General features: G+C 46.3%; 4 protein-coding genes across 4 annotated transcripts; 3 read left to right on the top strand and 1 right to left on the bottom strand.

The window, feature by feature from the left end:
* The first annotated feature begins 873 nt into the window (after positions 1-873).
* Positions 874-9,214, top strand: LOC136300277 (homeobox protein CDX-4-like). The gene is made up of 3 exons (XM_066202553.1): positions 874-1,306; positions 6,252-6,397; positions 8,829-9,214. The coding sequence occupies exons 1-3, from the start codon at positions 874-876 to the stop codon at positions 9,033-9,035; spliced, it is 786 nt and encodes a 261-aa protein (XP_066058650.1). The 3' UTR covers positions 9,036-9,214.
* A 7,981-nt stretch (positions 9,215-17,195) lies between these two features.
* Positions 17,196-36,188, top strand: CHIC1 (cysteine rich hydrophobic domain 1). The gene is made up of 6 exons (XM_066202712.1): positions 17,196-17,396; positions 23,456-23,510; positions 29,666-29,821; positions 31,362-31,418; positions 31,591-31,650; positions 32,351-36,188. The coding sequence occupies exons 1-6, from the start codon at positions 17,227-17,229 to the stop codon at positions 32,399-32,401; spliced, it is 549 nt and encodes a 182-aa protein (XP_066058809.1). The 5' UTR covers positions 17,196-17,226; the 3' UTR covers positions 32,402-36,188.
* A 3,674-nt stretch (positions 36,189-39,862) lies between these two features.
* Positions 39,863-61,027, top strand: LOC136300362 (pre-mRNA 3'-end-processing factor FIP1-like). Its single transcript, XM_066202711.1, has 16 exons — positions 39,863-40,243; positions 41,024-41,063; positions 43,871-43,955; positions 45,095-45,201; positions 45,904-45,962; positions 46,994-47,104; positions 49,306-49,436; positions 50,134-50,258; positions 51,217-51,322; positions 52,348-52,546; positions 53,423-53,449; positions 53,984-54,041; positions 54,525-54,580; positions 55,652-55,856; positions 57,382-57,540; positions 59,928-61,027. Exons 1-16 carry the CDS (start codon positions 40,150-40,152, stop codon positions 60,058-60,060), a joined length of 1,695 nt encoding a protein of 564 aa, XP_066058808.1. The 5' UTR covers positions 39,863-40,149; the 3' UTR covers positions 60,061-61,027.
* A 1,644-nt stretch (positions 61,028-62,671) lies between these two features.
* Positions 62,672-91,549, bottom strand: LOC136300226 (ligand of Numb protein X 2-like). The gene is made up of 10 exons (XM_066202472.1): positions 91,352-91,549; positions 78,772-79,192; positions 76,156-76,382; positions 74,659-74,855; positions 73,110-73,475; positions 71,072-71,260; positions 69,875-70,049; positions 69,500-69,710; positions 65,648-65,806; positions 62,672-64,786 (listed from the first exon to the last, which is right to left on the bottom strand). Exons 2-10 carry the CDS (start codon positions 79,146-79,148, stop codon positions 64,651-64,653), a joined length of 2,037 nt encoding a protein of 678 aa, XP_066058569.1. The 5' UTR covers positions 79,149-79,192; positions 91,352-91,549; the 3' UTR covers positions 62,672-64,650.
* Between the last annotated feature and the right edge of the window lie 30,347 nt (positions 91,550-121,896).

The raw sequence follows: 121,896 nt of genomic DNA, 5'->3' as shown, positions 1-121,896 counted from the left end.
ATCAAAGACTTTTTGCACTACTTTTTACAGACATTTTCTTTGTACTTCTGGCACCATCTTTGTTAGGAAGATTTATTGTCTGCTTTTTAAAATTTATCAGTTTGCAACAGCCACCAGATGAAGGGATCTCTTAAATCACTCTGTATGGCGAGAGTGTGAACATGTGTCTTACAGTCAGAGCTTTAAACTCTCCCATTCTGGAAAACCTCCTACAAACATCAACAATGAGAGGAACATTTTTGAGACAGTTATACTCAAGATGTGCTCTTTACAAGGTGCTCTCTGTTTTGAAGTTATTGAATTACAATTATTCAAATTGACTGTATCCGTTAAAGACTAAAAAGGAGATTTTTGAAGTTATATGAGGAATGAAGAGAGTAACAAATTTATTTGTTGATTGATAATACCTGACAAAATGAAGGTTTCAGACAGGAATGTTAAACATTGCTATTACAGTTACCACTCTAATTTCTTTTAAAAAGCTCTATTTACTTAACTAGTCAAGTTACAAATCCAAGCAACTGTTGCATCATCTTACAGAACTGGGATCACTGTTGAATATCAGGGCATGGTAATGGGATAGATAAAAGTTCTCTGAAAGAGAAAGCACCAGAACCAGCAGCAAGGTGGGGTTGGTCAGCCCTTCATTTGAATGTAAATGTAATTATGAGGCAGGCAGTTGGGCTGACGTCAGACAAAATCTTGGTAAACCATTACCACCAGCACCTGGTAACACAGTTGATAATAAGAGGATGAAGTAGAAGATTCCAAGCAGAGTGGCATTATTAGAGAAAACACAAATATTTTTGAGCAGTAAAAGAAGCCACTGAGGAACAAGATGTTGTGACGCCGCGTTTACAGTCTGGGACAGCCATGTACGTGAGCTCGCTGTTGGAGAAGGAGCCCAGCATGTACCCAGGATCTGCCAGGGCCAACAACAACCTGCCCGTGCAGAACTTCGTGTCTGCTCCAGCCTACCCCGAGTACCTGGGATACCACCCGGTGCCAGGCCTGGACAGCCACGGGCAGGCGGCGCCGGCCTGGGGCTCCCACTACGGCGCCCAGCGCGAGGACTGGAGCGCCTACGGCCCAGGCCCTTCCAGCGCCGCGCCCGCTGCCCACATCAACGGCTCGTCCCCTGGCCAGGGCTCCTACAGCTCTGCTGACTACAGCTCCCTGCACCCCGCTGCCGCTGCTGCGCCCTTACCTCCTGTAGATACAATCCATGCCCAGCAGATCTCCCCCAACAGCCAAAGGCACAGCTCTTATGAGTGGATGAGGAAAACGGTGCCAACCAACACTGCTGGTGAGTGCAAATTCAACTTCCAACCTCAGACAGCATCTTTTGCTATCACTGAGCTTAGAAATAATTAACTTTACTTGAAGCACATAGGTTGATGGGTCATTTATGACATTTATTTAACCTACTGCTGTTTAATGCAGTTTTAACTAAATTTATGCTAGTTCCACTTTCTCCCATGAAGGCTTTATGTGGTTGCTGTAGTGGAATGGCTGATGTGGTCAGACATGGCTGGGACTCAGCTCCAGGAATCCCTGTTGGAACATTCTGTAAAGCCTTTTGTGGGATAAACATGATAATCGTGAAAGTGTTACAGAGCAATGCAGCAACATTTAACAGTTACAGATAGAACTATTACATAGTTATTTTGTGCTGCAGGGGAGATGTCAATATAGACGCAGGCTGATCTTTTTAATCCTTACAGACTTCTCAATAATTATAAAGAAAACTATGTGCTCTGATCTGACTGCAGTGATTATGCAATTTTCTGCAATTTTCCTGTGTCTCACGTTTTTCTGCCCAGATTTATTAGATGAGCACAAATATTCCTTGAGAAGGAATCTGACTCAAACAATCAGCACAGACTATTTTGTTTGCAGATCACATAATTCCTTGGTTAAGCTTCCTTTTAATTTAATTTCACATCAGTTTTACTTTCCTTACATACCAGAATTTTTCAGCTTCTACAATTACACAATTAGAAACCTCTTTCCTGCAAGTGCCACTCACTGATGCGCCTGCTCTTGCCACAAGCTGCCTGCCAGATGAACCTTTCCATGTATATCCCCCAAGGTGGGAACTGGGTGTAGCAAGGTTTGCTAAATCTGTTGTTAAGGTTAAAAGTAGTAAGTGTGTGTTAGGGAGCATCAAAGAAACGCTCGAGAGAAAGCAGAGCAAGTACAATTGGAGCAATCTTAGAAGGCACAGAAAATCTGCACTGCTGCTTCAGACAGAATCCTCCTTCAAATGGTTATTACTCAGGAGCAAAATTAGCCTGGTAATTGTTTGTTAATTACAAAGCAGGCACACATTGTTTTGCCTCTGTTACTAAATATAAATGGCCTGGTGAACATTTAGGATATCACAGCGCTCTCCGGGCACTCGGAGCCTCTACAAAGGCCTTCAAAGCCAGGCACACTCAGTCTGCTTCCCCCCCTTCTGTATACTCATGTAAATCCCAGTAACTTCATTAACATCATTGGAGACTGCCAGGTGTAGAAGTGATGCAAGACTGAGTGTAGATCAAATTCAGCTGAGACTACAGAATGTCAATGAGGCAGCCCTGGCTGTGTCATGTTGGTATTGAATTTTCAACGTGTGGCATTCTTGAAGAATAACATTCGTAAAATTTAACACGCTTGAAAATCTAAATCCTTGCTTTACGCTTATTGAATAGTCTTGGAAGACCCTGAAAGCTTTCTCATGCACTTGTCCAAATTTATAAAATATATTTGCAATTCAGAGACACAGTTTTGGGCCTAAATTCGTCTCTAGTCTAAAAAGTGCTTACACAGGATTTACACACATTCTGAAATACTTTATGAACCATTCGGGACAGGTGGAACAGAGCCCATCAATAGCATGACCTGAGGCTGTGCATTCCTAGAGCCCAATCCTTTGAAGTGTTAAAAACAGCCAAGGACTTCACAGAAGTGAGCTCAAGGCATCAACCCACCTTAAAAAAAGAGATGGTGAGAGTAAAGCACAAATGTAGCATTTGTGCAAGACAAGAAAAGTACCAAAGAGATTTGGCTTTTCATTGGTGTTTTTAAAAAAAACAGAAATTTTTTATCCTGATGCAGAAAAAATTGTGATAAATGGAAGAAAATTCAAATAAATTACAAGGCTAACATTATGTATGTAACTGCTCTGTAGCACCTTATCAACGTTTTCTCTAGAAGAAAGCTGACGTGATGCCATTATAACCCCTCTTTTTTTCCTTATTCCCATAGTATTATTTGGGTTATCAAAGTAGCTACTGGTTCCTCTCCTTCAATGTTATCACTGTTTAATAAAGTTCATTGCCTTAAAATCTCAGAATGACAGCCCTAAACTCTACAAATACATTTCTATGCATAAATGTGTGTATGTCCTTAACTTCACCGTTGTGTACGCACATCAATGTACGTGAGCAGAATGGGGTAACGGAAACCACAACACATCTCATTGATGAGGGAACCTCCTGAAATACTGCCCTAAAGGCAGCAGGAATTGTTTTGAGTGAGGGGTGTCAGTGGGAATTGTTTCTTCTCTGTTTAGACTCTGTTAAAGACACTACATTCTGATTCAATATTCTTATTTATCATTTGATACAAAAAAAAAAAAAAATTCAACTGCAGGTAAAGTGAAATGAAAATTTACCTGATCAAGTCAATCTTCAGGATGAAACAAGATCACAAAGACAGAAGCACTCTGTCCTTTCAACAGATAAAAGGTGATTTGAAATGATACATCCTCTGACTAAAAGACCATAACTGTATATTCAGAAGCAACCTTTGTTTGACTTCAAACACACAGATATTGCAAATACATAAGGCAATAAGAAATTTTTAAAAACAAAACATGGAAAGTAGGCTTGATAAAGAGATCTTCTCAGTCAGGCCCTCCAAGTGAGGAAAAGAAGATCTAAAGAATTCCTGACAGTCTGATCCTGGTTTTACTGAAAATCTGTGATAAAATCTGCCATAGACTTCAGTTATGCTAGAGCAGAACTTCCAATTGTTTTCTAAACCCTGTGTAATCAACAGGGTAAAATGTGTATTTTCTGAGAGCAAGAGAACCTTCCAAGTGTAAAACTTACCAAAAATGTACCTAAAGGGCCTAGGAAAAGGTTTTAAAACTTCATATGAAACTTCATTTGGGAGTGACCCTTCCCAGAAAGGGAAGGGGCTTTAACAGGACTAAACAAAAGATCAGAATGATTTTCATACGTTACAAGCTCAGCCACAGGATTTTTTTTAAACTATAGCCAACACATTTTATGTCTTTGTTTAAACAAGCAGCGATGTACAAGTAATTCAGATTACAGAACAGCAGAAACACGGCCAGAAAGCGAAACAGAAAAGCAGGAAAAAAGGCCAGGCCCCTGCTTTAATGCTAATTTATTTTTCTTTGTAAATTAGTTGTGACATCTATTTTCTACTGGCCTACATTGTCTGAGGTTTTGAGGCCTATCTGTCATATTGAGGCAACAGACCCTTTTAACACTTCACTTTGCTTTGATATGCAGTCTTGTCTCTTCCTTCTCCCTCTTTTCTTCAGGAGTTATATTGCCGGAAAGGGTGATGATTTTCACAGCAAATAAAGAGGCCTTCTCCCAGCTTTATTGTCTTCAGAAGAAATACTCTGTGAATTTTATGACCAAGGGGAATGGGGAAAACTACTCCTTTTCTCCACCCCCTCAAATCATGGTTATATTTGCTGATTATAGTGAGGCCGGAATAACCTTGTTGAATTTTAACTTGTTTTCAAAGATTCCCTCTAAGCCCTCAGTTTACAAGGAACCTGAATATCTATACTGTTGTTAGCATTAGAACTATCACTGAGGGCAAATATTTCAAAGCCAACGATTTGTACCATGAAAAAAGTAAACTTAGTTGGATGATTTATTCCTGCAAATTTAAGCAGGAAAATCTTCTATGCTGGAAGTCGAAGTGGCATAGGATTTGGGAAAATATCCCTTATTATGCATATTTCAGCTATGTCTACCTTCAGATAAAAATATCCCAGTCTGTCCTCGGTGTCGGTCCAAAATTAAAGAGAACTGAGGACAAAAATATTCCTTCATCTATTTCTGTCCCTTTTTCCTCTGCTAAGATGAAAGCGTCTGACATTTGTTTAGGGCTTGTAAATTCCAAACCAATTGGCTTGTGTTTCTGAATGTGAAAGGGGTTCTTGATAAGATCTCCTTGTCGCTCCTTTGTGTGGCGTGTGCTTCATCTTAACACCTCAATGGATTTTAGGGAACCACTTTAAAGGAGTCTTTGTCCTACAGTTTGTCCCAGAAAACTCACATCAAAAAAAACCTGGGAAGATCAGAAGCAAAAAGGAAAACTATCTCGTTGGCTGTTGAAAGTGCAAAGGAGAGCAAATAAATCGCAATCTGATCTCTCTGGATTATTATTACATGAAGAATTGCTTAAAAATTATACTAAAGGAGAAATACATTCTAAACATTTAGTTATGCTTCTCCTAACAGTATTTATCCAATATATCTAAGAATATTTCTTTTATACATTAGAGAGAGGATGATCCTGAAAGCCTTTTACAAGATTTTATTGCCTCATCTTACAAATTGCCAAGTACCTCCAACTCTAAAGGGAAGCCCAGCACAGAGTACCCTCAGGAATATCCTAATTGCACTCAGCACCTTGCAAGACTGGAGCTTTTTGAAAAATAAATGAAAATGAAATTATTATTGAACTTCAAATTTATCCTATGGCCTCACAAGATAGGTAAAGCTTTTCTAAGAGGACATATCTTTGTCCTAGAGGAACAATCTTTAGAAACTCAGATAAAGAATTAGGCCACGGTACAACTGCACAAATTGTGACTGAAGCTCAGTCTTGAATTCCTGGGTATTTATGATCTCTTAGACACAGAAGTCACTTCACTGAGCACTGAAATGAAACCCCTTTGAGATTAATATAGCCAGCACCAATTATGTACAGCTATCAATTATTTAAGATGCTTCAGGATGTTTATCACTTAAGAGCTTCACATTTAAATAAATGTATGTTTAGAGAGAGGGAAATAAAGAGGGAAAGACAGTTCTGGTAGCCAATACTCTTACTTCACCCTGCACCTCTATTCCTCCTCTGTACCACAGCAAACAATCCCATACAAATATTCTGTAGTTTAAATAATGTCTGTGAAATGCCTGAGATGTTTGCAAGCTGCTATGGAAAATCCAACTCAATATATGAATATTCTTCCTTTCTTTCCTCACCAGGTAAAACAAGAACAAAAGAGAAGTACCGGGTTGTTTACACAGATCACCAGAGACTGGAATTAGAGAAGGAATTTCACTGCAACAGATACATCACAATCAGGAGGAAGTCAGAGCTGGCAGCAAACCTGGGACTCTCCGAAAGACAGGTACAGAGAGCTGCCCCCAGGTGTGCCCACAGTGCCCAGGCAATGCCCCTGCCAGGGGACACAGCAGCAGCACCTCCTGCCTCTGCATCTGACACACAGAGAAGCCACTACACAACCCCACAGTTATTGACAGGCTCGTTTGACACAACCCTCCAGTTAGATGGAACTCAACACTGGGAATTAACTTATACTTTAAAAAGTAGTTATTCTTACTTTCTAGCTTGGAATTTCAACACTTCAGCTTAACAGGATCTTAGCTATGGTCCCAATGGTTACAACATTCATAATTTCATTTTTTCTTGAAATCACACCAAAAAAAAATGGCCAGCAAAAAATCCAAAGCATTTGATATATTTCAGCTGGAAGACAGGAAAGTTAAAACTCAATCCAACAAGATATCTATGGGGCTTTTTGTTACAAATATATGGCCGCAGTTTCCACGGGCCGCATTCTTCCTCTGTCAGATTTCAGCATATCCAGGGGGATTTTACAGCCTTGGATTTTCAAGCCAGGATCTCTTTTGGCCACCCACATGTGCAGCCAAGACTCTCCATCCAGGGAATGTTCAAGTGCATACTTGGATCCTTGCTCCCTTGGAGAGCAGCTCTGCCTTCACTCATATTTAGTACATCTTTAATCTCTGTCCTGGGTAAAGCCAGGCTCCTGAGCAGGGCACAGCCACCTTAGCTGTGTTCATACAGACACTAGAGGAATTCAGGAAGAATTCCCTAAAACCCCTGTGTTGGAGAGCACCTTTCCCAAGCACAGCCCTGCAGTGTGTGGATATGGTAACTGCTGGATCCAAGCCTCCAGAACTGCAATGGTTCTGCTACAGCTGGAGGAGAAGGGCAGATTTGGTGATACTGAATTAGTCATCTCATTTAAAAACCAGATTATTGCCCCGAGGTAAATATAAACTACAGATCTTTCTTTTCAGAATTTTACAGGCTTTTGTTCTTTCTAAATATACACACTAAGATCTCTTAAAATGTTCCTCTTTTAGTGGCCTCTGATTCTGCACTCAGTCTGTGGAAGAGCATGGAATAGAGAGGGACCAATGGAGGCTGGAAGCATAGGAATGCAGAGACTATCAGTGGTATTTTAGGATAAAGCACTGGAATTTTATAAACATCTTTTAGTGCAGTGATGTTCAGTCCCAGACCCAACTAGCAGAGAGTGCACTGCCCAGACTGTGAGTGCTCCCAGGCAGGAACAAAAAAACCTAAGTTTATCATGGATGGACTAAAGTTTGTCACACAGTAGGATAGAGCTGCACTGGAAAATTTTCAGAGAACTGCAATTATGAGAGATTTGCAACCTCCACCTGAATGTTGTGCAAGCTGGCTGATTTAGAACACAGACATACCTGGAGTCACCAGTGATCCCGCAGAAAATCAGCAGTCTCCTTTTACAGAGCTGCTGCTCCTAATGCCGCCCCATTTCTAACTGGTAGAGTTCCTTCAAGTATAATGTAGACAAAAATACATCATTGATCTGCATTTCCACAGGACAGACAAAGCTAAATGCTTCTTCATGCCAATACCAGCAAGGTATATAAAAAATAAATATAAACCACTGAGGTTTTTAATACAAAGCCAGGGTACAACTTTCTATATTGTATTGAACACACCTCAAAGGCTGTAACAAATACTGTGAATTAAGAGCACAGCAAGAAGAAAAACACAAACAGAAGTTCCTCCACATTCACATTTTCACATAAGGAAGGAAAACAGAGATACTTAAAGTAGATTTTAAACAGGTAAGTCTTTCCCCTGCACAATGAGCCTGGGAAATTGACTGTCTGTAAGTAATTTATACATATAACAGTACACATTTATCTGTAAAATACATGTTTAAATATACATTCCAGTAATAAAAACCATCAAAACTTTTAAATACATAAGAATATATGCACACACAAAAATCACTCAGAACACAAATGAAGAAAAAGAACCCTCACTACTTGGCTTTGAATTAATCTGTAACATAGATAATAAATCTTCACAATTAATCCATAATTGCATCTTCCTAAATTATGACACTGGCAAATCTGAAAGGATGAACTCTGTGGCCTTTGAGTCTCAATGAGTTCATTGATTTCTGTGCTCCTAAATATAACACAGTGTGTGCACTTTACTCCAGGCCCAAGAAAAAAGGAAATCAAGAAAGAAAAAATCAATTTCCCATTGATTATTATGCCAAAAATTAATACAGAATAATGCAAAAACTTTTCACTGCAGAAATTCAGTATTTTGGTTTGTGAAGGGTTTTTTTGTTTGGTTTTAGCTTTGGGGCTTTTTTTCCTCATGGCTTTTTGTTTGTTTGCTTTGAATTTTGGGTTTTTAAATAGTAGTTTTGAATTTACCTATATTTCCATTGTTATCATTACCATAAAAGGTGAATTAATCAGGTATCATTTATAATGCCCCAGGTGAAAATCTGGTTCCAGAATCGCCGAGCGAAAGAGAGAAAAATGATCAAGAAGAAAATCTCGCAGTTTGACGGCAGCGGGGGCTCAACTCAGAGTGACTCCGGTTCACTCAGCCCAAATGAACTGTCAAATTCTCTGTTCCCACCACCACATGGAATAAATGGATTACAGCCTAATGACATTCATCAAGTCATAGTTTCAGAATGAACAGAGGGGGGAAAAAAACACAACAGGGAAAAAGGAAGAATGGATTTCTCCACTACTGCCACCCCCCCACCTTGAAAACTCAACTTTGCAAAGGACCATTTTCATTTCTCTGCCTTCAGAGTGCTGATTTCTAAGCAGGAAATCTGAGCCTATAACCAAAATACTTTAATTATTGCAAAAATCTCAGGGACTTTGTGCTGCTAAGATTCATCTCTTGGTATCTTTGCCAGCAGGTAATTTGCTTCAGACACTGACACAAGGAATGATACAGCTGAAGATTCAGTACAGGTAGTTCTAGTCTGATCATATATATACACAGAAAACTAAGAGAACTGATTATAAAATAGAGACCTATTGCAGAAAATATAAGAATCTGGGTGTGTTTGGTTTGTTCCATTTATATAATTAGAGGAAACCGTAGATGTTAATAAATATTTACACTTACATGGACTGAAAAGAATGCTACTTTTTGAAAACAGCAAAACCATTTAAAACACTTCTAAATGCTCAAGGAACACAATATTTTTGCTATACCAGCATATTGCATTTAATTAAATAACACATATCACCTCTGCCCTATGGAATTGTATTCAAGCAATAGTTACAGATACAAAATATACCAAACCTGCCAAGATTTGTTCAACTGTAAGAAATGCAGCATTTTCTCACATACATTAGGAAATGCCAGATAATTTGGAAGATAAGTATTACCTCAATCTTCTAGCACTGCACATATTATTGTTCAAAAATCCGAGCACAAATGGAATGGAAACAGAAGTGTTACTACAAGCAAACCACCAAAAAACAAATAAAGAATTTTCTTGACGTCTTTAAACATTTGAAGTGAAACAGGAGCGGTCTCAGGCCACTGATTTTATCCCTGACACTTCTCTGGGGATGAAGGCAACAACTCTCCCAAAGTAGCTGAGAGGGTATTTTGAAGCTGTCACCTGCAGCTGAGCAATCACAAAAGAAATGTTCATTTCATGGGCACCCCTGAAAGAGGACAAATTAAGGACATGATCACAGTGGGGTTGGCTTTAATTACTGCTCCAAGTTGGCAGGTGAGAAGGTAGCAGTGGTATCTGAAAGACAAGTGATGAGTCTGGAAAAAATAGAAAGAAAACCCAAAGCACTAAAAAAAAAAATCCCCCAAGCCCTTCAGTAGTACTATTCTTTGGAATTTCATAATATGACCTTTTTGCTAGTATACAAGTGAACAGTTCTCTTGGGAAAATTTAATATTCCTGAAAATGTCAAGGGGAGCAAAGGTAATAAAAAAGGAAAAAAGCAGAACACAAACAGAAAACAGCATTATGAAAATCACACGTCACTTATTTCAGCAACATCCAACTCCTGCTCTCAGAAAGAGCAGAATAAATTCTGCTTTCCTCTGTGTCAATGAGCATTGATAACGCACTGAACACCCTGGACAGAACTTGTCAAAGCTCTCATCATCTGGATTCAAAACACCAGATACCAAATTTGAGGATATGCCTCACTATTCCCCATTTATTTTAAAATAACTCTTTTAGAGTAACTCCATGAAAGCAATTCTGTTGGAAGTTACAAGAATAACACTCATCAGAACTAAATTCTGAATTATATCTTTGTAGATATAAATGTCTCAAACTAAACTAGGAAGAAATCCTGTAACACAGATTAAGACCTTACTGTAAACATTTTGTGGGTGGTTCCCTTATAGATTTTCTAGTCATCTCCTATCATATGGTTCAAAAGAAATGGGTGTATTCTAATGCAAACAAACTGTAAAGAGAAAATCTTGTGTATATAAATAGTTATAAAACTCATCCCCATGGGAAATTGAGACTACATCTGCATGGTTTTAACTCAGCATCTCCTAAATCCGCTCGTTGATTTCCCGGTGGGATCACATGGACATTTTAGGAGCCAGAGCACATTGTGGAACATGCACACACAGAGCTGGCTCTGTTCAGATTCACAGACATGCACATGTGACACACACATGCCTTTCTTCTCTGCTCTTCAGTCAAATAAATCCAGGTTTTTTTCCTTGGGAGAGGAAGTTTCCCGAGTTGCACCAGCCCCTCTACCTGGGTTGTCCTTCTATACATGAAGGATATAGAAGATAAAATAATCTCTCAGGAAACTCAGACTTCAGAAATACAAGAAAAAAGGGAAGTGAACCTTTACCTCAAATCAGCAGAAGGGCCATTTCTATGGAAACCAGGAGAGGGCTTTTGTGAGGCTTAGCAGTGGCACAGAAATGGAGAGAAAGAAAACTTCTTCAAGTTTTCAGATTTTTTTTCCTCTGATCAGTTTTCAAATCAAGGAGGAATGGCCAGTACAGCTATAACACACAACACACCATCCATCATACTTGCGTATTAGAAATGCATTGCTTCAGATTTCCCTTCTATCCATTATATTTGTGTATTAGAAATGCATTGCTTCAGATTTCCCCTCTAATTTATGACAAAGTTGAAATGAAACACAGTTCTTTACCAGGCTCACATTCAACATACTCAAATGATCATCTTGCAGATTCTAAGCAAGCTCCAGGCAGTCAGGAAACACCACCCTGCCCTGACAAACTGCCCAGAGGAACCACTGAAACCACTGACTGCACTCAGAACAACCACAGCTGATAAAGGAATCACTTTAAGTGGGCCAATTTTAGATGCTTTTAGAATTGGAATGGGATACAAAGCACCTCCTCTGGCATGTTTAATACCAGTCTTGTCAATAAAACTGTTTTTCTTTTTCATGATATTTAACCTGAATTTTATTCATAAGATGTGCTTTAAATGGATCCCAAGCATATGTTAATATTTAGGAGAGAATCTCTTTCATCCACTAGATAATGATCTCTAAGCCTACAGGGTGGATCAGATTATCTTCTCTGACTACAATTAAGTCAAGTGAGAAGTCATCCCCCTCATCTGTTGCTGTGCATAACTAACCCCCAATATGGATACTAACATCCCCTTCAACCTAAGTGCAATGGCACAGCTGTTTCTCAAAATAACCTAAGGAAAAAAATATTAAACTCTTTTAGACTAATCAGGTTAGTTTTTAGTAAACTCCATCAGAGTGATTAACTGCAGTCGGAGTATCAGCTCAGGAGGCTGCAAAGCCAGAGAGAGGGGAAAATGGCAAGCAGCTCAAAGAAAATCCTTACCCTGCCTCTTGCAGGCCTTAGACGCTGTATCAGACCGCAGCTATGCCATGAGCCAGAAAACATCATCCCAAACCAAAATCCAAATGGAGCACTTCATGCTTATGGGTTTAACCCACACTCCTGAGAGTCCAGCCTTGCAGGGATGTGGCTAATAATAATAATAAAAATAATAGTAATAATAATAATAATAATAGTAATAAGTGAGACAGCTGATCACGGGTGCCTTGAAAAATCAAAAGGGTTTTAATAAAAATGGAAAATAATACAAAATGCAAAATAACAAAGCCGATCACAGCAAAGAGACAGGCTCTTTGTCTGCTACAGCACCTCAAAAAGCAAGAAGCAAAAAGCATGGAGTTCCTTTGTTCTCTCTCTTTTGTACCTAATAGCTTAGGTGGGCTTTTTGGCCCTTGGCCCAATGAGCGTACCAAGAGTCTTTGAGGAACATTTCCAGGGCCCAATCTACCCTTCTGGGCTGGCTCTGAGCCAATGAAAAAGAGAAACCCACAGAACTTTCCAGCTAACTTCTTAACATGTCAAAAGGTAAAGTGAGAGCCTTTCCCTATTGGGAAGCACCTGCTAGAGGTGAAGGGATTGCATTCCTGCACATGCTGGCACTTTTCAAAGGTCAATTGAGAACTCCAGGCCAGCCTGACAGGAGCCCATCCATGTGTCATGCTCTGCCAGCATGGGAACACAGATCAGGATGTGCACTTGGATGGAGGCACCACAAAGTCCTGGCATTCCACCATTTCTGTGTTTGACTCTGCAGCATTGCTTCTGTGAAGGGGAAATTTCAGCAGATGTGATTGGCCCCTGTATTTAAATGTCTGTTTACATGGATGGAACACTAAAGGCTATAAATAACATTTTTCAATATTTATCTTTCTTCCTTTGAAGACTTCTCCAGGGACTTTAATTATACTCTCCCTTAGCACTGTTAAGCAATTAAAATAATAATAAATCAAATGCCATCCTTTACACCCAGTGGGTCTCTTCCCCAAGCTCCCCAAGTTTCCTGTTTTTCACTGTGTGTAAATAGAAAACCATCACACTGTTTCAATTCAGCTGATTGACTGGTGGTTCCAGTTTGCAAGGCGGTGAGCCCCTTTAACACCATGCTGATATCAAAAGAAAACTCTGCACCACACAATTGTCTAATTCCAGCAGCCAGCAAATCCTTTCTGACATTTATCTGAATCATCTCAATACTTATGAGAACCCTGAGAGGTGCCAAGACCTTGGCAGAACTGCCCTCCTCAGTCCCACCATCCAGAAATACTTCAGCAAGAAGGGCCTCTGGCACAAACTGCTCCTGCTGACACACAGTGTAGCATCACAGTGAATCTGAGTTATTAACTTCTAAATATTGATCAGTGGGAGAAAATAAAGAAAAATACAAATGTACCCTTAGTTACAGATAGCTTAGACTAGGAATGGGAAAGCACCTCATTATAAGATATTTACAATATCAGTTTACAAAGACAGCATAATTTAAACCCCTAACTGGCTGCTTGCAGTAGTCATCCTGGTAAAAAAAAAAACCTGGACCAGAAACTTTGATTATTTTTGAAAATGGATCTACATCAGGCATTTCCAGTACAGGCAGCACAGGGCTGCAGACCCCTGCACAAAGCCAATACCCTTCTATTACAAAATACTCGTATCACAAAACCATCTTCACTGAACCTCACACGCAATTCTTGACTTGTCTTTCTTAAACAAATGAACATATCCACATTTGCCTAATGAGCTCCACATTTCTACTCTGAAAGAATAATGGGAACTTGCAGTGAGATGCAAATCACCTTGGGAGAAGAGTTTGCGTTAGCTGATCAAGAAGCATGAGGGTTTGTACACCAGACTTAGAATACATTCTCCAAACTCCAAGAATATATTCCCACTATCCAACAACCTCTTCCTGTCTGAAATGAGGGAATTCTGAGAGCCAACCTGACACATCACTTGTATATTCTTCCTCCTGAAGAATGCCTGTGTGGTGGTGATTTGTGTGGAACAAACAGAGAAAAAGGACATTGGAAAAGGACTCAGGATCCCTCAGGCCCACAGTAACATTCCCTTCCCATGTTCTCCCAACAGTGCCTTTAACACTGTGCTTTGGTTTAACTCCTGGCTTTTCTGCTCTTTGTGTTTCATGCTCTGTATAAGAGCACTTCTGATTCCAGGAAAGGAAGTGATTTCTGTGGATAAACATTGCCAGGGACCATCATCCTTCCACAAATCTTTCACTTTTTATGGCATAATAGTTTCATCAAATAAACAGCATCCTAAAGAAGTACTGAAAATGAAGCTTCTATTTCTTCCTGTGAAGCCATAAAGTTTGATAAGTCATGCTGAAAAAATTCCCTGTAGTATTCGCCTCTCAAATCCAATACTAAACAGACATTCTTTAAATACAGACAGGGGATACAAAAGGTGTTTTTTGATAAAATAGTCCATCTTTACCTAGATGGCCATTGTTCCTACGGGAGAGAACACAAACACATCAAAAAAAAAAAAAGTCTATTAAACTTCAGCTGAACTTTGACTTCAATCTATTATTTAAAAGCACAAGATGTTAAATATGAAGCTGCTAAGCATAAGTACCTGTTCCAATTAAAAACAACTTTTCTTGGTTTGTTAACACCTCAGACCCTCATTATAAAGAGGTCACACAGTAAGTTATGCTTCATTTTACACTCAATTCAGCAAATTATTGCACCACCTGCTTTGGAGCTCATGCCTTAATGCCATCCCATTTGTCCTTCTGGCACAACGTCCATTTAAATGTCTGTAACATTGGCTTGCTTGTTAAATCAAAACCCAGGTTGCATTAAATGGAGGTTTTTCAATTAAACACGAGACTGTGCTGGATGTGTTCCTGTTTGCCAGACCTTGCCCTAACACCTGAGTGTCACCACTGCTGTATTGAATGCGACAGCTCCACATCCTTGCAGACAAGTCCAGGGGATTTATCTCACCTTCCAGCACACATTCTGCTTGTTCCATCCTCTTTCACCCTTGTGGAGTTTTCAAGCCCTGGCAGTGTCCAAGGCCAGGAGCACCCAGGATAGTGGAAGGTGTCCTTAACCACGGCTTTAAGTCCCCTTTTAACCCAGACCATTCTATTCTTGTATGACCTGACCTTTCCCATGGACAGTTCACCAAAGCAGCCATGAACCAAGACAACCCCAACTAAATATTACAGCCCATAATGTAAATGCACAGCATCAGAACTATCCTTTCTTCCAGGGCTCTCAGTTACAACACTCACCTTTTTGGTTTTCACAGCAGTTAAAGCAAACATTCAGAATTTAACTGAGAGTAAAATAAAGACCAGTACCTTATTAATACTCCCATATATAACTTTATTTAAGTTGTTTCAACACTTTCTTTCCATTGGTTATGAATCTGTATAAGGATGGAGTAGAAAAAAATATCAGACCCTTAAGTATAGAATAATTTCCTCTTTTTTATCATGGTTCTAAACAGGATGTATTTTCAGTATTTGGACAATTACTTACCTCCTCTGCAATTTACTGCAACATTCAATGCTAAATAAGAAAAAAGTATTTTGACAAAAATAGGAGAACAAAATTTCATGTTATAACAACTTGCCTCTTAATTTTTTTCTCTAGCTCGGAGTGTGATTTACCTGCAGCTCCACATAAGATGGAAAACGTGCTAAAATAGCAGCAGGCAGCACTGATAAAACTGTAGCTCATAAAGTGTTACTTTCAGAGGCAACAAAAACTTTCACTGTCAAGTCATCTGCATTTTGCCGCAGCCTAGAAACTCCTGAAAAACAATAAAGATGATTTATAAGCAAAGTATTTTCCTGGGAACAACAGACAGGGACAGAGATTTGGTTTTACATCATGCAGGAGGAGGTGAGATCATTCCTTATTAGAGTACCTGCAGGTCAGGAATTCTGATTTGGACACATACCTGAGCCAACACTTTATAGGTGCTACACTAGTACTAAAAAGGACCAACAACCTCCCTCATAATTTTGTTTTTCATTCTATTGCAATTACAAACATCAATAGCTTTTGGATTATTTCTCATTTGCAGTAGGTGAGTAGTTAAGTGCCTATTACCTCAATAATAGCTTACACCCGTGTGCTGATGGGGGCATTCCCCTGAAGTATTCTGAGAGATTTTTTTTCCCCCAGTTTTTCTATTTCTATGTGGATTTTCTTCTGTCTCACCACTTCATTATGCGGCACTAAACTCACTTTCCAAACCCACCAACAAACCCCAAAGCTCTGGGAAAACTCCATAACCCCCGCCCTCCCTTATCTTCACCTCAGGTGCCCCGGGGAGCGACACAGCGGGGAAAAACAAGAGGGGAAGGGCGGAAAGCGCTACCTGGCTGTTTTTTATTAAAACCGTCACAGAAACGCACCTGGAAAAGAGGTTAAAAGGAAAAGAGGTTAAAAGAAAGGAGGATCAGCACCTGCTCCCGCCTCCCCTCAGGGCCGCTCGCGCCGGCTCGTGACCCTCGCGCACCTGAGGCGGGGGCGGCTGGAGGGGAGACCGGGGGAGTTATAAACGCTAACGACAGCGGAGACATGCCGCTTCCTTGTACACGGAAGGCTTAGAGCGAGTCTCTGAAAACAAGCTAAAGAGTTCAACAAGGTTATTCCGGCTCCGCTATAACCACCAACGCTAACTCCTCCCAGCAGCTCCCCGTGCCGGCTCGTTACCGGCCGCCCGGGAGCGGCGAGGTGCGGGCGGGCAGGCGGGCGCGCACCTGAGCGGTCACCATCACCGGCTGCAACCCGCTCCCCACCACCTCCGCGGGGGGCACGGCCTCCGGGCAGCCCGCGCAGACGGTGCCGCGGGCGGACAGCCAGCCCGGCGCCATACACCTATACACCGACACACAGCACGGTGCACCCAGCTCCGCGGCCGCGCTGCCCTCAGAGCCCCCGCGGCCGCGCCGGACCGCGCTGCGCCTGCGCGCCGCCCTCCCGCGGCCACGCCCCCGGCGCGCGCTGCGCAGGCGCGGCGGGAGGGCCGGCGATGAGCGTCCTGCTGCCCAATATGGCGGACTTCGACACGATCTACGAGCTGGAGGAGGAGGACGAGGAGGAGCAGGATGAGCCCGAGCCCGTGGTGCGGAGCCAGGAGCTGCCCCGGCCCCGCGACGCGCCCGATCCCGTAGCGGTACGGGGCGCCGGGCACATCACCGTGTAAGGAAGGAGCGGGGGCAGCGTGAGGGGCCGGTGTGGCGGGGCGGCGGAGCCGGGCGGGAGCGCCGGGAGGGGTGAGGGCAGCGGGAGCACCGTGCCCCGGCCCTGTCGGCCCCGGCCTCCCGCCCCCCTGCCCTGCTCTGTGAGGGGAGCCGTGCTCTAACGTGGCTCTTTTCCGGTAGCTCGAGGAAGCCCCCGGGCGTGAATGAGCAGCCGGAGTTGGCTGTCGGATGCGGAGGCTGCAGCGCAGCCCTGGCAGCCCTCCCTGGTTGCTCCTCTTTATCCAAACAATTCGTTAGATAAAAAGCAAAGTCCACGCGATGCGAGGGCGAACTGCACGTTCAAACCATCTGGCTGTGACCCTTGTGTGCCACAGCTGGGCCAGGAGCCCCCACACTGCAGTGCGGAGGAGGCTCCTGCCTGTGCCGGACTTTATCTGCCCCAAACTTAGTTGTGAGTTTGGTTCACATTGAGTGTTTTTATCGCTGGAACACAGCGTGAGCCAGAATGTTTGCTGCTCATTTAAACAGTTGAACAGAAGACGAGCAAGCTGTGTTTCCTTATATGTAATGTTTACTCATAGGGATTTTCTTAGTATTCCTGCTCCGGCAAGCTGAAGAATTAATAGAACCAAGCTCATCCTTAACAAGTTGTCACGTTAATTTTCATGGCAGGGAGGGAGGTATTGAAATTTACGGATTGCAGAGACCCACCAAGCTTGTGTTGCTTTGGCTCCGGCTTTGGATTGCATCAAATGCACATTTCTCTGTGTGAATAGGTGCAGTGTGAGCTAACTCCCTGCAGCAGAAGCCCTGGCTGGGGAAGGCTGTCCCATCCCAGGGGAGGTGGGGTTGGATGTGATCCTGTGTCCTCATGGAAGGCTGGATCAGGCTTGCATTGAGCTGGTGCCAGTGGGGAGTTGTTGCTCTGCTGCAGCACAGTGCATTTGTTTGTGCAGATGGGATTTCTGTGTGTCCTCACCCCAAAGAGCTGCTGGCCTGACTGAAGGAGAGGTGGAACACAAGCAAGATGCTCAGAATTCCAAGTACCCATCTTAGGAGTTACCTGGTTTGAAGTGCTGAACTAGAAAAAAAAAAAAAAAAAAAAACATGACACACTCATCTGCTTTGCTTTCTGTGTGTTGGTGATGTTACTTACTGTTCCTTCTTGGCTCCAGCATCTTTTTGGGATGGGCAGGAGCATCTCCAAGGACTGGTGATGTCTACATCAAAAAAAGCAGTCTTGTCAGTGATCCTTAGTGCCCTTGGAACCACCTGAGCTGAATCCCCATCCAACTTCTTTTCCCTTTCTCCCACCCCTCTCAGCTTTCTTCCTGTAACAGGACCTACCTGCATCATAGGAGGCAGCTTTATCAGCTCATGCTGTATTTTTAAATCACCTTATACTGATAAAAACAGTTATTGGATGTTTCCAATAAAATGCAAGGATCCCCTGGACACTGGAGTACACAATCCTAACCTTCTGTTAGGTGGGAACTGGTTTGCTTCCCCAAGAGTTTGTGTGTTGGAACTCTGTCACTTTTTGATCACACAGATGCTGCTGCTGCTTTTGAAATCAGTTGGCTGCAGGAGCAGCCTGCTCCAGTTACTGAAGGCAGAGATGTCATCCAGGAAAACCTGGGTTTGTTTTCTGAACCTGAGTACTGCTAATGAAAATGTCTGTCCTGACAAGTCACACATTATTGAAAAAAGAAAACCAGTTATCTTTGTAAAGCCATTGTTTTCCTTGGATTTTTGTTTCCCATGTCTCCTGTTCCTCAGCTGACACTGGCTTGCTTGAATATTTCTGGTGTACAGAGAAGGGATAATTCTCAAATTCCAGGGTCATCTGCTTCAGCTTTCCATGGCCAGTTCTCTTATGAAACTCCCAAGCTGGTAGATTCAAGCACTCTGTTAGTTTCTCACAAGAGACTTTTTATTCTCATGACCTTGTCAGTGAGCTGTTCACTCTAACAGAGTAACTATTTTGCAGTATCCAGCAGTACTAAAGATAAACTCCAAGAGTTTTCTCAGGGTATTTAGCAGGCTCTTGCTTTTCCCACTTTACTTTTGCTAGCCCTTCTACCCCTGTGTGTGGTAGGAGTGACCATGTAAGGTGTATTTGTTTTATTTTACTCAGAGAGGACGTGCGTAAAAATGGTTGGCAAAATCTATGTTCATCTTGTCTAGGGTTCTTTGAAAGATTTCTGTCATATTTATTGGTTTTGAAAGCTTTTGAATTTTAGCACAGATAAATCACTAGGTCCTAGTAAATGCCTTTTCTTCTGCATTTCCATTTTGATGAGTTGTAAACACCTTGTTTGCTGTTTCTCCCATAGTCAGTGTGACTGCTTGGTGGATCCAAGTATCTCCAGACAGACATTTGTAGTGCAGACTGAGTCATGCCCAGCAAAGCAAAGGCAATAACTCCCAAAAACAGAGCAGTGACCAAACTGGAACCTGCTTATGGGCTTGTATTTATCTGCTGGAATTTTTCTGCATCACTGAGTCCATGTGGATGGATGGTAATGAGGTAATGAAAGAGCCATTAAACATATTTTTGCCATTAGGATCCAGCTTCCTGCTGAAGTCTGCAAACCTCCTGGTTTGGACTGGAAGTTAACTTTTGGTATTCTATAGAAGTTAACTTTTGGTATCCTATCCTATTTTCTGTAGGAGTGCCCTAGGGACCCACAGTCCAGGTGCTGATGAAAAGTTTATTTTCATCAGCTGAGGAAGGGAGGGAAGAGCCAGTTGAGATAACATTTGATTATTGTCTGGTATTGTTCCATCTTCCACATATTTAAAACAGCAAATGACCTCAGCCTTCCACCTTTCATTTTCCAAAGCATTATCCATGGGTGAGGACTCTTGAATAGTTCTGTTGGCTTCACAGGAAAATGTTCTGAACTGGGAAATGTAAAATTTTCAAGGAGATTTCACTTCAGGGCTCTTGAGGAATGTCGTCTTCACCCTCTAATGCTCCCAAAGCTCAGCTGATACCTCACAAGGAGTGGTGTGGGATCTGAGCTCCCCTCTTGCAGGGAGGAGAAACAAAACCTGGGTTAGGTGTGGGGAAAGGAGCTGGGCTCAGGGGGGGTTGGAGAACTTCACTGAACAGGTTTAACTTGTGCACTCTGGTAAGGCTGATGACTATCTATAAATACAGGAGTGGGAGAAATGAGAATGAGCTGAGCTTTAAGCCAAATAGAATAAAAAAGCAAAGCACCTGTAAATACTTCTCTTCTGGATGTAAGGATATAGTTTCTAAAATCTTCCTGTTTCAGTTCTGGGGGCAGAAAACCTGAGCTCCTGCTTTGTAAACCAATAAGTGTTACCTTGTGATACCTGTTGCAGGTGAGGTTTGCAACTGGTGGTTCAAGCTGTTCATCTGAGCCTTTAAGTGAGGGATTTGTGCATTTCTGTGATTACAGCTCCCCAGGACAAGTTGTGTTCTCACCACTCTGCAGATGGGGGAAATGAGGTGATGGGATTTTCCTGATCCATCCATGAAAACAGGGAAAGAACTGGCAAGTGAGGTCATCCTGGTTCAGGAGCAGCCTCCAGGAAACAGTGCCTGGCTTTTCCAGGTGCTTGTTATGCAGTGAGAAAAGTGCAAGCAGAGGATGTGGGTGACTGATCTGAATTTCTAAATGTTACACTTTGGGCAGATTGCACTGAGGAGTCCCAGAACTGGCCCAGAAATAAATCACCACCAGCTGCTGTTTGAAATTACTTAAAGGACAGCTACTGGGATTGATGTTAGAGTGATTTTTTAATACACTGAATTTTAGAAGATTTCATAGGCCTGCTCATGCTAGATCACTGGTCAGTTGTAGGAAGTCTAATTAAGTTAATTACCTTTTGATCAAGACTTTAGATTTTAATTTCTTTACATGAAAGATTCTAATAAGACTTCAGTCCTTTTACAAAGTTGCCTGTAAAGCTGTACAACTGTATAACATCCTGCTTCAATCCTTTTATTTTATTTGGTTGTTGAGTCACCTCTCTGCTCCATCTAACTTAATGTTAGATGTTTAATGTTTCTAAACCCTGTAGCAGATAATCACAGAACGGTCTGTAAAACTTCTAGAGATGTTTTAGTAAAACTGCTAAAGGCCATCAGTGATTCTGACTAAATACAGTATTTAAAGTGTAGTTAGAACATCAAGTTATATTCTTTAGCCACTCACAGGTGTCAGTGTGAGATGCCTTTCTGTAACTCAGGTTTCCTGGACGTGCTGCTCCTGAAGGGAGTGTTCTGGCAACTAATAAAAATTGGGGGGGGTTTAATATATTTCATGACATCAGCTTTGAAATTTAACCTGAAACATATTGTGATCTTGCATTGCTAATCAGATTTATTAATCTGAAAGCACTAATTTATCCTGTTCTGTATGGAACTTGGGGTGCAGTGGGAATTTTAATGAGTGTATGTGATCAGTGAGATAAAAGGCACTACCTGTGGCGTAGGAAGTGTTTGAATTCTGGATTGTTGAAGGTCAGAGGAGGGTTCTGAGGAGCAGCTGATATGTTTGCTCTGGTTTTTTTCATTTCTTTTGCTGTTTCCTAAGATGCTGCTCCTGTAAGAACCTGTGTTGTGGACAAGATGGACCTTGGGCATGATTTAGTGCAACTGGTCTTTTATAGAGTAGAGTAAATAATTCTTGAATTTTCCAGTAGTTCTTTTATTGTGTTGGTTGATTGCTCCTACTTTGTGATCATTGTTGATGCACAGAAAAGTCTGTGTTCCTCAGAGCAAGCTTGTGAATGTGCTTTATAATTTTAGTCTTGTGTTTTTTTGGGGTTTTTTTTTTGTTTTTTTTTAAGACTGAAAAGACTACTTCATTGCTCTCCAAGCTTCCTTAAAACTAAATATATGACATTACGAAACCTGGAAGATTTCAGCTTAAAAAGAAAAGGTACAAAATGTGGAGGCTGACTTGCCAGATTACAAAGAGAATGGAAGTGTGCTACATTAGTAACCTTTGTGCTTGGCTAAAATCTTATTGTTTTTACTGTTTGGGGTTTTTTGGTGATGTTTTACACAATTACTGATGTCCAGGGGAAGGTGTTGGGACCTTGAAGTCCCTTCCAGCCCAAACCATTCCACAATTCTGTGATATTTCAGCACTACTGGTACAAGGGACCAGTTCAGAGTCTGGCAGGTGTCAGTTTGACTCAAAGCAAAGTTTGTTTCTTCAGGAACTCCTACAACACCAAATGTATTTGTGCTCTTCTTTTTGGCAGCGATTCTTTCAGGTATTTTGATTTTTTTGAACACAGATACTCAGGAGATAGCTTAGCAGAGCTGACTTGATGTACAGTATGTTTAACAGATTGTAGCTGAGGGCCAGCTACTGCTGGATTTTGTTAAATTAATGAATTTTAAAGGTCCAGGAGTTTTGGAATAAGTGGTAACAGGTTTACAAGCCAAATCCTGCTCCCTGGAGCTTTCACTGGCTACAATGAAATCCTTTTGCTCAAACCCCAGAACACTTCAGTGAAGAGTGCTCACAGTGGTACCTAAAACTTCATTTTCTTGAAGTTGATAGTTGTTGGAAAACTGTCCTTTGTGTAGGCTCTTACACGTTTTGCATGAGGTACCTTAACTCAGCCCCAAGGAAGTTTTTAAAACCACATGGTTATAAGTTTCTAAGGGGATGATGAATGGGTTCCTTAAAACAAACTTCATCTGTTGCATGTGGAGCAATTGCATGTGGAAGAGAGTTAAAGGACTGCTGAACCTGAGATTTCATAGCTGGAGGGTTTTTTCTTCCAGAAATCAAAGGTTGAGACTTGCTGCCCTCCAATTGGAAAGGAATTTTTGCACTTGTGGAGGTTCTGAAGGAAGGCACCAAGCTGTGTTTCTGTCTGGAAATGACTGAATGGTACAGGAGACCTTAACTTAGATCAAAAGCTCGTGAAATAATGTAAGGGAAAAGAAATTAACAGTGGTTTCTTTTTAAAGTAAAAACTCTTATTACATTTTTTTTTATTATTAAGGGAAACAAAATAAGTTAGGTGGAATATATTTTGTTTGTCTCTTTTGTTTTCAAGGTTTGGCTTGAGCAACAAGTTTGATACAGAATTTCCTTCTGTTCTGACAGGGAAGGTAAGTGTGAGATTAAACTGTTCTTTTCAATGGGAGGAGCCAGTGCATCCAGTGGTTTCTGTGTTGGATACCTGAGCATGAACCCTCTAAAAAACTGTTCCCTGTGTGACCCAGCTGCTCTCTGCCCTGTGCCTCAGTGGAGCTGGAAACAAGAAGGAAGGATTTGCAGTGATTGTTATCATTATTGACATTGCAAACACGGCAAAGCTTACCGTGGATCCCACTGTTTCCATGCAGACATGAGAGCAACCCTCACTTAACCTTGCTCTTTAAATACCTGGAGCCTGTGCTCCCTCCTGGGTGAGTTAAAGCAGTACAAATACTGCACCTCTCTTTTGAGTGTGCCTGACAAGCCTTCAGTTGGTTTAGGCAAATCTCTGGAAGTCAATCTGTTTTATCTGAAGCTTTCCAGCACAAAACACAGTGTTAAACCTACAAATTCAGTAGGTTTTTAGTATGTTCTCACAAATATTGTTTAGTTCTGAAAATCAGTGATGACAAGTCTCTTGCCTTCTCTGGAGTCCTGTCATCTTACTTAATGCAAGTGTAAGAAACTGTAATTTGTAACTATTAATTCAGTCTTCACTCAATTCTTAGTTAGTTTGAAATTATTTTTGTAATTGTGTTTTTTTTATCCTTTAATTGCTTAATTCTTTTTCTCTTGAATTTTTTTCTCTTCCTGCTGTTTTACTCTCTAGTGCTTTGTTTTTGCTTCAGTTTATATCCCCCTCGTGCATCTTTTCTGGAATTTGGGAAGAAAAAAGTTTATTTGGCTCTTTATACTTTGTCTCACGTCCTGCCATGGAGCTGCACTCCCTCTGCAGCCCCTTGCAGGGGTTGAGTCATACCAACAGTGCTCTAAACACAGCTGGGTGCTTGCTCCTGCCACATCCATCTGGGCTTTCTCCTCCTGCATTTGCACACCAGAGGACAAGGAATAAAATCCTTGTGTTGGGGTTGTCCAGCTGTTCTGACAGCAGGGCCCCTAAAAGCAGGTTCTGCTCGGAGTTTCTGGGTGCTGAAAATCAGCCGGGGAATTCTGCCCTGGTTTTGGGATCTCCCTGAGCTCGCAAAGACAAATCCTACTGATTCCAGTGTGAGGGCTGCTGACAACACTTTGTATTTCACCACCTTGTCTGAGGCTTATTCTCTTCTGGGAAGCTCTTTCTGATCACTGAGCAGCCACAATACATTTTGGGAAAAAAGCGTTTTATGTTCTTTTACTCAAGTTGTAGTTTATTGTAAGGAAGCCTGTAGAAAATCCCAGGCAAAAAACGTTAAAACTAAATTTAATTATATCATTTAATCTCTTTCTGCCTCTGTAAGATATATTTGGGCTATTAAAAACCTACAAACCTACAACCAGGTCTACACTTTTTAATATCAGCATCAATGGCTGTCACATTTTCCACTTGATTGTCCTCCTCTTGTTAAATAGACAGTGAGCAAAAGCTTAATTTAAAGTTCACTTGGGTGCTTGGACTTAATTTAGCAAAGAAAGAGGAAGTTCTTGTGTTGGCATTTCCCCTCGCTGTTCTGTGGGTGCAATCAGTGCTGCAGGAGTGGCCTGGGCAGGGATTTGCTGTCTATAAGGATTCTCCTCTGCTGAGGATCTTGATATTCTGTTGCCTTGTGGATTTGTGGGGCTTTCTGAGCAAGGAGATGAATTCCCTTTTGTCAGGGGAGGACCCCAGTCAAACAAGAGGGTAAACACATTTTTCTTCCTGCCTGCCACACACTGCCCTGAGAGACATTAAAAACCACAGTTGTGGCTCTTTTGGTTTTTAATACTTTTGTCAATTGCAAGAAATAAAGAATCTGCTTCTTCCTCTGGCTGAGGCAGTCAATCATCTTAATCCCTATTAAAAATGGAAATTCAGTCATTTTTTTCCAGTAAATTTTCCTTCAAATACCCTGTTAAATAATTCACAATAATCAGTATCGTAGTCAAGTGAGACCCCACTTTAAGATCCTCTGTTGTTAAAATGTCTTTTTTTTTTTGCTTTTTATGAAATCAAAATTGATGAATAACAATAACTGTTTATATTTACAAATTGGGATTAAAATGTTTACTCTGAACTTGCATTATTCCTCAGTTCTCCTAAGACAATGTCAGAGTTTATTCGTATTGCCTGTGTAACATTCAGTTTAATGGCTTTGCTGTCCCCTGGGAATTGATATTAATAATAAATCCCATCTGCTAATGGAGTGGAAGAGATGAAGCCATTAGATGGGCTTGATGGAGTTCTCAGTGGTGCTGGTTTTCTTTTTGAAAAAATACAGATGTAAAGGATGTAGGTTTTTAAAGTGGGATGAAAATGCTAATTAGAGAAAACTCTGTAGCTGCTCCTTTCTCCTGGAAGCACAAACTTTGGGGATTTATGCCACGTTCTTGTGTTGGTAATTCACTTCAGCTTCCTGCCCTCAGTTTGCCCATCCGCTTAATGATGGCAGCAAACCTTTGGATTTTCTTTTTCTGAATTCTGGAATCCCTCTCTTCCTTCACCCATTCTCCCAGTCTCCCAGTTTTTACAGAGGCTCCATGGCTGTTGTAGGTTAGCCTAGATCTACATGCTTGTAATTACATCTGTAGTGTTTAATTGAGACTTAATTTGTTGCTTTCCTTGGGAGAGGTGAATGTGTACGTTTGAGGGTGAAGCATAGCCAATAAAATAATAAAGGAAAGGGAAATCCCAGGTATGTCAGATGTTTGGCCTAGCTAATTCAGGTGGATTAATATTTGTCTTGCAGGATGAGACATAAACTCACCTGGTGTGTAAATCCTGAGCCAGGCTTCTTTTCAATGGAGCATTGTAAGAAAAGAGTTGACTACACTTAATACAGAGGCAATATTTAACTTTTCATAATGTAATTGGACCTTGGCCTCAATTGGAATGGTGGTTAAATTTAAATTCTGTGTGCTGCAGGTTTACAGGATTATTAATTCTCTTAAACAATCTTTTAACAAATTATCTTCTGTGATATGGAGCACAGTAGCTGCAGGTGAGCAGAAAGTGATGGAGGCAGTGATCCTTAAGGGGAAAAGTGGAATTTCCTGCTCTGATCTTGAAACAAAAGGGGTCCTGCCCAGAGAGGAGTGTGCAATGCAGGGCAATGGGAGCCATAAAGTCAGGGCTGGGCATTGTGGGGCTGTGTGATTGATAGGGCTGCTGCTGATGATGATTGAAGGAGAAAGATCAGGCCTGCTGGGCCCTACTGGCTCCCTTCCTGTGTTTGGAGATCTTCTGCATCCTGTTGTAAAATATTATGACACCCCCCTCCTTTCCTTTTATGTTTTTTTTTTTTGTTTTGTTTTGTTTTGTTTTTTCCCTCCTAAAAGGAGCTAATGTCCCTTTCCCAAGGTGTACAGCACAGCCAGGAGCAAAGTGCTTATCTCATTCTTTTCAAGAGCCAGACACAAACTCTCCAAGAGATTTCCAGAATTACTCAAAACTAGGCTTTCTTAGGGAGCTGTCTTTGTTAATTCTGTTTGTTTGAAAGACATCAGCCCCTTCACATGCACCTTTTAAAAGCTGTACCTGCAAGAGGATTTAAAATTGTGTCAGACAATCAGCAGTTCTGTGCTGACTTCCATTTGAATTCCATTTCATCATTAAATTAGAACAGTTATTTACAAGTATTTTATTCTTAATCACTGTGTAACAAAGCTTAACTGTCACTGAGCTGTAAACCCAGCAACAAAATTGTGATTTCTTCTGTTTATCACAACATGAGGCTTATCCTGTTGTGATAAACAGAAGAAATCACAGCTCTGATCTCCAGTTCCTTTAGTTTCAGATGAAGATGTGTCATTAGCGACAGAAATATTTGTTTGTGATTGTGATTCCATTTCCTAAAGGCAGAAACAATCCAATAGTTTGAGTTAGTCAAAAGCATCTTAAGTAATTTCATCTTATGTTGTAGCCAAGAGATTCACCTTTACATTGAAATACTTGGTGAGTCAGCAGGCAGTGGTGCTTTCATAATTTTATATTGAGGTAAACATCAGACCAGAATTCCTGAAATGGGAATTTTCTGTTGCTTAGTGACATCCAGAGTTGGTTTGTGGTTTAGCCATTTGCTCTGCAGGAAGGACAGTGCATCAACTTTCACCTTAAAATGCAGGAACACATTAACCTGATGTGAACAGTGACTCCCTAAAAATTGACACAGGAACAGGGAGTCTCCCTGTGCTTTCTTTTAGGTCCCAGATTTTTCTGCCAGCTGTGATCTGAGAATCTGCTTGTGTTCTCTTGATGCTGGATGTTAGCACTGATAAGGGTTATTCTTGTTAAAGTAAATTCTGGGCTGTGCCATTCCACTGTCTCTGGCAGGTTTGTAGATACCTAAATATGAGGCCCATGGAAACTTCCTAAAGAGTTGAGAATGCCAATTAACGTAGGAATCCAAGTTTACTTTGAGGCAGTGACTGCAGCAGCTGTCTGAGGTTACTGCAAACCACCAGCCCAGATGTTCTTTCCTACAAAACACTCTCCCACGTTGAAGATGAAATGGTTTTGCTCATGTGCATCTGGTAGTTGTTATATCCCACTACAAGATCTGGCACTGGCAGAGAAATCCATAAAACCTTGTTCCAGAGACATGCAAGCACAGTTTGCCTCATTACAATGGGATTTTTTTCATTGCAGATGTCTCAGTACAAAGGATCTGAGGGTTTCTTTCACCATTTCCTTTTTTCTTTTTTTCCTAAACTAAGGTGTCTCTCGTAAAACAGACAATTTTTTTAGTTGCTCCATTTGTGGCTGTAAAACTAAACATTCTATTTAATGTGGAAGGGGGGGCAAAATAGTCACTTTCCATGTATTTATTAATTTCTGCTATAAAATAATCACACTTAAATTATGCTCTTATGTTATTAACTGTAGGTCTGGCTTGTGTGCAAGGCCAGCTGCCCCCTGACTCTGTAGTGCCTGCTGACCTGAATGGCCAGGAAACAGATGTTGCGTTTATTTCCTCCCTTCCCTGCAATGCTTTAAAGAATTCAGCTCAATTCAGGCAGAGGCAGCAGCATCAGGTCCTCTCCATTTCCTGCCCCGTGGCCTTGCCCCTGCTGAAAAGGATCTTTGTCATGAAATGAACTTTTGTTGGAGTTGCTGCCCTTGTTTGCAGAGGCAGATGAGCAGAGCTGGGCTCGCTCAGGAGCTGTGGAGCACAGCTTTGTGGACAGACTCACTCTAGGGGGTTTGCAGCAACGTGGCATGTAGGTAGGAAAGTTGGGGGGTTTGTTTTGAGTTGTGCCTGCCTGCTCATGTCTCTTGTTGGTCCTGATTTGTTCTGCTTGGTGTCTTTGAATGCTGGATTGTGTTAGAGTCAAGGGTGTCATCTTGGAGTCACTGCCTCAAATCCATGTTTGACTTGTCAGATGGAAGTGACTTGGATTCTGTGGGGAGATGAGGGATTTGGGGGATGTGAGTAGGTGAGAAATGCAGTTATTGGAGAAAAGAACTTTCTGATACAAAATGGGGGTTCCACATTGACTCTGCAGTGGCAGTACAGATATAAAATACTCATTCCATAATTTCAGAAGCTAGTTTACAACAAGTAGACTTTATTCCTAACCTTGTACAAGGTGCATTTTGCTGCCTTAAATACATCCAGTGTATTTCTAGGCTTCCCTGTTTTAGGAAGCAGCCACAAGGGAAGTTGTGGCTTCAGTATGGGCCACTTCAGGAAGTTATTTGTGGACAGAGCCTTCACCCAGGCACAGTCTAGACTTAGATTGGTGTGACATTAATTTGGACAACAGCCTCCCTTTCTGTGAGACCAATTTTTACTGCAAAGCTCCCACATTCCCCTGGAGAGCAGAGATCTGTCATTCTGCCATGGTTTTGCTCAGTGTAGCCAGTGCATGTATTGCCCTGCTGTGTCCCAGTTGATTTTGTCTGGGCCCACTGTGTTTTCAGGCCCATTAATTACTGGTGCAGTAAATATGGACGTTTGCCTTTTTAACTCAGGCTGGTGCAGCACACCCACCAGAAATGACTTTGTTGCAGGAAAATGACTTTTCCTGCTCGCTGGGGGACCAGTGCTTTAGAAGATTGTGTCATTTTCTGTTTCATTTTAACCTGTAGAGGCAATTTCTGAGAAAACACACCTGTGCTGGCTCTCCCTGAAGTTGAGCCCTTGTGTTGCAGGTGGCCCCTGAGGAATTCAAGACCAGCATCAGCCGAGTGAACGCCTGCCTGAGGAAGAACCTCCCTGTCAATGTGAAGTGGCTGCTCTGTGGCTGCCTGTGCTGCTGCTGCACCCTGGGCTGCAGCCTGTGGCCCGTGGTCTGTCTTAACAAAAGAGTGAGTCCATGCAGCATCTTATTCTGGGGGTTTTTTAACTGTTGGTAGGATTAAATAACTTCTCATGATATCTTCCCCATTTCAAAACCCTGGTTTGGCCTCACGTTCCAAAGGTTATTCTGGTTTCCACCTTAGAAAATAGAAAACATTTGAAATGACACCAAATTACCAGGTGACTCAAGAATTTTAAGAATAGCTGATCTCATCTCAGTTCAAACAGGATGGAATATATGATACCCTAAATTTGCAGGATTTCTCAAGGTCTGAGGATTGAGTGCAGAACTGAACCTCCATGACCTTCAAAGAGTGGCAGAATTAGACTGAAAACTCACTTTTCCTCTTCACACCCCCTGTCCTCACTCCCTCCAACCCCCAAATAAATATTTTAAAAGTTTAAAAATCACTTTTTTATATGCAATAGACACCATGACATTTCAGAGCTGTGGTTTATTTGCCATATTTTATTGTGCTGTTTCTTTTAAGAACAAGTACAAATTTCTTTTCTAAAGACTTCCCCCCCCAACAGAGAGTTGACCACTCCTGTAATCAGGTCCAAAGTAATAATTTTGAAAAGCACTTCAGTAATATCAGGTAAACATGATCTCAATTACCTCCATGGTTTACATTTAGAATTGATTCATCACAGCAGTAAATCTTGAGGAAGTGCATTAATGTGTTCACTTGTTGAAGTGCTCATCACTGAAGCTGCATCACTCAAAAGTTACAGGACTTGTTTTAGTGCAGTTTTAAAGCCATTTTAAATAACCCTGTACCAGTGAAAATCTAAATAAATGCCCGTGTGGTGGTGTAGCATTAATTATATTAAATTCTCAAGGCTGCAGAGAGTATGCATCAAGTAGGGAAAACGATGGCACTTCTGTGGGAGTGTGAGGGTGACAACAATGCAGTGATTAAATGTGCACCGTGCAGGATCATCACAGTTGTCTTTTTGTGACCTTCAAAATCACCAAAACTTGAGAAATCATCTTGTCTCTACAGCTGTGGGAAGAGCAGGACGAAGGGCACATTTGGTAGCCAGGAGTTGAAAATAATTTGTTGTGAACTGGAGTTTGGTGGTGAGGGGTTTTTTTTCCAAGATCCAGATCACAATTCCGTTTGCAAAATCTGAAAATTAAATGTGTGAAAATCTGTGTTTTCAGCAGAACACCTGCACTGAGTGCAGGATTTGGCCAGGAGAATTTGGTAGACTGTTTTGTTTCCTGTGGGAGGTAAAAACACCAAATTCAAAAGGATCTCCTACTTACTAAATGAGCTCTGGAAAAGCCGCAGGCCTAAGTTGGACTTGATCTGAGAAGTTTTTCCAGTGATTCTAAATTAACAAAAAACCCATAAGTGTTTTCCTTTTTTGAAAAAGGGGAGAGCAGGGAGTTGAAGTGATAAGATTTCCATTTATTTCTTCTTTGCTTCGTTCTACTTTTATAAAACACAACTTATTATAAATTAACCTTAGCCAGAAATGCAGTAATGGATGAGACAGGCTGCTGAACCATTTCTGATACACTTCTGACTTCCTTTCTAGACTAGAAGATCAATTCAGAAGTTATTAGAATGGGAAAATAACAGACTATATCATAAGGTAAGAAAAGAGTGCTCATTTTTTTCAGCTTTAAGAATCTTGGCAATGAAGGGTTTTACAGTCTGGTCATAATTCCATATTTTATACTGATCCTAAATTCAGTATTGCTAATGCTTGGTGCATTACCCATCCAAACAAGGCTGTGCTAATCCTTTGTTAATTATTTCCTCAGCTTGGTTTGCACTGGAAGCTGAGTAAAAGGAAATGTGAAACTAGCAATATGATGGAATATGTGAGTATTGCTTCTTACTTATTGCTATTCAACAGAGCTGTAGTTTAATAGAGAAAATCCTTCCCTTAGTGACCCTGTGCAAAAAGATCTCCCAGACAAATGTGCAGTTTGGTCTGTAATTTGGAATGGGGTAAACCCACTGGGGCTTTCTGCACTGGAGATTCCCACACCAGTCTGCACTTCTTTAACTTACCCACCTTTTCCAGTGGTATCCATAATTCCTTTGATTCAAATAATTTTGCAGAAATTTTGCATCTTTATAGTAATGAGGTTTTTTTTGGTTGAACCTTTTCTTTTGTGTTTTTGGTTTGTTTTGGTGGTTTGGTTTTGTTTTGTTTATTTTTTTTTTTTTGCCAGCTCTAAAATTCACATGGTTGTAAACAAGACAGAGCTTGTAGGAAAGCAGAATTTCAAATATTTCTGTGGTTCTACCACTCCCTTATCCATTTTAACATATAGCTGTGAAGACTGTGGACTTTAGGGAAAGTGATTCACCCCAAAAAAAGCCAAGCACACAGAATCCCTCTATTTCAGAATGACTGGAATCTCTGCTTTGTTACCCTGGGGAACATTCCCTCCTCTCAGACTATCTCAGATATATTTAGTCTTATGAATTAGCTAATGTTCATGGAAATTGTGCTGAAGCTTTGAACTTTTTGGTTACTGTCTTCTCTTCTTGTCTTTTTCCCTTCCTCAACAGGTAATATTAATAGAGTTCTTACCAAAATACCCCATATTTCGACCTGACTGAGGAACAACATTGGTCTTTCATGTTACCTGTCATTTTCTACCCTTAGTGCCTTGTAGATGATTTTGGAAAGAAGATGGTCTACTTTGCTGTGACTTAAAAATGTTCTTCAGTAGAAATCTTCCTTGCTGTTACTTTCTTTTGTTAAGAAGAGAACAATTTGCACATTTTTTTTATGTTGAACGAGGCTTCTATGTTGCACTCTGAATTTTTAACATTACCAATAACTGATAGAGTTGCCACTAGGGATCTTAACATCAGTGCTGCTTAAACTTGTTCTGAGCATGCTGCCTTATTAATTTCTCTCTTTGCTGTCCTCCAACGTGCATCCTAAAGCTGTGTCATCCTATATTTCATCCTAAGTGTTGCAATCCTAGAAACCCTCAGTAGGAATGTCCAGGTAAACTCCAGTAGTAATGATTTTAGTAGAACCTGCTTGCATAGGACTTGCAATCAACAGCACTGGTTTTGTCCTGCACTTTGCAAAATCATCATTTACATTTAGGGGGGGTTCATTAGTTTACCCACTATGGATTTGTAAATATTGACTCTTTGCATAATGTAAAGTGTGGTATGCCAAGGTTTACAGAATGTATTATAGCTCTTATTCTATTGCCAACAGTCCCCCAGCATCTGTTCCATGTGCTCCTTCCCCTGGGATTGTACAGCCCCGCCCACACTGGTTTTATGGGAAAGCCATGAAGAGTTTGTACATATGTCAGATGTGTAGGGCTCAGTTGCACTTTGTTTAGTAAATGGATGAAAAATGCATAGCATTTCTGTCTTTATTTTGAGAAGTATTTCAGGTGGTGCTTGCAGCACCTGAAATACGAAGCTGAAATCTCCACCTCTGCAAAAGCTACATTTGTGGGGTAGATGGCAGCTGCTATTAACAGAATACCCTAAAGTCTCTTTTGAAAGTGAGGAATATATGGATGTTAAGTTCTGTTTTGTTTGGAAGCCAGGAAGAATTAGCCTCGAATCAGAGATCTTTGTTACAAAGGAGAACAATCAGGAACAGCCAAATCCAAGCTGAAGCAGCACCTTTGTTATTGCTGTGGTGTGGTTGTACTTCAGCATTTTCACAGTTAAGTGACATGAAGTCCCTTCCAGTGGAAATAGGTTTTATCTCAGTCAAAGTGGAGTTTCAAAACATGCTGAGGGGAGGAAGTGCAGCAGTTGAAAGGGCTCCTGAATATGTTTTGGCAGTCAGGCACTGTCTGGAGGGCCAGGAAAGCCTTGTGGAATTCAGTATTACTTTGGATTCTTCCCTGTTTGCCTGATCTCAGGAAGGGAAGTCATTGTAGAAAAACTTCATCTAATGGCTGACCTAAGCAAGAGCACTGGATAAAAGAAAGCTAATAGAAATTGTTGCAAGTTCCTTGCCTTTCCTAACTAGAAATAACAAAGCCCAGCAGGTAACTGAGCATCTGCAAGTCGTGGTGGATTTCATTCTCAGTGTCCAGGCATTTCTTTGCAGCATCTTGACTCCCTGCAACATCATCCCAAGTTGCTTTTTAGTTTCAGGGTGACTTGGGGTTTCCTCTGAATGTATTTGCATCTCTCCAGTTTGCAATATGCTATTAAAATACAGTATTTGTAAGACCATTGCATCCTAATACCTGTAGTAGGTCAGATTCCTTGTACACAGTGTTTACAGAAGGCCAGTTTTATGCAAGTTGTTACTCAAAGGGAAGTTTGTGCTGTTTCCAGTCCCAGACTGATGGTTCAGAGTCTGAAATGTGCATATTTCATGCAGAAACTTTGTTTGACTGGTGGATTGGTGACAACTAAATGTGCAATTGCATTTATAACGTGAATGAAAACCTCCTGTGTAGTTTGAAATTATCATTAGCTACACCTTGCAACTCACATTTCCAGTGCAGAACCAGGCAAAGTGTTGTCTCCAATTTATTTCTGTTTTTGGGGGGATGAGTGTTAACTGGAAGCAGAGAAAATAATGGCAGAAAAAGGCAGAGTAAACCAAAACTGAAATGGCACACCCAGTTCTTTGGGTTCCCCTGACAAATGAGTTTCTGGAGCAATTAGAAGAGCAATGGAAGTTTCTTACTGTTCTGCCAGAACTTTGTTGTGCAGAAATCTCAAGAAATCTCAGCAGGTTCTGATTTTCTTCTCCATGTGACTATTTTCTCCCTGTACCTTCCCAAGGGGGAGAACAGGCACTTCCCATGGAATCACACAACGGGTGGGGTGGAAGGGACCCCAAAGGGACCCCTCCTGTCATTCCACCCCCTCCTTCCACTGGCCCAGGCTGCTCAGAGCTCCATCCAAACTGGCCTTGAACACTTAAGCACATAGTATTAATTTGTAAAGTTTACATTTGAAGTACATAAATCCTAGACATTTTAATTTGTCCTTAATTACTAATTGTGCAGTCTTCAAACCATGAATGGGTCTCGTCTTTGTATTTTAATTGACGTTTAATTATGTGGCCATAAAGCAACTGGTAAAGAACCAGAGCCAAACCTGTCATTTACAGTAAGCTCCATGTTTTAATAAGTAGATAAATTTGCATTAAAATGCAAAACCAGCAGCAGTATTATATTTGCATGTGAAAGACACAGGATTCCCAGCTCACTGAAAGGTGAAGGCAGCTGGCAGTAACTGCTGTGAACTCTGTACACGGGTTCTTTTTGCCTGGGCTGTCCTTTACCACAAAAACATCACAGGTGATTCTGTCTCCCAAGGCCAGAAATCTCATTTTTGACAGTAAATGATCAGCATGAGTTGGTGAAGTGTTCATGGAGGATATCTGTCAGAATTTGTGGCAATGTAACAGATTAATGTCAGCAGAGTGAGTGGAAGTGATAAAGAAAGTGCCTTGGCTGGTTCCAACACCGTTGTGCAGAGGAGAAAAGGGAACTGGTCCCTCTCAGGAGTGGGAGTTTGCAGCAGATTTTTAAAAGCAGCTACTGTCTACCAAATCAGTGTTTATTTCTTCGCATCAACATGTTGACACTATGTTTGTTTCTAGATTTTATCCAGGAAAACTTTGGGTTTGTATCTAGAAAGTTTTGTATCTGGAGGGTACTGAAGGAGCACAGAACTCTGGCAGAGCATCAGATCTCTTCCTTAGTGATTCCCCACTTGCTCCTGCAAAGGTGTTTTCCAAGAGGAGGAACGTAAAAGTGCTCAAACATGCACACCCAAGTCTAGGGAGTGTGGGTTCAGTTGTAAAAGGGTGACTTTAAACAAACAAAAAAATTATTAAATCTGGTGTGGTTTTGATAAATACAAAAAAAAGAAAGTTCCTGTGCTTTTCTCGATAGGTACAAAACTCCATATGCAAAACCATAAATTGGTGGTTGTTATTGTCCCACTGACAGTTTACTACATTTTCATGTCAACACACTACCATTGGAGCAATAAAAATGTCAAGCTATTAACATTCACCATCAATTATTTATCACTTTAGTAAGCAATGTTACGTGATTCTTCTGCCATTCTTTTGTTTTCTGCTTTTGGTGTTCTTACAGTGTTGTAACATACTTGTATTGCTTCTGAAAAGTGGTTTTGTTTAAGCTGTATGAAACTGTGTTCTTAACACTTTTATTCTGTTTACAAGTGAACAGCCACTTTTTTAACAGGACCTCACATCTGGAGAGTTTTCTCTCTATTTTTTATTTTAAATGAAAATAAAATTCTAACTGAGCTTGCTTTCTACAATTTACTGCACTGGCTTGTGCCATTGAAAGAAGCTGGAAGTCAGACATGCTTCATCACTTTGAGACATTTTTCTTTAATTAAATTCAAAGATGAAAACCTTGAATAGTGCAATGTGTTTATGGAAAAGAAAACAATGGAAGTGTTCTGCATCTTTCCCTGCAGGGGTGTTTTAGTGGGATGGAAGCAGTGGTGGGGTGTGTCTAAATGAAACACACCTGATAGAGCCGGGCACCAGGGCCGTGGCTGCTTCAAAGAATAACACTTGAGAAGCTTAGGAAGGATTTCCAAAGATGAAAACTGCAGAATGATCATTATATCTGATTTTCCTGGTGATCCACATTCCTGCCAGGACAGTGCTGGAGTCCCCATCCCTGGAAGGGTTGGAAAATGTGGCCCTGGAGGACGTGGTTTAGCCGTGACCATGGTGGTGCTGCTGGTTGATGGTTGCACTTGGTGATCTCCGAAGTCTTTGCCAACCTTAAGGATCCCATCATTTGGCTGGGGGGCTCACAGGCCCTCCCTTGAAAGGATTTCCTGAAGGAATCTCCCTCTGCAGCATTCCTTTCCCAGAGCAGAGGTTTTCTCACCCCTGGCAGGGGCCAGCCTGAGCAGGACAGTGTGTGAGGTGAACAAATCCTGCCTTCCCCAGGGGTTTGTGCCCAGCACAGGGCAGCCCTTTGTGTGTGTGACCAGCCCGGCTTTGGAGCCCTGAAAGCCGGACTTAAAACAAAAGCCTTTGGCTCATCCCTGGGGGGAAAGCACACATTCCTGAAAGGGACACGTGCAATGTTTTTGTTGGAAGTTGTTTTGGGCAAACCCGGGGGCTGCTGGAGCATGGAGCTGATACTGGCTGTTGGCTGAGAAACACAGAATGTTACTGGGATGTTCAGCCAAAACGGGGATGAGGGGCTGAGTCAGGAGTGAGTCCCCTCGGGGGGGTTAGGAGATGTAATTGCCCAGATTTAGCAGCAAAGGCCTGTGTTAAGGATATTTGGGATTTGGCCCCGACTCTATTGGAAGGCAGACTCCGACCTGTTGGTAGAGCAGCTTTGCCTTGGTGTCTGTGCCAGTGTATTTATAATGCTGTGTCTGTCATCACTTGAACTGTTCTAGCTGAGTTTATTTTTCTAGTGAAGCCTGCATTTCTTAGACCAAATTAAATGTTAGCCTCCTCTCAAAAGCAAAGTTCTGTTTCTGTTCATCCTGCTTGCATTTATTTGAATTACAAATGAATAGGAGTGACCAGGAACAATATTCCAGTTAGTGGCTCATGGCCAAGGCACCAGGTATTTATTTCAGTGTTGATAATTCCCTCTCTTGTGTGAAAAGAATGGGATCCATTAAATTCAAAGGGTGACATTTGTCTCCTTAGTGGCTGTATTGTATTTCTGATCCGTAGCTGTTCTGTGATAAATCTGGGGCTATTTCTCTTCAGCCACTTGTAGTTTGTACAAGTTCCCTGCAGACACTCGTTATCAGTCCAGACTCAGCATCTGACACTTTGTACCGGTGAATCTCTCAATATTTCCATTACTGTGTCCTCCCAGTCTTCCAGTTCTCCTTGTATTTGTGCTCCCAGTCTTCCTGTAAAAAGGGTTTGTCACAGGCTGATTCAATCTGCAAAATTAACACAATTGAGTTTACTAAAAAGATTAGTTCCCAGATTGATGCCTGAATTTTGCTTATGATTTTCTAAATGCCCTTTTACTTAGTCTCTGACCTGCTTTAAATATTTCTATTATTTCTATATCTGACTGAATCAATAATTTCCTTGTTGTGGTTTAGCTGGGAGATCGAATCAACCTGGACTTGGTTGGTTTACATCTGTTTCCTTTATAAACATGCAAACAGATTTGGTTCTGGGCTAAACTGCTGAATTCTACATTTTCCCTAATCACTGAATGTGTTTAGGTAATGATCCTTTCAATATATACACATTTTATTTCACATTCTTTATGTAAACCTCATTATCTATAGTGGCCTTTCTTGAGCAGTAAATTAAAATTTCTTCAGGAAATAGGTTTGTATATTTGTATTCAGTGATAAATATAACCTGAGATTTTGGCTAGGAAAGAAACACTTATTAACAACAGAGCTGGTCCCATGGGATAGGTAATAAAATTGGAAAGAGGAATTACAGTAGCTCTCAGACTAATAAGAATTTAAAATTAAAAGGCAAATACTAATCAAAAGGTGATGACTGATCTATATGTACTGTAAATTATATGGTGTGCAAGCCTAGAGGAGTGGTTGAAAACTACTGGTTCTCCAGACAGTTTCCACAGAGATCTCCTTGGACTTTTTTTAACAGTGAAGTGTCTGAATAGACGGAGCAGCAAAAGTCAAAAGGAATTCTGGGTTTTGTTGTAAATGGAAAACAGTGGAAAATGGAAAGCCACCGTTGAGCCTTGTTGGTGACAGCACTTTCCCACTCTGCAGAGTTGACCCGGATCCACGGGTATCATCAGGGATCTCACCAGCTCCCGGTGGTTTGGGGATGTCCAGTTCCTATTCCAGTCCCTACAGTGAGAATTCATTGAGCATTCCCAATGTGGGATCCAGCAGGGCGCAAGGAGCAGGAATGGACCACAGCCACACCAGAACCACAGGGCGGGGAGAGGGAACATGTCAATCCGGGATTTTTCTGGCACTGTTTATTGCATGGAAAAGGTAACTGCCTCCTGGATTCTCCATAGGTTTTGTGAGCCTTAGTGCTGAAAATCTGCTCGCTCTGATTTTCCCTGTGGTAGTGACGGAGTTAAGGGCTCTGGAGGAGGAGAGGGCGATGCTCCGAACTGGAGCTCCCAGATGGAGCTGCAGAAGGAGCCTCAGGCGCTGCAGCTCCGGGCTCTGAAGTTCAGCATTCACCGAGAAGCTGCTCAGCCAGACCTGGCAGGTGCCAACCCCGTCCCGACAGTGCCCAATGTGTCCGCAGCTGTTGGGGAGCCCCGGGGCGCTGCCAGCAGTGACCCGGAGCGCCGTTCTGCGCTCCCCGTCCGTGCCCAGCGCCTCCCCGGGGCTCCTGCGGGACTCCTCACGCCCTTCGCGGGGAGCTCCGAGCGGGAGGCGCCACAGCGGCCGTTCGGGCTGCTCTCCGCACGCCGGGCTGCTTCCCGCGGCGCGCCGGCCCTGCGAGAGCGGCGGCGAGGGGCCGAGGGGCGAACGCTCCGCTGTACCGGAGCCAGCGGCGGGGCCGAGGGGCGAACGCTCCGCTGTACCGGAGCCAGCGGCGGGGCCGAGGGGCGAACGCTCCGCTGTACCGGAGCCAGCGGCGGGGCCGAGGGGCGAACGCTCCGCTGTACCGGGGCCGAGGGGCGAACGCTCCGCTGTACCGGAGCCAGCGGCGGGGCCGAGGGGCGAACGCTCCGCTGTACCGGAGCCAGCGGCGGGGCCGAGGGGCGAACGCTCCGCTGTACCGGGGCCGAGGGGCGAACGCTCCGCTGTACCGGAGCGACCGGCGGGGCCGAGGGGCGAACGCTCCGCTGTACCGGGGCCGAGGGGCGAACGCTCCGCTGTACCGGAGCGACCGGCGGGGCCGAGGGGCGAACGCTCCGCTGTACCGGGGCCGAGGGGCGAACGCTCCGCTGTACCGGAGCCAGCGGCGGGGCCGAGGGGCGAACGCTCCGCTGTACCGGAGCCAGCGGCGGGGCCGCGGGCAGGGCCGCGCTCCCCTCAGCGCGCATGCGCGCGGGGCTGGCGGGGCGGGTTTGGCGGGCGAGCGGCGCCGGGGCCCGGCGGGCTCTGAGGGCGGCGTTAGGGCCCGGGGCTCCGTGAGGCCGGCGGCACTAGGGCCCGGCGGGACACGGCGGGCGGCTCTAGGGCCCGGCGGGACACGGCGGGCGGCACTAGGGCCCGGCAGCGCGGGGCGGGCGGCTCCGGGGCCCTGCGCGCCCACGCCGGGGGTCTCGCCCCCCCTCCCGCCATAGAAGGAGCAATGGCGGCGCCGTAGGGCGGCCGCCGAACCCCCGCCCGAGCGCCGCGCCCGGGCCCGGCGGGAGCCGAGCGGGGCCGCCGCTCCTCCTCCTCCTCCTCCCGCCGCCGCTCCCCGCAGCCCCGCGGCCGCCATGGCCACCGAGCTGGAGCCGCCGGCCGCCGGCGCCGTGTCGGGCGCGGCGCCGCTGGAGGCGGAGGAGGACGAGGAGCACTGGCTCTACGGGGGTAGGTACCGCGGGGGCAGCGCGGGGCCCCGGGCGGCCGCGGGCCCGGCCCCGCCTCAGGGCCGCCCCCGGCTGCGGGGCCGTGCGGGACCGGGGGCGGCCCCGCGGGGGGGAGGGAGGGAGGGAGCGGCATCTCCCCCGGGCCCCTCAGAGGGACCGGCCTCTGCCCCCGGGCCCCAGAGAGGGACCCGCGTCCGCCCCCGGCCTCCCCTCGGGAGCGCCTGAGCCGCTCTTTCTGGGCGGGCGGCGGTGTGTTATTGTCCTTTTAGCAATAACACTGGTGTAGGGAGGTGAACGCCATGCTTTGTTAAGAGTTTCAGTTCGCTAATCACCCAAACCTTGTGAACCGCTGGGCTAACGGGCCTGGGATGTGGCCGGGTTAACCACAGGACTTTATTGAAGCGTCTTTGTCCTCCCCATAGGCTTTCCACATGAATGCTTTTATGTTTCCTCTTCCCTGGCACGTTAAAATTCCATACAGAGACCTTCATAGGTGACTTCAGTTTCTATCCAATAGTTGTCTCAGTTTCTGAGACTTAGGACATATATTTTGAATTTTGTTTGGTGTGAGACATCACCTCTGCAGATGGGTGGTGTGTGTTGGGTTGGGTTTATTTTTAGTTGTTCCATTTCTAGCTGAACTTTGTTGAAAAGAGAGCATTGGGGTTTTAATGCCTTGGCACCACTGGGTATTTGTGTACCTGTGATGCCTTTTGTGCTTGAATTTAGCTTTTTTCCTTTCACTTGAATAATTCCTTTGTTCTTGCTGTTGTTTTTGCAGATGACACCACTGCTAAGCAAGAAGATGGACCAATTTCTGGGTGAGTCCTGAGGCTGTTTATTCATAGTAGCAATACACGGTGTAAAGATTGAACCTTGTTGAGCAGAGCTTCCATGAGTGCTTTAGAGCAGTGCTGTTACCAGGAGCAGCAGCCTGTCCTTTCCCCATCCCATGGGATTATCCCCAGCTGGGGGTGGCAGGCATTTGTGGATGTGGAAGCTGAGCTGGATGAGTGCACTGGTTTGATTTAGAACTAATTTTTAGCCCTTTATTTTCTCTCGGCAATTAGTTTCAAACCAGATCCATTCTCCAGTTTAATTTTCTGTGAAAAACGATGCCCTGAGGGTTGGCTTTGTGCTGTCCTGGCATTGGTAAAACTGGCCTGTGCTTTAGTCTGGGAAAAGTAAAAACCTTGAGCTTGAAATCTTGAGATGCTCAAACCAGCCCATTCTGTGAGGTCCCTCAAGTGGTGTGGTAAGACTTGGAGATAAAACCAGTGATCAGTTTGGCTTTCTGTGTGTGGAAAGGATTTGCTGTCCTGGGTTATATTTCCTCTCTATTTGTAGCTGTGTGTTTTGCTTTGTCTCAGCACAGGGTTGCCTCTTTGCCATTTTAAATGTAACATTTTTCAGGAGGCTTGGTTTTCACTGGGCTTGTGTGTGTGTTCAGCCCCTTCCAAAGTTCAGTTTAGTGTTTGTTGTCGTTGTAGATTCAGTGTCTGGAATGTTGAGGTTGGTACAGATACTGTCCTACTTCTGTGCTTAAGGAGTATGAAAACTTGTTCAAATAAACAAGTGGTAAAAACCGTGGTAAATTGTCACCTAAAAACATCAAATGGGCTTTGTGAGGAGGAACAAGTTTTAGGCAGAAATTTACAGCTGTTTTACATAAATCTGCTGTTCCTTGTCACGTTCATCCGAATGCAATTTTACTTTACAAGCAGGAATAAAAATCTGAATTTCCAGCAACTGTCTCCAATAACTGCAAAATGCAGGAAGGAAGAATATCAGTGGCCATGCTGGCTCTCCTTTTTTTCCCCTCTTTTTACTTTTTTCCCCCCCATATACCTTTGTTGCACAATGAGAATCTACCTAAATGAAGAGCTTTGGGGTGTTTTAAGAGAAAATGACTCTTTGTTTGCTCTGCTGGCTTGTCTGGAGTCTTCATCCCCAGCCAGGAAGCAGAATTGTGCAGAGTTTGGGATGCAGCATCACTGACATTCCCCAGCCCAAGGGATGTGTTAGATGCCAGCAGGGTGCTGTGCTGTCAGCAGTGCCCAGGGTTATGTTGGCATTCTGGGGAAGTGAAATCTCTGCCACGTTTTCCTGTGCCCAGACAATGCTGGGGACCTGTCAGGTGGTTCATTCCTGGGAAGCAGAGAGGTTTGGGGAAAGGCTCCTAGTTCCCAAGTGTCTCTCTGAACTCCAGTTCATACATTTTAATGCACACCCACAGATGCCTCATGTGACTGGAAGCTGAAGGTAACACTTGTCACTCTTCCTGAGCACAGTTATCTCAGACATTTGAGGAGATTCAGGGCTGGAGGTCAATGCTGATTTGCTCGGATTGGGCAAAAAGTTTTTAGACCCATCAGAGAGATTTTCTCCAGTGGTCCATGCTTTGGTCCTCATGTCACAGCCTGTGTCTGCAGCATGGAAATACCCAGAGGCTGGTTTTCCCTCTGACATACCTGAAAGTGTGTGCAGGTGTCACATCAGGAACTTGGCACCCATGGCACCTGTGCTTGGTCAGCTGCCCGACCTTCAGCCCTCTTTTTGATCTTGGCCTGATGAATTTCTTTGTACATGGGACTTTCCCAAAACGGAGCTTCAGTTATGCTCAGGTTGTTTGTTCTTTGTTTTACACTCGGTAGCAGTTGGGTTGGGTTATTTTGCCTTTTTTGTATGGTCTCTCTTGTCACTGTGAGGTGGCTTTGATGTGACCAGTGACTGGATTCTGTGAGATGTTGCCTGCTCCTTTTTGAAGACGGTCCTGTGGATGTTGGTTGTCCCATGTGGGATTTTAAATTAACAGCAACATCTCCACAAAGCACTGATGGAGGATTGGATTTCTTTGGCCTGGGGTGTTCTGATTGTCTCCCTTGAAAAAACTCAGAATTATTTTGAAGTTCTACCAAGTTTTACCTGTGATATTACAGACAGATGAGCTCTCTGTATTTCAGTTCTATAACACTTGGCACACTCTTTTCTAGCAGGTGTACATCAATTCCGCTCTTTTGCTTGGCCAGTGCAATAAACAGTGTTAACATTTGTACAAACTCTTAAACAGGAGGTAAATCCAAACCTGACCTTTGTTTCATCAGGACTAATTTGTAATGAGTGAGAAGAATGGGTGCATAATTATCTGACTTTTCCTTTTGGAATTTTAACTACTTACTGTAAACTATTTGTAGAAACCCTGAAATAACTTTTTCCTTAATTTCTCTGGGACAGATGCCTTTGCTGCCGACTAAATGCATGTGTAATTATTAGCATCCTTAAGGAGGAGGTGAAATTTTGCTGATTATGGTCTTATTCTTATCAGTTGTGTTTGTGCTAAATGCCAGCTGAGCCAGCTGCCACTGAGCTGTTGAGTGCTGTCAGGTGCTCTCTGGATGTGTGAAACTGATTCTTTCCAGCAAAAGCAAAGCCAAGCCAGGAGGATGGATTTTTTTTTTTGTCAGGTAGTTGAGCAAATGCCAGCAGAACAAACAGACAAGAAGAATAAAGCATTGTGTGAAATCACCTGGGCAAAGGCTTTAGAAGTGTTTGTAGGTGACCCTCTAGGCTGGGCTTGTCCACTGTGTGTTCTGTGTCGTGGTCACCGTGTTTTGTGTCCCTTCCCCAGGCACGCAGAGTCTGCTCACCCTCTGCAGGACGCTCCCCAGGAGAGCCGGCCCGTCAGCGGCGAGGACAGAGACATGGCCCAGCACGTACGTGTCCCACTGCCCACCTGGGCGCGTCAGCACTCCTGGGGACAAACAGGGGGTGTAAAGGTCCTGCTGCTGCCCAATACCTGGGCTTTGCAGTGCTGGGATGTACTGCCAGCATTCCCAAAGCAGCTCCAGCACCAGCCTTGTCTCATCATCCTGCCTTGAGTGGTGGGGAGGGAGCCCTGGTGCACGCTCTGCTCACACCCTCTCAGGAGGCAGATCAGGGTCTCTGATGCTGCAGTCGGGTAGGAAAAGCAGAACACGATGTGTTCCAGCTCAGTATTCAGTGTGACTTCTCAAAGACCTGTAAGATATGGGAAACACTGGGATAGAAAGCCCAAGGTGCTGGGAATCAATTTTGGTTCAGGCTCAGACCTCTTAGAATGCAATCTGGTGGCTCAGTGCTGGAGGAGGAGGAGGGTTGCTTCTCCCCACCCTCCTCTCCTGGACTCTTTGATGGGTTTGTGTTCTGCCACATCAAGAGAGTTCATTCAGGGTTCTGACAGACCCATGTGCTGTGGAAAAGGAGGGAGGGTGAGGGACACCTTCCCCGTGTGGGGTGAGGTGCTAATTCAGCTTGTGCTTCTCACAAGACTGCACTTGCTGCAGATCTGGAAGATCACTTTTTCTATTCCTTTACTTCTGTGCCCAGCACTGGGGTTGCACTGGAGTCAAATCTGTAACGTGAAGTGACTTGGGGGCTGATTGTGCTAAATCAGCCAAACCAAACTCCTCAGCTGCTCCCTACCACAGAAGTTGTGGCGAGAGAATATTTGCTTTGAGGTTCATAGGTGAAGCCTGCTGAATGTATTTTGGTGGTTTTCAGTTGTGGTTGTGTACTTTGACCATGGCCCTTGTGAAAGAGGTGTGCCAGAAAAGTCCCAGCTCTCAAAAAGAGTGGGCCAGGGGAACTGAGGGATGTGGTGAAGTTCTTAAAACTGAGCTAAACCTTCCCCACAGTCACAAATATTACTCCAAATTTCACGTAGGGCCAAATCTTCAAAGGACGCAGGATTTTCTCTGTGGGCAGCTGCCCATTGTTGTTGGAGGCTGTTCTGGAAGCTTCCTGAGATTTGTCTGTGCTGGAGAATTCCCAGCTGTGTGTACTGATGAGCTCCTGTATGGTTGTGCTGCTGCAGGCCCTTCCCAGTGGCGAGGATGACGAGGATGACAGTGACAGTGACAGCGATGACGACGACGTGAAGGTCACAATCGGCAACATCAAGACGGGAGCGCCGTCCTACATGTGGGTACAGCTGGCTGTGGGGTCTGGGGCTCAGGGATGGGAAGAGCATGAGCTGAGAGCTGCTCCGGCTCCTGGGAGCAGTGGCCACAACACCACAGTGGCCTCAGGGGCTGATGGGCAGCTCTGCCCTGCAATTGCTTGTTGGAGAATCCATCTGTAAAATGGGAACGATAATCCGTGGGGCTGCCGCTGGAAAATTAACTTACTAATTCCTGGCCTCCCTGGGGCAGAATCAAAGATGGGAAGTTCTGTTAAATTCATCTGTGAAAACTTCCAGAACCAAAATCTGTCTTGCTAAGAATTTGCATAAGCTGTGAATTTACTGATTTCCAGCTGTCTGATTTTCTGTGGCTCAGAAATGGCAAGGCTGGATTTGAGAAGCAGGAAATTACATTTTTTACAACTCCGCCTAAAGTGCATTGAATAAAAATAATAAGACAGCACTTTTGCTTGCTGCTAGCTGCCTTCCTCTTACACAAACAACTTACCTGTGCTTTGCTGCATCTTCTAATTTTTCCACTTTATGGATAATTTCCTTCTCTTGTTGTAGAGGTGGTTTCACTCTGATGGATGACTCTGAATAGCAAACCCAGGTGAACTAAAGCATCTCCTGAAGGGTGTCAGGGCTTGAATATATTTTGCATGAGAATCTTTAGCCAAGTAATTTGTTCAAATGCCAACGTAGTGATTCTTTTCCAATAGGGGAACTCCTATGAATCTAAACTTAAAAACGGGTAGAGGCTATGGAGCATCAGCTTCAGGTATTGCTGTTATTTTTATCCTTCACCTTTGCAGTATTTCACCTACCTGGCACTCACAGCTGCAGCAGCTGCAAATTTTTCTCTATTTAAAAGGATATAGAGTAAGTGTAAACCAGGAATAGGAAGTGCATTTCCTAAAAATCAGTGCTCCCAGCACAGTCTGAGGGTGCAGGATGCAATGGAGTGATTTAATTACCCATCACTGAGCAAGGTGATTATAATTATCTTTAAACTAGGGAAAAATGAATTTATTGATACTTTGATAGTAAAACCACGGAATATTTCTAAAATGCATTGTTGCACTGGGGCTGAGCATTGCAGCCCTGGAGGAGGACTGGAACTCAGTGTCCTGAGCTACTTGCAGTGTAAGATGCTAAAAGGAACAAACTCTGGCCTTGAGTATCAGCTATGCTTGTTTGGCTGCTGAAATCTTCCACACCATTCAATTTAGTTTCTCATGTAAATTGAGTCTTGGATTCTGTCCTTCCACATGTGTGAGACTGTCCTTTCATGGGCTTCATCTGCTGCCTTCCACTAATTGCTTTATCCAAATGAATTATCTTCTGATTGAGAAAATAAGAACAAATTCCCCTTGTAGGTTCTGTACCTGACAGAATTTTTCAGACTCTTGTTAGTCCACTTAAGACTGATCCTGAAAAAGTCTCTTGTTATGAGAAGATGTGTCTGTCTTGGGAGAGGAAAATAAATACTTTGCCTGGGGAGAAAAATAATTTCATTTTATTTTCATGTGGGGTAAATTCCATGCATGTCCTAATGATTTACTCTGCCTGTAGTACCAATCTGGGTTGAATTTGCCTCTCTGCTGTTCAGCTGCAGGTGCTGCACACCCTGTTTGTTTATGGAGTGACTAGAGTCCTTTTTATTAAAAAGCTGATTGTGGTTACCTGCGTGCTGTAAAGCCGGTGATTAATTCACTGCAGCGCTTTGTTTCTGCTGGAATAATTTGCTGAGCAAATGGGTGGATTAAAGGCATTGCATTAAAAGTTGTAACAGTCCCTCTCTCCCCAAAGCCAAGTTGCAGCCCAAAGGTATTGACTTGGATGCTGCAGGGAACATAAATGGATTGCCTGTGATAGAAGTGGATTTGGATTCATTTGAAGACAAACCATGGAGGAAACCAGGTGAGGCCTCACAGTTCCTTGTGGTAAATATTTTCTGCAGTTCTAGTTGCGTCTCTTTATTTTCACATGTAATTTCTGTCCATTTATTGTTGCCAGGGAACAGGGAAGCTGGAACAATGTGCTCAGCCTCTGCTGCCTGGCTAGACAATCAATGGCATTTACTGATTGAACAAGCCATGCTCTACGTAAAATTGGGTTGCATTTATTCTAGTAATTGAACTTCCCTAAAGGGAGCAGCTATTTTTTTTTAATGGTCTCTTTTATTAATTCCCTACTTCCCGAGAACATTGCTCTGATGCCAATCCAATAATGTTTGGCCTTAAAGGCAGCTGAGTGGGTTCAGGATTTGGGTGTTGATACTTGTTCTCCTCTTCCTGTGCAGGAGCTTGTTCTGTGTCCCCAGGCCAAGCCCAGAGTTGTCCCTGTGGTCACTCCTCATTTGGGTCCTGGGGCTGCCCACACTTATTGTATGAGGGAGATTTCTCCTCTTGCAGCTGTAGGATGCTACAAGTCAGCTGCTGTTTTTCTTCTGATACAAAAGTAATTGAAGGAACTAGACATCCAGATTTTTGCTGTGCTACTCTAATAAAATGTCCTCTGAGGAAATGTCAACTGAAACAAAAAGTCCTTTTCTCAGCCATCATTATTCTCCCTGCCAGCCCCTGTATTTTATTTATCTTTCAGCAACATTGCTGTGCTGAGTAAGTAGAGCTTTCCTGAGGTTGCCTGTGGTGTGGTGTGGGTATCTCCTGCCCGCATGAAGGGCACTCCAGTGCTGAAAGCTCCATGGGCGTGTCCAGGTATCAAACCAGCACCAAAGCACCCTGCCGACAATGCAGGCAGAGTGGAACAGAAGCTTTTCTTCTGCAGGGATTTCTCCTTGAGTGCCAAGTGAGACTGAGGGGAAGGGGAAGAAAATGAGTTAGAAAGAATACAGTGAAGTTCAAAGATAAAGCCTGGACGTGGTTGTGGCCATGCTGTCACCCCTGGACCAAAATAGAGCCAGCTGGCCCTAAAGCAGTGTTGGAATGCAATAGAGGGAAGATTTCTGCAGAGCTGTGTGGTCTGTAAGTTTATTTTAGATAGCAAGTAGCTCATTACTCAACAGCCTTTCAAGTTTATATCCTTTAGAGTTAATTGTTCAACAGCTTGGTATGTCTTTGAGTGAGGGAGAGGAAGGAGAAATCCTGTGTGGAAGAACTAATAGAGGTCTGAAATGAAGGCTGATAAAATCGACAAGTAAATGTGTTGCTGAGTTGGTGTGGATGCAGTTTGCATGTTTGGGTGGTACAGCAGGAAGAGTGGCCAGCCCAGCAGATAAACCTCACTGCTTAGACCTCACAGTTAAACCAAGCTCAGCTTGGGCAGAGTTTTGTTTCACTCTTGTAGCAGCTCTTTGTTTTGGAGTTGGTCTGTGTGGGGATATCTTTGTGTGGGGGGTGTTTGAGGGACACCTCAGCAGGGCAGGAGGTGCTTTGTAGTGCTGGAATTCCTGCAGCTGGGATTGCTCCTCTGCATCTCTGGTTTCTTGGCAAGCAGCTTGTGGTCACCTCTGTCATTCAGAAGTGCTTGTGCTGAATTAGCACATTGCACAGGAGACTGGCAGTGGGAGATAACACTCTGGGATGGCTAATTAGGGTTGTGACTGAACTGTAATTACTTGTGTACTCTGGGATGCATCAATAAAACCTTTCCACTTTAGCTGCCTTTCACAAAATGGGCACCCCAGAATCTCTCAAAACAGCAAAGGCAGTGATGGTCAGGAGGGGAATGTGTGGGCTTAGTTCTGCCACAAAAATAGTTCTGTGGCTCCCCCCCCCATTTTTGTGTTAGGGGCTGGACCTGTCACTCCTGTGCTGTCCCCAGCACTCAGCTCATATGTGGACAATTGGAAGAAACCAGCCTGAAAAAAATCAGATTGGTGGATAAGTGATTGCAGGGGGCTCCCCAGGACTGTGGAAATGCTGTGCTGTGTGTCCTGTGTGTCCCTCTGCTGTGCTGTGTGTCCCAGGGTCCCACTGCTGCTCAGGCCATGTCCCCTCCCACCCAAGGTGGCACCCACAGCTTTCTGACAGGGAAAGGCACAAGCTGGGCTCCCTGGAAAACTTCTGTTGCCTTAACCCTTTGTGTAAGCAGTTAAAGGGCAGCTCGAGAATCTGAGTGTGCAGAACCTGTGTGTTAACTCCTGCTCCCTCTGCCAGGTGCTGATCTTTCTGATTACTTTAATTATGGATTCAATGAAGAAACATGGAAAGCTTATTGTGAAAAGCAGCGGCGGCTTCAGCTGGGGCTGGACCCTGCTCCTCCCATCAGCACTGAGAACAAGATCACGGTGGGTGACTCCTGCTCCTGGCTCCAGGAAAACTGGGATTGTGTTTGTAGTCACAGAGATGAGGGTGTAAGAGCAGGAGATGCCTTAGTTCTGAACTGTTCTGTGTCCTTTCAGCGAGGAGAAATACAAAAATGAACCTTTAAAGATTAAATCTCTGTTGAAAATCTTTTCTGTGTGGAAGGAATAGTTCCATCAGCCTGGCAGGTTTGAACCATTACAGCAGCAAGACTGGAGTGAACTTCCAGTTGGCTTGTAGGGGTGTCTGCTTGGAAAACCCTCTGGATGAGAGAAGTGCAGGGAGGGGAGCTGGGCCCCCAGGGTTGTTTTGCTCACTGCTGCTGCCTGCGGCAGTGGTGGGGCAGCCTTTTGTGTTTGCAGACTGCTTTGGCCATCAGGAGACCATGGTGGCCATCAGAACTTCAGCCAAATTGCTCATTCCAGTTTTGACTTAGTGACTCCATGGAAAATGATATGAGTTTATTACTCATAACAGGACTTCTGATGGGAGACAGTGGACTGCAGGCTGAGGCTGGAATGGCCACTAGCTGCCAGAAATGGCTGTGCCTTGACTAAGAATAGGTTGCTGTGATTGTGCCTTTTTTTTTTTTTTTTTTTTTTTGCTGAGGGTTAACCTCTGGTGCTCCATTCAGTTGAAAGAAGGGCACAACACCCATGTTTTAATCTATTCCTTCCATAGGTTCAGCAGGGAAGAACAGGAAATGCTGAAAAAGAAGTGGAAAACAACATCATCAAAACAGAGTTCAAAACAGACTTCTTGGCTCTGGTGGGAGGACGAATGAAGGCTGGGCCTCCTCCCAACAGGTAAGAGAGGAGCATGTTTTTCCGTGGGGGTAAACCATCTGGGAATGTCCGAGTCTCCTCAAGCCTCAAAGAGAAGCTTTTAAGCTTGGCAGGAAGCTGCTGTGGTCACTCATTCAGTGTCACCTCCAGCAGTGCAACCCCTGCCTGCCCATTTTCCCTCCTCCTTGGCTCAGGGAGGGGATCCTGGATCCCAGCTGATGGGACACATCTGTGGGAGTGGAAGGAGGCAGGCAAACACCTCAGCTTTGAGGGCTCACACTGCTGACATTGCTTGTGCTTGCTTGGCTTATTCCTACTCCCACGATGTTAATCTTTGCCTCCTCAAGTGGAAGTGGATTACGAGTTTGGCAGAGGATAAGAGGAGCTGTTGGTTCCTGAGCCTGTGTGCGACGCTGCTGGATGTGTGGTAAAACAACTGAGTCATTCTGAGGGGCAGCCTCTGCTGGGGAAACCACTTGGCCCTTAGGAGATCCATGGGGTTTTATCAAAAGCTTCAAGAGAACACACCAGATGAGCCAGAGCTTCGGGCTCGGGGTGTTGCTGTTGCTTCATTCACAAAACAGCTTTTGCACACCTGCCTTGCAGAAAGCAGCCCTGCATCCCAGCTTTACCCCTTGTCTGGGAACCAACTCTCTGCCTCAAGGATGGGCATTAAAGCTCTCTCTGCTCAGTCTGTTGGGTTTGAGCACTTTGGGGGCATTTCTGTCCTGGTGTGTAATCCCTGGTTTTGGACCTATTTGTGGTGGTTCTTTGGATCACATTTCTGGGTGCTCAGAGAGCCCAGAGGGATGTTCTGGGTGTTGAGGAATTGCAAACGGCCTTCTCCTTGGCTTCTCATCCCAGTTTGAGACATGTTTCCCTGGTGGGAAAGAAAGCATGAAAGAAATCTGCTGCCAGCAGGGAAAACTGCTCCTTGTGGTGCTTGTGAGGCTAACTGGGTGCCTGTGCTTTGTCCCAGGAAGCTGGGTGGGACCATCGATGTGATCGGGGGCCAGGCGGGCACCATCCGCAGGGTGGAGGGGAGACGTCGGGATAAACACGCCTCCGAGGAAAACCCCATTCAGGTAAAGCCTCTCTGCTGCCCTGACAAATTGCTGGTTTTATTGCACTTCTGGTGAGCCCTGGGCAAATGTCTGCATGTGCCTGACCTTCTGTATCCCAGTTCATTCCTGCAGAGCAGCAGGTGATACATCGACCCTCTTGAGGGTGTGCATGGGTCATTCCCTTCTGCAGGCTCAGTTAATTTCTGGGTTAAGAGCTTGGTTTTGCTAGGAGCCAGATTTGTTCTTTGAAAACTGGTCTTCCTTTGGAATGGTAAGGCCTGAGTTCTTTCATCATCAGCTCTCCCAAAGTATTCCTAGGAGTGTGTAGCTGGGAATGTCTTCTGTGGAATATTCCCTTCCCATCTTCTGTGGGGTTGGAATCTTCAGATCTGCAGTGAAGGGTTTGTACCTGGGGCTGGTGTTTCACTGTACTTCAAAGTAACATTTAATCTCAAATCAGTTGGTGCAGCCCAAACCTCAGTCTGACCATGGGCCTGTGTTACTGGCTCTTGTCCCTTGTAAGAAATGAAAGCCTGGGTTTAAAGCTGGTCTCAGTTGTGGGCTTCCCTGTCCAGTGTGTGACCACCAGGTTCTGGTTGGTTCCCAGGCAGGAAGCTGCAGGGTCTGAGGACCATCTGCCAAACCCTCTTCTCTTAACCACCTTCCTCCTGCCAGCACTGCTACCTGAAAAGGTTTTTCCTTGCCAGAAAAACCTAAACATGGAACCTTTCCCTTCCAAGGCCCAATTCCTCGGGTTTTCTTAAGGTTGTGTGGTCCATTTATTTTTTTTAGTAGTCAGTTTTCCAGATTTTGCCAACAAGAAGGGTTTGCCTGGGAGACAGAATTTGCTGGGAGAGGGTTGTTTGTTGTTCCTCCCCCTCAGCAGCACTGCCAGCTGCACTTGAGGTCACTGTGGTGCCTCTGCAGTTTGGTCACTGCTCAGGCACGGCCGCAGTCCTGTTGTGGTGATGCTGCCAGCACTGTGAGGGCCCTGCTGCAGGGGCAAAGGATTAAAACGCTCTCTTTTCATTGCTGTGCCCCCTCAGGTCCTGGGAGACCACGGCAGTAAGCCCCAGCCCCCCCAGCAGCCCCAGCAGCCCTCCCAGCCCCAGCAGCCTCCTCAGCAGCAGCCGTTCGCTCCACCAGCAGGGCCTCCGCCTCCCCCGCTGGCCGGGCCTCCTCCTCCACACTTCCTGCACCCTCCTCCTCCAGTGACTTCTGTGCCACCTCCCCTGCACCCTCCAGGTACGTGTGCACCCCCTGCAGCGTGAGTTGGGGTGTGCCAGGCCTGCAGCAAATCAAATGGTTCAGTGCCATGGGGTGGGTGAGCACTCAGGGAACAGGGAGCCCCTGGCCAGGCTTTGTTTAGTCTCCATCAGCCTATTGAAGATTGCCCTGAATATTTAAAATGGGCAGCTGCTTCTTGAAAAAAACTCCTCTGGGCTTTGTTTCCCTGAGGGAACCTTCCGGTGCTACTGATCCATTTGCTTTATTGATAAATGTCAAGAAGCAGATTCCAGTTTCTCTGGAGGAAGCTGAGAACTCCTGGCTTAAATGCAAAGGCTGAAGTGAGGGGGCCACACTCTGTGCTTCTCCTGGTCTTGGAGCAGCAGCCAGGCGCTGGAGAAGGCACCAGGAGCACTCCATGCAGTGACTCCTGCCTGAGGAGGATTTGCTGCAGCACTCAGGGGTTCTTTTCCCTAATAACTTTTCCATGGTAGCTTTCCCTGCTGCCTTAGATGAAAATGCTTGGCAAAATCGAGATGGATGCACTGGAGCGGAACCTGCAGCAGGTTCTCCTCTCCAGCTTCTTCAGTTGTTCTGAAGACCAAATCAGTTGTTCTTGTGTTTACACACAGAAAAGGAGCTCCCCAGTGTAAGAGAGCAGCAACATTTTAAATTATAAAGGTAAAAAGATCATCATTTGGGAAAACTATATCATTTGTAGGCTAATTCCCTCTTAGTGACACCAGTTTTTCTGCTGCTCTGTTTGCTCCAGTATGTGGGATTTATTCAAAATTGTGCTTTGAAGTTTAGCTTGAGGTACAGAGAGTCCATGAAGTACAGAGAAGCCATGCTTTCCCTGTAGTCCTCACTTGTTTTTCCTGCTTATTTCCACAGGCCTGCCACCTCCAGGTCCAATTCCAGGTAGGTGTTACCTTGTTCTTAGTAACAGCAGCAGTTTTGATCACACAGGTTCAGAGCATTTGGATTGAGGAACATGAAATAGGATGGTACCATTTTGGAGCACAATTAATTTAAGATTAATAAACTCCAACTCAGCATTGAACCTGAGCTGCTTATCTTCTATTCTGACATTAATCTGTAGGTCAGAATCACTTGTTACCTTCTGATCAGAATGTAGTGTGTCTGCATCCCAAGAACCACTTTTTCTCCATAGGGCTGTAAGAGTTAATTGTAACTCCTTGATGAATCTTATGTTTAGTATTTATAAGCCAAAATAGAAGGTAATTTTTAGCTCAGTTTTTCTTCCCATATCCCTACAAAACTAACAGAGCTTTCGGCTGTGAATTTGGGGAGGAGATCCTGCCCTGAAGGAAGATTACTCCATTTTAAACAGAGCCTTGTTTAGAGTAAAAAAGATGCTTTAATGGTTTCTAACTGTGAGCAGCACTTGTGAAGCTGCAAGATCTTGATGCTGATTTACCCTTCTGTGTCTAGGGTTGTTCCCACCACCTCTGGCACCACCACCAGCTCTCCTCATCCCAACCTTGGATGGGTAAGACCACACCTGGGTAAGACCACGCCATGGCAGCAGCTCCCCTGGAGGGAGCAAGGGAGGAGAACAGGTCCAGAATCAGTGCTGGGGATCCATGGTCTGGTCTTGGGTTGGAGTGGGGGGTGAGAGCAGAGTCTGTCAAGAATCCTCTGTGCACTCACCTGGATTTGTCATGATCAAGGCACAGGAAGGAGCCAGTAAAGTCTAGGTAAAGCCTAGAGCAGCTGACGGCATGGTTTGTTACTGCAGATGCCTTCTCTGAAGGTGCTCCAGGCAGTTTGTGAGCAGAGGTGCTTTCCCAGGGCAAGCAGTAGAATTGTGGCAGGTTTGGAAGCTGTGGCAAAACCCCATGAGCATTTCTGGTAGTGGGATTCCCATAAGAATGCTCCATAGACCCCCAGGAAAAACAGGGTGAAGCTGCAGCACAGCCAGGGCTGTGGAGATCCCTGATGTCAGTAACTCACCCCCTTTTCTCTCCCAAAGGCAGCCAGCCAGCTACAACAACAGGCAGCCACCTCCCTTTGGCTACAACTCTGCAGGTGAGCACGGGGCAGGACACATCCAGCTGCTGCTCTCTCTTCCCTGGCTGTTGGCAGCCCAGGCTCTTCTGAGGCTGACACACATGATGTCTGCTCCAGCTCCAGGCTCTTGCTGTGTCCCAGACAATCCCAGTCAGGAGCACACGCTGGGTTTGCTGCACTGAGTGCTGTGCAGGTGTGGTGATGCAGTTCTGTGGCCGAGTGCTGAGGCTCAGGTCGCTGTTTCAGGGCAGATCGGATCCCCGGCACACAGAAGCTTCCCCAGTGCCTCAGCAGTGTGTTCTTCTGCCCGTTTGCACACAAGTGTGCTCACCGTCAGTCACATTCTCTCCCTTTTCCCCCACCCTCAGGGATTAGCACAACCATCCACAGCTACTGAGCTTGGCATCTCCTCCCCGGGCTTTTGAATGCTCCTCTTCCCTCACTTCGCCCTCTCCCTTGCCTACAGGCGCCATCTCCTGTGGTTTTGTAACAGGATTTCAGCAGGTTCCCTTCCCTGGTGCAGCCCCAGTTCTCTCCCAGCCCTGTAGTGACCAGGAGTGGCCTCCTGGCTGTGCTGAGCAGTGGGAGCCCAGTGCCTACGGGACAGGGTTGGAGGAGTGGCAGTGCCAGCCCTTCCCGAGGAGAGGAGCCTCCAGTGCTGCCAGATGTGGCACTGCTTTGGGATACAACCTCCCTGGTCCAGCTGGCCACCTCTGCCTGGGAAATGCTGGGGGCTCTGGGCTCCCCAGGTGACATCCTTCACTGGCAGCTGGTGCCCCTGGCCCTCCCCAGGTGCCACCGTAGACCAGAAGGTGCGTGGTGGGAGGTGGGACCTTGTACAGGTGACCAAGAGCCCAGGGCTGACCAAGACACTGCGGTGCTGCCTGTAAATGCCTGCTCTTGTGCTTTCCTCAGGGAGAAGGAGTTTTTCTGTTCTTTGCAAACTGCCGGAAGGGAAGGACAGCAGGGAGCTGGGCCATTGTCTCCTTGGATGCAGCTATGCTGCCAGAGGGGATCTTCGGGAAGGGAGGGACAGAGGGGATCCTGGGCATGCTCTGGATGACGGAGGGTTCTGCTCTCTGGCTGCAGATTCAGGTTTCATCAGCTACCCCCCCATCTCCACGTCCCACACGCCCTGGGTGACCACGGTGGACAAGGGCACGAGCAGCTCCAGCAGCAGCCACTGGGAGTACTCGGGCTCCAGGCGGGACAGGGAGCGGGAGCGCGAGCGGGAGCGGGACAGGGAGCGAGACCGCGACCGCGACCGCACCCCCACCACCAGTGAATACAACAAGTGAGTGCTGCCCTCCTGCTGCTCCCTGCGCAGCCTGGGCACCCCAGCCTGGCTGGCCAGGGGTTGGGCTGTAGAGGACACCAGCTGAATTCCCTGGAATGTCTGGGGAAGAGCTCCTTTGCGTCAATAACGACAGCACAGACCAGGAGCTGTGCCACTGCCTGATTTCCTGTCTTGGGGTCTGGGGTTGTTTTTTTTTTTTTTGTTTAAATCCAGCAGAACCAGTTCCTCTTGCTCTCCCACGAGGCCAGTCAATGAAATAGCCCCTCTGTGTTTACTCAGTGTTTCACAGCTCGGTGTGAAGCACTGGCTGCAGGAGCTGCTGCTTCTTGTCTTCTAAATGTCACTGTCAGATCAAAGGACAGACAGGCTGCTCTGCTCCGCTCTCCTGTGGAGCTGGGAGTGCCATTCCCTGGGAGTCAGCCAGGAAATGGGAGCAGGACTGGAGAGACCACCTTGGCGGGAGCTGCTGTGACCTCGGCTGACAGCAGTGCTGGGAGCACTTGGGAAAGGACAGGAGGCTTGGAGCCTCCCTGTGTTGATCTAAGGTGGAGGCTGGGCTGCAGAGACTTCCCAAACCCATCCCTTTGGTGTTCAGTCAGCAGCAGTGGCGGTGTTTTGCAGGCTCCAAGCTCTGAAATGCCAATAATCATTCAAAACATGATCAGAATGTGCATTCCTGGCACAGGGTATTTCTTGCCGGGGCTCTTCCCAGCCCGGAGAGGGAGCAAACAGAGCAGTGTGCTCCTTATATATATATATATATATATATATATATATATATATATATATTATTTTTTTTTTTTTTTTCCTTTATAAGCTTTTGGAGACTGTGGATGGCAGGGGGGGAAAGAGAACAGAAGACTTGCTAAAATTGGAAGAGCTCAGAGTCCCCCACTTCCTGGTCCATGCTGGAGCTGAGGCCTGGGATCAGCACTCCTGAGCACATTGCTGGCATTTCTGGGTGGTGTGGAGCACCCTGGTGCAGGTCACAGCAGGACAAGTGGCCATGCAGTCCTTTGGAGCACTCCCAGCTGATTGATCCTGGATGTTTGTTTGTCCAGCCTTGTTTCCAGGAGTGTCAGAACAATGTCTCTTGACTTGCTTTCTCCCAAGCCTGAGTTTTGTTCCCACAGAGGGACGTGTTAACCCTTCTGATTTTGGCTTTCCGAAGTTTACCAGAGGGGGGTGTGGGATGTGTCTCAGTTTGGGATACACCCTGCCCCCTCCTGGGGATTGAACGAGGTGCTTTGAGCAGGTAGAGAGGTGCTCACAGTTTGTGGTTTTGAGCTTGTGGGGAAGGAAGCAGCCCCTTACACAGCAGGATGAGAGCTTACCTGGGGCGTGCGTGCTGAGGGAAACGCAGGGAGGGAGCGATGTGCGTGTGCCGTGTTCCTGCTGCCGCCGCGTCAGGGGCACCCCCGGTCAGTCGGAGGCGCCTGATGCTGCTGGTGAGAGTGCCTGCGGCCCTGGGCAGTGGCTCAGGGGCCGCGTCCCTGTGCCCACGTGTCCCTTGTCCCCGCAGTGACGACGAGCGGTACCGCTACTACAGCCGCGAGCGCAGCTACGACTTCGAGCGCGATTACCGGCGCAGCCGCGACCGCAGCCGCGAGCGCGAGGAGCGGCACCGCGAGCGCCGCCACCGCGACAAGGACGACAGCAGCAAACACAAATCCTCCCGCAGGTCAGTGCTGGGCTGGAGGTCCCCGTTCTCAGGGTGAAACCTCAGCCTGGCTCATCGCAGCTCCCTCTGTCCCACAGCCTTGGGCGGGAGGAGCCCTCTGCGACAGGGAAGGGAGGGCTCGGGGCTGAGTTCCCGCTCAGTGGGTGGAGAGGGGTTGAGCTGGGCTCAGCCTGCCAGCAGAGCTCCCATCTTAACAGAACGCACACAGAGGAGGTGCAAGGCCGTGACAGGAGCATCAGCTGTTGGTCCTGCTGCTCCTGTGCACCGGGGCAGAGCTCACAGCATCAATTAGGTTGGGAAAGACCTGTAAGATCCAGCTTGTGACCCAACGCCACCTTGTCACCCAGACCATGGCACTGAGTGCCACATCCAACCTTTCCTTAAACATCTCCAGGGACAGTGACCCCATCACCTCCCTGGGCACCCCATTCCAGTGCCCTGTCAGTCTTCCTGTGAAGGATTTCCTTCTGCCTGCACTCAGAAATTGCCTTTTGAGCAGGAGGAGCAGAGCTCTTGCCCAGAGCTCTTGCCCATTATGATGCTCTGCACAGAGGTGGAACTTTGGGGCAGAGCGGCTTGTCCTCAAATCACAGCTTTTCTGCAGAAACTGGATTTGCAACAGATGATCTTCCTGGAAAAGCAGTCCCCAGCAAAGCAGCAGCTTTGCTCTCTGGGCTGAGGCAGGTTCTGTGCTCAGGTCCTGTGTCACTTCACATCCCATTAATGACTTGCTCTTGCTCTTTTTTTCTTGATGCTTCAACTTCCTTCTTTCAGGTGAAATTCCTGTCAGCTCTGTAGGTACTTACCCTTATTTTGAAACTGATACCAGAAAAACTCCTGTGTAGTGACTGGAGGGAAAAGGCTGTTTCTGTCCTTAAGTAGATGAGTAAGTTTTCAAGGAAGGACTGATTGCTGAAGGGTTGGAAGCAAAATGATAGGAAGAAAGACTAAGACCATAATAAAAACGGAATACAGAGCAACTAGAAGCTGAGCTGGTATCAGACAAACAAGTCATTGGCTTCAGGGTTATTTCTCAACTTCCTCTACTCAGAATTGAAACCTTGGAGTGGATTCCTCACTGTAGGAATCCCACCCATGGTCCCCTCCAACCCAAACCACTCTGGGATTCCCTGCTTGAGGCACACTGAGGTTTGAGCCTGTCTGAGGCATCTGCAGATGAAAGGGTTTCATTTCCAGCTTCCTGCAAACTGAGCAGTCTGAAGGAAATCACTGACGCTGATTTCAGTATTACAGGACTGTCACATTGTCACATAAACCACTGACACATTGGCCACGAGGTGGCTGAGGGTGTTTTGTGGAGAGGCAGCAGCCTTTTATTTTTCCCTATATTTTTTTTTTGCCTTTAATGACTGTGAAACCATTTATTAAACCAGTCAGAAAATTACTTGAAGCCAGGAGCTTTTCAGCCAGGTTCAGCCAGTTCTGTGTCTGCTGCTAAACTGGAATTCCAGCTGTGCTAAGAATTGGCCTGGACACCTGGTGCTGTCTCTGCTCATGGAGCTGTGCCTGCACACAGCTTATCCTGGGATAAATTTATCTGCTCGTTCCTGTACTCTGGGCTGTGCTTTAACTCTGCCCCCTTCACACCACAGTCAGCTCCTGAGAGCTGCTGGTTTGAACCCGTGAGGGAAGCAGCAGAAAATCTCCTCCCAGGAGGGGCCGAAGCAGAGCTCCCCCTTTTCCTGGTGGGAGGCAGAGCTGCTCCTGGGGCTGTGCTGGCTGCGAGGAGCAGCTGGCAGGGCACAGGCTCAGGGCATGCACAGCCTGCTCAGGCCTCTTGTGCCTGGGATTGCTCCCACGTCACAGAAATCCTGGGTAAACATCCCCAGTTATCCACCCACATCTGGAAAACTGGCTGAGATAAAGGAGTTCCAAAGCACGAAGGCAGTGAAGAGCCAGGTCAGGTGTGAGTCAGCAGAAGTGGAAACAGGATCTGCCTCCCATGGGGAAACTCGCATTTTTCTCACTCCACTGATCCCTTTGCTGCCTCTAGTCCAGGGATTTCCCCAGCATGTTCACAGGAGTGAAAGTTTCAGACACAGCTTGGCTTTAGGAGTCCTCCTCCTCTCAGCCTCAGTGCTGCGTCAGAATTGTTGGAGCTCACTCGGGAGGGGAAGAACAACCGGGGTGTTGCCTGGACACTGCCAGGAGTGGCAGTGGCAGTGTGTGACAGTGTGTGACAGTGGTGACAGTGTGTGTGGCAGTGGCAGAGTGTGACGGTGACAGTGCTGGTGCATCACAAAATCCTCGCGGTGCTGCTGAGGTGGCTCCTGTTGGTGGAGTCAAAGCCCCTGTGCCCGTGGCAGTGTCCCTGCTGTGGCAGGGCCGTGTCTGATGTCCCTTTGTCCCCTCTGTTCCCTGCTCAGGAAGCAGCACGAGAGCGAGGAGGGCGAGAGCCACCGGCGCCACAAGCACAAAAAGAACAAGCGGAGCAAGGAGGAGAAGGAGGCCAGCGAGGACGGGGCCCAGGAGGGCGAGGAGCAGGACACCAAGGAGTGAGGCAGCCCTCGGCAGGAGCTCACTCCTGTGCAACCAGCGTGGCATTGGTGATGTTTTGGTTGGGGGGTGATTTTTTTTTATTATTATTTTTTACTTTTCTCCAAGGGAAGAGGCTGACTGGGCGAGCCGTGGCACTGCCGGCAGCGCTCCGGGAGCTGAGGCTGCACGTGCCCTTAAACTTCCTTTTTTTGTTTGTTTGTTTTTGATACAAGACAATACAGCAGTACTAGTTACAAAGCACTGAGCTACTCTACTCATCCACATCCCTAGGGAGAACTTTGGTGTATCAGATCCTATGGTTTCTGATGGAAGATGGCTTCAGCTGAAACTAACGCAATTAGGTCGTAGTTCTTGGTTCTTTTTGTCATCATCATTCCTTTTTGAGAACTAGGACAGTAAGTGCAACTTGAACTTTATTGTCCAAAGAACAGCGTGATTTAGATCCTGGGAGCCAGCTTAGAGTCTGGTGTCCAGCAGTGAAAAGTCTCATCCTTGAATAAATTTCTTTATAGCTCCAAAAGCAGCTTCTGATTTCTCCGTGGCCAGCTGGGCGTGTCAGGAGGAGCTGCAGGATCTGCTCCAGGCGGGCACAGGGCCTGCCTGGATGTGACAGCTTCCAGAAGCTGCTGAGGGCGTTCACACAGCGTGTGCAGAGACTCCAAAAACTGGCTTTTTTTATCCATGGCTAAAGTAGTTCTGTCATGTTACACCTCTATGTGGGGAATCAATGAAGATCCATAGCAAGAGCATGTTTCTCTTTAATTCCTTTTGACTTAACTATTTTATTTCTTTTTTTTTTTTTACTATGAGTTGACTGAATAACCTAGAGTGCAGTAGAGAACACCAAGTCCCAGTTAGCAGTTTGCCCTCGTGGGGTTGGCGTTTCTATTTGGGTATCACCAACACTCCTGTCCAATGCATTCCTTTCCCTTAGATCCCAAAATAAATTTAGTCAAATTCCAAAGTTTCTTTGGACTTAGTATTGGTTGGGGAAGGGGCAACAGAGATGTTTCTGGGTGGGAAGAACAGGGGAAATAATTTTGAGGGGTTTTGGTCTGTCTGGTCCTTAGGATCCTGCCCTTCTGTTCCTGTGAGCCCACAAATGTCTCATTTTCCTTTGACTTGTTATTTAAAACTGTCTGAAATATTTGTCTTAAAATAATATGGTTCTGAAATGTTCTGTATTTTTTGGTATTGTAATCTTAGAAGTCTTGAGTGTGCTGGGAAGCGTCCACCCTGTGCCAGGAGAGCCCTGTGGTTTGGGTTCAGCATTGTGACAGTGCAGTGGTGTGTTTGTAACTGCAGAGTCCAGGGGAGGAGGAGGAGAAGTGGGGCCTCTGCTGGGTTTTGGGTTTCATGGAGTTTTTTAATGTGCTTGAGCTCCTGGGCAATGTGTGCACTGAGCCAGGGTTAGCTGGGCTCAGGCTGCAGGGAGCTCCTGCCTCTGCAGCCTCGGGGGAGCCCACATTTAGGAATCTCCCTGAGTGCCCCCTGGGCAGCTCTGCAAGCTGCAGCAATCCCAGCTCCTGGCACTGCGTGTGCAGGGAACAAGGGAATCCTCCTCCTGGCAGCTCCTGCTCAGGGCAGCCCTTCAGCCGGGAGTGCACTAAAGCTTTTGGGAGAATGGGCTGAACTTGCTGCAGCCCAGGAGAAATCAGACCAGAGTGGTGAGGAGGAGTCAGGAGTGCTTGGCCCGTGCTCCCTGGACAGACAGAGCCCCACCCTCCCCTCCGGAGCCCAGGCAGTGCTGGGGGCAGAGGGGCCCAGAGCCCGCCCAGCCTCCCTCAGGACCTGCATGTGGGGCTGATGAGCCAGGCTGGCTTTTCCCAGCACAGGATCTCTGACCTTGCTGGGCAGCCAGTGCCCCCAGCCCCCTCTGAGCTGCTTTTTCCTGCCTGGATCAGGAGCTGTGCTGCCACTGGAATGTTGCACCCAGGTGAGTGGGGGTGGCCCCAGCCAAGGACATTTCTCCCACCTCTGCGTGCTCAGGTGTCCCTGGTGCCTCTGTGGGGGTGGCCGGGGCTGCCCCACACCCACTCCCTGAGCTCCTGCGCTGCTGGAGTGACACAGGTAATGGTGAGCACTCAGTCTGCATGCCCCCAGCCCTGGCGGTGCTGTGGGAGTGGGAGCAGGGAATCCACATGGATTCAGTCAGGGCTGCACCTCCTCCTGTGTCACCTGAACGAGCTGGACCCAAGTCACAGAGTATGCTGAGGTGGAGGGGATCTTCACTAATGAGGGCAGGCTTTGGGGGCCAGCAGCAGCTGGGAATTTAAGGTAAATCGGTTTTAATTGGTTTCTTTTCATTAAATAGAGGTCAATTGTTTGCTATCAGGGCAGTGTAACAGTGGGCTGTTGGAAATAATCTGTACTTGAATCAGGAAGCTGCTGCAGGTTTACTGGTGCTGGGATGTGGGGTTTACTGTTGTTGAGGGATTTTTCCCAGGTAGTGGGTTTCAGGATGGTCCAGCTCCTTTCCTGGGAGAAGCAGAGACAGTTACTCTGTTTCCTGCCCCAGCCTCACTGTTTGGAGCAGCCCTGCTGAGGCGACCTGTTCTGGGGGCAGCTGCTACATGGCAAGAAAGGGTAAAGACCACACCTCGGATGCATATTTTTCAGCAATATTACAATAATTTATAAAGGCATCAAAACAAATTCAACATCTATTAACAAGCTGATTTTGGAAACAAAATTTAAATTATGAGGACATTTTGGTGAAGTTGAAGGCACCTTGAAAGGAGGTGGAGTAACAATGGTTCTGCAGCCTCCTCCTCCCTCCACTGCCAGCCCAGCAGCTGCACAGCTCTGCCCTCCTGCCCTTTCCCCACATTTGGAGCAGGCAGTGGGAATCACCCTCTCTCTGTCCACATCAATATTTACTGTTCCAGGCACAGATGATTCTGCACATTGATTGGAAAGAGATAAAAAATTGCTTCATGTTTTCATGTCCCAGCGAGGTCAGTGATGAGTTTTCCTCCGTGGATTATTTTGCTCTCAGCATTCAGTAGAACAACAGGAAAGCAGCCCTGGAGTCCAGGTAGCCCCAGCAGAGGCCCCAGAGGAGTTCCTCAGCCCAGCCAGGGCTGCTGTGAGGATGGAGCTGAGCTTCCTGCAGTGTCCTGGGCTCTGGGACAGGCCCTGCAGCTCCCAGTGCAGGAGGTGAAGTCACTGTGTGTAAACAAGGCCCAGGGACAGCAAATGACAAATTGCCAACCCAGGAGAAGCTTCAGCCAGGGCTGGGCTCTTCCTGCAGGGCTGCTACAAGGAATTAAACATTCATTCGAGGCAGCATTTGGACAGGGGACAGACTCCTTGGATTCTTACAAAGCTGGTCCTGCAAAAGGTGCAGCAGAGGCAGCACAGGAGGAAAGATCTCTCAGTGCAACCTGGTTTGAGAAAAAGCCATCATTTCTACTGCCCATTAAGCTGCTAAAACAGGGAATTGCTTCAGGTGGAGTTTGCAGGTAGGAACTTTCACAGTGTCAGAGGTCAAATCACCTGCCTGGGCTTCAGTTCTTTAGTTCTCAATTTTAACTGCACGGTGGGTTTGAACTGAAGCCAGGCTGGGCACAGTCTCCTTCTGGAGGTGACTTTTCTGCAGCCAGGGCTCCTTTGTGCTTCCCCTAGTGCCATGAGTTGATATTTTGCTCCAGCTGCAAAACTGAAGAACACGAACATGAAAACTGCAAAACGTGAACAGAACTGCAGGAGAAATCTCACCTGCCTGACAGCAGAGGGGCTCCTGCCCCTAACCTGAACTCTGCCCTCATCACTGGAAACACAAAAATAAGACAAGCATCAGGCTGGGCCAGGGATATCTGACACCAGCCTGTTCCCTTCCTCACCCTCCTTCTGGGGAAAACGCTGCTTTTGTCAATCCTAAAACCAGGAAACTTGTGTGCAGTAATTGTGTGAACCTTGACCTTTGGTAACGTCACATTTTGCAACATCATATTTGAATGAAACCTCTCTTGCTGATACCTATAAGAGTGGTTCTTTAAGCTGCTGAAATTGTCCCTTTGCAGTAACTCAGTGGAGTTGGCAGATCCTAAACTGGGATTTGTGACAGGAGCCTCATGCAGGTGACACAGCTCCACCAGGCTGGCCCAGCAGCTCTGAGCTACCCCGGGGTTTGTATTCACACATTCCTGGGGCTGCTGTCACCTGAAAATGAGGACTGGGAAATCCTGAGAGATAGAAGTGGCTAAACTGGGTCCCCATCCTTACAGACTCAGTAGCTGCTTCTAAAAGCCTCTGGTTTAACCCCTTCAAATACTCAGTGGAAAGCAGAGCCCTAAAACCAAGGCGGGCCTCAGCAGCCTCCAGGGCAGGTTGTGGAGAAACACTGGGAAGAGCTTTCTGTGCACCACCAATCCTAAGGAGCCTTAATGAGCCTGGGAAGCTCCAACAACTTTGAATTGAACACCCAGATTTGTTGGTAAAACGTTTTCCATAGAAAGGAAGCAAGGAGTCTTCCATGGCAATGCACCAGGAGCAGGAGTGCAGCAGTCCCTGTTTCCTGTCAGGTGCAGCCTGGGTGGTGCCCAGCTGCAGTTGGATCCCTGGAAGTGTTGGGGGTTGTTGGAGCTGTCACACGAGGCTCCCTGGCCAGGACACCACGGTCAGGGTCACTCTGTTTCTCTGCTCCTTCAGCATGGGGATTAATTCCGAGTTGCTCATTCCGATTGCCGGCACTCCGTTCACTGCCACGATTTCATCTCCACACCTGCCCAAAGACAGGCTCCAGTCAGGACTGGCTCATTATTAACCCTGAGCCCACCCTGAGCCGAATCACCAGCTCCTCCAAAGAGCTTCTTCCCTTGAGGCGGAGGGGAAGGGGAGAGGAGACCACTGCGGGTGCTTGGGTGGCGCAGTGAGGGCCAGGCAGGGGAGGAGCTGTGCTGGTAAACGCCGACAGCTCAGCACTGACTGAGCTGCTCTGCAGCAGCCCCGCTGCCCCCAGCAGCGTGACAGGGACCTGCCCCCCTCAGGCACCCCCGGCCCCTGGAGGGGAGCAGGGCACAGCCCTGTCCCACACACAGGAGCCCAGCTCTGGGAGCAAAGCCCCGCTCCCTGCACGGAGCCGTGTCCCCTCCCTGTGTGTGTGGCGGCCCTCGGTGCCAGCTCAGCCCCCCAGGGATGCCTGTGGGGTCCTGCAGCCCCACCCTGCTGCTCTCACTGGCATCATCCCACCAACAACCACAGCAGCAAAGCTCCGGTTCCTGCGCACAGGGCTTTGGTGCTTGTGCTGGAATACTTTTCCTAATCCAAGAGGTTTTGTACTCTGGAACCTCCAAGATTCATCTCAAACATCCCCATTCTACTTTCACCTAATTATTCAATTAAAGCCTTCACAGTTAAGTTTTAAAGGGCTGTAAAATTCCTTTTCGTTGCACCTTTATGGAGAAACCAAAGCACTGCTTAACGCAGGGCTTAGTTTGTTACAAGTTTGGCAACAGTATTAACTCTCAAATGAGTGCTCGAGCGAGTCATTACCGTGGAGCTGAGCTCTTTCCAAGGGTCAAAGGGTCCGGGAAAGCCCCCAGCCCCGGTGGTGGCGATGATTCCCCGGGTACCTCACACCTACTTGAGTTTCCTGTCCCGGAACGCGGGAGTCCCCGGCACGATGGTTTTGATGAAGAAGGGTTGGTTTCCTTTGCTTTCCTCAAAGCCTCCCACGATGCTGAAGCCCCAACTTTCCAGGTTTCCTTTGCTAAGGACAACATCTTGACAGAAGTGAAGGTAGCTGTGTCAAAAACAGAAGTTATGAGGAAATTGCCTGACCAGGAGTTTATGTTTTCCCTCGTGGAAAACACAGCTGTGAACAGCCTCATTTTCCTGGTTTTGCATTTGAGACACCCCTTTGCAAGGCGCGTCAGAGGTTAATTCTCAAATGGGATGATGGCAGTCCTTTAGAAATCTTTTCTGAGTGCTGGTTTAAGAGCCGAGAGGAAATCACCCGGCTCTAAAGCGGTTTGGGACCCTCAAGACTCCTGAATAACTCTGTGAATTCTGCTAATGAACACCCACAGCACCAGTGACAAACCCAAATGAACGGTGAGCAGCAGCTACACCCATGCAATCGATGAGAGCAGAGGGTTTTTATCCCGTGTGCACTGCTTTGGTCCAAGGGAGGTTTTCAGCATCACTGGCAGCAAACGTGAGGTGCAGCAGCTGCCGGATCAGAGCAGGGAAGGCTTTCCTGCAGGATGTGCAGTTCCCACACTGGGCTCCTCGCTGAGAGCTCCTGGCTGTGGCTGCCGGCCAGCGAGCTCTGTGTGCTCAGGGAGCCGGGGGGTTGTGCTGTGGAAGTGCAGCAGCGCTGCCCGGGCTGGTGGCACCGAGCCCCGCGGAGCCTTGGCCGGTGACACCGCAGGGGTGGCAGGAGCGTCTCCGTGGCCGGGCTCCCAGCTCAGGTTACATCCTGGCACCGCGGAGCTGTGAAACTGCTGCTCATCATCACCCCGCTGAGCTATTCCAGCAGCTAAACTTTTCCTAATAAACGTTTTTGCCTCGAGGGCTTTGCTTGAGCAGTTTGCAGAAGAGTCTCAGATTTCAAAAGCCTTCCCGGTTAACTTCTCACCAGGAGAAAGATCCAATTATCTACTTTCAAACTGTAATTTACTTTTGTAGGAGTTTTTCACACATAAACACCAGGAGACCCAGCTCGAGCTGACTGATTCCTCCATGGTTTCCTTCCACAGGTACCACGCCAGGGCAAAAACACAGCTCTGAGCCATGGCTGTGGCAGCTTCTGCAAATGAACAGCCCCAAGAGCAACAGTGGCAAGGGCTACGTCAGCACAGAACAGAAATAAAAACATCAGGCACGTTCTCCAGGAGCCGGAAAGGGCTGTTTGCTAGGAATCCGTTTTCCATATTAAAAAGGGGTTCTAGGAAGAGAAACTTTCATTTACTACGACCAAAAACGAGTGTGGGAAAAGAGCTGGAGAGTTTAGGGAAGGTCGAGGTGCGGGTTTTATGGTGCCAAGCACGCTGCTGAGCTGGCAGTTCCTGGTCCCTGCTGGAGTTTGGAGCTGCGCAGGGGCGGGACTGGAGCTCCACGGTCGTTGTGGGAAGAGTCAGACAAAGCCCAGGGAAGAAAGGCAGCAGGAAAACTGCTTTTCCAGCCCCAAGACTTCTCCACAAGCCACACAGCGCACTGTGCTTTCAAGAGAGAAAGGTTTTAGAGAGAAAAGATAAATCAACCTGTAAACTTTTGTTTGAGGTACCTTTGGGACCCAGGGTGTATTGGATTAGAACATGGGCCCAGTCCAAAGCAGCTTTGAGATGGTATTTTATACTGTCAGTGCCTGGTGTGGATTTCACATCATGCCAGGAGGAAATCCAAGTTTCTGTTTGACAGAAACAGAAATCACAGATACAAGAAGCAAGGCCAGAATGAAGCACTCTGGGCCCAAGTGTTAAAAGGATCAAATACCCTTCCCTAGCCCTGAGCACTCATTTCAACTCCCACCTTTCAGCGTCAGGTCTGGGATCAAACTAGAAAGAAATACATTCCTCTGAAAAGAACGGGATATTTCTGCTGGAGCAGAGGAATGAATAACTGAGGGGGGAAAAAGCTGAACAAACCCAGAAATGCATACGCAATTAACTTTGAGCTTTCAGCCTGCAGGACGTTCCAGTGAGGCCAGGGCAGCCAAAAGGAGCAGACCCAGTGGAATAGCTGGTGCTGGCTCCAGCTTGGGCACATTTCCGGGATTTTCTGTGTCAGCGTGGTGCACACAGGGTCTGCCAGGCCCTCAGGGCAATGGACATTCCCTCCAGCACTGGGGCTTTGGTCCTGAGCGGAGGAAACCCAGTTTGGGTGGGTCAGGAGCTCTGTGCACTGGGAACCAAAGCACAGCAGGTGAGGGCACTGGGATCTCACGGCAGCTGCACCTCCCTGAGCCAGCCTGAAGCGCCAGAATGACCCTGGACATCCCCAGGGGACAGACACGGGCGCTGTGGGTGACCAGTGGCCACCAGGTCTCACTGGGAGCAGATGAGAAAAGGAAGCACAGGAATTACAGCCCTTTCCAGTGCTGGAAACAGGAGGAAGATCCTGTCAGATCCCAAAGTGGAACAACCTTCCTGTGTGCATCCCACCAACCCTCACAGCCAGAGCTGCAGACACCTTCCAAGGCCAGGATTCAGGCTGGAGTGAAAGGAAGTGAGGAGCACAAAGGGCACCTGGAATCACTCCTCACTTCAGGAGTCAAATGAAGGAGGAACATCAATACCAGCAGCAAAGGAATTTCCAGCAATGCATTAAATGCAGGTAATGTCAGGACACTCCTGAAGTGAAGGCAGGAGATCCAGGAGCAGAGAAGACTCCAGTCCCTGCAGCAGAGTGTGAGGAAGCTGCAAGGCACCTGACAGCCAGAAAAACTGGGAAAGGAAGAAAAGAAGCCCAGGCAGGTTTTGCCATGCTGTAGTTCACTGCAGCAGCAGCAGCAGCACAGGAGCAAACACCAGGCAGCACCTGGGGGTTTGTGCCCAGGGCCAGCTCACACCAGACCTGCCTGGAGCAGCCAGGCCAGTTCCTGGGGGAGCACAGGGAGATGGGAGGAGGTGCTGGGCACAGGCCAAGTACAGGAGACACAAAAGCTGCCTTTCCTTGGCCTGGTGTGTTGAGCCTTCACAGGCTGCTCAGTAACACAACAAAGGCTTTATCAGTGGTTCTTCTTTAGGTGTCTCAAGGACCAAGGCTGTAAACGATCCGGGCTTCCCACAGCAGGTTTGGCTTCATGTCCCACCTGCAGATGCTCCTGCAGTCAGCTGGGATGACACCAGACTCTGCCTTTCACAGAGTTTTGATGTAATTGCTAAAGGGAAGGAGCCAGAGGTTCACCTACCCAGGAAGGAGAGGGAAATCCAAGCTTCTCTTGGAACAAGTTAAAACCTGTGTTAAGCCTGGGCTGCAAAGCTCTGCAGCAGGAAATCACAACTGTGCAGAATCATTTCTGCTTCGTGCTGAGGATGACACAGTTACAACAGCCAAGAAGAGTTAGACTGAAAGAATGTCTGCCCCTAAGTGAGATGAACAGATCAGAAACTCCCAGACAGCCCAGGTGTCTCTTGGCTTGTGTTAGGGGATGCAGCAAGAGCCACGGGAGATTTCAGTCAGTACTTTAGCAAGGACTGTATCTAACATTGACTATTTCTCTTTTAAAAAGGGGGTTTCAGGGCTTCTAAAGCATGGCTACTGTCCAACAGGAGTGTGGGAATGATGGGTCACTCCAGAAAAACAGTGGGAGTTCCTTATGTACTCATTATTCTATGATCTCATTGGCAAAGGAGGCTTTCCACTGCCTTTCAGCTGAACGGGAATACCAGGAATGCTTCCAAGTTCATCAACAAAGTAATTAATTTCTAGTGTTTGAGTGAAAGTCAACCTTGTAATTAACAGCTATCCATCTAGTCCCTGACAAACATACCTGGGCAACCCAAGCCACGTGATCCAGAGGGGAGACCAGCTGAATCCCTGCTCCCTGATGTCCAGGGATGGCTCTGGGGAGTTCAGGGAGAGGATTTCCAAGGCTTTCAGTGTGACTGAGTGGGAAGCTGCATTGGATTTCAGTGCTGACACAGCTTCATAGTAGTTCAGGTGAGTCAAATCGATGCCATTTATGCTCAGAAGTACATCCCCTGTAGATGAAAGGGAATGGGATTATTACCCACCTACGGAGCCCATTTCAGCCCCAGGGGTCATGGGATCCCTGTTTCCAGCCTCTCTTTAGTGTCCAGGTCCAGATCCCATTGAAAATACCCCACAGTTCCTAAAGGACAAAGGGTCTGGGAGCCTTCCTTACCTCTCTTGATTCTGCCATCCCTGAAGAGGCATCCAATGGGCTGCACACTTGTCACATAGATGGGGAGCTTGTTTTTGTTATCCCTTCCACCTCCAATTGTGATTCCCAAAGATTCCTTTGGCTCCTTCTTTATTGCAACTGTCTTCTCATGACTTACATATCCCTGAGGCAAATCCTGCAAAGCAATGACAGCACAAAATGCAGCTTCATTAATGCATTGAAGAGGAGGAGCCCAGCTCTGGAACACAACAACATTTGTCTCCTTCACCCAGAGCATTCCAGCAACTTTGCTGGAGGGCAAAGTCAGCTTCCCATGTCCTTGCTGTGGGTGGGAATACAGAGCAGCATTTCTCAGGTGAACCATCAGTGCTGTCCTAATGATCCCAAATCCATTTGCTGCAGGGAGATGCTCCCTCTGAGGAGGGAATTTTGCACTGAGGAACAAGCCATGAGCTCATCTCAAGGCTGCTCATGCCAAGCAATGAAGCTCTCCCTGATTGAATGTTTAGGCTGCAGTGAAGGCACACATTAGAGCACAGGCTGTACAACAGGGTGTAAATGTTACTCAGGGATTTAAATGCAGGAGCCACACTCCAGCCACGCAGGACAGCAACTCCCTGAGCTCCAGGGCCACTGAAACACCACCCTGAGCAGCTGCAGCAGGCTGGTCACTCAGCTGGGAGTTCTACACAGATTTTCCCTCTGGGTTCAGCACACTGGGGATTGTCCTCTTGCCCCTGCTGTTTGTTGTGCCCCACAAAGGGGTGGCAGACCCAGACCCACACTGCAGTCACAGCAGCACCACGGGGCCAACAGGGGATTTTCTCCTGGACCACAAAGGCCTCTGGCTCCACACCAGCTCAACTGGGTGTCACTGCAACACCCTCAGTGTGCGGGGCTTGATGGATGACAAGAAGCAAATCCCAAAAAAATCTCACGGATGGCAAATTTCTCACTGCCTTTTCCAGACAACAAAGCTCTGCATCAACCCTGAAGAAATTTTGTGACCTTTTTTCCTTAAAACCATGTTACCCTACAGATGACAGAGTGGTTCTTCAGGACCAAAAGCCCCAAACCTGCCCAAGCAGAAGTGGAGCTGCTGATCAGTGCTCTGTGATAAAACACCATCACAGAACACCACAGTGCATTCACTAAACCAGGAACAAACGGCACCTTGGCCTCATTTCCCAGCCCCACCTTTTGGTAGCTGGATTTTCGTCTGTAGTGGTTCTGGTCTGTTCGCCTGCGGTGGTGCACCGGGCTGCCCCCATTGCTGCTGCTGCTGCTGCTGCTGCTGCTGTTGGAGGTGCTGCCATCCTCCATGGGCTCCCCCAGCTGCACCCCAGGCTGCCTCAGGATCACAAAGTTCACTCTGGATTCCGTGGTCTGCCCAGAGAAACAAGGAGTGGAAATTAAAAAGAAGGATGGGTTAGAAATGAAGGACGGCCCTCATTGCCGTGGGGAGAGAGAAGGGCTGGCACCATTTCCTGTTCTCCAACAGGTCCTCAGTGTGATGCAAAGGCTTTTGCGATGAGCCAGGGGATGCGACTGGGAAAAAAGGGAATTAGCAAACGTGAGTCAGAAGGAACAGGAGGAGAGGCAGGCTTCACTCTTCACTCGTGCCTCCCTCCCCCACAAAAGCCAACCAGGAGAAGGTGGAAAGGGATGATTAATTCCCGCACTTTGGTACAACCAACCAAAATAGCATCTTGTGTTGGGCTACAGAATGAACAGAGCTGGAGCCCTGGCTGCTCCACACACGGTGACCATGACAGGCACTGGGTGCTTTTATTGCACGGGAAGTTGTAAAAGCTCTTTCCCTCCCAGCTTTGTCCATCTATTGTTCACCATCTCCCATCCATTTTTTCCCCAGAGCACCTCTGGTTAAACACTTCCCCAGCTGCATGTCTGGCCTTGGCAGGGCTGCAGGGGAAGTGCTCCCATTGTTCCTGCTGCTCTCCTTGGGTTTGTTCCTTCAGATCACCTGACAGAACCTCATTGTGAAGGGCTCACTGGGGGAAGGCCCACGTGCTCAGGGGCATTTCCTGCCCTGCATGACAGAACTGCAGTTGCTGCTCTCACTCCTTGCCACAGGACCCTGCTTTCCTGGTGCCAGAGTGAATTCCCTGGCCTTGGACTCTTTAAGTTACACTTAAATAAGGATTTCAATTAACCCTCAGAGGAACAGATCACGTTTGGAAAACTGTCGCAGTTTTACACAAATATCACTTCCAACACCCAAACTTCAAGAAACCAGATCTGAGATTTTGGTTGCTGGTTCCAGTGGGATCAAACGGATCCTCATACGGGAGCTGTGTGTGCACATTGCAACAGGAATGCAGCAGCACTTGTGGGATGCAAACAAATTCTAAGAGGCCACAGAACGGAAGCACGTCATGAAAAAGGACCTCAGTGCTGGAACTTTGCTCTTTCTCCCGTGGCACTGCACTCCTCTGATAACTGTGAAGAGAACTCTCCCTCCTGCTGACCTCACATCCTTTCTGGGATGTAAACAGAATGGGATGAGGTGCATTGTGTCATGATCTGTAGATAAAAACACAAACTGGAGGCACTCGCCTGGGGAGATAAAGAATTTAAACTGATCTATGTGATATCTGCTGCACATGCAGCAATCCTTAATCCTTTAACTAGAATTCCTTGCCCACTCCTTCCACCAAAACATCTGCCACATTCCACAGGGAAAGACCACCCCTCTTCTACCCATTTAGTACCCTGGAATGTTTTTAGGTCGTTTTCCAGTCTCTCTTCACAAACACAGGTAAAATGGGGAGAAAGGCCTTCGAATCAGCCCAAAGGGATCTGTTCTGTGCTGCCAGCCCACCCCACCTCCCAGGCCGCACCTTCAGGGTGACCGTTGGAAGCACATGAGGCTGCCCTGATCCCTCCCTGTCCGCATGAATCCACAGAGTGCACGCCAGCGTTCCCTCTGCAAGGCTGAGAGGCTGCAAACACCACACAGGAGATGCAATCTCCTCAGATGAACTCGTGTTCCATGAGCCACTGCTTCCCCTCAGACCTGTCAGGGATGACTCACCACGGGTTCCCACTCTTGGTGTTGATCTTCATTTGGAAGCAGTGCTTCCCACACATCCAGAGGGGAATCACTTTCCATGAGAGAGATTTGGGGGAATGCAGCTCGCCCTGGTGTGTTCTGTTAGCGTGGCTCAGAACAGGAGCCCTGCCATCAGCCACTCACAGCCACGTCTGAACTCACCTGGATTATCTGGGCAGCGGCCTCAGGAGTTCCTTGCCTCAAATCCTGGCCATTTATTGACAGGACTCTGTCATTCCGACTCAGCTTCCCATTCTTGGCTGCCAAGCCTCCTTCTAAGAGATCCAGAATAAAAATCCCTGCCTCGTCAGTCTTCCTGATCAGTTTGATTCCCAGGGGCTCGGATCGGTCTCTCTTAACCAAGGTGACGTGGATCACTTCCCTGTTTGTGGAGCTGGGATCCTGCTGGGCAGTCCTGCTGGAAAAGCCCTTCTCCTGCAGGACCATGAGGTGGAGAACAGGCCCTGGGTGGCGCAGGAAGGAGACAGCCTGGCAGTGAGTCACGCTGCTGATGTTGACGCCATTCACCTACACAGACAAACAAAGCACTCACTAATCAGAGCCCACATTAATTAGGCACTGTCCACAGTGTGGGGCATGGCCGGGCTGGAGCAGGATGGAAAACTCCCTGTGCAATCTCTGACTCTGATGCACACTAGGGAGCAAAGTTTTCTAAAAAAGAACAAAGAAACCTGCTGGAATTAGACTGTAATTGGTGAATAACTGAGGACAGGGACAAGACAGGACAACCCGCACAAGTAACGAATCTAAAAATGTTCAGTCATTCCTTCCATGCCATGTAAATGCAGATCTGCTTTTCCTTTATTTCCAGCATTCAGTACAGGCTTGGAGAAGACCCAAATCTCCGCTCCTGAGTGGTCTACAAGCTTCTGGCATCATCCATCTAATTATGCTTTTACCAGGGTGACTCTGAGAAGGGAACGTTTTACTTTGCCTGTTGTCACACAAGACTCTGTGCAGTCTTTTAGGATGTTAATAGGGCCTCCTAAGTGTGGGGCCTGCCCTGTTTGCTGAGACTGAGACATGGACAATCCAGCTGGATAAAACGGGAGTCACTCCATTGGTCTGCCTGAGAAACCAACTCGGAGATCTCACCAGCTGCCAGCCCTTCCTGATGCCCAATCCCATGGGATAATGAGGATTTATGGCTTGGCAGATGATTGGGCAGCCATGGCTGGAGGTGCTAACAGTTGTCACTGTGTGTACAAGGTGTCACCTCGGTCACCCAGGGCCACACAGCCCTGCCAGTGTGGGCAGGGCCCTGTGGGTCAGGCTGGGGCTGCAGCTCTGCATTTACTCACGTTTTGGAGCTGCCAGTCAGCAGCTCTCACCCTGGACCTGCCCATGGAGAGTATGCGGCTTAAGCAACACAGTGGAGCAAGCAATTATGAGACTTCGTAACTGGAGCAGAGAAATGGGGCTGCTGTGTGAAATCTGTCAGGCAGGAATCTTTTACTTTAACCAAAACGACCTAAATTTCAAAAAGCTGTCAAAATATGCAATAGAAATCTGAGTCTGGCTGGAAGGAATGCCAAAAGTGTTCCTGAGCCCCAGCAGACAGAATGCTGCTGACACAGAGGTCTGATCAGTGCTCGAAACCCCTCAGCTGCAGAGATTCCCCAGTTTTTCCAGGCACTCTCCTCCCCCAGTCAAGGGAAGCAGTGGGGCTCTCCCAGGGGGGTTTCCCTACCTCAAGGATGTGGTCTCCAGGAGCAATTCTTCCATCAGCAGCAATCACAGAGTCCCGCAGCACCTCCTGAACAACGATGTTCCCCAGGGGGGTGTCCTTACCCCCAACTATCCTCATCCCCAGCTCTTCCTCCGGGTCCTCCCGGTGGATTTCGATGGTGGTAGTTTCAGCCACAAGACTGGTTCTCTGAGGAAGGTCTGCTTGTGGAAATGGAAGAGAAGAAGCAACACATTAGCAGAATTTTCCTCTTCACAGCACCCCAAGATTCAAACCCCTGGCAGGCTGTGTCCAATGTAGCATCTGGAGGGAAAGCAGCTACCAGGAGACCTAAGGTCACACAAAAAGCTAAAAATCCCTCTCTTTCTTTAGAGTTGCTCCAGAATTTTTCCCACTGGTGAATTCAGACTCCTTATTGGTGTTGTTTGGGGTTTATTAAAAGGCATTCAGAATGGTTTGGCTATATTTAGAGATTTTTTTTTTTCTCCTGTGACAGCTGTCCTGCTAGAAGCACGCACATAACAAATTCCAGTTTCCATGATGCCCATGAGGGAAAGGGACTACCCAGCTGTAATTACTGCCCTGCAACTTCCTTCCTCTAATTTCCTTTGCTCCCCTTTTCCCATCCCCCCTGTAAAACAGGAGGAATGTTTGGCTGTTCCACAGCATGCTGGAGATGAAGCAATGCTGCATTTTGGAGATGAAAAGTTGTTGTTAGCAAGTGGGCTGGGATGTCCCAGCACAGGGACACTCGGGCAGGCCCAGCAGCGCCTGGCAGGGTGAAAGGCAGGCGTCACACCAGGGATGCAAAGCCTGCTCCAGGTGTGCTTTGGGAAAAAGCCACCAGGGAACTGAACTGACCTGTGAGTTACCTCTGTCCCAGGCACAGGGGGTGGAAGCTGAGCCTAACTCTGAGACAAGGCACTGAGGTTTCCACGCTGCTGCCTCTTACCGAGCTGAGACAGGCGCCGCTACACTGAAGTGGAGATGGTGATTGGATCTGCAAGGCTTCCAGAGCTGCCTGTTAATCCAAAACCTAACTTATGCTAGAAAAACACCAGGAGGGAGGGACTGACCACTCCAGGAAACTGACTGTGTATTTAACTTTCCTAACAAGATTAAAAATAATCCAGAACACTTCCTAGTTACTAATTATCTGGCTTCTGCAAGGGCTTTAAGTGCTCCGTGTTCACATTGACAGGGACTGCCTTTGTTTCTCCACAGATTATGGCAAATGTTCGCTGCAATCTCACAGAGGTTCTCCAAATGGTTCTGTACAGTTTTGTGCTTGTGAGCAGACTCTGCCACCCCTGGTGCACAGGAATGCATCTCCCTTCTGCTCAAGAAAGAGGTGCCAATGATGGCTATTAACGGCTGAGTAGCATTAACGATGTCTGACAGTGCTCAGGACACTTAAAAATCGAATTTTCTGAGATAATTGCCTCATTTGGATATTATCAAAGGCAAACACATAGCTCCACTTGTGTACCAAACTCTCACCTTCTTCAGTCTCCTCAAAAGCTGGATTAACCAGTCCAGGCTCTGCAGTCCCCAGTGACACCACAGCAGCTCCAGAGCTTTCTGCCACAAGTGAGGAGCCTCCACTCGGGACCTCTGGATCCTTGGGTGTGTTTGCCTCCCCCCTGGCAGGAGGATCTTCCTTCCCTCTGGAAATGGGATTCCTTTTCTGCTGGAGTTCAGATTTGTATTTCTTAAACCCAGGACACCTGGAGAGAGATTGGCAGGGACTGTCAGGGACTGTCTCTGCCTGGGCAGGTGACCCAGCACAGGAAAGCTCTGACAAACCTGTGGGAAGAAGCTGGTTCCAGATCTCACCAGCGCAGTGCTGATAAAACTGATTCTCCTTTGACCTTCAGTTTCTACTTATACAGGTATCAGCTGAAGTGCAGGATTGTTATTTCACTACTTTTGAAATTAATAAGCAAATGATTTGAAAAAGAAGAATTTAATAAATAGAAACAGGAGTCTCCCTTGCTAAATATTTACCTGGCAAACACTCCATGAAGAAAAGAATCCTTCTTCTATAAGGAAATACTGAGCTCTGACGTTGTAGAGATCACTGTGAACTGGACCTTGTGAACTGGACCTTGATGCAAAGCAAGTGGCTCAAGTTTCAAGCTCAGCCTTGAATTAGGCTTTGTTTTAACACACCAGCTACACACAAGAGCAGCAAAGGAGGTTTGGGTATTTTCTGTTGTGGAATGAGACCTGACCCTGGACCTGGTGCACTCCCAGTCCATGCAGGTGATGTCTCTACCTGAATGGGAGCAATTCCTAATCCCACTGCGTGGTCCCCACAAAGATCCCAGAGCTGGGATGTATTTGTACACACAAAATGTGCTCTGGATGCAGGCACATCACCAGCCTCTCTCAGCATTAATGGGTGAGGAAGGACAGCTCTTTTATCATGACTATTTATAAAAGAGGAGACAGGTGAGGAGGTGATAAATGCAAAAACATCACTTCCAGAGTCACTTTTCAAATTAAACTGAACTATTTACACTCTGGCTAAAGAAGTCTCATCCCAGTATTACTTCCTCTGGCTTATTCCCACTCATTTATTCTCCAAGCAGTCAAATAACCTTGAACTTAATGACGGTACCTGAATGATCCACTTATGCACATGCCCCTCTAAAGATAACCAAAACACAAATTCAGTTTGCAAATGGCAGGGAAATCCCCCAAGAAAATAAGTTGCTATGTGCTTCTCATTTCCTTAAATCTTCTCCTATCTGTTAATCTCACTTAAAACAAGAAAACACCCAATCCCAGGGCAAATTTCTTAGCTGTTTTTTTTTCCTCCCTATTTTTCAGTCTGACTGTGCCCACAGCCCAGATGAAGTAGCCTCCAATCTCAGAATACTCTGTCCCCAAGAAAGATACAAACAACTGTGGTGTATATAAGAGAATGATACAGTTTCCAGGCAGGTTTCTAATGTAAACATTTGAGGAGCCTCCCTGCCTGCCCTGTGTGTAACTCCTGGGCCAGAGGGATTACCAGTGACAGCAGTTTACTGATAGCAGGGCAGATCTGCAGAGCAGAGGAAGGCCCAGCCCTGCAGCCCGTGACAAAGGGCTGCCTCAAGAAAAAGGAGATGATAAACTTTCACTGCAGGGAAAGGGGCACCCAAGCACCTTCCATCCCTTCCCCTGGCTCTAACATGAGTTCTCAGCTCGTGGGGACTGAAGACAAGCAAAAAACACAAGGGCACATCCCTGGCTGGAGCTGCAAAGGTATCCCAAGTGTACCTGTCCCCTGGCTGGCTTATTTTTAAAATATGCCATTGCCACAACAAACTACAACACAGCGGAATGAAACGAGCCTGTGGCATTTCTCATTGCTGACAAATACAGCCTGCCAAGGAAGCTCTGTTCCACCTGCAGCAGGGCCTGCACTTAGTTCCCTTCCCTGCAAATCATTAACCAGGTAGGAACAAGGGTTCTCCATGCAAGAGCTCTGTCACCTGCACTCCTTTTAAAGTGACAATATCCTGCCTGCCAACAGCTCAACCAGCAGTGAAGCACCATAAGGTCTCCCTTCCTCTGCACAAGTGAAACAGAAAAAACCTAGTAATTTTCATTTGCTTCCCCTTCTCAGCAAAAGAATGAGAGAAGATAATGGAATTATAAGTAGGTGATTCAGCAAGTGCATAATGTGCAGCTTGGAGGGACTTGCACTATTTGAATCAAAGACTTATGTATTGCACATCTTAATTGGACCAATTAAACTGGCAGCACTGCACAATCCTTTGCTTTCAGAGCCTTGACTTTGTGCCTTTCTTTCTGCACAAAGGAAACAAGAATAAGCTTGTTTTTAACAACTCCAGAGCTGGTGCCCCAGCACCCACAAAAGTGTGGGTATTTGACAGGTTTAGTGTCTGCCGATGACCTGAAGGTGAGCAGCTCTTTTCCATAAGAAACTTCTCCTCCAGAGCACACACACAATTATTCTGTCCTCACCCACCCACCTCTGCAGCCTCACCCTGACACCTCTGGTGTCCCACCTTGCCCCAGTTCAGGAGCTGCCCTGAGAACAGATGGCTCTGACGAACAGCACAACAGCCCCGGCAACAACAGGAGGAAAAGGGAATGCACCTGTTCTGCAGGTGAGCCTCCAGCTCACAGCGCTGCATGGTCTGCTGGCACTCAGCCTTGAAGGGACACAGCACAATCAGTTTATCCAGCAGGTTCCTCACCAGCAGGCTGGACTTGTGGCACTGCTGGAAGGAGAGCTTCTTGCGATCCATGGGACAGAAGCTGTACTCCTGCATGAAGTTCTCCAGGCACTTGAAACAGTACGTGTGCCCACAGGGCGTGTCCATGGGCTGCAGCAGGGGCTGCAGGCAGATGTGGCAGATGAGCTCATCGTCCACCTCGTCCTGGAAGTTGTACAGGTGATTGTCCAGCAAGGGGTGGGCCTGGCCGCACTCACAGCACAGCTCGGGGCACACGTGTTCCTCAGGGTCAGCCATGGCGCCGGGGGGAGATTGTCACACAGCAGCTCTGCCACACGCCTCTGGGGAAAGGGAGAGAGAGAGACATTTCCAGCCTGCTGTCAATCCAGCCAAATAGAAATGAAACTGTTTTCCTGCCTGGAGCTTCCTTCCCCAGGCTCTGCACCCCCACAGGGCTCTTCCTTCCAGAACCACGCAGGGAAGGAACAGCCCAGGGAGCAGAGGGTGCCAGGACCTCGCTCAGAACAAGGTTTAACCACGTGCATAAACTGAGGCCTAAACTTCACACACACACCAGAGACAGAACAAATAAACCCTGCCCAGCACAGGGACTAGGAAAGCTGAGACAAAAACTGCATGTTGTTGAGGGAGAACAACCCAGAGAGGGAAGGGAAAGGAAGGATACACAAGACATGGAATTTTAAACTTCCTCTGGCTTTCCAGATTAACCAAATCTCTTAAAGACGTGTGTGGTGAAAAGCCAATTTGGAGACTTCTGGTTGTTAGGATTTTTGTTTTGTTTTTTGGGGGGTAGGGAGGATGAGGCAAAAGAAGAGGAAGAAATTTCAAAAGAAACCTAAATCTAAACCACATTTCCTTCCTTTCAAGCCCACTCCCTTCAAAAAAATTTGTTTTAACAAACAATGCATTGTTCCCCACTCACCCATGCCTAAGTTCCCCCATGGAAACAAATTTCCTATAAAAAGACTAAAGCTTCCTAAGTGGAAAAAACGTAAAGAATACTCCACATCATCTGTGGTAAGGTTAGAGAGAGGATTGAGCCTCAGCTCCTTTCAGCCAGGGAGAGCAGAGTGAGGGACAAACTGAGTCCTTGTAGCTGCTGCTCTGATTTTAACAGAAATGTCTTCAGTCACATCCACTTTGAATCTTGCCTGTTGTAATTAAATATAAAATTCACTTGAGTTTCCTAGCCGATTACAGGCACAGGGATGACTGCAGGGAGGATTTTTTTTAACCTGGCAGTTATTTTAATGAAGTAGGAAATGTGGTATTAAAGGAAGTAAATGATGTTTAAGGCAGAGGGGGTGGTGTTTGTGGGGATGTTTTGAGGAGTTTGTGATTGGTGGGGTTTTTTCAAGTAAAGAATCCCAGACTCTGAAAACAAAAAAAATTGCAAAACTGTGATGAAATGGAAAATTTCTGCAAGATGATGTGGAAAATACCTGAAAACAATGAGTTTATCTGGAACAGGTAAAAGCCCAAGCAAGAGGAAACACTGGCCTGCACCAGTGCCTGGAGGACACAGCTGGCACACAGCACAGCTCAGGAGGAGGGGAGACAAGAACAATAAGATAGCAGGAACGGCAAGAAAAAATTAGTCATGGGTTTCTAATAAAAACCATACATCACTCCGATTAATTGTCAAGGTAAGTCAGCTATTTAATTAAAAGGAGAACGTATCACCAACGGAATCAGCCATTTCACAGGCGAATTTTTACCCAGCCATAGGAACTCGCTCACTTCAAAAGATTAAAACATCACTGTCATGGTTCCAGGTGGCTACAACAGGAGTCATTTGCTCCTCTCTCTGCTGCTGCAGTGCCAAGAAAGCATCTTCCCCTGGAGGGAGGCACTCAGGCTGGGTGAACATCCCTGACTCTTCAGTTTGCATTCCCTCCTTAACTGCTGCCTGGCTGACTCAGTGCTCCCCAAAACAAAGCCCAGCTCTCAGGCAGCACCCATGGCAATGAGAGCAGATGTCCGTGTCCTCTCAGAAATCCCCCACTGTCTGGCGCTTGGCTCCACCTAAAACAGGCAGCCCTTGTGTTTGCCGTATTGGCCTTTTCGCCGGTCTTTAGCTGATCCTGAACGATCTTACAGGTGCTAAAGGAACATTTCAACGTTGGACCATCCCTTAACGTCTCCTACCAATTCTAATCGATCAGCTCAGCACCAGCAGTTAATGAAACAAAGAGCTTCCAAGGCAAACACTGCCAATCAGAAATACCTGTGCTTCGGGTTGGACTATTTGCATAAAGCTTTGGCAGGTGATGAAACAAATGCACTTTCTCAGCAAAATGAAGCCTCACTGTAATTTTGTTGATAAACTGCTTTTATTGGCGGGGAGGGGGGGGGGGGTGTTCAGATTATTTACCAAATTCATTCTCTGCTCTGTGTTTAAAGGTTACACATGAATCCCATTGATGAGTAATTTCTGAGTAATAACTTGTGGAAGATAAAAATGTCACCACAATTTTGCTGCTCCAAGTTGAGATCTGCTGTCTCACTTCTAGATTCTTGAAAACAAGGGGCGAAGATTTCATTTAAAGGTGCCCAGGTGAATTTTCCTTTCACACCACTTGTCCCTTCAATAAGGAGGACACTCCTGCAGACAGCAGGGAACTCAAGGCTGACACCTCCGTGCTGAAACCCAGCCCAGAGCCTTGGGCAAGGCAGGGCTGAGTGAGCAGCACGGTGAGGGCAGCAGGCTCAAACAAGCCTCCCTCGCTCAGGGACTAGGGCAAAGCAGAGCTTCTGCAAGGGGAGAATTGCTAAAATCTCACCCAGCACAGATGTTGCTGCAGCCCAACAAGGCACAGTTGAAGTGTGTAGAAAATCTCTGTTTCATCATAACAGGCCTGGCTCCCCTCAGCTTCAGTGAGGCACTGTCCAAACTCAGTCCAGAGAGTCCACAGGATTCCAGCCTTGGAGGGGAGGTTTGATACAAACTCAATCCACTGCAATCCAGTCTCAGTTCCTCGTTCTAACCTCCAAAGGCCAGACCAACCCGATCAACCCCTCCATCTTGGTGTTGCTTTTTTTGTTCCACCATTCCCCACTCTCCAGCAAAGGGTGGCGCCTTCCCTGCTCCTGCCTTTCTCCAAAGGACTGGAATCTCTCCGTGGCTTTTCACTCATGTAAAGAGGGAATCCCAACATCAGGATCCAGCTTGGTCCCCAGTTACTACACACTGCCTGCATGAAACTGTTAAAGCCTGGCACGTACCAGTGCTGCTCCCATGGACTCTGCTCCTCTGAAAGGGTAATACAAGAAATGTCTCCAGAGTCAGAATTATTTAGAGAGTAACACACCCCACCCCTATGCCTAACAAAGAATTGAAGGAAATAGACCAGCAGAAATCTCTTTATATTTCCTAATTTCTTATCCCATAAGGATTTCTTTGGGATCACCCTTATCTTTACTGTATTAAAAAAAAATAAATCAGAATATCACTGTTGGCTTTTTTTTTAAAGTAGGATTCCTGGTACTGTAACACTGACTCAAAGACTAGACTTTTTTTTTTTTTTTTTTTTTTAAGATGACTTATCAGGTAGTCTAATCTGTATTCCTGCCAAAGCAAGACTATTCCTGACAATATTAGCACATTGCCTATTCTTGTCTTAGCTCTGCCAGGGCCCAGAGCCTCAGATCTGCCCCCCCTGGACATCTCCAACACTGTTAATAGCTCTGGAAAGGGTCTGCCAAGAACCACACCAGCACCATCCCTGGTGGGCAAACTGCTCATTCCCTGCTCAGCAGCCCAGACTTGGAAACAGAACTGATGACTCACTGCTACAGCTTTAAAAAAAAAAAAAAAGAAGAAGAAGAAAAAAAAAGAAAAAAAAAAGGCACCTTTTTAAAAAAGTGCGATTATCTAAGTCATCTTCCCAACCCCATACCTCCACTTGTGCTGTACTGAGCAGGAGCTGTGCCCGTGGTACCTGGGTACCCTGGAGCAGCATTCCAGCTTGCCACCAGCATTCCCAAACACAGCTCTGGCTCCTGCTTTCAGGGCATTTCACTGTGCCGCTGTTAGTGTGGAGCACAAGTTAAAGTTCCACTCAATCCGGGCCTGTCTGCTCACACAATTCCAGCATTTGGTACAAGTGAATTTTGGCCATAATGTATCTACCCGAATTTCATTTCTTTGAGGGGTAACATTGCTGCTATTCCTATATAAAAACTGACAAATGACCAGAGGATCTCAAGGGACCTACCCAAGACCACAAAGGAAACTCCTGGGGAGAAAGAACAACCCAAACTAAAAAGAATAAAATCAAGCCTGATTCTATTAACTAACTGATTTCTAAAACCACAAATATGGTGAGTAAGCAGAGCACATTCCATATTGCAAAACACATATTGCAGCAAGGACACAAAACAGAGGTGTAAAATTCTTCCTGAAGGATATGAGTGACTAGAGAATGTCTCAAATAGCTGACATGAAAAAACAACTTTCAAAAAAATCATCAAATAATTGGTTCTCTATTAAAAAAAACAGTTGTACTGTGGGAAATATTTTAGAAATGCCATGGTTTATGCTTTTGGGCAGCTGGAGGTTAGCACTGACATGGTGATAAAGAAATATTAGGCTGAAAATCCAACTAAAAGCTGGTTTGGGGACTGCGGGGCACGTGCCCCACATCTCCTGCTATGTAACACTTCACTGCAATAATTATGTCAGTTATTATATTTATAACAACATTTCCCTGGGAGACTGGAATTGCAACATTCCAACCAAAGGCTAAACAATTAATTAATTTTTTTGGGGGTTGACAAAACAAGCCAGCACAGTCTGGATGAAGATGGCTGAGGGCACACACCAGCAGGGCACTGACCAAACCTAAAAGCAAGTTCCAGATGGATTCTGATGGAGAAAACCCAATCCTCCAGAAATAAAAGATGAGAAAAAGGGGCAGAGCTTTTCCTCTAGCAGTTTTCACTCAGTTAAGAAGTTCTGTGTTTCAGAGAATGGCATTTTGTTTTTCCATTCCAGAGACAGAGAAGTGCATTGAAAATGTGTTCTTGTAACAGAAGGGGTTTTGCTGAATTTCATCACTGCTGTGAAGAAGGGTTCATGACATGAGACAGGGTTTATAGGACAGGCACCACAGGCCTGACTGAGCACTTCCAGTGTGTTACCACAGCGTTTCACAACCACCACTGAACTGTCCTTAGTTTACACCAGTGGCACAGAAAAGTGTTGAAACAGAAGAGGATTTTTATAAACAATATTAAAAGAGGTCAATTTGACAAAAAACCACAACACCAAACCCAAGGATTGTTTGGGATGTTGATACAATTTCCTGTTACCTTCATTATTTTCTGCTATGGCTGAAGATCAGCCCACTGAATGTAAAAATCTTCTGGAAATGGTGCATTTATACAGCTAAATAAGAAGCAACCCTTTCACTAATTGAACTTGCGTTGAAGCCACAGGATTTCTCATGAGCCACCTCCGTGAGAAACTGCTCAGCACTTGTGTCAACATTTTGACTCAGAAACTCTAAATCAAAGCTGCTTTACTGTAATCACTATCAAGGAAAATGGAAATTTAGATTTCCATTGTCCCCATCATTTTTTATACCCCTTCTTTAACCATAGATGTGAAAATAAGTTGTATTTAACCCCCTGGTGTTTCTGTGCTTGTTAAACAATTTGGTATTTTATCTGCCTCAGCTTCTGGGCAAGTATCTGTCTTCTCCACCAGAAAACAGAAAGCCAATTGTGCTTTCATTAATTATAATCAGGATCGTTATCCTGTTAGACCAGAAAAGGGTTATTATCCCAGGAAACCCTATCCTGAGAGATGAGCTAAAAGGCTTGGGAAGAACAGGACAATCCCAAGGAGTTTTCTGCTGAGCAGCTTCAGGATCAGCTCTGCAGCATTGATGGATTTCCATTTTTAACATAACACACTTCCAGACGGATTTAGAAAACTTTCATTAAAATCTTCCAGACTTTTATAAAAACCCTGTCTGGTTAGTATATCTGAAAGTTCAAGACAAGGAAAGATCTGAAATACTCAGTGTAAAAATCCTGCTAGCAATCAACAGCTTAAATTGCAAGCATTTTTTTAATTTGAGGAGAATAAAAACTTAAGGAGTTGGTACTTCTAATTTATTTCTCTCACTACCATATGCTCAGAACATTTGCTTCTCTCTCAGTTAATGATTGCACAGAACAGTAACTGTCTCACAGGAGCCAGAGTGTTAAAGTATCAGGGCTAAACAAATGTAATCTCAAAAATTATTCCCAGTTCTTTCTGCAGAGCAGGAGGTTCTGGTGTTACCATTCTGTTAATATTATCTGGGCAACAAGAGCCAATAAATTTCATCTCTCCTCCCTTCTCAAGGAATTAAGCTTTCCACCTACACCCTTCTTCAAAACGGGATCCAACAGTGACTATTTTAACAGAGTGCTCAGAAAAATGGATACATTAAATGCCACCAAATTGAAGACGAGTGCTGCAGGAAAAGTTCTTTTATTGATGTATTTCTTCCTGCTTTCTCACCTTTGCAAGATGCTTGCACTATATCCACCCTCCCTTCTACAGCATATTCCACACAAACATGCAAGTTGCTCATTTTGTGCTGGCAGGAATTCTTCAGTCACTTCAATCAATTTGCTTCTTTGCAGAATTTGACCCAAATATTCCTATGGAAGTGTTACCACCACAGGGGTGGATTGTCTTTATTCTTTTTTCTATTGTGTCTCTAATCATCTCTCTCCAGGAAATTAAATACTCCCACCTCCACCCTCACCTACATTTTCAATTTGGCAGCTATCTGCAACTCTATCCCTAAAAATCAGTTTGATGTTTGTGGGAGAAGCTTCCTACAAAGAAAGAAGGAACTCAGTGCTGTTATTTAAGGATTTAATCAGTAATTAATAACCAAAGCTTCTCCTGCAACTCCAACAAAAAGCCCAAGACCAAACAAAGAGGGATTAGGAGATGTGATGTTAAGATTTGGGTTCATCTGAATATCTGGGAGCACACTCACTTTCCAAAGAGCTGTGTTTGCCTCTGGGAACATGAGGTAAAGATCGAGTGTCTAAAGGCTACAAATGAGTATCAGATGCTGTTAGCTCCTCACAGTCTGTGTCCCTACCTCCAAATTCCTTCTTTATGGAGAGAGATTAAAGCAGACGTGCACACCACTGTCCATTTGTGATCTAGATTGGTCATACAGGTCAGAATCAGGCAACGCTTTCTGAGCACAGCACTTCCAAAGGACACAGGGGAAACAGCAGACTGTGCACTGTTATTTTATATCACTGGATGTTTCAAAAGTCCCTGTTTGAATATCCTCACCAGGGTGGTCACATCAGAGATATTTAAAGTAATGTGAGAAGGGAGGAGGTGGGAAGAGAGAGACTCTTGCTTTTGGGAGACAAAAGGTATTTCTGTAGCTCTAAGCCCTGCTGTCTTGTGAGAAACTCCTACAGAGCTTTAATCTTTATCACATTCTATCAAAGGGCTACGTTGAAACTAATTTCAGTTAAAAGAAAATAATCTTGGCTACTGTCAGCCTTAAGCATGAAATAACTCATTTTCTAAGTTAGTTAAAACACAAACAAGGAACTCTTGTTTTCTACAAAACTTTACCACAAGCAATCCAGCAGCATGAAAGCAGTTTTGCACCTGGAGATGAAACATTTCCTACCAACAGACACAGTTTTTAACATCAGAAACACCAGACTAGGGCTATGCTGCAGGATAAATAGCACGGAACTCCTCACTACCTGCTCCAAGTCTCAGTCTCAGTAGCACTATTCTTCTTAATGGTGTTCTGTTTAAAGAGTTTGGCACTTGGAATCTCAGCTCTACAAAACAAACCCAAGGCAGGATGGCTGAGAGTCATTCCCGAGGGACCAGCACATTTCCCCTGGCTGGCTCTCGTGTCCCAACAGCTCCTGTGCCCGATGCCATGGGTGACAGACGGGTGACAGCAGGACACATCACCCTGCTCAGACTTCCTTTCACCGGGTAAGAGGGCTTTTTATGCAAAGTACTTTCCAGCCCAAGCTTGTTCACACCAACTAAAAAAGCTGAATTAAGAGCTAATTAAGTCTGTAATTCCCCTTTACATTCCATCTCGCCCTCAGATAGTGGTAAATGGGGGAGAAAAAAAACAAGTTAACCTTCATTTAAACAAAACTGAAACCTTCTCAAACTGTGGCTCCCCAGGGCAGCTGCAGCTGAGTTTTAAGTGAACTTAAACTCTGCCAGTGCCTCTGGGTAGGCAGAGCTGCTGCAACCAGAAGCTGAAATGCCCTTCACCACAGGTGACAGCTCCTAAGTAAATCATGAAACAGCAGAAGTCAAAGCAATAAAAAAATAAAAGTCTCTGGATTAAGATTACCTTCCCCTAGAGACAGACCAATAGTATTATACCTCATTTTTAGAAGACTTGAGACATACTCTGCTGTTTGAGAAAGGCATCTGTGTTAATGGTTCATGAGCTCACACAGTTGCACATGGAATTGAAGGTGCCCTTTCATCCAGCTCCGTACAGTTTCTCCTGGTCTATCTCATTGACTTCAAACAACCCTCACAGCTGGGGGAAGCAAAACGGCAAGAGGCATTTTGTATTTGGGATGTGTCTCTTTCTTTTCAGATCTTATCCCGGTTAAAGGCTGTGTCCAAGCCGGTACCAGCAGCAGGACTCTAAAACCCATTGTTATCCTGCCGCGTGGGGCACATATTTGCAATATGCGTGAATTGATAATTATATTTTCCCTTGTTCTAAAAATAATTTTCAAATGGGAGCGGCTGCCTCATCAGCTAAAGGAGCTGAAGCGACAGAGCAAAGTCCTTGAGCTGTTCCCAAATCAGTGCAACAACAGCCACATTCCTCCTGAGCCGGCCGTGAACGACCTGCGCTGTGGGGAGGGAGGGACGGGGGAGGAATCGCCTTTCCCCGCTCGCTTTTCAGCCCCCGGAGGTTCGGGCCAATGTCGCCCCAGGGGTTGCTCTCACAGGGATTTGCGTTTTAGCCTAAGGACTGAAAGGCCCAGGAGAGCCATGATGGTTTTTTAATGTATCCTCCTCGAAATAATCACGCGGCAGTTTTTGTTCCCGATCGGTTGTGAACATGCACAAGAGGAAACCCTCAGCTCTCAGTTCCCAGGGCAGGGACTGCCGCCGTTATTTATTTGCTGTGTAGAGATCTGCAATTGCATTTATTAGGTGGGAAGAATTTCCCTGTTATCAACCTCCCACCGTTAGATAAGTCTGAGAACTTTGCAAATAGGGCTGCTCGTGGTTTACTGGGCTTTCAGCAAGGGCCACACTGATGCCACAGGTGAGTCCCTTGAACCCTCAGGGGAACAGGGCAAGTTTTAACTCCCTTTTAATTGTCAGAAAATCAGCTTTCAAAGAGACCCTGCTCCAGCTGTTTACAAAACTTGCAAGATTTAAGGTACAGGCAAAGAGTAGGCAAAGTTAGACAACACTTCAAAAAAAATACATAATCCCTTCTAGTGCTTCCCTTCCAGAATATTCCAAATAAGGAACACTGCGGTCTCCAAACAAAATTTACACAGGGAACTTCTACACTTAGGGAATCACTATATAAATATATATATTAATTTTTTTAAAAAGCCTTTGCCTGTAAGCTGCTGATTGTCTCTCCAAATCTGTCCAGCTTTATTCCATTTCCCTCCTTCCAGCCCTAAGTGCTTTTTCCTGGACCAGCACATTAATTCTTACTGCTCATTTATCTAAATCCCCTCTAACCCTTTAGATGGCTTGTGAGATACTAACTCATGGGCAATTTCTTATCTGAAATATCAGAAAAACTGCCAGATATTTTCTAACTTCATTCCTGTCAAGAAATTTCTAAGCCAAGGGCAAGTTTTACGTGCTATAAATCAGGGACCATAAACTGACGAGGGATTGTCAAACGCAATTTCTACCAACTGTATGAGCAGCACCACTAAAGTAAACTGAGAAGGAAAAGCCAAACAAGAGGGTTTTGTATTAAACCAGCAAAACATATTCAGGCCTGTGAGTAAGGCAACAGCTGCAACTCCTCTAGGGAGATCCACACGAGCAGAATGAAATGATGCAGCTTCATTTCCAAAGTGAAATCAGCAGAGCTGTTGCAGCAGGAAGTTTTTATTTTAATGCAGAAAATAAGATATATATGGCAGTGCAAGGAGAAGAGAAATTACAGCAAGAGTGTTTTGTGAGCTACAGGTATTTTATTATGCAGTGATATTTATCCTTTTTAGGTATGGAAGTCTAAGACTTCACAACCCCATAAGTGTGTAAAGTCTTTTATTAACCACATTTGGGGAAGTACTGCACTACCCTAGTTTACAAACCCATTAATTAAAATTTCTAGGAGTTACAGGAATTGCCATTCAAGGGATCACTAAGTTTATCCAGAATCAATCTCAAACTGTTTCATTAGGTGACTTCAAACCTCGGGGGATTTTTTAGAGGTCATGTAGCTGCCAGGTCCCTTCTGGAGCTGTTTCTTCCACCTTTTTGAGCCCTCATTCCCCAGCCCATATGGTTGGGTTGGTTCCTTAACTCTTGCACACCTCCCTCAGTAACTGTTTGATTAAGAACTTGAAATTTTTAATTCAACAGATGTTCCTTTTTACTGCACACCATAGGTCCTCCTCTCCTATCCATCCCATGGGGTCTGTGCCAGTGTACCACCGTTATTTAAATGAATCCCATCTGCCCCCTGCTTGCCTGCTAACACTTAGGGAGAATGAAGGTGTGGATTTCCAGCGCAGCTGAGTTTTCCAGCTGGGGAGCCCCCAGAGAAGCTTGGCCTCCTGTTTATCATTTCCCTGCTCCATCCCCAGCCATATGACCCCTTTGTTTTGCCCTGCACAAGCACTGGTGCTGTTCTGACTCCATAAGCTGGTCTAGGGAGCAAATCCCTTTGGGGGAGGAAATAAATATTCCCACTGCCTCAGGCCCTTTCAGCAGCAGACACACTACATCTGCTCAGGGAAATCGTGAAAGGCGACTTGGAGTGTGCAACTTCAGAGAAAGAAGTTTTGTTTTGAAGGAGCCATGTGTGCAATCTGCCCTCTCTTCGCTGGAGAGCTGCCAAAAGAGCTCCGGCATCAAGGACAAACGTCAGCGCCGTCCCTCAAAGGCACGGCGCAGCACTGGCGCTGCTGCAGGAGAGCTCCAGCTCTCCACAACACCCAAACCTTGGGCTGCTTGAGCCCTCGGGGACGAAAGGATTACACAGGACAATTCTGGGGTTCTGTGGCAGTGACAGCAACTTCTCTGGGCTGCCAATTATCTCCCCTGTGCCCCTGCTGCCACACACCCTCTGCACAGCAGAGACCCCTACCACTTACACCTGCACTTGAGCTGGAATAGTTTTCCCTACGGAAACTTTATGTTCTGGTCCTTTTGCCTTGGCTAAAAAAACTGGGGTAGAAGTTTAAATGTGACACTTTTTCGGCTCGGCAAGCAGCAGGGAAGAACTCATTTTGCATTTCTTACTTTCCCGAGGTAAAGTAGGTCCCAAAAACCGCTCAAGGAGTTGAAAGTGCCGTTTCAAGCGGGGTTTAAAGCAAACTGAGCCTGCAGTGCCACCGAAAGGGGCAGTCCCGCTGTCCCTGCCACCTCCTGCACTGGCATCAGCTGGCTGCTGCCTGGTGTGCTCCTTCTCCATCAGATCTCTCTCCTCCTGACATTACCCTCGAGATAACAAGTGCACCCAGCCAAGCAGAGCAGGATCATCCCTTCGGCAGCACACGGCCTCACTCCACTTCACATCCCTCATAAAAACCCCTTCTTACATAAAAATCTTTCCAGATAGATGGTTACTTTTTGTGTTCAACTAAGCCTTATCATCACCTGTGCTTCTTACCTTTAAGGTATTCCCGAAAGCTCCACATCCTCACCTTGCCGCGCTTTGCTTGTTTATCTCAACTTCTATTTACAGACTTTTCCCCTCCCCGCATTAATTACCAGCGAACTCGCCGACTTCGCCGCTCTCCCGTCTCCTAGCAAAGACATTTTTGCTCCGCTGCCTCCCTGCGACCCCCGCAAGCAGAAAATCGCCGGGTTTGGTGGGCGCTGCCCAGGCACGAGGTGTGAAGAGTTAAACCCCGGGGCCGGCAGCCTTCACCTGCGCTGCCCGTGTCACCGATAAGGGACATTGGCCGCGGCCCCGCGCGGTCACGGCCCGGAGCCCTCCGCCGGGGGAACGGGGAGCTTCGGGGACCCGCGACCCCCGACCTCAGCCCGGCGGGACCCTCAGGGGAACCCCGCATCCCCTCAGGGACCCCCGTGACCCCCCGAACCCCTTAAGGAACTCGGCATCCCTTCAGCCCCCTGGGACCCCTCAAGGTACTCCGGAGCTCAGCCGGTCGGGACCCGCCGAGCTCAGCCCCCGAGCCCCTCAGGGATCCTCAGCCCGCCGGGAGCCCCGCGCCCCCTCAGCCCCCACGTGCCCCAGTCCCGGCGGGACCCCCTCACCGGCCCCGCTCACCTGCGGCCGCCGGGGCCGGGAAGGGGCTGGCTCGGCCCCGGGACGGGGAGGGAAGAGGCGCTGGAAGCCCAGCGGCAACCCGGCCTGCGACAGCGGCGAGCGCGGCGCCTCCACCAAGTTTCCGGGCGGGGAAGAAAGTCGAAACCTACGTGAGAGGAGGAGGAGGCAGCGCAGCCGCCCAGGTGTCACTCGCCCGCCCGCCCGGCACGGCTCAGCCCAGCCCTGCCCTCCTCCCCTCGCCGCCTCCGCCTCCGCCTCCTCCTCCACCGCCGCCGCCTCCCCGGGCCGCGCACAGCCGGGCCTGGGCCCGCCCCGCCACAGGAGCCGCGGGGCTGGGGCACATCCCGGGCCCCGGCCGCCCGCTGCCCTCGGGGCACGTCCCGGGCCCCGACCGCCCGCTGCCCTCGGGGCACGTCCCGGGCCCCGGCCGCCCGCTGCCCTCGGGGCACGTCCCGGGCCCCGGCCGCCCGCTGCCCTCGGGGCACGTCCCGGGCCCCGACCGCCCGCTGCCCTCGGGGCACGTCCCGGGCCCCGGCCGCCCGCTGCCCTCGGGGCACGTCCCGGGCCCCGACCGCCCGCTGCCCTCGGGGCACGTCCCGGGCCCCGGCCGCCCGCTGCCCTCGGGGCACGTCCCGGGCCCCGGCCGCCCGCTGCCCTCGGGGCACGTCCCGGGCCCCGACCGCCCGCTGCCCTCGGGGCATCCCCGCTGCCCTCAGCGCAATTCCTCCTCGAGGTAGTCCCACTCCCCTCAGAGCATTCCTCCCTCCCTCAGAGCATCCCGGCTCCCTTCGGGGCATCCCTGCTTCCCTCAGGTCGGTTTCCCTTCCCTTCCCTTCGCGGCCATTCCCACAGCCCTCGGGAAAATTCCCGCAGCCTCGGGGCAAGTCCTGCTGCCCTCAGGGACATCTCTGCTCTCCTCCGCGCAATGCTGCTCCCCTCGGGTCCATTCCAGTCCTCCTCAGGGGCAATTCCTGCTCCCCTCAGGGGAAGGGCTGGCACTGGATACCAGGGAGTGCTGATTTCCCTGTTGTTTCTGTAAACTCCAAGTAGGTCCAGGTTCCAGTGTTCCTATTGAGGCAACTCCTGGGAACTCTCCTGCTTCAAACCAGCAAAATGACAAACCATGCACGTGGGGTGTTTAAAAGTTTCCAAGCTGTGTTAGCACTGTGTCCAAGCTTGGAATTCCTCCCAAAGGAAAAGACCCAACCCATCATAGTTTCTGGGTTATAATTTCTTTCTCTGGTACATCACACAGCCTCGGAATTGCCCTTTCTGCAGACGAGAGGGTCATAAAGTAATAAAGAAGATGACATTTCTGACAATAAAGAAAACAGAACTTTAAACCAGCGGTTTAGAGGAGGATTAATTAGGAAAGGAACCTTTGTACACTGAGAGGTAACGTAGTGTAGATGGAACAAGCACACGCCTGTCTGCATTTGATCATTTAGGATATCCCAGAGTTGCTGATACAGACCTAAATGGAGGAAGAAGAAAGTGCTTTCCATGTCCTGGAAAGACCTTCTCTGCTTTAATAGGGCTGGGGATCAGTGTTATTCAATAATATTCAATAAATGAGAGAAGAGACCATCTTTTATTTGGGGACTGGAACTACATGATCTCTAAGGTCCTTTCCAACCCATTCCATGATTTTATCCCAGCTTTTAAATTCAGTTTGTCTGGTTTGTGTCAAATTTCCTATGGAGTCTTTCTGGTCCTTTGCTGCCTGATTAATTCATTCTGTTCCCTGTTTTTGTCTGTTGAAGTCTTCCAATGAGGAGCTGTGAGCTGTGCTTGGGAGTGACTGAGGGATCTTTCTGTTGCACAGGTGAGCCTGTCGGAGGTACACCGTGTACTGAGAGAGCAGCAAGGCCCTTTCATTATTTTTATTTAGATTGTTGTTGGAAATCTAATGGAATTGAGGCACACCAACAATCCATCTTTGCCCGCATGAGATCCGTGTTTCCACGGGACATGAAGTTAAGGTGTTTTTGTAGGGCTCAGCTGAGAATTGTGATCCAGAGTTGCAAACCCATCGATTTTGGTTAGGATAAATTAAAGGTGAGATAGGATTTCCTCTGAAGCAGCAAGGCTGAGGAGGCTGAGTAGCATCCATCAGATCATTATGAACAAAAGATATTTTGGGAATAAATCTGGAAGTGCATTGCCAGCTCAAACAGGAGCACCAGAACTTGGTGCAGAGACATCAGGCTGCGTCTGCACCCCAAGCTCACAGCTGAGCCTGAGCCCATCAATCCAGAACTCATTTATACTGAATAGTCTGGCCTGTAAACAGGCAAAGCCTAAGCTGAGCTCTGCAGAGCTGGAGAACTCCTGAGGGGAGAGGTTTAAACCTTAGCACAGAACCATTCCCTCTTCTGTGCAGCTCCAGGCTGAGGACAGGAAACGTGTGGGTGAACTTGGGGTATTGGGGAGACCAAGCCCAGGGAAATCTCATATGGATGCAAATCTCCAAAATGAGGAATTCTGTCGAGTTAGCACTCGCTGGAGATTTTTATCAGGTGTTTCTGAGTGGACAGTGTGACCATACATAATTAAGATCTGGTGAAAGTTTATTGTATAAGCGTGCTGGAATTCTGGCTTGGTTTTGTAATAAAGGAATCCCACTGAGTCATGGCTACTCAATGGACTCATAGAGGACACAGGGCTCTTCTGCAGAGCGAACACAAATGTAAGGAACTGAAATTAATTTGGGTTGTAGCCCAGGCAATAGCAGCCACATCTTAAATAAGGCTTGCTTTGATGACACGAAGGCTTTGCTGTATTACTGGTTCCTACCTGCTCCTGCTCCTGCCCTGGCAACAAGGCACACCAACCCTTAGCTCTGCACAGTGAACCAGATCAGGGCACTGATCCAGCTGAAAAACAATCCAGGTGAAAGTCTCTACAAATATATTTTATGTTAAATACATAAACACAATTAAAATAAATGGATATATTTTTAAAGCCAAATGGAGTTCCCCAATATAGTTTATAATTCAGAGGTGGAATGGATGGATGAGATTCTTCCCTAGAAATGCTAAAGAAGCAGTCAGAAGAGCAAAGTGGCTAAAGTGGTGAAGAAGGATCCCAAACCACAGCTGAATATTCAGTTTGCAAAGTGTAAATTAATTGTTGCACTGGATTGTTGTGCTGGCAGTTAATGTGTTGTGTAAACCTCAAGAGAAAGCTGAGGTGTAAGTGTTTTGCATGGAAAACATCTCAATATTTGGGAAAGAAATCATTTCTGGGTAGCACTCAAACGGTGACTTTGGTTAAATTGATGTTGGTGAGGATCTCAGTCAGCTGTGCCTTCTCTGGCACCTCTTACAAACCCCACACTCTGCTCTTCACTACTGATTTGGAACCACCCAAGTTCTGCACAACTCAAATAGTTTTTATTTACTAGCAGTTCTGCTGAATTACTTGTGTAGTTTTGAGAGGTGCGAAGACTCTCTGTCAGGAAATCCAGCAATCTCAGTTGTTTTATCTGCTTTCACTGCTGATAGTTTCCTGTGTGTGATTTGTACAGTTACCACAGTGTGGGACGATTGTTGTCCACACACCTGTGCAGTGCTTTTGTCAGGGTTAAAATGCAGCTTTCTGGCAAACGAAGAATTCAAAATATCAACCGAATCAGCTCGTATGTTTACAGATTATGGATTCTTTTATTTCTGAAGATTCAGACAGCTTTATTTTTTTAAAAATCTGAAAACAGGTATTTAATAAGTAAAATAATTAGAAAAATAACTGCAGGAAAATTGGATGAGAAAGCAAAAACACATCACACAAAGATTTATAGATAAGTTTATTCCAAATAAAGTTGCATAAAACTTGGTAACTGTGTGTGGCTGTCCTCTTGTGGGAAGGTGCAAGGAATATACGACTGCACGGTATTAATTTGGGGCTCAACTTTGATGTTTCATCACAAACAAACCGAAATTCCCAACCCACACACAAGAATGTAAACACAATTAAAAAACAAACCCCACAAACAAGGAGAGAGAGTCATCCCAGGAATTTATGATTAAACGGCCTGGGAATCTCCCTTTTGTGGAAAGCAGAGCCATGGAAGCACGTGTGCATGAGGACCGAGGGCATTCTGGTGAGCCCAAGGTCTCAAACACTTGGTTTGGATTCATTCTGCCAGATTCTATAACCAGTTTTGTTGCTTTCACAGTATTTTGTTGTATTTTCTGTGTATTATTGCTCCCTGTGCATTGCATTCTGTGTTTTATAAGGAATAGCCAAAGTCCCAGTGTCTGGAGTTTATAAATGGGAGCAAACAGACTATTAAGAAATAAAACACAAGAATCTTGTATGTGCTAGTAATGATTTAGGACTCTTCTACATTATCTTTCCTCGTGGTGTTTTATTAACAGCGGGCAGTTATTAACAATGCTGGAGTACTTTATTTGATGGATCTGTAGGATGTTTTCATTAGATGTAAACAGACTGATTCTCTGCTTCCAGAAAAGTGCCTGTTGGCAGATATAAAGAGGGCATCTGGCTTTTCTTAGGAAGGGAAAAACCCATCTGGCTTTTTGCAGCAGAGCATATATGGTAATATAAGTATAAAAAAAAATCCATAAAGAAAATCACTTTCTGGGTTTGCTGTTGTGAATAATATTGATGCCTGTCCCTTAACTTTTAAATGATACTGTTGAAATGCTGCAGATTTCTTTTAGATTTCAACTCAGATTTCTTTTTATCATAATGCTGCTGTTGCAGTATTTTCAGTGAGAGTTCAGAAACACTTCACCTACCCAAAAAGGATACTGTAGCAATAAATAAAATAATATTTCATCAGGCCAGTTTCAGGTCCCACTGAATTCTCCTTTGTTATTTTACAGGAGTGAACTTGATCTTTGTGGTGCTTAGCCCAAAAGCCTGTCTCCCTTATTAATTTCTTGAAGAAAAGAGATAAGGTACCAAGTTTCCAGCAATTATTTCTATATAGCAAGTATGGTGCTCAATTTACTTTACAGCTGTAATTACAGCACTATTCTCTCAGTTAAAACTGATAACAGATACTAAGGAGACTTGATCCAGTTCAGGAATATTTGTCAGTTTTGTGCCTGGGAGGTACTGCTGCTCTCTGATACAGTGTCTGCAGTAAATAACATGTTCCTGCAGGGTTTAGAATTTGACCTCCAGCCACTTTTGTTCTGCTAACTGGTTAAAAACAAACCTGATTTTCTGTCTGTGTTTACGAGCTTCTTGGGCAGCGGGGCCAGAGGAAAGGGCTGTGTGTGTCCAGGGGTGTTATCCTGTCCCTGACAGGAAACACTTCCCCTTGGGGTCCCAAGTGAGCTGAGCTGTGACCAGAGCTGTGCAGCTCTGATCTTCCTGGAGAGGCAGGAGCCACGGGAAGTCTGCAGCGCTGCTCCTGGGGGTGAGAACTCCCTGCCAGCAGCGTCTGGGAGCAGCAGCAGTGGCCATGGAATGCCCAGCGCAGTGTGGCATTCCTGGAGCGTGTTCAGGGCTTGTTCTGTCTTTACTGCAAGGTAACAGAGCACCTTTATTTCTCCAGCACAAATGCAAAGTGCTCAGTAGGTGTGAGTTTGGGGATTTGATCACCTTGCATTTGGATTGTCTGCCAGTGGATAATGTTTGGCCCAGGCCCTGCTTCAGCAAGGGCTGCTTGGCCATACAATGTGTTGACGGCACCTCCATTTGGAAAACTAAACCAGAGAAGCAGAGATCCCCTTGGTTCATGCCACCACAGCATCTTTCAAACCATTTTCAAAAGCAGAATCTCTCAAGGTGTCTCCTTTTTGTGGTATTTCACGCAGCCACGCATTTACAGCCCACACCTGGGCTCAAGAAATGACTGCAGCAAGTCCCGAGTGTCAAACCAGCCATCAACAGTGGGACCAGGAACGTGACAGCTGTGCAAAGAATGGTAAAGGATAAAGATAATGATCCTAAAACTCGTAAAAACTGACAGGTTCCTCTCATCACTTCTTCATCCACAGCTTGCTGCAAGCCCTTCAGCACAGCAGGTGCCAGAGCAATTTACATGTGCATATAGAAAATATCTTCACAGGGATTACTCCTTTGGTGCCTGATTTTCACTCACTTCTGGAACAGAAGAGAGGCTCAGTGTCCATTTATTTAACAGTGTTTAGCACCATCCTCCAACAGAGTGAAAGAGCATCTCAATATCAGGAAATGTCGAGATGTTTGTTAGAGAGGCAAAATGTGCCGAGATAATTTGACACTTCTCCCTGGAGTTTTCAGTTACTAACGTTGCCCTGGAATACCTCAGGTATTTACAAATCGATTTTTAATAACAGTAATATACATCCCAAAGGAATGTGGGATGGCTGCAAGTCTCATCAAGCTCTACCACAGATCTGGAGCCACACTAGTTAAACACACATTTCTTCAAAACTCTGCTCAGGCAAAGTGACATATTTCTAGTGAGACTGTTCAGTCTACACCAAAAAAACAGACATATCCTGAGGAAAAACAAGATCCATCCAAATAATTGCTATGTGCTGCAGCTGGAGCTCTGTTTCCAGAAAATAGCTAAATATAAACATTCCCGACTGGAAGGGTGGGAAGCCAAGGCTGCCTTGCAGCACAGATACCCACTAAATAGGATTATCTATTAACAAACTAATCCACGAGAGCTCATTCTGCACTGAGAGGAGATCAGAGCAAGAAGCAATACAACTACTTCAAGTACAATTATATAATTAATAAGACTTCTCTGAAAATGCCACTGTGGCCTCTGCTATGAGTTATTTCGCACATTTCTGGACCAAGCTGCTTCATTTCCGAATCCAGAGGTTACGTTCTGTTAGCTGTCAGTCAGGAACTCTGCACCATCCCAGGTGACCTGCAGCTCTGGTTTTCCTCTGCCACTGGAGATGGTGTGAGAAGGAGCCACAACTCCAGCGCTGCTGTCCCAGATTCCTTGGAAAGGACACTGCAACCCCGGCTGTGGGACTTTACATAATCTTTGTACTTGTACATCACTTCTGCTTTTCTAGGTGACCTCTAAAATAGAAATCTGAAGTGTCACAACAATAATACAGCTGTGAAAATAGAATAAACCTTTCATAGGAATACACAGTTCTGTCACAGCTCGGAGCTGGGTTTTGCAGACCCAGTTATTACACTCTACACGCTTCTGTAACCTGTACTTTAGGCTCTTTGCCGGAGAAATGTAATTCTGCAGAGTTGCCGCCTGAAATTCTGGACCAGATGCCACAGATTTTCTGAGGGTTTTCATGGATGCATTACACGAGCTCGCTGGCCGTAATTACGGATTGTTGCAGTAATGAAAGTCCTCCGTCGTGCTTCCCCATTAAGCAGAATTCAGATGCAAGGGACGGTGGTAAATTAAAAGCTAAAAACGAAGGTGCTGCATGTGACACAGGACGTTCCACCGGTGATTCTCTTCCTGCCAGTTCTTCCCCTGAACACTCAAGTCGTCATCTGCGGAAACAAAGGATTTTTTGTGCTTTTGTCCACAACGCTGATCGAGGCTACTTGACGGACCCATCTTGCCAAAGGCTGAGCGCAGCTCTCAGAGACTGTTCTGACCAGTTTCAGCGGCCTGCCTTGATTTTAAGCTATGCATGACTTAGGAAGGACGAGCTCGTTAAACACATTCCTGTGGTGATTTAGCATAAGAAAAAAACACGCCTCTTCCGTGCCGTGCTAGCAAATGTGCTGCTAAACTCAGGTGGGGTTTGCCCGTGAATAATTTCCTTGGCTCAAGTTAAGATTCTGCCGTCCGAAGACAATAAAAGAGGTTGGGATGAGGCACGTCTGCCTCCAGCCCAGTCATCCACACCTGTAAGATCTTCAGAACATTGAAAGAAGTGAAAACAGTTTTACAGGAAAAATGAAAGGATCTGGGATGAAAGAGTTAGTTACTTTCCGATGGAATGTGTGACTGCAGATATTTTAAATAGATCTTCACCAGAAGAGCCGTCATTTATGTTTTGACCAAGGTGTTCCTGTGATGGACCTGAAAAGAGCCTGTTCCGTGCCAACACCCTCCTCATTAATGCACAGAAAATTAGAAATGTACAACAGAAATTAATAATAATTTTAATAAAAGCTCAAGGGATGTCAGGCGAAATGGAGCACAGATCTGTCATATGATATTCACTGAAGTACGTAAATTGAATCGGCTTTTTTGGTCATAGCCCACTTTAACTTCCCCTTTTGGCTGAAACGTGGAGCCCAGCTCTGAATTCAGAAGAAATGCAACAGGTACACTGTTTGTCCTCCTCAGAGAAGGAGTGTTTAGGAACCAGTTGCTCTGGGAATATCATCTGCTATATCCCAGTGCGTTTGCTGGCAGGAAGTGATTTGACAATAAATCTATTCGAGATCAGAAATCACTGCTGACTTCTAGTGTTTTCTTTTTTACATTTTTCAGATAATTCAATGGCCAATGTAATGATCATTATATATTAAAAACTGAAAAAAAAAAAAAAACGAATAAAAAACCAACCAAGCAAGCAAAAAAGCCAAATCCACAAATTCCACGTCCCCGCTTAAGGGAGGGATATCCAAACTATTAATCTGCATACCAGGGTTTGGCTAGTTAAGAATTTCTTCAGCTGAGGGACTGAAATATATCCCCAAAATTAATTACCCAAACAATATTTTCAACTGCCTACTCCATCTCACAGATCCAGCAATTGCCTCCTGTGGCTGAAGATGCTTTTTTTTTTTTTTTTTTTGGTTGTGCAGCTCCCAGGACATCTTTTGTCACAGGATATCTTTTCATTTCTGGCCCAGCTGCATTCCTCACCAGCCGTGGCAGTTCCCCTCTGCCGACGAGTCCACTGGCAAGTTTGTCTTCTTTACTCATAACACTTGGTCTTTCTTAATCTCTTTTCCCCTGATCATCAAAAAGCACTTTGCAGATATCAATGTGCAGGTTTGCCTGCTGGCAGACTCCCAGTTTCCAGTTCAGGTTACTGATTTAGAAACTGTAGTTTAGTCACTAGGGCACAACAAAGAACGGGTTTAATAGAACTCAGGGAGCTGCTTTTATTCTTATTTACATCCGCTTCTATTTGTATTTATTCTTTTGCTAATTGTGGAAATTAGTTCAGCACTCCTCTTGCTTTCTACAAGAAGGAAACTTCCTAAGGGGTTTAATTTGCTGCTGGGGAGAAGAAGGCTCATGTGTGTGGAATTTTGGGAAGAATTTGCCAGATAAGGCCCCAAGCCCAAGCCAGGCGTGCTATTTTTATCCCCGATATGAGTCTGAGCTGCAGCAGAGATGTTACAGTAGCAGTTAATTTAGGGTTCAAAGCAAGGTAAAAGGCAACTTGATACTCTGTAATTTTTGTATTATTAAACATTGGTTATGAAATATTACTTCTGAAAAGGCTACTTTGTAAGTACATCACAAGGAAATTCCTTTTTCTTGGCGTGGAGATGTTGCTTCCATAGATCTTGGCACGGAGCAGTGTGAATCTATCCCATTGTTGCAACCCAAAGCAAAGTTTGGTTCAAATAAGATAATAATAAAACGAAATAAGGGGAATAATCTGCGTTAATTAGGGTTAGTCGTCCACGCACCTACAAAAATACTGACACCAGCACAGAGTTTTCAGTTCAGCAGAACCTCTGCAAACAGCGGTGTTCTCTGCCTGACTCCAACAACACTGCAGGTGTGGGTGGGAGCAAAGGAGCAAGTCAAAAACCTGTCCCTGGAGGACACCAAGCTCAGCTGGAAAAGGACTCTTGGAGCCCCTGCCGTGCGTGGTCAGAGTACAACAAATCAAAATGAGGTTACTCTGAACACTGCAGCTTAACTTTAAGCTGGTCTTAAAGGAATAGAGCATGTGGTAGCGCGGGTAGCTGAGCTTGCTCCCTGCTCTCAAGCTACCTTTATAATAAAAAAATCTCAGTGCCTACTTTCCCTTTCCCCTGAGGAGTTTGGGTTGGGTTTGGGGCTTTCTGCTGGATATCCTGGAGGCTCTGAGCTCAGCCCTGTGGTGGAGGCAAGATCTGATGGAGAGTGAGCCCTGCTCAAACCCCAGGTTTTGTAGTGGTTTCACTGCTTCAGCAAAGACATTTGTGGATTTATTTTCAAATCTATTCCTGCCCGCATTATTTTCACATTTATTTCATATCAATTAGTGCCTACAAGCATAGGAGGTAAAGTGCTTGTGTTTAGTTTTTTCCAATTTGCATTGCTATGAGCACATCCACTGATAATATTACTTACATTTGGACTTCTATTCCCTTACCTGTAACTTTTTAGCTACCAAGCATAAAAAATCCATGAGGATAATTCCATCAATCCAGCTGCTTTGTGATAGCTGTGACCTTCTGCTTGTCTTGGAATCCTGAGGGTTAAAGAGCAGCTTTTAGGAAACAACCCATAGATCATTTCTTTGGCATCAATTTCCAAGTTCGATTTATGTTCTTTCCCTTGCTCCATTACTAACGAAGTTCCTTAGTGACGGGAGAGCCGTGAGCATCCCTTCAGTCATTTTGCTTGTCCCTGAAGGTCCTCCCAGGGCTGTCCCTCCCTTGGGAGCACTGCAGAGGTAAAGTAGGAGTACCCTCTGCTGGCACGTTTTGTGCTGGGCTCTGTCCCACAGCTCTCCAGCCCGATTCTGTCGGTCCAGAGCACATTTCCCGGTCATCCTCACCACCACATACTCATTGACAGATTTCCCTTCAGGGGCGTTTTTATACTTTAATAACTTTTACTATTCTACCTAAATTTGATGATTTTTCAATCATCATGTGATGTTGTCATTGTAAATAGTTTCTTTCCCCGCTTGGCTTTCAGGTCCTTGAGTTAAATATTTTTCCCTGGACAAAACACCTTATGATTTGTTTTTAAGTGCTGATACACTTGATACCGTACATTAAACATGGGTTGCTGATGGGATTCCAGATCACATTCCAGGGATCACAGATAAACAGTAAGGGTCTTGAGGAAGTTTCTACCGCAGAAATCTAAGGGGGAGAAGAGTTTTGGTTTCTTTTCAACCACAAAAGTAAATAGCAGAGAAGAATCGCTCTTTTGAGACTGGGAAATAAAAATTGTCTCGGGCTAGAGGTGAATCCAGGCCCTGTTTATCCACTCTTAGCTGAAATTCAGAGAGGAAATCCTGGGACCTGAGCCCTTTGGTGAGTCTTGAATACAATGGACATCGAGCATAGCCGGGAGAAAGGAGTAGCTGCAAATCAAGATTAGAAATCCCCTCGGGGCGAGGAAGAGGGAACAGATTGTGCTGCCTGTGGTTTGCCCCAGGGCTGGTTCGGAGCTGTTCCCTCTCCCAAATGCTCCAGCAGATTTTTAGGAAAGACAAGCCCCAGCTCCCTGGAGCCCCTCATTGTCCTGCTGTGTTTAACTCTGCTGTCTGCCCATCTCTGGCACAGAGGAACCACCTGCCTGCTCTGGGGCCCCTCACAGATGTTTGTAGGCTGCTTTATGACAGGGGGCAGCTGCCGTGCATTGATGGAAAGCCACAGAAAACCTCGGCAGTTGCTCTTTCAGCTCCTTCAGTGACAAGTGTCTGAAGCAAAACCTGGTGCCTCCGGTTCTGTAACAGCATCAGGCCCACCCAGAACACCAAAGCTGTCACTGAGCAAGCAGCACAGAAGACGTGACAAAATCACACAGTAGGGCTGCACATAAAATAGTAAACGGTTGTATTTATTTTCTATGTTTACCTCAAATAGTCCTTTGGAGGTCGGAAACAAAAGCCAGGCAGTGCTCGGTAGGTGTCAGTCCTCAGAGGGATTCATTCCACAGCCCCAGCACCGCACCCATCAATGGGCTAACAGCTGAGCTGAGGAGGAAAACAACACAGCTGCATTTCCTTTCCTGTCCTTGGCACCTGGGGATTTCTGGTGACTGGCACGGCCCTGCTTGGATGTGCCACCTTGTGAGACAGTACTTCGTGGGGCAGCACCTTCCAGAGATGTTGCATCAAAGAGGAATTCCCTTTGGAATGTCTGTGTTTCTACTGGTTGGTATTGGCTATGAATTATTAATCACAGCTTTGCTGCTTACACTGCGGCCCAAAATTCCATTGTATTCCCAATTCTGTCAAAAATAACCATTGCAAAATGCTTTGACGTCTGCCCTTCTGGAGAAATGTGATCTGCTTTCTTTCCCTGATAGCTCCGTCACAGTGCGAAAGGTAGCTGGGAAATACCTGGCGGTTTACAAATCCAACACAGCTGTAAGAGTTTGCAAGTCTGAAGTTGTGTGATTACTGCAGATTGAGAAGGACGTTGAACTAATAGATTTGGATTTTCTCTTTCCAGGAGGGAAGTTGTGCACTTGGCTTGGCTTTGCTGCTCTGATTCGTATTTAGAGTCAGACATAAGTAGAGCTCACCTCAGCCTCTTCTTTCTTGGATTCAAAATCTTAGCGAGGTTGGAGATTTTTGATTTGGTTTGATCACTTGCCTTCTTTTCTATGGTCTTCTGATTTGAATGATTTGTTTTCAGGAGGCTTTATCTGTCTTCAACGCTGCTTAGTAAACGGAGGGACCAGATCCAGCTGAGATCAAAAGGTTCCCATCAGATTAAGGGAGGGAGGTAAATGATACCCCTGTCAGAATTCAGAGACAGACAGAGCTGTGTCATTAGCAAAGCAGACAGTGGGATTTCTCTCCTCCACCCATAACTACTGGCCCTCTCACACTCCTGTGTGGTTACCAAACCTCGTACCATAGTAGGATATTAATATCTCATCCAGTATCCCACTCTAAGTTACACCAGATAACTGCAAACTACAGGGAGTGTGTTCCTCTGAAGGACAGAAAATAGAAATGGGAAATACCTGTTAAGGTCTTGGTCCAATAATGCATTTATTGTGGGCTTGTCAGACAAGGGTAAAAAAAAAAGTTTAGTGTTTCTTGGCTTGACACTTTCTAAACCCTTCTTTAATCTCCCTCATCCTCCTGAAACCAATGCTCACACCAAAGTGCTTTGACTTCGAAATTTCAATCTTGAAATACAGTTCCATGGTTTTCCAACCCCAAAAGTCTCACCCAGATCACCGAAGCTATTTCCTGAGTATATGTATTGAAAATGTTACGACTTTTAAAATTTTTTAAAGTAACTTTAGTCACGGGTTTGTTAGTTTCTGTGACATCTGCAGACCCCCCTGAAGTAAATTAATACGGCAAACTTCCAGCAAATTTAGAGATTTGGGTCCTGTCCTTGCCCACAATGCAGTGTCAACAGCACACTCAATATTTATCATTTTCGGCTGTCACAGAGCAGTCACAATATTTTCCCAGCTTCTTGAAATGCCCGGAAAATCCTTCAACGAATCCAATCCAGGTATTAAACACCTCATGCAGCTGGCTAAGTGGTAATTGGAATAGGTGTAAGTGCATGGCGCGGTGTCCAAGAGGCCGCCACGACCGCCCTGCCACTCCCGGGTAGTCAGCCGAGAGACAGCGAGGTGTGTGTGTCTGCGAGAGGGTGGGGTGGAATATTCATGCCATTGAAAGGACTCACGTTGTTACTTAACAACTACATTAACCTCCTGTCACGAGTCATGACCTTGTGCTGACCCTGGCCAGCAGAACAGCCCGGCTCTGAAGTACAAAACATGAAAGTGGGAGAAGGAAGGAGCAGAGGAGGAGGAGGAAAGCTCAGCTCTCCATGGAAGAGGCTTCCAAAGGCATTCAGACAAGCGCGGAACAAAGCCGCTGTGCACGGGCCGTCCCCACCCAGGCACTCACTCCCTGGGAAGGGTTTTCCTGGGGAGCCTTTCAGAGGCAGCTGCAGCCTCGCACGACCTTTCAGCTGTCGTCTTCCTTTGAACGCTCAAGCAAAGGGCAGCGGCCCAGAGCACACGGCCAGCAGCCTTTAGATCTCCCGTTCCTGTCCTGCTTTGCTCTGCAGCGCAGCCCTGTTTGCACAAGTGATGCTGGAAGCTCATCCCGCCTGAATTTCAAAAATTCGGGGAAGGGGAAAACTTCGCTATCCAAAGGTGCTGCTTCTGTAGCTTTTTTGGTCCCTGGAGTAGTTTCGACAGCAGTGGTGGGAATTAAAAGCCCGACTCTGCAATGTCAGTGTCAGGAAACGGTCAAAGTGACCTCGGTTTGAAGCAAGAAGGAAGAAAGTGGGATCTGATTGGCACAGGTGGAAGGGCAGCAGGAATTTGTTTTGCAAAGAGCAGTTGGAAACGTTCTGTGAGGCTGTAAAAGGACTTTGAAGGCAGGCTGGGAATGTCAGTGAGGGCTGTGGAGAGAAATTATGAGAAATTCCTTTGGATGAGGGTCTCTGAGGGGAAATATCAACTCACAGAAGCTCAGGCAAGGTGGGGATTTTTTCCCCTCTTATTTTCTAACAGAGTAGCAACAAAAGCGGTGACACCTCGGGGTGGCTTCAGTGAGCCTTCAGGAATTATTCACGTGGTTTGCTGACCACAGACTTAGGTCAGCAGGCACCTCGCTGCTTGGGGAAGTGCTGACCCATCTGACCAGTGGCTCCTTTATTCATTTGCCCTCTCCAGCAGATGTCAGGACAGGATGTTTTAGAGGAATTTCCATAAAGAGCCTTTCTAAAATAACCTGCTTCAAAAAGAGGCTCGTGGTGCAAGCAGAGATTGGCTTCTGTTCTGAAGCTTGAGGTTTATGAAAATCGCTGTTTCTCTTTGATTTTCCAGCAGTAAATAATTATAGGTTTGACATCCTCAGGCTTTTAAGTATCATGAGTCAGACATCCAGCTATGAGATGGTTCATAAAATTCTCGCTAACCTAAAAATAATAAACACTGGGTTATTTTTGCTTTCTTCCTGGATTTGCATCCTTTAGAGTTACAGGTTTTGGGTTTTCTCCTGTGGCTGTTTAAAGTGTCCTCCTTATTCCGAAGGCCGAGGACTACATGTGCACAGCAAATTCCAGGAGTGAGGTCATCCAAAGGAGTTGGACAGCTCTCAGGAATTGCAACAAAACCCTGACAACAAAGAAAGGAGCTCTGGCACGAAATCCTATAGGGCAACCATGTGGCAGGTCAGGAAGTTCCCGAATGTATAAAGCCATATATTCTGCAGGGGCTGTATCTGGTGTTTGATCTCCAGGAGCCAGCACAGAGAGCCCTCCCCGTCTGACAACAGCCAGGCCAGGCCAGCTGGGCCCTGCTCCCCTCCCACTTCCCTCTGCAGCTCCTGCCCTCAGCCCAAAGCTGCTGGCCCAGCTCTCCCTGTTTACATGTTTCCAAATTCAAGGAGGAAAAGGGAATATCAAACAGACCTGGGCTCTTTTGAAGTGGCTGGAGGATGCTATCGGGTCCAGGGGGTGTGTTGTGCCTTTGAGGCTTGTTTGTCTTTCCCTGTTCCTTGTGTGCAGGCCTTTAACCATTCCAGTCCCCAAACCATCCCAATCCCAAAGGAGCTTTAACCATTCCAATTTCCAAACCATTCGAATACCGAAGGAGCTTTAACCATTCCAATTTCCAAACCATCCCAATCCCAAGGGAGTTTTAACCATTCCAGTCCCCAAACCATCCCAATCCCAAAGGAGCTTTAACCATTCCAGTCCCCAAACCATCCCAATCCCAAGGGAGTTTTAACCATTCCAGTCCCCAAACCATCCCAATCCCAAGGGAGTTTTAACCATTCCAGTCCCCAAACCATTCCAATCCCAAAGGAACTTTAACCATTCCAATTTCCAAACCATGCCAATCCCGGGGGAGCAGCCCTGGCACCGTTACAGGGCTGGGGTGGTCTGTGTTGAAACACTTCTCTCTGTGGTTTTCAGGCGTGGAAGTTTCTTTATTCTTTTGAAATCAATGTCTGGACTGCAATAAGTTACTGTCTGCCAGGAAGAAAATCGGTGATTAGTTTTGCTTTTTTTAAGGGGGAGGTTTTGTCCCTTGGCAGGGAAGTTCCTCCTTTAATGTCAGCTGCAATCTTTGCCATTTGGAGACCTCCGATCATACCCACACACCATTAAATGATGGCCTGGAAATCATCCGACTCCTTCTCTCAGCTTTAACACACAAACCAGGAGGTCGCGGCGACTTTGGGCTCATCCTCAAACCCTGTCTGTGGCTGCTCTCTCCTGGTCGCTGGCTGGAATTGCTGCTTTGAGCACTCAAGATCGCGCTGAAAGGTGTTGGGGCTTATTTCAGGACCGCCCCACTTTGCTAAATCTCCTTTAGTGTGAAAAATCTTTCATAAGAGAAAAAGGGTGCTTTTTTTTTTTCAATTAAAAAGTAGCGAGGAAGATAAAATTTTGAAATTCCAAATTCTTGAAGTGAGTTACAGTTTTGAATATCAATATTAGAGAAAAAACCCACCAAACCAACAATACAAATATTTTCAATTCATTACTAATAGCTTCTTTAAATCCAGGCTCTGATTCATCGAGTTTTTCATAGATTTTCCAGGAACTGGATTAAAAGCAGCTCAGACATAGAATCACAGAATAATTGAGGTTGGAAAAGACCCTTAAGATCATCGAGTCCAGCACTGCCAGGGCCACCACTAACCCATGTCCCCAAGTGCCACATTCACACATCTTTTAAATCCCTGCAGGGATGGGGACTTCCCTATCCAGCCTGTTCCCTCCTTCTGGCACAAATCTGCGCTCTGGCCATATGCAGCCAGCAACAGGTTGCAATATCCTTACTTTGATTCCATGTACTGCTGTGTTGTGCTACTTGAACTAAAAAAAGAGTTAAATTAGTTTAAAAAATTGTTTGAAAGCCAGCAACAGGTCGAAATATCCTTACTTTGATTCCATGTACTGCTGTGTTGTGCTACTTGCATTAAAAAAAGAGTTAAATTAGTTTAAAAAATTGTTTGAAAATCAAAATGATCAACAATGTCGCTGAAAAAAAAACAACCGAAAATGAAAACATATCTTGACTTTTTTAAAGTTTCATTTCCCCCTTTGTTTTCACTTTAAAAATATGAAAAGTGTCAGTTCTGTTTATATAATTTTAATTTTAGGTATTTTGGGGCTTAGGCAGCTGCTTAACTGCTATTTCTGTCTGTAGATCAATTATGTTCTAAATGGAAAGCAGCAGGAATTTTTCATTCTTTAGTGTTCTAGCCAGTGAGTGCAGGTAACCAGGAAAGGCAGCAGGGTTGAAGTTTTAGCACGAGCTAGATTCTTTGTTATCTGGGCTTTAATCTTTCTGCGATCAGCCTTTTGTTCTCACCTCTCTAGGCCTGGTGAAGGCAAAGCTGGGTTCCACAGTGTCCTCCTCCTTTGCTTCCTGGATTCCTGGGACACCTCTGCAGAGCTTAGAGGGCAGCAATAGGCGGAAAATATCTTTTCTCTTCAGCTAGAATTGTTTTTCACATCCCTTTCCTTACCTGGGAAGAGTTTTCTCTGTTGTTGAAAATCAGTGCTGGGTGATTTTTATATAGGAGCCATTTGCAAAGGTTTGGAGACCTGGTGATTGCAGAGGGTGTCTGTAACAGAAAAAGTCTGCAAGATTCAGATTAAAATGAGCAGAAATCTTCCTGAGAACGTTATGTTCTGCTGTGGTTTGTTCTTAGATTTTTTGGGAGTGTGATGCTTAGGAGTAAAGGTTGGAAGCAGCCTGAGATGTCCTGGCCAATCTTCCCTGGATAATACAGAGGGATTGCATTGAATCCTGCAAAACAAAACCTCCTGCAGATTGGGAGGCTTTGTACTTGACTGGTTATAAAGCATGGGCAGAGATTAAAGAGTCATCTTTAATTGGATGCTTTTTTAGGGTCCAAAAACCTTGTGTCATTTCTTTTCCTTCTGAGTATTGTCTTTTGCCAAAATACTCTCCTTCTCTATCTCCTGTAATTTGTCATAAAATTGCTATCCTAGTCTTAGGGACGTGGTGATAATTTCCATGACAACACAAAAAGCTTCCAGAAACAGAGATTTCTGACTAAATATATGAAGGCTGTTGAAAAGCACAACTGCGAGAATTCTGCCTACCCACCGTAAATAACAGACAGAAACGTTAAGGTTACATGAGCTCATCTTTTGAAACTGAAATGTTCTTCACATCATGTTGATTTACTGAATGTTGGGGTGTTTTGGTTGTTTTTTTTTTTAACTGGGTGAACAAACATTCTCTCCAAACAATAGCAATAAGCCCTTAACGTGCTGACCCACAAAGCCTTGCTCTATGACGTGATCTTAAACAAAAATACACAGAACAAATGCCCAGAACTGAGGTTTTCTGACAAGATTGCTGGGAACAATTGAAACACTTCTAATCCAGCATTTGGCCTGAATGTAAAACTCTGTAGAAGTGCAAATGTAAATGAAAGCTGTGCTCAGATCTCAGCCTGCAGTTTAAACCCATGATAAACTAAACCCTAAAGCCTCATGAGCATGGAAATGCTGAAAAACAAAGAGGCTCCAGCCCTGAGCTCTCATTTCCCTTGTTGGCTGATCTACCTTTGGTGGAGCATCCAGTTGTCTCAGTGTCTAGTGGGTTTTCACAGCAGGATTTTAACCACCATTCCCTGTTACATGAACAATGCCCCCGTGCTTGACGCATTTTGAGGCAGGATCAAGCCAATCCTTCAGCAGGTTAAAAAGAGAAGAAGCCACTGGGCCTTGCCCAGGGGTGCAGCAGGGTCAATTCCGTGGAGTTCTGCGTTGGAGAAGGAGTCACCTTTCTAATAAATGCATTCATGGCTTTAGAAAAGCTCTCCCTGAAAGCGATGTTGGTCATTGCCTGTGTGCTGCACCCACACTCTGCAGTGACTAACAGTTCCTAATTCATGCTAATAGCTTCCCTGAGGAAAACGGCAGTGCCTGCCCTTTCACCCTGCCCTGCTCTTTTATTGTGGCTCCCTTCGCAGATCTCCAGCCATGCAATTTAACCTGGTGAGGGAACTGGCCATTCCCACCTTTCTGCTGCCTTGATAAATGCTACGTTTGCATGGGAAATCATGCAAATCAGCTGTTGAATTTTTGCCTTACTTAATGGCAAAGCTGGTTACTGCTCTGTGTAAACAAGCTGATGGTGTTTTGTTTGGTGACAGGGAAAAAAAAAACCAAAAAACAAAACAGAAATGGGACAGTTTATATTTGGCAATGCTTGGTTTTTGTGGGTGGCTTATGGCCTAATCCTGCTGGAGACACTTGGTTTCTATTGTATGCTAGAAAATAACAAGATTTTAGAAAAGAAATCCTGACTCTTCTTGGTATGAAGAGTTTGATTCAGCCCTGATCCATTTTTTCCCCTTCTGTTACATTAATAAAATCTGAAGTAGCAAATGAAAAGGGATTAATTGCATACAGGCATCCAGCAGCTTTGGTTCTGTTTTCCCAAATTTTCTGTTGCTACTTTCATTGCTCAAAGGCTGTAAAACTTTACGATGCTTTGCGGGTGAAATTTCATTTGTTTCCCCTTTCGTTTGCAGAGGTGGAAACAATTCCAAAGGGAGGGGAAAAGAGACTTTTGCATGTCAATTTTTCTGTGTCAAGTCTTGTATCCTGAGGAAGCCCAGGAACTCCATCCCTGTCTGTGGCAGCATCCAGGGCCACCACCCCTCTGCCCACAGCACAAGGAGAATGCTCAGGACTGGGGCTTGAGGGGGAAAAAGTCCCTGGGAAGGGCTGGGGGCGTGTGCTGCACTCTGTGAGGCACGGGCCTTTGCCAAGCAGTCCCAGGTTCTCCAGAGTCAATTCCCACCTTTCCTGCTTTGCCTTGGCTCAGGATGCTGTGAGTGCTGCCTCTGAGCAGGCTTTTCAAAGGGTTCCTTTGGAGGTGTCTGCCACATTCCAGGGGATTACGCCATAAAACCCACCCTGATTTCCCCTGCAGACTTTGTGTGTGTGAGAGAGACTCAGGAGATAAATTCAGGAGAATCCCATCTCCTGGTTATCCCAGACATCCACAGAAATGGGAGCTGGGCCCCTCCACTCCAGTGCTTCAGGGCCTGATCCACAGAGAACACCTGGCTGGACAAGTATTGATGATGATGTCATTTGGGGGGAAAAGGAAATCCATCTTTTCATCCAACAGAATCTTAAATTGGATCAGCCTCTCGGATTTCCAGTGATCCAAAGGACATTAGCTTAGCCCCATGACTCCTTTCCATTCCACAACAGCCTGTGGTATTTTAGTGATGGGGAACTGTGGGGAGCTACATAAGCCTTGTTGTTCTGGGCCAAAAATAGTTTCACAAGAAGTGACTCCTGCCAAAGAATTGGTTCTCTTAAGTCGCAGACTTTGGCCTCAAAGTGTTGTGGAATGCCATGAGCTCTAAATGCAGGAGGAAAAACATATTTTCAGGCAGAGTTTTCATTTGATTCTATCAGTGGGGACGCCGAGTAGTATAAATAAATGAATTTCAGGAACAGACTGTATCTAGCTCTAATTAAAGGAAGATTTCAAAAATTGCCAGATTAAGTAAATACCGTATTAGCTCTGTCTGTTAGAGGCACGGCAAACCAGCCTGTTTGGAAGCTGAATTGTTTCCTGGAGGCACATAAGAAGAGAGTGTGTTCTCCATGTTATTTTAGCACAGAAAGTTTGGGATGAGCAAAACGCTCCTTATGCCCAAATTAAGAGCCCAAATGCTGCTCTGCAGCAGCCTGTGATGGTTTTCTGTGCTGGGCAGGAATTGCCCCTCAGTGACTGTAGTTACACAGCCCCCAGAAATGTTTAATGCAAGGAAAAACACCTGGGAACTGCTGTAGGAAATTTCACCTCCAGCTCATTTTGCTTCTGGCGTCTCAAACAAGAGAGACCAAGACATATATGATGCAGTTGTACCCCTGATCTGTGCCAGCTCCTCGGTACAGCCTTGGCTCAGAGGTTTTGTGCCACAGGAAGAGCCACTGGAGCTTTGGGTGCCCAGTTCTTGTGGATGTTGTTTGTCCCACTTGAATTTTTTCGAAGAGGTAATGTAAGCATTAAAATGCGTGGACTAATAAAATCATATCAAACCTATTTCAGCTGAAAATTTAATTTTAAAAATTGTGATCTCTTCACAAAAGGAACTAGCAGGGTCGCTCTTCAGGTCTTTGCAGTAGAAGTTCATGTAATGTACAGCAAAGGCTGAGGAAAGAAAATCTCTCTTGTGACATGAGGCCAGAGCTCGTCTCTCCACACGAAATATTTGCCACACCAGAGAGTTGCCCAGACTCTTCTTACAGGATCTTTTAGACAAGGTTTTATATCTATTGTGTAAGGTTGATATATATGCTGTGTCCAAATAAGGGAAAAATAGGTTCCTCTCTGAGGCACAATTCATCTCACCCTGGCAGAGATATTTCCAGATGTCCAGGGTAAGACAAAGTATGCCCTTCAAGTGCTCACTTCTCCCAGTTGTAGGGAGAAGTTGGAAAACTGGCCCTCAGATATATTTATGTGTGCTCTGGAGAGATCCAGAGGTACAGACATTAATCTGGGCTGTGTGCTCTTCAGGGGTGCCAGCAGATAATCCCTCTGTCCAGCTCTTCACCTGTCAACAAATACAGGACGTTCTCACCCCGGATTTTCTTTAATGCAAATGAATAATTTCAAGTGTTACAGTCCTAGCAATAATTTAGGAAACGTTCATTATTTGTGCATGGTTGTAGTGTTATCCAGAAATGTGTTAGAAAAAGACAAAGGAGACGCTTTTAAATTTGGGACAAATCTGAGGAATTCGGTAAGGGACTCTCAGCTGGGATTCCTGAGTCTAATTACTTTGCTTGGATTTCTCCTGTAATTTATGGCAGCCTGTCCAAGCAGAAAGCATTCTGGCAGTGTTCCAGCAGACTGACAGGATACAGGTTAAAACCCATCCAGCTTCCAAAGTGATGGTTCCTCCCTCCCCACTCCCTTTCTTTCCACATTGTACCTTCAAAATGAGCAAACCCAGTGCTGAATCTGAGCTGAGGACTGAGACTTTGCACAGCCTGCTCATGTCCTCTGCCTGGTGAGGTGCTCAGCGCACCACCAATCCTCCACAGATTTGGTCAAAATCTTCCTCTTAAGGTGGGGAAAAAGGAGAGTTTTGAGGGGAATATTATCACTGGCCCTGAGACTTTCCAGTGGGAGATCAAGCACCTTGTTTTCCCTTGCTGTCTGCATTAGGAGTATTTCATTGGAACTGCTGCTGGCTTCATGTCACCGGTTCAGGGGTGATGTGGGTGTTATCTGTGACAGCTGCAGACAAAGAGGGTCACCTTCCAAAAGCTCTCAGGGAGCAGGTGTGCTAAGGAGGAAGTCTGTGGGTAACTCCTGTCCTGTGGGATAACAGAACCATTAGTGTGGAAACAGAGGAGTGGCCCAGGAGGTGTCCTGACCGGGCTGATGGGCACACACTGACAACTCCGACGTGGATTTTCCAGCTCAGACCAGGAGACAGAACTTGAAAAGGAGTGGTTTGACAATGTGGCTGAGCGGAGCCCAGCTCCCCGCGGCAGGATGTACACCAGCACTGCGGGGAGCCTCGGGGCTGTGAAATGAAACCCGTTCCGTTCAGAAGCGAGCCTCGGCTTGGACGCAGGAACATCTTTGGTTACCAGTAGGTGTCATCGCAGGTTTGCAGTCGCTGGGGCCCAGCACTTGTGACAAACACCCAAACCACGGCCCTGCTTCTTGAGACTTCACCCGGACGGAGCCAGACTCTAATTCCCACACCGCTGGGAATCCGTGGCCACTTTCCTCAGTAATTCCTGCTCGGTGCTGCTCGTTAGCTATCAAATTTGTCTTCGGCGCTCCAAGGGGTGTGCAGCAAGCAGCTTTGTTTCTTCTGGGCACACATTCCACACACCCAAAGAGGGCACCTTGGGGAAGGCCTCTCTCCACGATGGAAATGTGACTTGGCCAAGGTTCCCAAATCATCGCCGACCGAGCCAGTCTCAGATTTCAAAGAAGCCCAGGCTGCTTGACTGTCTGCGGACTGGAGCTAGAAAAACCACCTTTGTCTGCTGTGCTGTTCTTTGGGTGGGTCCGTTTTCTGCCTCCCTGGCCAGGTGGCTGCAGGATGTTTGTGTCAGGAGGAGAGAGAGGACCAGCCTGTGGGGCAGAACAAGGAGATGCAGCCCAAACATCCAATCCCACCTGAGCTCCTGTTTCCACGTGCTATCTCACATGGACACGACCCCACGTTTGTACCCACCGCAGGCTCTTTGGATGTCACAGATAAAAAACGCAATCACACCTTCAGCCCCCTGTGGTGGCACAGGTTTCCTGCCCCCGTTCCTCCTGTCCTACACTGAGTATGGGTGGCCAGGGCTGGGGCAGGACCAGGGAAGGTCTCAGGCAGCCCTGAAAGTGCCACTCCCACCTCCAGCCCTGCTGTAATTATCCTGCCCTCAGCTCCCATTTCCTCTTTCAGAGCTGCAGCACAATGACATCCATACACGTGCTGTAATGTGCTCTGGCCTTTCTCTTCCTGCGTTGCTCCTGACTGATTAGAGGAGAAATTCTTGTTCTCAGCCCCAAGGTGTTTGTTCTTGCATCCTGTTACCCTGATCCAGTTCTCCAGAGGAATGCCGTTCTTCCTGGAGGGCACTGTGCATTAACGGTGCCTCCCAGCTTTACAGCACCAGCATTTTCACTCACGTGCTCTGACACTCCATGCCAGGGTCCTGCAGAATAAAATATTTTACAAGATTGGTTGCAAGTCTGATCCTTCAGCACTTTGAGGAACTGACCAATACCAGTCCAGTCCTTTTTGGTCCATTCTGTCATCATTTATTTCTTAAAATAATTTTCTATCTACAGCAAAATTCTTAGAGCAAGCATTGTTTTCTGTGGTTTAACTCTGATGTCCCAGCTGATGTTTTGCCAGATTCTGCCCTGATGTCCACATGGATCAATTACACACCCGTGGACATCTGGTGAACTGCCATTCCCTGCCATTCCATCCCCACATGCTTGTTTGGATGCCTGAGTGGGAGCAGTCAAAGCACATAGTTTGGGACTTCGGTAGTGGAAAAATGTTGGCCCTAAAGTCTGATATAAAGAACCCCCCTCCACACAGCCCTTCTGTCCCTCACAAGTGGCACAACACAAACACTGAGTGTTCAGTGACACAGGAAAGCCTCCACGGAAAATAGATGTAGGGAGGATGTCACAGAAACGAGGCACAAACGGAGAACCAAGAATAACAGCATATTACAATTGACTTGCAATTATAAGTTATTATAATGCAAAACTCACTTGCTGTTATCCTTCCTTTAAAGCCTGATCTAGCCTAGACTCCCAATGCTCAGAATCCTGGGGCTATAGAGGGCTGTTTGCCAGACAGAAAGGTCTGCCATGCACCTGCCCAGCATTTTCAGCTGGAAGATTAAAAACCACGGTGTGGTTCTGCAGGGCAGCTGCAGGTCTTTTCTCATGGCCTTGTAAACCAGCAGTGATCCGAGAACTGCAGCTGTAGCACCAGACAATGCTCAAGCTCCTTTTTTTCTCCTTAGAATTCACGTTGAATTATCTTTCTTAAAAGAGGGTGGAATTTCAAGGCAAAAAATTATTCCAGAAGAGCTGATCCACTGAAATCAAGTGAAAAAGCTCATGCACACAGAAGTACTAATAGAAAAACAGGTTGACAATGGCAAGGGGGTTTTTTTTGTTTGTTTGGGGTTTTTTGTTTGTTTGGGGTTTTTTCTGTTTTGGGGGGGTTTTTTTTGGTTGTTTGTTTTTTTTTTTTCTCTATAATTGCTTGAAATATGATGGTACTAAATTTATGTTTTCAGAATTTTTGGATGTCAAGAAACTCACATACTGGACTGGGTCATGTGGCTCCTTATAGTTCATTTTATTTCCTGCTCTTTTCCTCACAGGTAGTGATGATCCCTTTTTGAAGCGTCTGGGCTCACTGCAACACTGAGAGGTGAATTTGGTGTGAAGAGTCAGAAGATCATTCCCAGGTCTTGGTGCTTATGTAGCTGCCTTCAGCATCCGAAACAGCAGAGGGAGGGAGACACGCCAAAGAAGGAACGTAACCAGAAAACTGAATTTAAATAGTATGACCCAAATTTTCCATTACCAGCTTCATCAGTATCTCCTCAGTTGCTTTTATGCCCTGCTCAGTAACAGCCCAAGAGAGTCCCGTTTATTTTTCTGTGAGAGCTCTTCCCGAGACCTGGGTTTCTGGGCAGGCACAGCTCCTGCCATCGCTGATGTTGTCATAAATGAAGATGTTTGGTGAGCTGGGATGTTCCCAGGGCACTGCCACATCGTCAATTCAGGGCACAGCAAGTGTGCAGCACTTGGAAAGCTGCTCATAGCAGAGAGCATCTTTTAAACACTGCTCGAGCTCTAAGGGCAGGGAGATGCTGCTGCTGCTGGATTCAGGCTTTGTTTCACTCCCTGAATTCTTGTGGTCAGATTATTTACTTCATTGTGCCATTCAAAAGCAGCGGGGAGGTAATTCTTTGTCTGTGTGTTTTTCCATTGATGTTGAGCAGGGCTGGATGATTACACGGGTTGGGTTTTATTAATTACGAGCACTTAGAGAAAAAAATCCCGTTGCATTGTTGCTGCGGCGGGCGGGTGAGCGTGCAGCCTCTCCAGAACAAATTCCCAGCTGTGCAGCTCCAAGGGCACGGCCACAGCACACAATGGAGCGTGGGGCAGCCAGGCCCCAGTGAATCCTGACCAAACCAGCTCCCAAACTGGGAGCAGCAGGGCTGTGGTAGCACAGGGCTGCATTTTGCAGCCGGGATTGTTAATTGGAACGCAGCTTTCTGCTAAGGGAGCTCTGCTGCCTGCGGGGCTGCACTCCCTGGATGGACCAGCAGGACCTTCTGTACCATACAGAACCTACGTGCACCTATAAATAATCCATCTGGCTGTTGCTGCAACATCAGATTTGTTATGTGATAGCCCACAGGTGGATCGGGGCTCCCACATCCCCTGTAGCCCTCGGGCAGCGCACAAAAGGGAATTGGATATCCCAGAGACACCAATCCCAGTGGCCAGGAATTCTTGGGCCAGGGTGAATCTCACTGGGCTATTCCTGGAAAGTGAATGCAAAATATGCACGAGGAGTTGAAAGCAAAGCAGAGAGGCCACTAAACAGGCAGAGTTTTGTTTACACAGCTCCGAAACTTTTTCCGTGTGATTTCATGGAGGCACCCAGAAGATTCCAAGGCTACCCTGCACAGCTCTCCCTGCAACTGCAGATGTACCCTGGGCCGTGGGAGATGGGTGCCCTGTGTCACCTGCCGGTGTGGGATTGCCTCCCCAGCCTCAGAGATGGCTTTTGGGATGATTTTCAGTCTGGGTTGGACCCTCAGCTAACAAAAGCCGACAGCTAGATTTTTATTTTTTTTGATCCCCAAAACTCTCGTGGTGCTATGGCAATTTACACCACTCAAAAATGTGGCTTCGACACATAGTACAAAAAAAAAAATAAAATCCCAGGCTGCAGGGAGAATTTGCAACAGGAAACCCTGTGTCAGAGCAGTTATTTTCCAGATCCCTCCCTTGGAGAACATTCACAAGGTGAAGAGGAGGCAGCCTGCCAGCCTGACCTTGTTTTAATTCAGCTCCCTGCGAGACATCAATCTGAGTTTCTACTTCTGGGATTCACTTGCCTTAGAGACAGTTGCTCATTCCTAGGTTTATCCAGAAGCTACAGAGCTCTTGTAGCTTTTGTTTGTAATTAGAGAGCAAAGTTTAATCCCCACTTCCTGCTCTATTAATAACAAGCCACCAGCTCTTCTCCTGCGCAAGGGAGCAGCAATTGAATATTGAAAACACTGTGACACCTGGCTTGCACACGGGGGATTTGTTCAATAGATCTCAAAACACTCTGCAAAGGAAGGGAAAATCATTTTAATTTCACTGGAACTGAAGCACAGGGGTGGGACAACCACTCTGCAGTGCTCCTGGCCCCTTGGATTGCACTGCACCAGCAGGAAAACATGGCCAGCAGAGGGGGGGTGTGAAGATATGGGATCAGAGAAACTGCTAGTGTCCCATAAAGGACATTCCAAAATACACAGAGAAGCATTAAAAAAGAGATTTAAATTAGGATCTTGCTGTTCTGTTCGAAGGCTGAAGTTGGATGCTGAAAGCCGGTGGGTCTGGCCTAGGGAATTTTTATGTGGCCCATTTTAGAAATAGAATGTTTGGAGCTGTGGGCAAGAGTTTGACCTTTTCCTAAATCACTCCTAAAAAGAGTTCTAGAATCCTCCTGCATCTTTAGCCCACATCTTTATCCTGAAAGCATTAGAGCTCTGTCTTAAAAAATAGGATTTGTACCTCTCGGGCCACAGAAATGCTCGCTGTCCAGCTTTTCTGGCTGTATCATTCACCACTCAAAATCCTCTGTTAGCAGCTCTGTTATTTAAATCTGTCTGAATCCTGGTGACAAACTGGCCTGAGGATTTCCTGCCATGAAAGGAGTTTGTTTTTTTCATGCAGCTTAGGGACGAGCAGTGTTGAGCAAGAGGATTTGTCAGCTGATTCCCTTCAGACATTTGTTATCTTTTGGTGGGAAGATGCAGAATTTACTATTCTCAGCCGTAGGCTGATCTACCAAATGTCTCTGTGTTCCTGCCATGGGCTGGGGAGGGGGATGTCCTTATCTTTGCTCCTTGGGAGGAGAGTATTGGGCATAAATTGTGGGGTCACTGCACTGATGCGCAAGCAGGCAGGGGCTGCAGAGGTGACCCCTGGGGGAGACCGCGTTCCTGTCACACCCCATCACATGCCAAAACATCAGCCCCACTAAGGAGCACGTGGTCCCCTTGCTCAGATGTGTTTAAGGAAGAGAAACAAGGATTTGGGCTGGGCTGAGTAACCCAGGGTGCAAGCAGGGAGGTTGAGACTGTTGTGCTTGGCTTAAAAGAAGAGGGCACGTAATGCATTTAATTAAGTGTTTGTGTGATTGTTTATGTTTTCTTTTCCTCTCAGTCCTTGCATCAGCGATTAGAAGTTTCTGTTGAGGGGCAAAAATTTCAGTAATTCCCCAAATGCATTTTGGCCCTGGCAGACCAGGTGAAAACTACAAGGAAGAAGACAAACGTGGTGCATTGATCTGTAGAAATGTATTTTGACATGGAGACAGCCATGACCGAGTGTTTTGTACCTGTCGGAGGACCTGCAAATGAAGTCAAACCAGGCCACTCTTTGGTGTAAGAAGTGATGGTTGGTCCAAAAAATCAAATGAATTTGAAACCTGCTTTAAATTGAAGCTTTCTGCACTGGGTGGAAGGCTTTGGTGCACGGAACAGACCTGGTTGCGTAGGAAAAGATCCACACAGGAAGGGAAAATAAATATAGCCAGCAGTACCCCCAAAGGAATCCCATCTCCTGCATGTGCAGGGTGCAGGAGGGGCTGGAGCTGCACTTTGTGTCCGGGCACAGACACTGTGAGAAACTCGAGGCACGTTTTGTGGCGTGGGAACCGTGCCTGGAGCCGAGCACGAGCACAGGGGAGAGGCAGAGGGAGCCCGGAGCAGGAAGTCCTTAAAGTCCCACACATTTGCCCATGGCTCCACCACAGCTATCCCTGCTGCTCTGAGGCTGCTGGAGTATCCATCTTTTTCATTCCTCGGGATGAGTCTCTCTGGATTTAGCAGCTCGCCACTCCGTGCTCCCCCTCTCCTCTCCCCATCTCTCCCACACTTTGACCTCACACCATGAAACTGTCAGAGTGAGGAAACAGTTTGAGCTGAAACATTCATTCCACATTACGTGATTCCAGATAAAAAGCAGGAAGCATTTAACCCTTTGAGAGCCTTTTCCCTCATCCTGGGACGCCTTGGCAAACCCTGTGTAAGTGGGCGATGGACACTGATGCTTCTTGTCTTACCAGTGGTTCTTCGCAGAAGCCACAGCACTGGGATTCAGGAGTGTCTGGACTTTGCAAACTGAACATAATCTCTCAGCCCCACTCAAGATTTTTTTGATTCTTCCAGGGCTGAGACGTATTTGCAGTGTGGGGAAAATGTGCATTTCCAAATGCATGAAGAGATGAACCTCTGGCTCCATGTGCTTCACTTCATTCCACGGTTTGAGGTTCAGAAGTGCAAATGGCTAAATTTAAAGCTACAAAAATAGATAAAATGAGGGCTTTCGATGGTTAGCACTCAGGATTTAGAAACAAAACTTCTCGCTTTCTTTAAAGCTGCCTAATAAATAACTCCCACAGAAGAGCATTTACATATACAGTGTATCATTTCACAGGCCTGACACAAATATGTATTCTGGCCTTTAAGAGCTGTTCTTTTGGCAGATTAGGGCTGTCCTGAGAGCCAGCTCCTGCTCTCCAGCACAGACTGATGAACACTTGTCAGATATATTTGGTATCTGGCGCTAACTCTCGGGTTCTGCACTCCATAGGTGGTCTTGGCAGATAGAAGGGTGGAGGAGAATGGCAACTCCACCCCTCCAGTGCCAGTGTTTGCACTGGGACCAGCAGCACCGCGGCAGTCCTGCAGGAGCAGGAGTGACTTTGGCATTGGACTGACGGAACCACGTGGGCTGGAAGGTGATGAGGACGTGGCGTTTCCAGGACTGCTCCGAACAGATGTGGATGGGAAACACCAATGGCTTTCCCAGGCCTGGATTCTGGATTTCCTCTTCAGCAAAGCATCTCCAGATGTCCAGGTCACAGAAACAACGTTTTGGTTCACCTCAGAGAGCTGATAGCTCCCAGTAACATTTTTTGGGGGGCATTTGGGAAGTTCCTACAGGGGTTTACCTCTGCCACCATTCCCAGACGGAGGGATTGGAGCACAGGCTGTCGAGGCAGAGTTGCCACCATCACTTCCTCTCTACCCAGCAGCACCACCAGCCTATCACCCTTCCCAGAGCTCGAGGGAGGGTCAGTCTCCCCCATGGAAAATCAAAGAGTCATTTAAAGATTGGATTCCTCTTTCATTCCCTGATCCCACTGCTCTTTACTGACAGTCACAGAACTGCTGGGGTGTGCCTTGTCCTGCTGGGTAAAGAATGAAGAGTCTTGTTCATTCAGAACAACAGTCGTGGAATGGTTTGTGTTGGAAGGGACCTTAAATCCCATCCAGTGCCACCCCTGCCCTGGGCAGGGACAGCTCCCACTGTCCCAGGCTGCTCCAAGCCCTGTCCAGCCTGGCCTTGGACACTGCCAGGGATCCAGGGGCAGCCACAGCTGCTCTGGGCAACCTGGTCAAACACCTTTGCAGACAGAGCATGAGCTTGAGTTCAGGTCCTCAACAAATGCAAAGCCATGACCTTCATCAAAACAGGGAGCCAAGAGAATAGGCCGTTACATTATTAATGTGATGTCCCAAATTAGCTTTTCCATCATGGCATAGGAAAATACTGGGGTTTGAAGTGAAATACAATGCAGAACAGTGAAGAGTGGTGGCCTCTGCGAGCATCTGGAAACCTGGATCACAATCAAAAGTGAAATAATTCAACTCTCTGTGAGAGTTCAAAGGCAACCTCAGAAAAAAACACAACCCTTGCTTATCTGGTGAGCTTTCTAACCAGCAGAGAAGGTACAGAGTGTCTCCAGATTCAGCAAAAACCCCCCTAATATCTTTTCCAAATGACTGGCCACTGATTGTGAGTGTTCTGCATTACTGCCCAGAGAGAAGAAAAACGTCCTTAGGAACAGTCTCCACAATCATCCCTCACAACAGCACAGACATGCAGAGTTCCACCCATCATCCCTGGAAAATGT

Source organism: Chamaea fasciata, unplaced genomic scaffold (genome assembly GCF_029207755.1).
Source record: "Chamaea fasciata isolate MVZ Bird 193981 ecotype frontalis unplaced genomic scaffold, bChaFas1.0.hap1 SCAF_22, whole genome shotgun sequence".
Lineage (NCBI taxonomy): Eukaryota > Metazoa > Chordata > Aves > Passeriformes > Sylviidae > Chamaea > Chamaea fasciata.
This window is presented reverse-complemented; position numbering and strand designations above follow the sequence as displayed.

Bases quoted from the DNA above. Each gene is read 5' to 3' on its own strand.
- LOC136300277 (XM_066202553.1), top strand. From the start codon at position 874: ATGTACGTGAGCTCGCTGTTGGAGAAGGAGCCCAGCATGTACCCAGGA. The intron at 1,307-6,251 runs GTGAGTGCAAAT...TTTCCTCACCAG, and splicing joins GGTGCCAACCAACACTGCTG to GTAAAACAAGAACAAAAGAG. The intron at 6,398-8,828 runs GTACAGAGAGCT...ATAATGCCCCAG, and splicing joins TGGGACTCTCCGAAAGACAG to GTGAAAATCTGGTTCCAGAA.
- CHIC1 (XM_066202712.1), top strand. From the start codon at position 17,227: ATGAGCGTCCTGCTGCCCAATATGGCGGACTTCGACACGATCTACGAG. The intron at 17,397-23,455 runs GTAAGGAAGGAG...TTTGTTTTCAAG, and splicing joins GGCGCCGGGCACATCACCGT to GTTTGGCTTGAGCAACAAGT. The intron at 31,419-31,590 runs GTAAGAAAAGAG...TTATTTCCTCAG, and splicing joins ATAACAGACTATATCATAAG to CTTGGTTTGCACTGGAAGCT.
- LOC136300362 (XM_066202711.1), top strand. From the start codon at position 40,150: ATGGCCACCGAGCTGGAGCCGCCGGCCGCCGGCGCCGTGTCGGGCGCG. The intron at 45,202-45,903 runs GTGGGTACAGCT...CTTTTCCAATAG, and splicing joins ACGGGAGCGCCGTCCTACAT to GGGAACTCCTATGAATCTAA. The intron at 47,105-49,305 runs GTGAGGCCTCAC...TCCCTCTGCCAG, and splicing joins CAAACCATGGAGGAAACCAG to GTGCTGATCTTTCTGATTAC.
- LOC136300226 (XM_066202472.1), bottom strand. From the start codon at position 79,148: ATGGCTGACCCTGAGGAACACGTGTGCCCCGAGCTGTGCTGTGAGTGC. The intron at 73,476-74,658 runs GTAGGGAAACCC...TTGTCTGTGTAG, and splicing joins CTGGAGACCACATCCTTGAG to GTGAATGGCGTCAACATCAG. The intron at 64,787-65,647 runs GTAGGTGTGAGG...GTCTTTGGGCAG, and splicing joins TTCCGGGACAGGAAACTCAA to GTGTGGAGATGAAATCGTGG.